The 144,179-nt window shown below is 40.0% G+C and overlaps 5 protein-coding genes across 15 annotated transcripts in view; 3 read left to right on the top strand and 2 right to left on the bottom strand.

The window, feature by feature from the left end:
- LOC139755100 (uncharacterized) overlaps positions 1-1,880 on the top strand; it is a 485,699-nt gene extending 483,819 nt beyond the window's left edge. For both annotated transcript variants that reach the window (XM_071673222.1, XM_071673220.1), the window contains one exon: positions 1-1,880. This exon is cut by the window's left edge and continues 3,015 nt beyond it. The gene's annotated coding sequence lies outside the window, so the exon portion shown is untranslated.
- Positions 1,881-2,031: 151 nt separating this feature from the next.
- On the bottom strand, positions 2,032-25,363 carry LOC139755103 (uncharacterized). 3 transcript variants are annotated; one of them, XM_071673230.1, is made up of 6 exons: positions 24,624-25,363; positions 9,458-9,649; positions 8,090-8,155; positions 5,706-6,415; positions 3,959-4,093; positions 2,032-2,943 (listed from the first exon to the last, which is right to left on the bottom strand). In XM_071673230.1, the coding sequence occupies exons 2-6, from the start codon at positions 9,640-9,642 to the stop codon at positions 2,525-2,527; spliced, it is 1,515 nt and encodes a 504-aa protein (XP_071529331.1). In that variant the 5' UTR covers positions 9,643-9,649; positions 24,624-25,363; the 3' UTR covers positions 2,032-2,524. The 3 variants fall into 3 exon arrangements, with proteins under 3 accessions (XP_071529331.1, XP_071529330.1, XP_071529333.1); XM_071673229.1 differs by lacking the exon at positions 24,624-25,363 and adding an exon at positions 22,325-22,469; XM_071673232.1 differs by lacking the exon at positions 24,624-25,363 and adding an exon at positions 16,025-16,150.
- LOC139755101 (uncharacterized) lies at positions 21,849-43,838 on the top strand. Of its 4 annotated transcripts, none has more exons than XM_071673225.1 (6): positions 21,849-22,213; positions 36,525-36,716; positions 37,560-37,625; positions 38,796-39,505; positions 41,433-41,567; positions 41,790-43,838. In XM_071673225.1, exons 2-6 carry the CDS (start codon positions 36,532-36,534, stop codon positions 42,203-42,205), a joined length of 1,512 nt encoding a protein of 503 aa, XP_071529326.1. In that variant the 5' UTR covers positions 21,849-22,213; positions 36,525-36,531; the 3' UTR covers positions 42,206-43,838. The 4 variants fall into 4 exon arrangements, with proteins under 4 accessions (XP_071529326.1, XP_071529324.1, XP_071529327.1 ...); XM_071673223.1 differs by lacking the exon at positions 21,849-22,213 and adding an exon at positions 25,600-26,229; XM_071673226.1 differs by lacking the exon at positions 21,849-22,213 and adding an exon at positions 26,124-26,385.
- A 10,276-nt stretch (positions 43,839-54,114) lies between these two features.
- LOC139755102 (uncharacterized) lies at positions 54,115-109,486 on the top strand. 2 transcript variants are annotated; one of them, XM_071673228.1, is made up of 7 exons: positions 54,115-54,272; positions 81,211-81,404; positions 87,670-87,735; positions 89,465-90,183; positions 102,559-102,693; positions 108,249-108,417; positions 109,341-109,486. In XM_071673228.1, exons 2-7 carry the CDS (start codon positions 81,211-81,213, stop codon positions 109,432-109,434), a joined length of 1,377 nt encoding a protein of 458 aa, XP_071529329.1. In that variant the 5' UTR covers positions 54,115-54,272; the 3' UTR covers positions 109,435-109,486. The 2 variants fall into 2 exon arrangements, with proteins under 2 accessions (XP_071529329.1, XP_071529328.1); XM_071673227.1 differs by having other exon boundaries at positions 108,249-109,486.
- A 20,951-nt stretch (positions 109,487-130,437) lies between these two features.
- Positions 130,438-144,179, bottom strand: part of LOC139755104 (uncharacterized) — a 607,993-nt gene continuing 594,251 nt past the window's right edge. For all 4 annotated transcript variants that reach the window (XM_071673233.1, XM_071673236.1, XM_071673234.1 and 1 more), the window contains 2 exons: positions 136,860-136,980; positions 130,438-134,142 (listed from right to left, as the gene is read on the bottom strand). In XM_071673233.1, the coding sequence (XP_071529334.1) occupies positions 132,525-134,142; positions 136,860-136,980 (1,739 nt within the window). In that variant the 3' untranslated portion in view covers positions 130,438-132,524. The remainder of the gene's footprint in view (positions 134,143-136,859; positions 136,981-144,179) is intronic.

Below are 144,179 nucleotides of genomic sequence, written 5' to 3' on the forward strand. Positions count from 1 at the left end.
GGCTTGGCTGGCGATGTGGGTGAAGCGTGAGGTCGCATGAATGACGGAAGTTTGGGAGCTTGAATACCGTGTGCTTGTCCTGAAGGCTGGCCAGTTTGCTTTCCTGTAACCTGTGCAAGTCTGTTTGTCGTTTGTATATGTTGGCCCGGGGTAGGTGGAGTGTTCCCAGGTTGGGCAAATGGTCAGTGGACAGTTCGAGTAGCGATGCTCTGGCTGGTCCTCGTGTTTGTTTGCAAGAGGTAATGCCATGCGAGGTTGGCTGCTGGAGGCGGTGAGTAGGGAAGTCTGGTGGTCGCGTAAGTTGAGGATACTAAAAGGATGGAGACGGTGTATGAGTAGATCACCTCCTGGGACCTTAGGCATCAGTGCTGAGCCAAGTGGGAGGAGGTGGGCCAATGAAATCTCCACAGAGATCGTTGTTAGGTATGTAGGTCAGGCTGTGCAGCTGTGGGGGAGTATATCTGGAAAGACATGTTCGGGGCAGGCATGTAGGTATCCTTTAAGTTGTAGTTAGCCTTTGTGAAGTTTTAGTCTTGAGGGTTGTAGGTCTAGGGTGCTGTCAATGTCTGTGAGCTGCTCTGTTGAGCAAGTGGCATCGGGAAATGGTATGAGTGGGGAGGAAGCAGTGTTTACGAGTCCTCTCCCTTCTCGTCCTTGTTGTCTGTCTCGTCTTTTGGTTGTGGAGTCGTACAAAGGTGGAAGGATGGAATCTCCGTGTGAGTCTAGTTTCTCGGATGAGAGCCATGTGTTGGTTGTCTTATGGGAACTGGTCGAGTAATATCCGTGTGTGTGTGTGTGTGCCAATAGTGTTGACATGTAAGGTGTTTAGAGTGTGGTTGAGGTTTTTTGGAGTACTAGAGGTTGCTGGTTAAGAGTGGCATTGTATGCACTGTGCTTGTGTCTGAGCTGGGAGTCTGTCAGGACTCTTTGGGACTTTCTGTCTGTTTGAAAGACTTCGTACGTCCAGTGCTCTAACAGTCTCTTATGGATGGGAGAGTGATATACAATGGGGGCAGTTGGGGCATCTGATGGGGTGGTGGTGCTTCTTATAGGTGATGGGTATTCGGCACTGTGGGCGGAGGTAGCATTGGTTGTACAGTGTTAGGGTTAATGTCAAGGGCTTCCACTGGTAGATTGAGTGATGATGACCACCACGCCATCATCTCCCAGTAGTGAGGATAATGTGTGTGTGTGTGTGAGTTATTTGGTTACGACCCGTGGTCTGCCATCCTGTCCTAGCTACTGAGGTTACACTGCGAGTGAAGAGTCACCTTTGGCGAGGCTTGGGCATCGTCAGCTGACGAAGGAGAGTACAGTCTCGTCGATGTACTTATCACTTGAAAAGGGGGGGTCATCCTAATCCTGCTACTGTATGCAGCGTAGCCTCCGAGCTGCAGAAGCCCCTGAGTTTGTGGGTGTCTGTGTATGTGGGGAGGTGAGTGATCCGTGGGGTTGTAGCCCCTGGACCTCTTTTGACAGAGATTGGTGCTGGGGTTGTTATAATGATATGTGGTATAAGTGTGTTGCGGTGTTAACCCCATCACTCAAAAGAGTCCTGGATGATTGGTGTCACCCAGGTAACTCCCCTTTGTTTTGTAAATATATTCCTTAAATTGTGTTGTACTGTATTACACCCGCCCGCAAAGAGGTGAAAGGCTTATTCCTGTAACCCCTAATCTTAAATGTCCCTTGGGTGAATGCAAGTGACCAGAGTACAGCGTTGGTGTACTCGCAACGGATGACCATCCACAACAGAGCAATGTGGGTACACGTCAGCTCCCGAGGGATGTTTGAGATTAGAGGATCAAGACGGGGGAAGGGGTCACCTGTTACTAGTCAATATGTAAGTTTGATTTCTACAATAAAGGTCTGGGTATGGAGGAGAGCTTTTGTTATCCTTATGTGTTCTGGTATTAATGATATCTTGTCAAGTATATCAAAGAAAGCTCTCATGGCCTTCTGAACAGGATTCTCAGTTTCTTTGTGGCAATTGTAGTGATGTGTGTACTTTGGACATTCCAAGACAGATAATGTAGGTGCTCCAAGTATGTTTATTGAGTGGTGGATCTACAGTGATAACGAAAGAGATGGGGAAAACTGTGAGGTGATTTAAAAGGGGATATTTGAAGGCTATTGAATATCACGGTCAGTGAACTCGACTACGATGTGACTGACCCCAGTAGTAAATGCTGTCCACATCTAAACTTATTAAGTGGGTTGTGATGACTTAGATAGACTAATAACTTCTTAATGCCATAACATTTACAATATCTTATACATACACGAAACTCCCTTCGTTAGAATGAAAATATCACAATTATATTTACATCTAATGACTACAAAGTTGATTCAGCAACATTCCTTTTTACTTTATACTAAAAATAAATTGCTTTAATATACGTTATGTGTATATGCACAAGTCAAAGATTAAAACGTGGACGTCATAAAAAATTAAAGATGAGGATAAAACACAAAGAGGAAAGACTTTTGCCAAAGCCTAAAAGGAAGGACTATCCAGCCTAGACTACTGCCTGGCAACTTCCATCTGCTTTATCATGTCAAGCACACGAGTAGGGTCGAGCAGCGGCTGTCTCAGGCGAGGCCGAGCAAACCAAATCCACAATAGGCCAATGCCCTGGCCAATTATGGCTATCACCAAGACAAACAACATAGCTGGTTTGTCTGACGTGTGGTAGTATGAGATGGCCCAGGCACAGTACACAACGCTTTCCCCCACCTGCACCGCAAAATCATACATGGCGTAGAAGGTGTATTTGTCGATCGCGCCTCCGAAGAGTTCAACATTCCTTCTGGCTTTCACGAACGCGATGTAGACGACAAAGGACAGCGCCCCCGCGCCCTTGGCCGAGAGATAACCGATGAGGATGAGGAGCAAGCTATCGGCGAGGATGCCAACAGAACACAACACGATGGTCCTCACCACTGCGGGAGAAGATAAGCTGATAAGCTGTGGTTATTATGAGGGCGGAGGAAACAGAGAGAGAGAGAGAGAGAGAGGGGGGGGGAGAGAGAAGGGATGAGGAAGAGGGAGAGAAAGGAGGGTATAGGGAGGAAGAAGAACAAAAACGTCCGGAAGAGAATACAACCTGCAAATTATGGCTTAAATCTTCCTACCGTTGGGTGGAAAACCCCATACCAAACCATACGTAATCAAGTAATTTGTTTTCACTGATCGCAGCCTACGCCGCCCCTTAAACAAATCAACTGAACATGACCAAGCCCATGCAAAACCTCTGCTCTCCTACCACTGTCCGAGAGGCAGCTGCACTTAAACTGCTAGACTGTGAATAGGCAATACAGAACAACAATCTCATCTAACATCAAAGGCCATTAAAAAGAACGAGGCACAGGATTTTCTGTTCGTGAGGAAAAAAAAAAAACATATCAAGCTCATCTTCCATGACAGACTCTGGTCTTCAGCTCATCTTTCACGTCAGTGAGCAGCTGGAACCACTCATGTCTGTTACAAAAAGGCGGTCTATGACCCTCAAGATGTCCACTACATTCAAAAAGACGCTCCCCTAGTGGGAGGGAGTTGGGTCTCGAGCAACACTCGTATGTTTACCCTGTCGTATGGCTTTTACATATCCCATGTCTGTCATTACAGGAAATCAGCAGTTGTCTCTTTACTTTTCCCTGGTACAAATCTGTGCTGGCCTCTGCCAATGAATCTGTGGCTAATACGATGTCCCTAAAGTTTCTTTATCACTCTTTTGTATTCTTTGATTACATGTGATGTTTAGACTGACTTGTCCATATTGCGTGAACGTTAGTTTGGATCCCCCTCTATCTACTGGTGTTTTTTGTTTACCATTTTGTTTCTCTCTCCTCAGGAACATCACGCGAGGTTTCGCAATTGTTACTTATAAACATGAGTGAGTTGGGGTAAGAGACTAAGGGATAACATCAACATAAGCAATACCCACTTCAGACTTACCGTAAAATGAGAGTCTATGGCCAGCAATGAGGAGTCTGTCGGTGACGGAGTGGTAGAGCGCTCGCTGTGTCACAAGCCAGGTCAGCAAACCCACTGCCAGGCTGCACCACACTAACGCCTTAGTGGTATACATATCTGAACAAGAAATAAACACAAACCCGTCAACCTCACCCAACCAAGATGACAGGGATAAGGTCTGGTTACCATCATGTATCGCACGCCAGCCCTACCCAGTGTTACCTCACTTTATACGTGATTGTATTATACGCAAGTCCTCAATATACGAATTTTCGGCATACGCCATTTACCTTTGATGCGGAGACTCATTTTCTTTTACGTTAACCGAGTCGACAATAATAGTGAATTAACCCTCAATCAAGGCCACTCTTATTAAGCTAGGTGTACATGTAAAGAAATTAAGGTATGTATAAAGAGACCAATGGGTCATTTCTTGTAATGGAAAGCATCAGAAACTATGTACTAACGATATATAAATTTGCACTTCTCGATACTAAATTACATTGACCACCTATGAACACCCAGTCCATCAGCTTTTCAATGTCAGTTCGAAGCTGCAGAAATTCCAAGTTACTTTGTAGATTCATTTCCCACCTTAATATCATCTTTGAATATTGACATCTTCCAATGTAGCCCATTACCAATATCTTTTGATATATATATGAGGAAGAGAAGCAGTCCCAAGACTAATCTTTGTTGCATTCGACTATTACGTCAACCAAAGACTGATCCTAGTTGCACACCACTTGTTACGTCAGACCATTCTGAGACTTGACCATTCAACACTACCTACAGCCAAGCAAACCAATTTCCTGTCCACCGAAATACAACCCCATCGCTTCCTACAACCCCATCACTCCCTTGTGACCTAATTTTTCTCGTAATCTTTGCTACAGAACCTTATGGGATGTTCATTTAAAGCATAGATTTGACTTAATTTTTTGTAATCTTTGGTAAGAAACCTTATGGAATTTTCATTTAAAACATAAATTTGACCTAATTTTTTCGTAATCTTTGGTACTGAACCTTATGGAATGTTCATTTAAAATATAAATAGATAACATGACCTGCTTTTTCTTAAAACAAAATCAAGCAGATTTGTCAGACATGAACGACTTCGTCGAAAAACCATGCTGAAAATCGGTACTAAGTGGTGCTCCTCTAAAAGGTTGACAGTTCTGTCTCGAATGATAGGTTTCCATAAGTTTTCCAACCACAGACAATCAGCGAAATGACACTTGTCGAGGTCGGGAAACAGTAACACACGAAATCCTTTATCAAAAAACCACTGGCAAAGGAATTTCATCACATCAAACATCTAGGCACAGATGATGAATAAGTGAAGTAAAATAGCAACTTATTGATAGAAGGAACAGCTATATGTAGCAACTCATTGATGGAAGGAAAACTATATGTAATAATTAATTGATGGAATGAACAACTTTATGTAGCAAGTAATTGATGGATGGGAGTAATATCATAATCATAATGTTACCTTCTCACTGTTCATGTTACATCTCGTATTGAGAACTAATCTTTTAAAAACAAATTATTTGCGTAAACAAGCGACATTGTACTTAAAATGCATATGGCATGTGGAGAGAGAGAGAGAGAGAGAGAGAGAGAGAGAGAGAGAGAGAGAGAGAGAGAGAGAAATTACGAATCCAGCGACATAAAAGAGTCATTACCTAAAATGTATTTAAATACTTAGAGTAACTTAAAACTTTACCAATCAAAAACTTCCACAACACATTGTATATCTTAGGCACCGCCAGGGGCCAGATGGGTAGCCAGATCATCTTGGACAGGTCCCTCTGGACGAAGGTGGTGACTTCGTCGGAAGATCTTCTCGTGACGTCGTACTCCTCGTAGCCATTAATTCTTGAGAGGTTCAGGATATAATGAACATCATTGCAGATGACGCGAGGGTTCTCACTAACGACGCGGTCAGGTAAGCTGCCAATGCGTTTGTCTATACAGGAGGCATGAAGGATTCTGGTGCCGGTGGGATCCAGCACCAAATGGTACGACAACCTCTTCTTGTCTGCGAAGAGAGCCTGCAGACATCGTATGGTATACTTGTACACGCTCGGTTCTCCAGCATATATTTCAACAGGATCGTCTGCAGTCATCTGGATCTTGTTGGTTCCCTTCACAAATTTAGTCCTTGTCATCTTGACGGGAGTTTCAGCTGCGCCTTCAATGTCAGGGGCTCCTCCGCCAGTGAGAGGAGTCGTTGGTGAGTATTCTCGAACCTCCCTATTATGGGATGAGATACAGCTTGCCTCACGATGCTCGAGTTCTTCTACAGGTAGTTTATCAGAGGAGTTCTTCACCTCACAACAGACGGTAAATTTGGCTTTGAGAGCCCTGCGTTTCTTGTGCCGCTCGCCCTGCACACAGCACGCCCGCAAGCCATGCCAAGCTCCACGGAACAACCTGCAATGAATAACGAGGTTGCTATACTCGTATAATAGCATCACACACACACACACACACACACACACACACACACACACACACACAAAGCAGTAACTTGAGTAGGATTACTGAAGTGATGGAAGTTGGTGGAGTATACACAAATAAACATCTATAGAAAACTACTTCCAACAGAAAAATACAAGCTATAATAATAGACTAACGTTGACCCAGTCTACTTAGAGCGCATCAGTAGCATCATATTCAAATGTCGGTGGTTCTCTATATACGACATTTGAGTTTGCTGGTTTTCAACAAAAATTCTCATCAATACGCCAACGTCTTCACAATACACATTGCATTTGCATAATAATCCCATCAAATTTGATAAGCCCAAAACCTCGATCTTGTGTACTTATCATGTACAGCAGGTGGACTTAATGGCCATTGACTGCTAACTGGTGATTAATACAAAAACAGTTAACATGCTGTTAACATGCTTATTGTAAATGCAAAAAAAAAAAAAAAAAAACATTTTCACTTTGGTCTTGGCCATTAAACAGTAATAACTGTCCGTCCTTAATCTACAGAAGCTACATAATACATAAATAACAGTGAGTAGTCTAATACATACATAAATAACACTGAGTACTAATATAAGAAAATATTGATACAAAGTACACAACACAAACAAGAAAACTTTGTTTTTCATAATTGTCTAGAGTTTTCTTGCATTAACGAGTTAGGGACAGGGCCAGACGAAGAACAGCCTCACCTACACATATCCAGTCTATAGCCTTCCTGTATCATGCATCGAAACCAGAGTCCATTTCAAGCGCACACATAGAATTCTGATGAAACATATGACCCAAGGATTCCTCCTTCAACGAGCACTCCCGCAGCTTCTACTCTGTGCTCCAGTCAGAAGCTGGGGAAAATGGTGGCTCCCTTTGGTGCGGAATATCCTTAACATGACTATACTCCTTTTCCTCCATGTCAAAAATGATACAGTCTCGCTAGTGACTTTTCACTCGTGACGTAGCCTCATACAGAGAGAGTCTGGTAACACCAAATATAAAGAGAAATAAAGAAAGAGATTCCAGGATTATCGAGGACTACGTAAAGTCAGCATTACCTTGGATTTGGCAAGAGAGAAGAGTTAGGGGCGACATGATGAAAATCTTAAATCTTCAAATCAGTTTTGTTGACACCAACAATGAACATTACTTCGCAAGACGCAAAGACAGAGCGCTAGCCAGAGTCCTTAGCGTAGAATTAAGCAAGAAACTTGTCAGAAATAATGTAGAGAAGTTGCCTTATAGTGCGAGAGTTGTGGACGAATGGAATAAACTAGGCGAAAAAAAAAATGCAGCTGAGGAAAGCATAGAGAAGTTTAAGCAGTTGCACGATAGCCGAGATAATTGAAGAGATGGGGACCCCACCAGTGTACATCACCCTGACATACCTTACAGTGAGATAATTATAAATAGTTAATTACATATAATGCCCTACATTACACACACAACACTGAGACAATGTTAACATTACACAAGACACACATAATGCCCACATTACACACACACACACACACACACACACACACACACAACACTAAGACAATGTTAACATTACACAAGACGAGAATTTCACCCAGCAGTTGACGCTTATATCACACACAAGACACAAAATACTTACAAGAAGAGCGGTATCTGTAGTATCAGGAACAGCAGAATTCCCAGTTTCAGAGATTCCCTGGCCACTCTGTAGAGTAATAGAGGTACAATAAATGAAATATATCAAAACGCACTTGCTTTTACACACACACACACACACACACACACACACACACACACATATATATAACTATGTCGTCCTTACTTTCTCTAAATGTCAAGTATAATGCACCGAGAACCGGAGATCTATCATCTTCAACCAAAGTCTCACAGACCGTTCCATGATTTCCGCTGACAGCCTCAATATAATATCCTAGTATATCTCGTCGGCACCTTTCACTCGTTATTAAAGACGGGATATCATCATTTTCTCATATCACTTGGCAAAACTCATTTTCCTCCCTCGATCCACTCCTTCCCAGTATCCCAATTCTCTCCGTGGCAAACTTTCAAACTCTTAGTAGTAAATTCCTCTGTACATCAGAGCTGTGCTGAACGCGAAGTTCTTAACGTACAAGTCAGACTCCTTCCAAGAAAAAAGTTTTCATGGCTCGTACCTTTCATCAGACGTCTTTGTGTGCGTATATATATATATATATATATATATATATATATATATATATATATATATATATATAATCATTCATTCATCAAAAGTCTTTTGACTTTTCATTCCACCCTCAAACGCCTCATTACATTTCACTTTGGCCTCTTTAAATATTCTCTTATTGTGATTTTCATAGTTCTGTTGTTGGTTTAGTCATTTTCAGATTCGTCTAAAATCATAAGCCAGCTGATCTCTGTGGGATACAGTCCTACCAAACATGCAGCATTACACGTAACATTAAAAGAGATACCATATGATATTTGCATTAATGTTTGTTTACAGGTAATTCACAGTTTAAGAGCTTGAGTCTCACGAATTTGAGTCAGGAAACTTAAAGTGCCTGGATCATCTCATGAAGAGACTTAATTCACTCGAGTTCATACATCCATGATTCTGCCATGCACTTCCAAACTATGTTAGCAAATATATAACATTCATTATGCACTGAATCATTCATGGACATTTATAGAGATAAACTGCACAAGTTGTGATTTGAAAATATTTCTTGAACACTTTGATCATTTCAGTAACGAACCTTCAATGAAATACTATAATTCTTGGTAATATTCAATGACACTTTCGCTGATCTCTCGATGTTTTCTGCTCAGTATTACTTAATCTTATGAGATACCAGACCACTTTAAATGTCCTTGAATATTACCTAAAGAAAGCAAGAGGTATACATTTTGCTGACATACAAAGACCCGAAAATATATTAATACTATCCTCAGTTATTCCTTATGGTCACCAAAAGCCCAGAAGGCTTACTGTAACAGGCCTTACATTCTGACGAGCCAGCAATTGATGATAATGTGAATAAACGTCAAAATCACCAGCAAGCCGATGCCGTCACCCAATTTTTTATGCGCATATTTTATGCTGAAAGAGCAGCCGATGTCCAACGCGATGCAGGCGACCCACAGCAGAGCCACCAGCACGCTCTCCACCACCAACATCCAAACCTTCATCCTCACTCTGTAACAGAAGTAGAGCAACGTAATGTTAAACGAAACTCGACCAGACATTGATTTTTTTAATATATATACATTAAGAATATATAGTGTGGGAGGCAAGTTGTTAGAAGCAGTGAAGTTTTTATCGAGGATGTAAGTTATGTGTACGTGTAGGAAGAGGAAAGTGATTGGTTCTCAGTGAATGTAGGTTTGCGGCAGGGGTGTGTGATGTCTCCATGGTTGTTTAATTTGTTTATGGATGGGGTTGTTAGGGAGGTGAATGCAAGAGTTTTGGAAAGAGGGGCAAGTATGAAGTCTGTTGGGGATGAGAGAGCTTGGGAAGTGAGTCAGTTGTTGTTCGCTGATGATACAGCGCTGGTGGCTGATTCATGTGAGAAACTGCAGAAGCTGGTGACTGAGTTTGGTAAAGTGTGTGAAAGAAGAAAGTTAAGAGTAAATGTGAATAAGAGCAAGGTTATTAGGTACAGTAGGGTTGAGGGTCAAGTCAGTTGGGAGGTAAGTTTGAATGGAGAAAAACTGGAGGAAGTAAAGTATTTCAGACATCTGGGAGTGGATTTGGCAGCGGATGGAACCATGGAAGCGGAAGTGAATCATAGGGTGTGGGAGGGGGCGAAAATCCTGGGAGCCTTGAAGAACGTGTGGAAGTCGAGAACAATATCTCCGAAAGCAAAAATGGCTATGTTTGAAGGAATAGTGGTTCCAACAATGTTGCATGGTTGCGAGGCGTGGGCAATGGATAAGAGTTGTGCGCAGGAGGGTGGATGTGCTGGAAATGAGATGTTTGAGGACAATGTGTGGTGTGAGGTGGTTTGATCGAGTAAGTAATGTAAGGGTAAGAGAGATGTATGGAAATAAAAAGAGCGTGGTTGAGAGAGTAGAAGAGGGTGTTTTGAAATGGTTTGGGCACATGGAGAGAATGAGTGAGGAAAGATTGACCAAGAGGATATATGTGTCGGAGGTGGAGGGAACGAGAAGTGGGAGACCAAATCGGAGGTGGAAAGGTGGAGTGAAAAAGATTTTGAGTGATCAGGGCCTGAACATGCATGAGGGTGAAAGGCGGGCAAGGAATAGAGTGAAGTGGATCGATGTGGTATACCGGGGTCGACGTGCTGTCAATGGATTGAATCAGGGCATGTGAAGCGTCTGGGGTAAACCATGGAAAGTTCTGTTGGGCCTGGATGTGGAAAGGGAGCTGTGGTTTCGGGCATTATTGCATGACAGCTAGAGACTGTGTGTGAACGAATGGGGCCTTTGTTGTCTTTTTATAGCGCTACCTCGCACACATGGGGGGGGAGGGGGATGTTATTCCATGTGTGGCGAGGTGGCGATGAGAATGAATATAGGCAGACAGTGTGAATTGTGTACATGTGTATATATGTATGTGTCTGTGTGTGTATATATATGTGTTACATTGAGATGTATGGGTATGTATATTTGCGTGTGTGGACGTGTATGTATATACATGTGTAGGGGGGTGGGTTGGGCCATTTCTTTCGTCTGTTTCCTTGCGCTACCTCGCAAACGCGGGAGACAGCGACAAAGCAAAATAAAAAATATAAAAAATATATATATATGTGTGTGTGTGTGTGTGTGTGTAACGTTACCGGACTCCGCCGGCTTGTGAATTCGCCGCGAGTGTACAGATGTCTTTGGCAAGATTGTCTCACCGGAGTACCTTCTCCAACAACTGATCCCAAAAAATTCCATAGTTTCCATGCTAGTTATTTGTAGCGTAGCTCTGGAGCTGCAAGAACCCCTGGTGAATGGATCCTAAAGTAATGTCATAATAATACACGTATACGTAGGTACATACATACCATAAATACAAAAAATTAATAATGTTATTATACAAACCTACAAAAAGGTAAAAATTCTGCTAACAATAATGCACGGGTACTTCCACGGCGATGGCAACGGGCAACTTTACACCACTCAGTTGTTCTTGCGTCTTTGCCTGAAGTGAATACACTCTAAAACACCAACATGGCATTGTCCGATTTGGTCAAACTATAACAGACAAGTCCCCAGACGACTGGTTAATGTATGCATGACAGGAAATGACCAGCGAGATTCTGTTGCTTCTCTATACAAAACGAATGGTATAGGCGGAACAGGCAACTGATTGTTCTAATTATGGACATATTATTACCGATATATATATATATATATATATATATATATATATATATATATATATATATATATATATATATATATATATCCTAGCCTAAGCCAGGCATCCATTATGTCGACCAAACCCTAGAGGACGACCAACAACAGACTGCTACAACCAGAATTCAAACCTAAACGCCTCGACCCATGCAGCTCGAAGACGCCACAATGAGCGACGCTAACCGTTACACCTCGGAAGTCGGCAATTACTCGAAGCCAAATAATCCTTTCTTTATCATGTTATTTTCCCTTTCCAGTAGTAATGGCATATATATTATATATATATATATATATATATATATATATATATATATATATATATATATATATATATAATTTTTATATATATTTATATATATATTTATATATTTTATATATATATATATATATATATATATATATATATATATATATTTCCCGCGTTAGCGAGGTAGCGTTAAGAACAGAGGACTGGGCCTTTTTTGGAATATCCTCACCTGGCCCCCTCTGTTCCTTCTTTTGGAAAAAAAAAAAAAAAATGAGAGGGGAGGATTTCCAGCCCCCCGCTCCCTCCCCCTTTAGTCGCCTTCTACGACACGCAGGGAATACGTGGGAAGTATTCTTAATCCCCTATCCCCAGGGATAATATATATATATATATATATATATATATATATATATATATATATATATATATATATATTCTGCTGAAAGTTGAAAATAAATGCCTAATTTTACCTACTTTTCTAAAACCATGCTTGAATGCACGCGCTCCAAGTCAGCAGGCTGAATTTGAATCATTCTTGTCATTGCAAAGTTGGCAAGTGTGTATTTCTCTTCCCCTCCCAACAGTTATAAACCATCATTCTTATACTCGCAAGCCACCATCCTTCATACGATTTGAGCTCCAGTGAACAAACAAGAACAGAATTTTTAAACTGTGTTTTTACAACGATCTCCTTCACAGAAAGAAGGGCTGATCAGGTTTGCATGTTACCAAAGAACGTCAAAATCACAACAATAAATACTACCGATTAATAAATACACAGATTTATCACATATGAATCATTACACCGACACTGGCAGTGAAGTCACAGAAAGAAAAATAGCATATTCACTCTTCAGCAATGTACATATATCAGTTTTTGAATGCAACAACACTAAAAGAAATTGTTAGAAGCTGTAATGAGCATATCAGGCATCAAATAAAACCCTTCACCACCGAAATCAAAATGCAAGACGGCAGTTTACAGTATTAGATACGTTCAAAAATCTAACTTCTAAACTTGCATAGTTTGCAATAACTACTTTTAAATTTCTAAACATTTCCCACTATAGTAAGCAAAGTAAACAGAATCAAGGGGCTTTCATTTCCCAAAACTCCCTCGCCTCGTCCTTGAGCACTGCACAGATGCGCGCCCAGGAAACTTACAGAGCACTTCTTAACAACTCTGCCCAGGTTTTTCTAACACTGATGCTTGTGAACATATTTTCCTAATCGCACTATAAAAATACATTAAGTTTTCTATTCAACTTGTTCATAACAATCTTGCCCATTATTACTTGTTACATAACACATTCCTAATGAAACTGAGCAACAAATTTGCATGGTTGGTATATATTTCAAGTGTCTGGCCATTGTTTTTAATGAACCATCATCATTCACATAGTCTCTGTTCTATCCAACACTATAACAGGCCTGAACCAGGTTTTGAAGAGCAGTCGTAGAGGTCAGCGGCGTCTGTCCCGTAAACTGACGAGTTGCCACAAAAGCGTTTCGCGCTACATCTGGCAGCGGAGACGTACGAAAAGGTTCCTCTCTTTAAGACCTCATTAACCGTCACACCAACCACACATTTCAATAGCTTTTTTTTCTTATAAATGTGGTGATTCAAATTTGTCATAAATTCCTGCTATCGACAAAGGAAGGAAAGTACAAGAGCCCTCGGCTTTGTTATATCTGTATATATACCGCCCCAAGTGCTAAGACAGGGTGTTGGCTATACATGGCAGACACTCGACAAATTCAAGTCTGTGTGTAATAATACAAATGCAGTTGAATATGAAGCAAGTTAGATAGGTGAGCTGAGGGCTCTATGTACAGTACTCTGTGCAAAATATAGACATACTTCAGGAGGGGTCAGTAACCATATGTATGGAGATCATAGTAATGGGTTAGGTGTGATAATAGAACCAGGAATGTTTTGGAAATGGAAGAGAATATATCCAGCAGGCAAATTATGAGAAGAAACGTATGACAATACTCGCCTTTGGCCTAAACTAATGGACGGTTGTGTCTCTCAGACTTTTATACACTGGCCTTCCCCATACCCAAGCCTTCCCGGACACTGCTTTGTGCAGTTTCTTACTAACGCAGAGAAGCGATCTGATAAACCGTTCACTTATGACTAGCTTGACCCTACTTGAGTCATCCTCCACCGGAACTCCGCCAACCTGACGGAAACTTGCCAGACGTCGCCAGCCACACTCTGCTGCCGAAACCTCGAGACTTCTACTGGGGAAATGGAGAATTCCGCTGTGTGAAGCTCGTTCCAGTGAGTGTTCGAAGCAGCGATCGAAGCGAGGTGTCCGCAAAACACAAGAAAAAGGCATTAGTAACGAAAGAGTAAACAAATACCAACAAAAACACAATGAAATTTAACAAATAATGAAATGTATTACACATACGGTAATACGTCAGAGATCGGGGTATTACTAGTTCCCGGCATGGGCTGGGCTTTGTGTGTGTGTGTGATTTAAAACTCGGTATATATAAATATATATATATATATATATATATATATATATATATATATATATATATATATATATATATATATATAATAGAAGGAATAGTGGTTCCAACAATGTTGTATGGTTGCGAGACGTGGGCTATGGATAGAGTTGTGCGCAGGAGGATGGATGTGCTGGAAATGAGATGTTTGAGGACAATATGTGGTGTGAGGTGGTTTGATCGAGTAAGTAACGTAAGAGTAAGAGAGATGTGTGGAAATAAAAAGAGCGTGGTTGAGAGAGCAGAAGAGGGTGTTTTGAAATGGTTCGGGCACATGGAGAGAATGAGTGAGGAAAGATTGACCAGAGAATTAATTCGGAGGTGGGAACGAGGAAAGAGGAAAAAAGGGGGTGGGAATATATTATATATATATATATATATATATATATATATATATATACATATATATATAAAATATATATATATATATATATATATATATATATATATATATATATATCCTAGCCTAAGCCAGGCATCCATTATGTCGACCAAACCCTAGAGGACGACCAACAACAGACTGCTACAACCAGAATTCAAACCTAAACGCCTCGACCCATGCAGCTCGAAGACGCCACAATGAGCGACGCTAACCGTTACACCTCGGAAGTCGGCAATTACTCGAAGCCAAATAATCCTTTCTTTATCATGTTATTTTCCCTTTCCAGTAGTAATGGTATATATATATATATATATATATTATATATATATATATATATATATATATATATATATATATATATTCTGCTGAAAGTTGAAAATAAATGCCTAATTTTACCTACTTTTCTAAAACCATTCTTGAATGCACGCGCTCCAAGTCAGCAGGCTGAATTTGACTCATTCTTGTCACTGTAAAGTTGGCAAGTGTGTATTTCTCTTCCCCTCCCAACAGTTATAAACCATCATTCTTATACTCGCAAGCCACCATCCTTCATACGATTTGAGCTCCAGTGAACAAACAAGAACAGAATTTTTAAACTTTGTGTTTTTACAACGATCTCCTTCACAGAAAGAAGGGCTGATCAGGTTTGCATGTTACTAAAGAATGTCAATATCACAACAATAAATACTACCGATTAATAAATACACAGATTTATCACATATGAATCATTACATCGACACTGGCAGTGAAGTCACAAAAAGAAAAATAGCATATTCACTCTTCAGCAATGTACATATATCAGTTTTTGAATGCAACAACACTAAAAGAAATTGTTAGAAGCTGTAATGAGCATATCAGGCATCAAATCAAACCCTTCACCACCGAAATCAAAATGCAAGACGGCAGTTTACAGTATTAGATACGTTCAAAAATCTAACTTCTAAACTTACATAGTTTGCAATAACTACTTTTAAATTTCTAAACATTTCCCACTATAGTAAGCAAAGTAAACAGAATCAAGGGGCTTTCATTTCCCAAAACTCCCTCACCTCGTCCTTGAGCACTGCACAGATGCGCGCCCAGGAAGCTTACAGAGCACTTCTTAACAACTCTGCCCAGGTTTTTGTAACACTGATGCTTGTGAATATATTTCCCTAATCGCACTATAAAAATACATTAAGTTTTCTATTCAACTTGTTCATAACAATCTTGCCCATCATTACTTGTTACATAACACATTCCTAATGAAACTGAGCAACAAATTTGCATGGTTGGTATATATTTCAAGTGTCTGGCCATTGTTTTTAGTGAACCATCATCATTCACATAGTCTCTGTTCTATCCAACACTATAACAGGCCTGAACCAGGTTTTGAAGAGCAGTCGTAGAGGAGGTCAGCGGCGTCTGTCCCGTAAACTGACGAGTTGCCACAAAAGCGTTTCGCGCTACATCTGGCAGCGGAGACGTACGAAAAGGTTCCTCTCTTTAAGACCTCATTAACCCGTCTTATAAATGTGGTGATTCAAATTTGTCATAAATTCCTTCTATCGACAAAGGAAGGAAAGTACAAGAGCCCTCGGCTTTGTTATATCAGTATATATACCGCCCCAAGTGCTAAGACAGGGTGTTGGCTATACATGGCAGACACTCGACAAACTCAAGTCTGTGTGTAATAATACAAATGCAGTTGAATATGAAGCAAGTTAGATAGGTGAGCTGAGGGCTCTATGTACAGTACTCTGTGCAAAATATAGACATACTTCAGGAGGGGTCAGTAACCATATGTATGGAGATCATAGTAATGGGTTAAGTGTGATAATAGAACCAGGAATGTTTTGGAAATAGAAGAGAATATATCCAGCAGGCAAATTATGAGAAGAAACGTATGACAATACTCGCCTTTGGCCTAATGGACGGTTGTGTCTCTCAGACTTTTATACACTGGCCTTCCCCATACCCAAGCCTTCCCGGACACTGCTTTGTGCAGTTTCTTACTAACGCAGAGAAGCGATCTGATAAACCGTTCACTTATGACTAGCTTGACCCTACTTGAGTCATCCTCCACCGGAACTCCGCCAACCTGACGGAAACTTGCCAGACGTCGCCAGCCACACTCTGCTGCCGAAACCTCGAGACTTCTACAGGGGAAATGGAGAATTCCGCTGTGTGAAGCTCGTTCCAGTGAGTGTTCGAAGCAGCGATCGAAGCGAGGTGTCCGCAAAACACAAGAAAAAGGCATTAGTAAGGAAAGAGTAAACAAATACCAACAAAAACACAATGAAATTTAACAAATAATGAAATGTATTACACATACGGTAATACGTCAGAGATCGGGGTATTACTAGTTCCCGGCATGGGCTGGGCTTTGTGTGTGTGTGTGATTTAAAACTCGGTATATATAAATATATATATATATATATATATATATATATATATATATATATATATATATATATATATATATATATATATATTCATACTTTGTCGCTGTCTCACGTTAGCGAGGTAGCACAAGGAAACAGACGAAAGATTTGGCCCAACCCACCCATATACACATGTATATACACAAAGGTCCACACACGCACATATGCATATCTATACATTTCAAAGTATACATATACATACACAGACATATACATATATACACATGCACATATTCATATATGCTGCCTTGATCCATTCCGCCGCCACCCCGCCACACATGAAATGACACCCCCCTCCCCCCCGCGTGCGCGCGAGGTAGCGCTAAGAAAGGACAACAAAGGCCACATTCGTCCACACTCAGACTCTAGCTGTTATGTGTAATGAACCGAAACCACAGCTCCCTTACCACATCCAGGACTCTCAAAACTTTCCATGGTTTACGCCAGATGCTTCACATGCCCTGGTTCAATCCATTAACAGCACGTCGACCCCGGTATAACAGATCGTTCCAATTCACTCTATTCCTTGCACGCCTTTCACCTTCCTGTATGTTCAGGCCCCGATCGCTCAAAATCTTTTTCACTCTATCCTTCCACCTCCAATTATCACCATGGGATAACAACACCGTACGTGTGTGTGTGTGTGTGTGGTGTGTGGTGTGTGTACAAATGAGCAAACAATGAAATATCTGCCCTACAATGGGTGTCTCTCTTAATTGACAAAACACCAAAGGTGTAGAAAAAATGTCTGACAGCATTCCAAGCCAACTTAAGACTCATACGGATGATAAAGAAGTCAACAAAAGGACCAAATTAGAATACGGAAGACACCCCTATGTTGGAAAATCAAGTGTCAGACATGAGAATTCTATTCCTCAACTGAATTCTTCGGACCTTCAAGACGAGATAAAGCCTATAATAACGTCCTTTTAGCGCATTATCATCTCCAACGAAGGCAGGCAAAGTTTCAGACGGTACGCAAGATCTTAAATTCACAGCCAACATTAACAATGGAAAACCTCGAGGACTGTGAACTGCTAAGGCAACCAAGGATGTGCTGTCTAGAGCATAGGCGACAGGGATTTTTTCTCTGATTCATACTTGGAATCCCTGAAGAATATGACACCCAGCTTCATTCAAAAACAATGTCTTTCTGGCATGAAAAGCCTTGAAAACATCTGAAAAAAATATTACATCAAAAATTAAGAGCTACAGATAACACAATAAAAAGAAACTGTTTATATATCGAAGGTCCATAATGGTTATACACACTGACTGCCCCATTATGAAGACTAATAACTTCTCAGTGAATTTATCAAAACGTACACGAGAGAAGAACCATGGAAATGCACAAGACCAGCCAGGACCTGTTGGTTTCGAAGGCCCCCTGACACCCCGGGGAGAAAGTAATGTTATAAGTATGGTACCACGCCGAAGTGTGGGACGAGACCTCCTTACTCGATGTAACATAAGACTCTGGTAAGAGATGCCAGTTACGGCACATAATTAAAAAAAAAAAATGCTAGAAACACATGACTACGATCCGATAACAGCACGATATACAGGCATAATGACAATAGAAATGACAGTTACATTAGATAGATGCCAACAACTAAAACAATAGCCCATGGTAATAGAGCGTCTGTAACTTATCAAAAAAAATAGCAATTACATCACAACAAAACGGTGTCATAACATCCCATATACAGGTGCCACTGACACAATAACAGGTGCCAAATTACAACAGAAAAGTGCATAACTTCATCATATACAAGCGTCACCGCACATAATAAAAAGATGCCAACACTACAACATAAAGGCGCACATCACCATTATACAGGTGCCAACACTAACACGCTAATTTCATAAAGTAACTCTACAAAGTAAACTTGGTATAGTTGCCAACATGCACAATGTAGTGAACTTTCCTCCAGATACCTAAACATCTTAAATGGAGAGAGAGAGAGAGAGAGAGAGAGAGAGAGAGAGAGAGAGAGAGAGAGAGAGAGAGAGAGAGAGAGAGAGAGAGAGAGAGAGACTGTTTTTATTTGTTTGTGATATTTGGCCGTTTATACTGAGAAAAAAATAATTGTACTTGATAAGAATAGTGTGATCGATTAAATCAACTTACAATCGCTGTAATGTAACAACGTTACATTCTTGTCACAACTGTCCCCCAAGCATTGTTTACGGGACGCAATTACCACTTTAGTTAGCATTTGTTTCACAGTCAAGCCACCTTTACGGTCATGGGCCACATGCATAGCCAAAAAGTTTATCCTCAACCTATGAAGAAGCTGTGAAGAATGTCGTTCGGGCGAACGTCGAAATGACACCTTAACAAACCCCAGGGCAGTTAAACAGGCCGAAAATCCAACATTCTTCTATATATTAGTAATCTACATAAGTTATTCTGATCCAATACGGGTGGTATTAACACGAAAATTCAGAATTACCGTTTCTGATGGCAATTACGGATCGCCTCCCAACAAGCGAAGCTGCATACAAAAAAATAAAAAAGGCATACTAGGACTCATTATCTTCAGACATTCCACGCACACAAGATGTAGTCACAACCAAACAAAAACAAAAAATAAAAAAAATATGTTGAATCCAGCTCTCTCAACAATGTACACTTCAAGAACATCAACAAAATCCAACTTTCAATAATAAGGAAGTGAATATGGTAACAGTGACGAGTAACGGACAATTAAGAGCTGTCTAGGTTGGCAACGTGTATACTGCATACCGGAACTACAGATATAGGGTTGGCGGCAAAATAATGATAAATTATCACTAATAACCAGGTACTATGGAAAAGATGCAAATATAACTTTTTTTAAAAAGCGTAAAAGATTAATGTACTTAGATTTGATGAAATTGCTAAGCGTTGATAAAAGAATAAAAAATATAAATAGGAGAGAAAGATCTAGAGAAAAAGGAACCCAATTTTTCATTTTATGTTAGCCAGACGGCACGGGTAACTGAATGCCCTAATCCAGGCCATTTTATTATATATATATATATATATATATATATATATATATATATATATATATATATATATTATTTTATACTAATCGCCATTTCCCGCGTATTAGCGAGGTAGCGACTAAGACAGAGGAAGGACGGGTTGATGGAAATCCTCCCCTGCTCGTTTTTGTTTTTTTTTCCAAAAAAAAAAAAAAGGGGCGTGAGGATTTCCCTCTAGGCCCAGCTCCTTTCACGCTATATCGCTAACCGGAGGGATATATGGGAAGAAAAGAAGAATATATATATATATATATATATATATATATATATATATATTATATATATATATATATATATATATTTCCCCTTTTAGAAAATCAAAATACGTGCCGTTAATGGATTGAACCAGGGCATGTGAAGCGTCTGGGGTAAACCATGGAAAGTTTTGTGTGGCCTAGACGTGGAAAGGGAGCTGTGGTTTCGGTGTATTACACATGACAGCTAGAGACTGTGAACGAATGAGGCCTTTGGAGTCTTTTCCTAGCGCTACCTCGCACGCGCGCAGGGGGGAGGGTTGTGCCATTTCATGTGTGGCGGGGTGGCGACAGAAATGGATGAAGGCAGCATGCATGAATATGTACATGTGTATATATGTCTGTGTATGTACATGTATGTATACGTTGAAATGTATAGATATGCATATGTGCGTGTGTGGGCGTTTATGTATATGCATGTGTATGTGGGTGGGTTGGGCCATTCTTTCGTCTGTCTCCTTGCGCCCACTCGCTAACGCGGGAGACAGCGACAAAGTATAATAATGATAACAATAATAATAACAATAATAAATAACACACACACACACACACACACACATATATATATATATATATATATATATATATATATATATATATATATATATACATATATATATATATATATATATATATATATATATATATATATATATATATATATATATATATATATATAATCAGCCTAAAGCAGGTACCCATTCTGTTCTAAGTGAAGAGTTTTTCTAAACAGCAGTGATACTGCAATGATCATTACCAATAGGCTACTCTGAATATTATTAAAATCTTATAGCAAACATGAACGTGTGGCGACAGTAAACGGGACCTAAGTTAACTTCTTAGGATAAAATTGCAAAAAATACTGACATGTGAAAGAACTACTTATAAAAACACTTTATTTCCCGAAGACCAATGATTAAAAGTTAAACACTGTGATCAACTGTTATAATCAGTGTGTGTCTCTCAGGGGGTGTGAGCTTCATAAATCTTACTGTATACATCAGTGCACTTGTATAATGTCGCAGAAAGATAATATCTCAGCTCCGTACAAAAAACTGTTTTCTGTACGTGTTGGGTAATATATCACGCGGGGAATATAGTAAGGGTCCAGCTTATGGTACAGTGGCGTCATGGGCCAATGTGAATCAGGGAGCCGAGTTGGAGTCCACAGAGGGCCAGGGGCTGGGCCGGTGGATAAACGTCAGTTGGGTTATGGCTGGCCTGGAGAGAGGTTCATGGTGCTCTCTGTCTGTCGGTTCACACCAGTATTCCTGTGGCCGAGGTTACAGCCGCTACATACCACCAGCAGCCGTGAACTATACAGGTGGTCAACAACACAGTGGGTCTCCTCCTGCGTCCGAAAGCTGAGTGTGGATGAGGAAGGAGCCAGCCAGTTGTCGACCGTTGGTACCAGTCATCTGACGTGTTTGTCTGGCCTTCACCTTGCCTGCGCCCAGCCCACCAAGACCAACGCGTTCATGTGAACGTATGACAGTCCATCACGCCTGTATCATTCACCCACTGCCAGGTATTAATCAAAGTTTTCACTAAATTCTATCTCAGAATGTCCCATGAATATCACTATTAGTTATACTGATGATGTTCTTTATCTGCCCCTGTGGAGGATGGTACCACTTACATCATTAGACTCCTAAGATGTATACCTGAACGCACCAGTGTGCATCCAGCCTGCTCCCCAGCTCCCCAGCAGCCGAGTGAGCCATTCAACACACACTGACACCAACGCACCGAACCTCTCTGGTCGAGCGTGTGCGTTCGAGTGTGCAGGTAGGAATCTTTCCCAAGCTACCATGTGCATGTACGGGTGCCCCAGCTCTGAAATCATCACACTCCCTGTTCGAAAAGTTCCTCCCCTTCCACTCCCACCATCAACCATGGCTCACGGAGCCCCTCCACGGTACGTGATCACAGACGTGTGCTCGAAGCGCATATGCAGGGTTGTGTACGTGTTCCTACCAAGAAAAGTTACCGAAACACATTTGGCGTTTTCGTAAATGACAGAGTACCTTGGGAGAGTGGTTACAAGTGATCCCTGGATATTTCGTTGTCAAGTGCAGTGTTTCACTGTTGCATGAATGTGGAACTACCAAGCACTTTGGTTTTCTTTAGGGAAATACTAAGGCTAAGGCTGTAACAAGCTGTGTATGTGGTTAGGAATGGTTATGTTATTTTTTGGTGTATTCAAGAGTATTATTAACACATCTAATAGCGATAATCCTGGGACTTTCTGATATAGCTTTTAGTTAAGGCTTCTGTTTTTTCTTTTTATATTATGTTAGTTGAGACGGCAAGGGCAACTGAAGGTCATATCAACAATTTATATATCCTTCCAATATATATATATATATATATATATATATATATATATATATATATATATATATATATATATATAATAAACCCTAGCCTTAGAGGTATCCATTTTATCAACCGACCACATAGGGGTGGATGAACAGCTGGGTTATCTTTGGACCGACTGTCACAAACAGGATTCGAACCTATACGCTCGACCCCGGGCACTCTGTGAAAGCGTCATGCGTAATCCCTCCTCAATATGGTCGGTATTCAGTTCTTTGCAATAGTCCCTTTTCATTCATATCATTTCATAGCTAAACATCATCCACTAAAGATAAGAAATTCATAGTCCTGCTTCATACTTCAGCAAATCCCCTCTGCACACAAACACAATACTGACAAAAACATATAGACACCTAAGATGATTCGACAAGCATTAAACAACCGCCCTCCCAACTTGATCTTAAAAAACACCACCCTAACGGAAACAGATCTACATGAAACTACTCCCCATACATACACGAGTTATAGTTTCTCGTCTACTAACTACGAGTGTTAATCATCCCTACAACACTACAAACACCAGTTCAACAGATCTCGAGACCCCCCTCATCCCCATGATGCAACTACGACAATGAAAACTTTACAGAGTAGCAGCTATAACAGTGCTTTTAGGTATATATAATGATGAAAACTGTGCTCATCATAATCCTAGTGTTACCCAGGACCACTATCTGAATGTTCCTGCCGCTAAAGGCAGCGTTATTTCCAACTGCAGGGAAATATGGTCCCCCTCTGAATAAGTTTTCTGACGAGACTGTACTCCCAGTGATGAGCCTTGCCAAAGGTGACTTGTCACTCGTGGTGTAACCTAAAGCAAGCGGCGGAATCCAGTAACACCAGTTCTTCCACAATCACACGTATTCATCATTAGGTAGAATAATGCCGTACCATCAAAGTGTGGAAACGCCGACGGAGTTAAGGCAGCGGGGTAACGGGCGATGTATGACCTTGTTGTCATCCCCGTCTCCATGACCTGACGTTACGAAAACTTTTTCTGTTTCGTTATAATTCCTCAACTATCGTCCAAAACTGTAAACTGATTCGTATCTAAACAACTCACAATATCAACGACCCTTACCTACTGTGACGATGTCGATATAATTTGCAGGATTTCTAAAAATTTAATTTTGCCAAATGAAATTGTAGAACGTAGACAAACTACGCATTTACCTTACATGCTGACAAATCTCTTACATTTTCTTTGAGGTTAAAACAGACCTTTCCATTTTATAATGCAATGAGATGACGGTACACTGCATTGTTACATGTTTGACCTTGAAAACCTTTCATCCCTCATACGGTTTATCTTCACACCCACACGTAAAGTGAACCATACTTTAATAACTTTTATATTCTTCTGATTCTCTGCAACCAAATATGAAATCCCTTTGTTATTAATATTTACTGTTTCTAAAAACATTCAAACAACTTACTATTTACTGTTTCTAAAAACATTCAAACAACTGTCATGTTCGTTCCACACGTGAATACAAGTCTTCAAAATGAAATTTGAAAAAGCTTATGCTTGTAGGTTTCTTGTAATTCCTGTACTCACATACCTTGTATGTTAAGACGTTCTATCGTATAATTTCTGACCACATCACTAAGAGACATTAACTTTTCGCGAAAAGAATTAAGGCAACACACAATACATGTGACTCAGAGGCCGGGTCCTGCCGCCATACTGACTGACGGTCGTATACACAACAGAACACACGCTCTACTCGCTGCCAGACGTTTGTTTTAGTCTTCCCAAAACGTCAAGTTCTTGATTTAACGAACTGCATTAAACATAAATAACATAGTGGATGACTCAATCTAACCTTACTTGATTATATACTCAATCTTAAGAATCAATCTTCTGTTAACATAATGCTGTTCTGCGTTCCTTCCTCTAAGTTGACTGAAAAAAAAAAAGTCCTTTTAAACATCTTAGTTAAACAACGCCAATATGATGGAGTTTTATTACTTGTGATAAATTCATTGGTGTAACTTTTCTTATGTTCGCTTGCACAACTTCAACATGTACACTCGATCAAAAAGCATTGTTAAACAAAATTAAAAGTAAATGCACTTTATGGGGTACGATTAGTAGTTTGTAATAGTAGTATTAAAGTGATGCCCAGAACCATCTAACACCTTCCATGTCAGTAGATTGTAGACAACAGCCACCCAGGGAAGTACTACCCTCCTGACTTAGGAGTGTTGAAGTTATGACCGGAACCATCTTGCTTGCATCCTCCGTGTCAGTAGGTTGTAGACACCAGCCCCCCGGGGAAGTACTACCCTCCTGACTTAGGAGTGTTGATAGCCGGAACCATCAGTGACTTGTCTTGGTAGGAACACGGACACGACCCTGCTTGCCTCAAACACACCTCTGTCATTACGTGTTGAGGAGGGACTCCATGAACCATGGTTGATGATGGTGGGGGGTGGTGGGTAGGGGGGGAGGTATTCTTGTAGCAGGTAGTGTGATAATTTCGCAGCTTCTGCAACTGTCAACTGGGGAGCCGGTTCCTGTACTGGGTGTTTAGGGTAAGCAAGCCCGAATCCGCTCAACGAAAGAGATTTGATGTGTTGATGTAGCTGTGTGTTGGCTGGCTTATTACTCGCCTGCTGGGGAGCAAGGGAGGAGGCCGAATGCACACACACACACACACACATATCCACTACTGAACACCTTGCTTTTGTCTACAGAAACAATAAATCTAAGACTGAGTACATGTGGTTAAGAATGGTTTGCTTTTCATGCTATGTTTTGGTGTTTTCAAGAATATAATCAGTATATCTAACAGGGATACTCATGGGACATTCTGGGATAGACTTTATTTAAGACTTTGATCAAAACCTGGCACAGTGGGTGAATAAGACAGGTGTGATGAACAGTCATACGTCCACATGAACACATTGGGTTTGGTGGACTTGCCGCATGCAAGGTGAAGGCCAGACAAACACGTCAGATGACTGGTACCTACGGTCGACGACTGGCTGGCTCCTCCCTCATCCACACTCAGCTGTCGGACGCAGGAGGAGACCCACTGTGTTGTTGACCAACCGTACAGAGCTCTCAGTTCACTGCTGCTGGTGGAATGAAGCGGTTGTAACCTCAGCCAGGGGAATAAAGGCCTGGACCTACAGACAGAGCATCACGGAACCTCCCTCCAGGTCAGCAGTCACCCAACTGACGTTGGTCTGGCCCCTGGCCCTCTTTAGGCTCCAGTCTCGGCACCTTGAAGCTCCCTGATTCACTTAGGCCCATGACGCCACTATACCACAAGCTGGATCCTCACTATATTCTCCGTGTGATATATCGCCAACCACGTAAATAAACGATTCATTGTACGGAGAAGAGATATTGTACTCCAAGACATTATAAAAACTGGACTGATCTATATATACAGTAAGGTCTGTGAAGCTCACAGACTCACACTGATTATAACAGTTGATCACAGTGTTTAACCTTTAATCATTGGTCTTCGGAGAAGAAAGTGTTTTATAAGCAGGAGTTCTTTCACTTGTCAGTATTTTTTGCAAGAATATTCTAAGAAGTTGTAGTCCGTTTACCGTCACCACACTATCGTGTTTGCTGTAGAATTAGTAATCGCCCTTGTAAGGGCTTGGAGTAGCCTATTGGTAATGCTTATTGCAGTATCACTGCTAAATAGAAAAGCTCTCTTGCAAGCAGACAATATCGCTGGGTGGGAAAGAACGTCAAATTTAGATCATAAATGAGAAAAGATGACATCATCATAAGGTATAGACAGAGATCATTCATAGATCATAGATGAAGAAAATATATGAATGAATCCAAATGCAGTTCATCGGGTGAGTGATCTTGATTTTCGAAAGCTAAGCATGTGTTTTGTTGTCATTATTAGTAAACGTGCAAAGCTAAAGTAGGTTCTTAAAGGTCGTTGAAAACAGTAGTTACCATTGAATATCCGTTTTCTTTGTCATCTTTATTTTTCGATTTTTTTAAGGGATCAGTTTCGTATAATCTTCTTTGTTACACTTCTCTGTATTCGGCGTCCCTGAACTTTTACCTTTCAGAAGTTTCTTTTTCATCGTCCCTCTTCCCAGTATTCTTACTGCTGAAGGGAAGACCCATTTCATTCTCGAAATTCCCTCCGGCATCTCTCAAGGTTTGGTTGTCATCGTTTGTCTGTCTGTCTGTCTCTGCATTTTTTTCCCCCTAGCAGTGTTAAGGCCCCACCACCTTGCTTGGACCTTGGATCTGTGTGTCTATGTAACTCTCTCTCTCTCTCTCTCTCTCTCTCTCTCTCTCTCTCTCTCTCTCTCTCTCTCTCTCTCTCTCTCCAAGTCAACCATACATTTCCATCTCTTTTAAGGACACAGTTCCTTACTGCATACGTTTCCCCACCGTACATCTGTAATACTCTTTTGTTTCTTTAACGGAAACTTAAATTTTCGTTATGTTTTAAAGTATCCTCCTGTCAAAGACAGTCTTTAAAACCTCCTTCAGTTTTTTTTTTTTCTTTTTTAACAAACTTGCTTTCATCATCTCCCTCGCTTTACAAGACAACACGCGTTCAAGGTCAACGATACATTGTTTTTATATTTTTTTGTTTTTTTTTTTTCGAGTCAAGCGAAGACTCCAGTCATGAACAGAGTCCCTCATCAAGGCCAGGCCTTCAGTATGAGGCAGAAATGAAGATTATAAAGAGATAAAGAAATATGAATATAAAGATTTTGAGACATTGGGAAGACTACCATTTAAAAAGGAGTAAGTCACATCTGTCTCGGGAAAATATGATCCAATTACTTATTTGTGGTACCCCAGTTTTGCTCCATGTCTCCCTGTCTGTGTCTCACCATCACAACTGTCTTTCTTGCATGATACATGAACTGTGTTTGGAAATCATACCCAGTACATCATGGTCTTCGAATACGAATATCTCAAAGGAGTGAGTTCAATATCAGACCCACAAAACATCGGTTCTTCTTCATGAAGAATACTGTGGAGAGGAGCTGGTAAAGATGCAAGCCAAGACGTCCTCACCTGCTTTATATAACCAGCCGGTGTAGTATTCATGCACGGAAGAATAGAAACACACAGTGAGGGAGATAAACAACAACGTGAACAGAAGAGTAACATGGGAGTTGAAGTGTTTTCGAATTCCTAGACTGACTTTTTACAATCTTAACATTGTGTTCTTTGATATTAGCAGGAGCCGGCCAACTCGAGGACATTACAAAATACTTAGGCAAAATAAGACACGGGAATATATAATGAATCTGTGTTCGATTGGAATAAGGGCTGAGGTAAAATAGCGTGAAAGACTCCATGGATGTATGTGATGGAGATTATGAGGAGCCATATCGGTGGTTTATCCTCACATTAGGCTCAAGTAGTGAATATGAGGGAGTACCGCCTCGTCGATAACTTACCTGCTGAAAAGAACCCACCTGATCCTCTTGAGCGGAGCGCAGCCTCGAAACTGCGGGAGTCTCGTGATTGCATTACTCTCTCTCTCAGTCTCCCTCTCTCTCTCTCTCTCTCTCTCTCTCTCTCTCTCTCTCTCTCTCTCTCTCTCTCTCTCTCTATATATATATATATATATATATATATATATATATATATATATATATATATATGCTTCAGTACTGCACTACAATCAGGAGCAGTTCCTTTGGAGTGAGAAGTTCCTCGACGAGATTATGCTCCCTACTGTACACTGACGGAGGCGACTCTTCTCTCACGGCTTAACAATACGCAGGCGGAGTCTGGCAACGCCCATACATACTTCAGCATATTAGTCGCGGGGTTATACGTTTATTTCCTGTCCCAGGAGTCCCTTCTATCTTTATAGCTCACCCATATCGCTCAGAAATCCGGCCTCGTCCACCGGATGTAAAGTGAAGGGATGTGTGTCCCTTCTATGTGGTAAGAACGCTGGGTTACCGAGTAGTAAGTGTTCATCGTCTTTGTTGTGGTAGTTGCATCGTGGGCATGAAATGTCTTGGGATATGTTGAATCGGTGTTTGTAGCGTTTTACTTGGGATGGGTGATGTCTAGAGCATACATGATGGGACTGAGACTCGTGTTTGTCTGGGGAGTGTGGTCTCAGATGGTGGGGCTGTGAGATTCGTGTATGTCTGGGGAATGTGGTTTCGGATGTGTGTGTGTGTGTGTGTGTGTTTGATAGGGGTAGCTTTCAAGACTGATGTGGGAGGAGGGTGTTGTCTAGTACTTGTCGGGTTCATTTCAGTGTTTATGTGTTTTGTTAGTACTGTGTTTTGTTTAGGTGAGGGCTGGATTTTCTTTTTTTTTTTCACTGTTATTTCTACTTCTGGATTGGTCGTAAGTTATGGAGTGCTTAGGATCGGAAGGGTTTAGGGCTGGCTTCAAAAATTGATTGGGCTTTTATTACAAAGATCTTTGTGTTATTTTGTAGGTCTTGAACGTTTGTGGTTGCTGGGCAGCCGGTGATTGTTGAGTGGTCTGTTATGTATGGTTTGCTGCAGCGTTGTTATATTTGCTTTTAAGAGTGTGGACGACTATGCAATGGAGACATAGCTTAAGGTGGTGGCAGAATTTTTTGCAGTGGTTGCTGAGGGATTCTCTTTCTTACTTAAATCTAGTACCAGTTTTTGTTCTGAGGACATTTGATTCGTGTGTTGCTTTATGTTGGTGTTCTATGTGTGGGAAAAAAAAATGTCATGTGTGTGACGGGTGCGATGCCAAAACGAACCCAAGTTTTATTCACTGAGAGTGATTGTCCATACATGATGACTGGAGGTTGTAGGGTGGATTCGTGCCTCTGTCTTGGCTTACAAAACTTAACTGAAGACTTCTTGGGAGATGCGGACATTCATCTACAGTATCTTTTGCAAAGTACCTGAATTCACTGGTGATTATTCATCATTATTTTGCTAAGGTTATTGTTTCAGTGAACAGTATTCACGGTGCCAGCTTTGAAAGCTTTTAATTGTCCGTTCCTCGTCAATGTTACCATATTAACTTCCTTACTATTGAACGTTGCATTTTGTTCATGTTCTCGAGGTGTACATTGTTGAGAGCTGGAATTAAGATATCTTCGACAGAATGTTATTTGTTTGGGTGTGGCTCCACCTTATGTGCGTGGAGTAACTGAAATCCAATCCTGGACCTTTCTTAAGCAGCTTGGCGTAACCTAGAGGACAGCCAACCCATCACCGTGATCACATAAACAGTAATTCTATCGTTTTATCGCCTTCCCTATTCAAATTCATATCCATCTGCATAACACTATAGACTTGCGTCTGTCGCGTGTCTGCTACTACCGCGTCACATACCCTTTACGGCCAAGGCTCATGCATCGCTTGGTGCTGGAGGAAGTCTATAAGATACAGCTAGCACGCATGGATAGGCAGGCGGGAGTCGCGGTTCGCCGCTGGCTCCGCCTGGCCCATGATGTTCCCAGCGAATACTTCCACTCGGCAGCAGGATACGCTGGGCTTGGTATATCAGATTTTGTGTCAACCGTTCGGCTGAATAAAGTTACTGCTCACTTCGTCTGACCCGTGATTCAGGCGGTGGTCTGGGAGCCTGCAGTTACAGGTAAGCTGCAGCGCTGGTCCGGCACCGCGGGCATTGCTGGTCGACAGGCGGGTAACACAAGCTCGAACACCATCGCGCATGAAGGGCATAACTGATCAGCACTGTTGACGGAGCGGGTCTCACTCCATCTGCTATAATGATACTTAGAGGTTGAGTGCTCTCTCGTACATCCCTCCTTTATCGATACGTCAGGAATTTATGACAAATTTGAATCACCACGTTTATAAGAGAGGTATTGAAGAGATGTGTGGTTGGAGAGGAACCGTTTCGTTCGTCTCCGCTGCCAGATGTAGCGCGAAGTGCTTTTGAGTGCTCGTCAGTTTACGTGACAGACGCCGCTGACCTCCTCAAAGACCGTTCTTCAAAACTTCGTAGTGTTGGATGTAACCGAGACTATGTGAATGATGATGGTTAAAGCAAAGTTCAGACATTTGAAACTTACTAATCATGAAAAATGTTAGCTCAATTTCATCACAAAATGTGTTATGTAACTGAAATAACAAAAACGGGAAAAAATTATACCAGTAAAATCAATTACTAAACTTAATGTGATGGTAAATTTTTATAAGGAAGTTGTATTCACAAGCATCAGTGTTACAAGAGCTTGGTCGAAATTAGAGATGAATCATGTGTTGTAAAACCTCGTGGGCGCGTTCCCGTGCACTGTTCATGGTCGAGGCGACGATAATTCCGCACATACAAGAGCAGTGGAATTTGACTTTGCACGCTGGACTGTGAAATATTTATGAAGTTTACTGTAGTTATTACGTACTGTGCAGTTTTAGAACTCAATTTCTGAACCGTTTTGCGTTAATACTTTGGTAGTGGAGGATTTGATTTACTACTTGATATGCTCATTATACAGTGTCTATAGCCCACGCCTCGCAACCATACAACATTGTTGGAACCACTATTCCTTCAAACATACCCATTTTTGCTTTCCGAGATAATGTTCTCGACTTACACACATTCTTCAACGCTCCCAGAACTTTCGCCCCCTCCCCCACCCTAGGATTCACTTCCGCTTCCATGGTTCCATCCGCTGCCAAATCCAATCCCAGATATCTAAAACACTTCACTTCCTCCAGTTTTTCTCCATTCAAACTTACCTCCCAATTGACTTGTCCCTCAACCCTACTGTACCTAATAACCTTGCTCTTATTCACATTTACTCTCAGCTTTCTTCTTTCACACACTTTACCAAACTTAGTCACCAGCTTCTACAGTTTCTCACTCGAATCAGCCCCCACGCTGTATCATCAGCGAACAACAAATTACTCACTTCCCAAGCTCTCTCATCCCCAACAGACTGCATACTTGCCCCTCTCTCCAAAACTCTTGCATTCACCTCCCTAACAACCCCATCCATAAACAAATTAAACAACCATGGAGACATCACACACCCCTACCGCAAACCAACATTCACTGAGAACCAATCACTTTCCTCTCTTCCTACACGTATACATGCCTTACATCCTCGATAAAAACTTTTCACTGCTTCTAACAACTTTCCTCCCACACCATATATTCTTAATACCTTTCACAGAGCATCTCTATCAACTCTATCATATGACTTCCCCAGATCCATAAATGCTACATACAAATCCATGTGCTTTTCTAAGTATTTCTCACATACATTCTTCAAAGCAAACACCTGATCCACACATCCTCTACCACTTCTGAAACCACACTGCTCTTCCCCAGTCTGATGCTCTGTACATGCCTTCACCCTCTCAATCAATACCTTCCTATATAATTTCCCAGGAGTACTCAACAAACATATACCTCTGTAATTTGAGCACTCACTTTTATCCCCTTTGCCTTTGTACAATGGCACTATGCAAGCATTCCTCCAATCCTCAGCCACCTCACCATGAGTCATACATACATTACATAGCCTTACCAACCAGTCAACAATACACTCACCCTCTTTAATAAATTCCACTGCAATACCATCCAAACCCGCTGCCTTGCCGGCTTTCATCTTCCGCAAAGCTTTTACTACCTCTTCTCTGTTTACCAAATCATTCTCCCTAACCCTCTCACTTTGCACACCACCTCGACCAAAACACCCTATATCTGCCACTCTATCATCAAACACATTCAACAAGCCTTCAAAATACTCACTCCATCTCCTTCTCACATCACCACTTCTTGTTACCACCTTCCCATTAGCCCCCTTCACTGAAGTTTCCATTTGCTCTCTTGTCTTACGCACTTTATATGCCTCCTTCCAAAACATCTTTTTATTCTCCCTAAAATTTACTGATACTCTCTTACCCCAACTCTCATTTGCCCTCTTTTTCACCTCTTGCACCTTTCTCTTGACCTCCTGCCTCTTTCTTTTATACATCTCCCAGTCATTTGCATTAATTCCCTGCAAAATCGTCCAAATGCCTCTCTCTTCTCTTTCACTAATAATCTTACTTCTTCATCCCACCACTCACTACCCTTTCTAATCAACCCACCTCCCACGCTTCTCATGCTACAAGCATCTTTTGCGCAAGCCATCACTGCTTCCCTAAATACAATCCATTCCTCCTCCACTCCCCTTATGTCCTTTGTTCTCACCTTTTTCCATTCTGTACTCAGTCCCTCCTGGTACTTCCTCACACAAATCTCCTTCCCAAGCTCACTTACTTTTACCACTCTCTTTACCCCAACACTCTTCTTTTCTGAAAACCTCTACAAATCTTCACCTTCGCCTTCACAAGATAATGATCAGACATCCCTCCAGTTGCACCTCTCAGCACATTAACATCCAAAGTCTCTCTTTCGCGCGCCTATCAATTAACACGTAATCCAATAACGCTCTCTGGCCATCCCTCCTACTTACATACGTATACTTACGTATATCTCGCTTTTTAAACCAGGTATTCCCAATCACCAGTCCTTTTTCAGCACATAAATCTACAAGCTCATCACCATTTCCATTTACAACACTGAACACCCCATGTACACCAATTATTCCCTCAACTGCCACATTACTCACCTTTGCATTCAAATCACCCATAACTATAACCCGATCTCGTGCATCAAAACTTCTAACACACTCACTCAGCTGCTCCCAAAACACTTGCCTCTCATGATCTTTCTTCTCATGCCCAGGTGCATATGCACCTATAATCACCTATCTCTCTCCATCCACTTTCAGTTTTACCCATATCAATCTAGAGTTTACTTTCTTGCACTCCATTACATACTCCCGCCACTCCTGTTTCAGGAGTAGTGCTACTCCTTCCCTTGCTCTTGTCCTCTCACTAACCCCTGACTTTACCCCCAAGACATTCCTGAACCACTCTTCCCCTTGACCCTTGAGCTTCGTTTCACTGAGAGCCAAAACATCCAGGTTCCTTTCCTCAAACATACTACCTATCTCTCCTTTTTTCTCATCTTGGTTACATCCACACACATTTAGACATACAACGAGCGTTCATTGAACGCTCGTTGTATGTTTTGGACATCGAAGAGCTTCGTCTCTTCGATGTATATCAACTGAGTTATATTTCTCTCGTGTGTCTCCCCTGATGATGTGATTATTACACGAAAGTGCACTTGGGAGCTTATCGTGTTTCATTTTTCCTGTGGACTCATAGGAATATCTTGATCACGCGCAAAATTATGATCCTTTCCAATATATATATATATATATATATATATATATATATATATATATATATATATATATATATATATATATATTATCCCTGGGGATAGGGGAGAAAGAATACTTCCCACGTATTCCCTGCGTGTCGTAGAAGGCGACTAAAAGGGGAGGGAGCGGGGGGCTGGAAATCCTCCCCTCTCAATTTTTTTTAATTTTCCAAAAGAAGGAACAGAGAAGGGGGCCAGGTGAGGATATTCCCTCAGTGGCCCAGTTCTCTGTTCTTAACGCTACCTCGCTAACGCGGGAAATGGCGAATAGTTTGAAAAAAAAAAATAAAAAATATATATATATATATATATATATATATATATATATATATATATATATATATATATATATATATATATATATATTTATATATCATTTTTTTTTTCTTTGTCGCTGTCTCCCGCGTTTGCGAGGTAACGCAAGGAAACAGACGAAAGAAATGGCCCAACCCACCCCCATACACATGTATATACATACGTCCACACACGCAAATGTACATACCTACACAGCTTTCCATGGTTTACCCCAGACTCTTCACATGCCCTGATTCAATATATATATATATATATATATAAATATATATATATATATATATATATATATATATATATATATATATATATATATATATATATATATATATATATATATATATGTATGTATATATATATATATATATATATATATATATATATATATATATATATATATATATATATATATATATATATATATATATATATGGTTGCGAGGCGTGGACTATGGATAGAGTTGTGCGCAGGAGGATGGATGTGCTGGAAATGAAATGTTTGAGGACAATGTGTGGTGTGAGGTGGTTTGATCGAGTAAGTAACGTAAGGGTAAGAGAGATGTGTGGAAATAAAAAGAGCGTGGTTGAGAGAGCAGAAGAGGGTGTTTTGAAATGGTTTGGTCACATGGAGAGAATGAGTGAGGAAAGATTGACCAAGAGGATATATGCGTCGCAGGTGGAGGGAACGAGGAGAAGAGGGAGACCAAATTGGAGGAGGAAAGATGGAGTGAAAAAGATTTTGTGTGATCGGGGCCTGAACATGCAGGAGGGTGAAAGGAGGGCAAAGAATAGAGTGAATTGGAGCGATGTGGTATACCGGGGTTGACGTGCTGTCAGTGGATTGAATCAAGGCAAATGTATGGGGGTGGGTTGGGCCATTTCTTTCGTCTGTTTCCTTGCGCTACCTCGCAAACGCGGGAGACAGCGACAAAGCAAAAAAAAAAAAAAAAAATATATATGCATGTATGTGTGTATGTATATGAGATGGTTTGATCAAGTAAGTAATGAAAGGGTAAGAGAGATGTGTGGTAATGAAAAAGAGTGTGGTTAAGAGAGCAGAAGAGGGTGTATTGAAATGGTTTTTGGTCACATGGTGAGAATGAATTAGGAAAGATTGGCAAAGAGGATAAATGTGTCAAAGGTGGAGGGAACGTGGAGAAGTGCTGTGACGGGAATGGATGAAGGCAGCAAGTATGAATTTGTACATATGTATATATGTACATATGTATAAATGTGTGTGTGTGTGTGGGCGTTTATGTACATACATGTGCATGTGGGCGGGTTGGGCCATTCTTTCGTCTGTTTCCTTGAGCTATCTCGCTAACGCGGAAGACAGCGACAAAGTATAATAATGAAAAATAATATAGATAGTAATAATAATGATATGTATACATATATATATATATATATATATATATATATATATATATATATATATATATATATATATATATATATATATATATATATATATATATATATATATATATATATATATATATATATATATATATATATATATATATATATATATATATATATATGTATATATATATATTATCCCTGGGGATAGGGGATTAAGAATACTTCCCACGTATTCCCTGCGTGTTGTAGAAGGCGATTAAAAGGGGAGAGAGCGGGGGGCTGGAAATCCTCCCCTCTCGGTTTTTTTTTTTTAATTTTCCAAAAGAAGGAACAGAGAATTGGGCCAGGTGAGGGTATTCCCTCAAAGGCCCAGTCCTCTGTTCTTCACGCTACCTCGCTAATGCGGGAAATGGCGAATAGTTTGAAAAAAAAAAAAAAAAAAAAAAATATATATATATATATATATATATATATATATATATATATATATATATATATATATATATATATATATATATATATATGGTCGAATTTTCTCCTAACATTACGTTGCTCTACTTCTGTTGCAGAGTGAGGATGAAGGTGTGGATGTTGGTGGTGGAGAGCGTGCTGGTGGCTCTGCTGTGGGTCGCCTGCATCGCGTTGGACATCGGCTGCTCTGTCAACATCATATTCGAGCATAGAAGATATATTGACGGCATCACCTTGCTGGTGATTTTGACGCTTATTCACATTATCATCAATTGCTGGCTCGTCAGAATGTAAGGCTTGTTACAGTAAGCCTTGTGGTGGCTTTTGGTGACCATAAGAAATGAATGGGGATGTGTTAAACGAAAGTACTCATCGTCTGTTGTTTGTCTTTCTAGTAGTTTGTGCATATATCTCGTATTCCTTGCGTGTCGTAGAAGGCGACTAAAAGGGGAGGGAGCGAGTGGCTGGAAATCCTTCCCTCTCGTTTTTGATTTTCCAAAAGAAGGAAGAGAGAAGGGGGCCAAGTTAGGATATTCCTTCAAAGGCTCAGTCCTCTGTTCTTAACGCTACCTCGCTAACGCGGGAAATGGCGAATAGTATGAGAAAACAATATATATATATATATATATATATATATATATATATATATATATATATATATATATATATATATATATATATATATTGGAAAGGATCACAATTTTGCGCATGATCAAGATATTCCTTTGAGTCCACGGGGAATATGAAACACGATAAGTTCTCAAGTGCACTTTCGTGTAATAATCACATCATCAGGGGAGACACAAGAGAGAAATACAATAGTCAGTTGATGTACATCGAAGAGACGAAGCTAGGACGCCATTTTTTTTTTTAATTTTCCAAAAGAAGGAACAGAGAATTGGGCCAGGTGAGGGTATTCCCTCAAGGCCCAATCCTCTGTTCTTAACGCTACCTCGCTAATGCGGGAAATGGCGAATAGTTTGAAAGAAAGATATATATATATATATATATATATATATATATATATATATATATATATATATATATATATATATATATATATGTGTGTGTGTGTGTGTGTAAAAGCAAGTGCGTTTTGATATATTTCATTTATTGTACCTCTATATTTACAGAGTGGCCAGGGAATCTCTGAAACTGGGAATTCTGCTGTTCCTGATACTACAGATACCGCTCTTCTTGTAAGTATTTTGTGTCTTGTGTGTGATATAAGCGTCAACTGCTGGGTGAAATTCTCGTCTTGTGTAATGTTAACATTGTCTTAGTGTTGTGTGTGTGTGTGTGTGTGTGTGTGTGTGTGTAATGTGGGCATTATGTGTGTCTTGTGTAATGTTAACATTGTCTCAGTGTTGTGTGTGTAATGTGGGCATTATATGTAATTAACTATTTATAATTATCTCACTGTAAGGTGTGTCAGGGTGATGTACACTGGTGGGGTCCCCATCTCTTCAATTATCTCGGCTATCGTGCAACTGCTTAAACTTCTCTATGCTTTCCTCAGCTGCATTTTTTCCCGCTTAGTTTATTCCATTCGTCCACAACTCTTGCACTATAAGGCAACTTCTCTACATCATTTCTGACAAGTTTCTTGCTTAATTCTACGCTAAGGACTCTGGCTAGCGCTCTGTCATTGCGTCTTGCGAAGTAATGTTCAGTGTTGGTGTCAACAAAACTGATTTGAAGATTTAAGATTTTCATCATGTCGCCCCTAACTCTTCTCTCTTGCCAAATCCAAGGTAATGCTAACTTTACGTAGCCCTCCTTAATCCTGGAATCTCTTACCTTTTTTCTCTTTATATTTGGTGTTACCAGACTCTCTCTGTATGAGGCTACGTCACGAGTGAAAAGTCACTAGCGAGATTGTATCATTTTTCAGTGGAGCAAAAGGAGTAGAGTCATGTCAAGGATATTCCCGCACCAAACACTAAAAGGGGCCACCATTTCCCATACGTACACGCAAGATCGAGGTTTTGGGTGTCATGGAGATTTATGGACTTATCATGCAAATGTAATGTGCATTATATAGACTCTGGCCTGTTTATGAAAATTATTTTTGATAACCAGCAAACTCAAAATGTCTTACATATAGAACCACCGACATTGAACATAGCTACTGATGCGCTCTTTAAGTACACAGGGTCAACACCAGTCTATTATTATAGCTTTTATTTTTCTGTTGGAAGTAGAGTTTTCTATAGATGTTTATTTGTGTATACCCCACCAACTTCCATCACTTCAGTAATCCTACTCAAGTTACTGCTTTGTGTGTGTGTGTGTGTGTGTGTGTGTGTGTGTGTGTGTGTGTGTGTGATGCTATTATACGAGTATAGCAACCTCGTTATTCATTGCAGGTTGTTTCGTGGAGCTTGGCATGGCTTGCGGGCGTGCTGTGTGCAGGGCGAGCGGCACAAGAAACGCAGGGCTCTCAAAGCCAAATTTACCGTCTGTTGTGAGGTGAAGAACTCCTCTGATAAACTACCTGTAGAAGAACTCGAGCATCGTGAGGCAAGCTGTATCTCATCCCATAATAGGGAGGTTCGAGAATACTCACCAACGGCTCCTCTCACTGGCGGAGGAGCCCCTGACATTGAAGGCGCAGCTGAAACTCCCGTCAAGATGACAAGGACTAAATTTGTGAAGGGAACCAACAAGATCCAGATGACTGCAGACGAGCCTGTTGAAATATATGCTGGAGAACCGAGCGTGTACAAGTATACCATACGATGTCTGCAGGCTCTCTTCGCAGACAAGAAGAGGTTGTCGTACCATTTGGTGCTGGATCCCACCGGCACCAGAATCCTTCATGCCTCCTGTATAGACAAACGCATTGGCAGTTTACCTGACCGCGTCGTTAGTGAGAACCCTCGCGTCATCTGCAATGATGTTCATTATATCCTGAACCTCTCAAGAATTAATGGCTACGAGGAGTACGATGTCACGAGAAGATCTTCCGACGAAGTCACCACCTTCGTCCAGAGGGACCTGTCCAAGATGATCTGGCTACCCATCTGGCCCCTGGCGGTAGCCAAGATATACCATGTGTCGTGGACCATTTTCGTTGGTAAAGTGATATAAGTTACTCTAAGTATTTAGATACATTTAAGGTATTGACTCTTTGTTTTACGTCGCTGGATTCATAATCTCTCTCTCTCTCTCTCTCTCTCTCTCTCTCTCTCTCTCTCTCTCTCTCTCTCTCTCTCTCTCTCTCTCTCTCTCTCTCTCTCTCTCTCTCTCTCTCTCTTTTTTCTGTTAAACGTACGATACGTTTTTCGTAGCTTTCTCAAGTGCTTGAAATGCACTGGATATCTGTTGGTAAAGGCTCCCTCCCCCAAGCACAAGCGAGAGGATAATCATTTATTTTTCGTCACAATTTATAGCACTTTCAAGAACTGCCATGTGATACAGAACAAGCCAAACACTTTAAAAAAAAAAAAAAACACGCAAAACAGTCCTGCTTGGAAAGATGCAGTAATAGATCACTTGATATATACAATCATTTGATAGTGATAGGGGTGACTAAAGTAGGCGACGTTGTTTTCTCTTTGTTAAAGCTCGCTTCAATCTTATGTGAAGAAACGTTTTAACCATTGAGAATGTCAGCTTCATTTAAAGATAAATATCGTAAGACATTGATAGTAAGACTAACTTATAGATTCCCAAACACAGACACTAGAGGTAGATGAAAGATTTTAGAGCTGATAAAAAAGAAAAAGATTTGGGATGAACAAGATTCTGTCACAGAGCTTAAAAACTTATCAGTATGAAAGTTAGGGAGAATCCATTTTCGAATAGCTCCAAACGCAGGACTCTGCTGACATTTGCTTGGTCCGCTTCGTTGAAAAGTCGCCTTGCTTCGAGAATCCGCTTAGTTGAGTACCCACGTCGAGAATATATATTACATTTAGCTCCACCTAGATGAGGACCTCGTCAATGATATTAGAATTGCGGGAAAGGAATGGCACAAGTGATCACCGACAAATTAATTCTGAGGTCACTTTCAACTCTGCATATTACGTATGTTGGTCAACATCAAAGGTGCGAAGAACACCGGATTTTTAGCTTAGAAATGATAAGAAATCTTCATATTGCTCTTGACAGGCGAAGCTGGGATGATATGGTCAATGAAAACGACGTAAACGTACCTCGGAAAAGCTTCATTAGAAAAATTTTCCAAAGCCATGGAAGAAAATATAAGTGCCCATGCGTAGAAAACGGTCAACTTGTCAAACGAAGCCAAGGTCATGGTGGTATAATAAATTGATGAATGCCTGTTGTCTAAGAAAGCAGCTCATAAAAATGTGAGAAAGAACAGTAATCAACATGATAGGGCAAGTTATGTAAATTTGTGCGCAGAAACCTTAAAAAGATTTATACTATAAAGTAAATGACCCATTATGAAACATGTATTGCCGAAAATAGGAAAAGAATCCTTGAGGAATACTCACCCTCTTACTAAGGGAGCATCATTCAGGATGCAGTGGACATCTTGAGGGTTATAGACAGCTTTTTTTTGTAACAGACATGAGTGGTTCCAGCTGCCCACTGACATGAAAGATGAGCTGCAGACCAGAGTCTAGCAGTCATCTTAGATGAGCTTGACATTTGTTTTTGTTTTTTCTAGCAAGAAGAAAATCCTATGCTTCGTCTATTTGATGTTGAATGAGATTGTTGTTGTTCTGTATTGCACATTTACAGTCTAGCAGACACTATCTAGGCAGTGGGTTCATTAATTACACAAAAATAGATGACTTGGTTCAAGACATCTGAAGCCATAGAAAAAAAAAATCTTGGCTAATTCAGTTAACGTAAGAGAAAATGGGTCTTTGCATACAATGAAAATGGTATATGTTGAACCTTCACATATCGAGGACTTGCCTATAATACAGTCATGTATAAAGTGAAGTAACACTGGGTAGGCTGGCGTGCGACCTTAACCCTGTCATCTTGGTTGGGTGTGGTTGACGGGTTTGTGTTTATTTCTTGTTCAGCTGTGCCTGCCACTACGGCGTTAGTGTGGTGCAGCCTTGCAGTGGGTTTGCTGACCTGGCTTGTGACACAGCGAGCGCTCTACCACTCCGTCACCGACAGACTCCTCATTGCTGGCCATAGACTCTCATTTTACGGTAAGTCTGAAGTGGGTATTGCTTATGTTGATGTTATCCCTCAGTCTCTTATTCCAACGCACTCATGTGCCAGCACATCTCTATCTCTCTCTCTCTCTCTCTCTCTCTCTCTCTCTCTCTCTCTCTCTCTCTCTCTCTCTCTCTCTCTCTCTCTCTCTCTCTCTCTCTCTCTCTGTTTCCTCCTCCGCCCTCACAATAACCACAGCTTACCTTCCCCTGCAGTGGTGAGGACCATTGTGTTGTGTTCTTCTGGTACCTTGGGCAGCTTGCTCCTCATCCCCATCGGTTATCTCTCGGCCAAGGGCGCGGGGGCGCTGTCCTTTGTCGTCTACATCGCGTTCGTGAAATCCAGAAGAAATGTGGAACTCTTCGGAGACGCGATCGACAAATACACCTTCTTCGCCATGTATGATTTTGCGGTGCAGGTGGGGGAAAGCGTTGTGTACTGTGCCTGGGCCATCTCATACTACCACATTTCACGCCATCCAAATATGTTGTTTGTCTTGGTGATAGCCATCATTGGCCAGGGCATTGGCCTATTGTGGATTTGGTTTGCTCGGCCTCGCCTGAGACAGCCGCTGCTCGACCCTACTCGTGTGCTTGACATGATAAAGCAGATGGAAATTGCCAGGCAGTAGTCTAGGCTGTATAGTCCTTCCTTTTAGGCTTTGGCAAAAGTCTTTTCTCTTTGTGTTTTATCCTCCTCTTTTATATTTTCGTGACGTCACCACGTTTTAATCTTTGACATACACAATGTATATTAAAGCATTTTTTTTTTAGAATAAAATAAAAGATATTAAGAAGTTATTAGTCGATCTAAGTCACACAACCCACTTAAGTTCAGATTTGGACAGAATTTACAACTGGGGTCAGTCACATCGTAGTCCAGTTCACTGACCGTGAAATTTAATATCTTTCGTATATTCTTGTTTATATCACCTCACAGAAGCGAACCTTAGACGGCATCGGTAAGTAAGTGCATATCAATGGCGTCTTAGGTTCGCCTCTTCCTTATATATCAACTGAGTGTTCTAAGTCTTCTATCTCATTCTTGTATCTACCCTGACGATGTGATCATTGCACGAAAGTGCCCTTGGGAACTTCTCGTGTCTCATATGGCTCGTGGTCATCAGCAAATACCAGATCATGCCCATTTCTGTGAACGATTGCAGTATATATATATATATATATATATATATATATATATATATATATATATATATATATATATGAGTGTGTGTGTGTGTGTGTCCGTTGTGCAAACATTAGCCCGACCCCAGTGAAGCCTTTGTCGCCAGGGTTATGCATCATGATAGCACCTTGTCATCCTACGCCTCACTCACGCATCGAGAGATTACCGATTAAGGATATTTTTGTAAAATTAGTTAGTAGTTGATATAAATTTAGATTATGTGACTTATGAGATAATTAATGTGACAAAGAAAATGTATCAGTGTGGAAAAGGGAAAAAGTGAATTAGTGGAGCAGTTAAACGAGGAAATCGAAATAATTGCCTTATTATAACAACATATGGCATCTTACATTGCGCAGAAGAGAGACGAGGGCGGTTAGTGAGCATTGAACCAATTTAAAGGGAGTTTGTCCAGGCTGGTGGTCGGAATAAAGCTAAAATCTACCATGAATCCCGGTAAGCTATACCTCGCTCTGTTACACAGGATGTCTTTATAAAGTGTGTGAGGCTTGTTCCCCTGTAATATGTCTAGACACAAGAGACTGATAACTAATAGGACCACGGTAGGACTGAGCAAACAGAAGGGGCCGAGCGCCATCATGGACCTACTGAGAATCTTAACAGTGTGTGGACCGAAACAGAGCTGTACAAATAAAACAGGCCGGTCCCGCCGCGCTGCCTGTGAATCGGGCACGTACAGGAAGACGACTTGACATAGGAACGTTGCCCGTCGCTGAACAAGGACTGCTGCACTCTCGGACCCCTGTGCGTGTACAGACCAACCTGACAGGAAGGATATGGCTCGTGCAACTGCTCGTCTATACGGCTATATTTTGAGGACGTGTAACCAGCTGATGCTCCCTTCAGTGAACATTCAACAGCAGAGCCGCTAGTCAGTATTATGCTGTTCGACAGGAATTACAAGGTATTGCTTGTTTTGAAGTGTTTAAGTGCATTGACTAAATTTCGCTTACACTTGTGAATTAGAGTGTTTCAGTAATTATTAACAGGTGTGTTAGAATGCATGCCACATTATTTCTACTGCTGTTATTAGGTATAGATATTAAAGGTAAGAATGTCAGCGGCCTTTCCTTTGCCTAGAGAGAAGTGAGTGGTCATATTATGTTTGGCAGTCCATTGGCGTAGTTGGGTAATTCATCTCTTTATTATGGGGTTGTACTCAAAGCATGACTTATGGGCCCCCACAGTAATCTTACTTGATCAAGTATATGCACATATAGATACCTATACATCTCAACGTATACATATATATACACACACAGACATATACATATATACACATGTACGTAATTCATACTGTCTGCCTTTATTCATTCCATCGCCACCCCGCCACACATGAAATAACAACCCCCTCCCCCAAGTGTGCGCGAGGTAGCGCTAGGAGTAGGAGAAGACAACAAAGGCCACATTCGTTCACACTCAGTCTCTAGCTGTCATGTAATAATGCAGCGAAACCACAGCTCCTTTTCCACATCCAGGCCCCACACAACTTTCCATGGTTTACCCCAGACGCTTGTCATGAGTTGTCAGCTTTACACCCTACTTCCTCAGAGATCAATATTTGACAAAACCTCAAACCACTGACTCGCTACATTATGAGGACCTCCATATTCTTGGCTGCATAGACGAATGTGCGCAGTGGGGGTGAGTGGGGGGTATACTATTTCATGTGTGACGGGGTGGCGACGAGAATGGATGAAGGCAGCAAGAATGAATATGTGCATGTGTATATATGTATATATGTCTGTGTATGTATATGTATGTATATGTTTAAATGTATAGGTATGTATATGTGCGTGTGTGGGCGTGTATGTATATACATGTGTATGTGGGTGGGTTGGGCCATTCTTTCGTCTGTTTCCTTGCGCTACTTCGCTAACGCGGGAGACGGCGGTTCAACATGCTTTTCTGCATCATGCCCTTTGCGTGATATGGTTGGGCTCCACATATAATTTTAGGAGCTTATTATATGAAAGAGATGAAGCAACGGTTGCGGTAGGAGGGGAGAGATCTGTGTGAGAGAGAGAGAAAAAAAGAGAAATTAGGCAGTCTTTTAGAACAAGCCTCATGGCCGAGGTGTGCGAGTTGCCGAAGACCTCAGTACGGACCAGAGGAAAACGTCCTTGGAGTGGATCCAGTGAAGCATAAACCCCGGAAGCTATAACATAAAACATGCAACTGTACCCGAAAAAATTGGGACAATCCCACATGACTCACAAGAGTTGCCAAATGTTGCTATATATATTTTGATCGAAAGGTGGTCTATGGTAACTGTTTGGTGTCCAGTTACGAGTTCTCAGTTCTAAACTTGTTATATATATATATATATATATATATATATATATATATATATATATATATATATATATATATATATATATATATATGCGGGTATGTGCGCGTGTTGAAAAAGATAATAAAACACTTCACATGATTACAAAGCCCAGGTTTGTTTCCCTCTCCCGAGTATATTCATTATATATATAATTTGAAATATAAAAAGGGACCTCCCAGACAAGGCTTCTCCAAAACATGATTCCAGTATATAATTTCGCAAGTTCGTAAGAGTTCCTGCTAACAAGCCATTCGCCCGCCATCTGTATGTTTCTCTCCTTCACTTTTTCAGCCAACTTTACCCCACGCTTTCCCAACTCTTCTGTTCATCACTGTCTTTATTTGATGATAATAATAATAATAATAATAATAATAATAATGATTAACGATTACTAATTTTTTCCATATATATTTCTTAACTCGTCATAATGGTGACAAGAACTTGGATTCCCTTTCTTTTATGAGCAGGAACACATATCACCTATTACAGATTAACATAACCTCTAATCCTATACGAGTATTAAGTCTGACATCACACAGTCTCCTTGTGAATGCTTCCTTCCTTTAGAAGAATTAGTTGCTTCTATTTGTTATGCAGACAATGTGTAACTTTACGGATGTCGCGGGTTATCGGTCACATATTTATGTTGTGTTAGTACGTATATCTGTGTGCGTGTACGTAATTTCCCGTTCATTTTACAAGGGCTGAATTGAACATTGCCGGTTATCCGCAGGTAGCTTACTCTATACCCTGTAGTGGGTAGATAGCTTCGACCGATTGTTACAAAGTTGGTCCATTACTTAAGATTACAAGTATCCTATTATCAACAACGAGGTGTTTTACCATTTCTTACAGGGTTTCTTTCGCCGGCCCTCAGAATGTTCTGTCTTTCTAACACTCGAAGACTTAGTACTCTCATGTGTGTCCGAATGTCAAGCCAAAAACTCAACATATCCTTGCAACAATACCTTCCAAAAATGTCCTAACTCAGTAGTAATGGAAAGCTGAGTTGCTACTTTCTCTCTAGGAAGTGCAGTGACAGTGGCATCCTTCCAAATATCAGGGAATATTCCGTCTCTCAAATTATATATCTGTGTTAAAGTAACACTTATATCATGAGCGAATTCTTTTAAAAGCCTTTTAAGTAAGAAACCAGTGATGAAGCTTTACCCGTGTTTAGTAACAAAAGAGCATTGTAAACATCAAGCCTATCGACACAAGGGTGAAACATTAGCTGGTAAAAATTAAGATATTACTGAAAAGTCTAAAGGTGGGAAAAAAATGTACATATATTGGTAAAATGTGACATAATTACTTCACTGATTTCCTTATTGTTCATATGATCAAGGAAAGGTATTTTCAAGTCTTCCTTGTGTATGTTTACAATACGCTTCTAGTCTCGAGAATTTAGTCGAGTTCATGTTTTGATGTTCAATCACCCGTGCTGTTTATTGCTTGGCTTTCTGAACTTCGCTCTGTTATATGCTAACTACGTTATTGTATGCTCAACGACGTTGGCCAATTAGTTTTAGTATTCCTGCGGTGATCCATGGTTGGTTTTCCCTTCTCATTCGTTGTCGACGTTCTGCTACACCAGTGTTTGTTTCAGCCGCCACGTCGCCTCCTATATAACATTCCTTGGCCGCCTCGTTCGCGTCGTTCGTCGGTAGAATACCACTCCAACCCGTCGCCGTCATCCACCACCCAGACTCCCTCAGAGACGAGTCCAGGAGTGGGCGGTACAACCGGGTGCTGTAAGGGCGGAGGAGGGGCGGGAGCGGCGTCCGATCGGCTCACCACACGCGGGTGGCGACTATCAGAGAGGCTACGCCTCCCTGCATCCGTTACAGTAAGATCTCTAGTGGAAATCCCGTACGTCGGCGCTGTCACAACACATCTAAACCTTGACTAATCTGTTCGATAGCGGATGTTTAAGTCGTTGCAGACACCAATTATTAGTAGGTGCACATCATCGCAAGTGGAGCGGAGCGTGTCTGTGGTGTTGATTGAATGGTTTATCCATTCACCATGTCCAGGTGCACGAGGTGTTGGCTGGACAGTAGAGGCAGCATTCAACCACTCTCTTGACGCCACGGGAAAAACACTCTTCAGGCATTCCCCAAACACATGCAGTATATATTGTTGGCTACAATGATGTTAACTGGCTTAAATGGTAATTTTCACCTTAAACGCACAACGCAACTCCTCCACAGCGTCCTGAACCACGATCCTTCTGTATAAGCTGAATTCCGGGTAGTTCATATAGATGTGCTGGTTTGTTTACAGCTTAACTATGTGTCTCTCTAACACCTTGTCACCGGGATTACATAATGCGTTTCTACACCCTAATATTAAGAATATGTTTGGGAAGAGACTGTCGAAGTATGGTAGGAATAGTCGATACTTGTTAACACCGACGCTGTCATAGCTTAGATTGAGTGCTCCAGCGAACACCTGACAGTAAAGATGATCCTGGTAGGTCAACATAGAAACCACGGTCAACTGGCCCTGAAGGGCCAAAGACATAGGACAAGAATTTGCGCCCAAGTTACACCAGACTAGTCACCATATGAGAACGGCTGATATCAACCGACGGCTCTGAATGTAGCACTTACGTGCAATCATGTCACTGTTACGTGGGATCAGCCATTACTTATGTAACTGTCATTCATTGCCGTAAGTAACCGGCGAAATAATCAGTTTGCACGATGAAGATATATAGATATTCCTAGATCTAAAAATGAAATAAGGAGTTAAGGGAGCGGTGCATATCACTGATATGTAAGTTTGTACACGAGGATTCACATGTATCTTTAAATCTTACCCGACAATCCTTCCGCTATGCCTACACATTAGTCAGACTCAAGACCTTTGTAACATGTGCATATGGAGCTCAGACCTGGTCTCCATATTTGAAAAAAGATATTGAAATTTTGAAGAAAAAAAAAAAAAGATGGGGAAGCAGAGAAAGCCCAGTCAGTTCCAGAACATACGAAGAGAGGCTGCAGGATTTAAACCCGACAACAGTAAAGGGAGGAGATTAAGAGAAGACACAGTGAGGTTTTTCAGCTAATGAACGACATTGAAAATGTTGATTTTGTATAGTATTTCATGACTTCCGGAGGAAGCTGATAGACGAACAAATACGTTTGAACGGAGGAGACTACAGATGTTAGAAGCATTCACATTAGAAAGAAAGCACCTGTCTTCAACTCCTAGACAAACATGATCACAACCATATACCTCTTTAAAGGCCAGCCAATAAGACGTAGACTTAATGCCGTTATGGGACGGATGGAACACATCATTGGCATGCCACAAGCTACAGAGTCCACCATTTCTGAGCGACAGGAACGCTGCACTGACTAATCCTGTCCGGGGATCCGAAGATAAGAGAGAATCAGACGAACCCAAACTGACCTCAACTTCATTCACATCCGGATAATAATGGTCTCGCTTGGCCCTACTTATTGTATTTAGCAATGAACTTTCTATATTCCTACCTCGATAATTATTGTTCTCATGTGTTTCCTCAACCATTCCTGATGATGCCTCTGTGAAGGCGAAAGCTTGGTTAAGATGTATGGCTAACTTTGGACAACTAGAGTTTGAGCACCCACCTAATGATAGATTAATGCTAAGAAAATTAGAAAACATAGGGAAGATTGATAACTCTAAATATGTTGTTTTCAATTCTATGTGCATTAGAGAAAACCTGTTCACGGCTTACACTAATGTATATATATATATATATACATATATATATATATATATATATATATATATATATATATATATATATATATATATATATATATATATATATATAAAGATGTTCTGGAAGGAGGTAAATAAAGTGCGTAAGACAAGGGAGCAAATGGGAACTTCAGTGAAGGGCGCAAATGGGGAGGTGATAACAAGTAGTAGTGATGTGAGGAGATGGAGTGAGTATTTTGAAGGTTTGTTGAATGTGTTTGATGATAGAGTGGCAGATAGAGGGTGTTTTGGTCGAGGTGGTGTGCAAAGTGAGAGGGTTAGGGAAAATGATTTGGTAAACAGAGAAGAGGTAGTAAAAGCTTTGCGGAAGATGAAAGCCGACAAGGCAGCAGGTTTGGATGGTATTGCAGTGGAATTTATTAAAAAAGGGGGTGACTGTATTATTGACTGGTTGGTAAGGTTATTTAATGTATGTATGACTCATGGTGAGGTGCCTGAGGATTGGCGGAATGCGTGCATAGTGCCATTGTACAAAGGCAAAGGGGATAAGAGTGAGTGCTCAAATTACAGAGGTATAAGTTTGTTGAGTATTCCAGGTAAATTATATGGGAGGGTATTGATTGAGAGGGTGAAGGCATGTACAGAGCATCAGATTGGGGAAGAGCAGTGTGGTTTCAGAAGTGGTAGAGGATGTGTGGATCAGGTGTTTGCTTTGAAGAATGTATGTGAGAAATACTTAGAAAAGCAAATGGATTTGTATGTAGCATTTATGGATCTGGAGAAGGCATATGATAGAGTTGATAGAGATGCTCTGTGGAAGGTATTAAGAATATATGGTGTGGGAGGCAAGTTGTTAGAAACAGTGAAAAGTTTTTATCGAGGATGTAAGGCATGTGTACGTGTAGGAAGAGAGGAAAGTGATTGGTTCTCAGTGAATGTAGGTTTGCGGCAGGGGTGTGTGATGTCTCCATGGTTGTTTAATTTGTTTATGGATGGGGTTGTTAGGGAGGTGAATGCAAGAGTTTTGGAAAGAGGGGCAAGTATGAAGTCTGTTGTGGATGAGAGAACTTGGGAAGTGAGTCAGTTGTTGTTCGCTGATGATACAGCGCTGGTGGCTGATTCGAGTGAGAAACTGCAGAAGCTGGTGACTGAGTTTGGTAAAGTGTGTGAAAGAAGAAAGTTAAGAGTAAATGTGAATAAGAGCAAGGTTATTAGGTACAGTAGGGTTGAGGGTCAAGTCAATTGGGAGGTAAGTTTGAATGGAGAAAAACTGGAGGAAGTAAAGTGTTTTAGATATCTGGGAGTGGATCTGGCAGCGGATGGAACCATGGAAGCGGAAGTGGATCATAGGGTGGGGGAGGGGGCGAAAATTCTGGGAGCCTTGAAGAATGGGTGGAAGTCGAGAACATTATCTCGGAAAGCAAAAATGGGTATGTTTGAAGGAATAGTGGTTCCAACAATGTTGTATGGTTGCGAGGCGTGGGCTATGGATAGAGTTGTGCGCAGGAGGATGGATGTGCTGGAAATGAGATGTTTGAGGACAATGTGTGGTGTGAGGTGGTTTGATCGAGTAAGTAACGTAAGGGTAAGAGAGATGTGTGGAAATAAAAAGAGCGTGGTTGAGAGAGCAGAAGAGGGTGTTTTGAAATGGTTTGGGCACATGGAGAGAATGAGTGAGGAAAGATTGACCAAGAGGATATATGTGTCGGAGGTGGAGGGAACGAGGAGAAGTGGGAGACCAAATTGGAGGTGGAAAGATGGAGTGAAAAAGATTTTGTGTGATCGGGGCCTGAACATGCAGGAGGGTGAAAGGAGGGCAAGGAATAGAGTGAATTGGATCGATGTTGTATACCGGGGTTGACGTGCTGTCAGTGGATTGAATCAGGGCATGTGAAGCGTCTGGGGTAAACCATGGAAAGCTGTGTAGGTATGTATATTTGCGTGTGTGGACGTATGTATATACATGTGTATGGGGGTGGGTTGGGCCATTTCTTTCGTATGTCTCCTTGCGCTACCTCGCAAACGCGGGAGACAGCGACGGAGCAAAGAAAAAAAAAAGAAAAATATATATATATATATATATATATATATATATATATATATATATATATATAAATATATATATGGGATGTATTTAGGGAAGCGGTATTGGCTTGCGCAAAAGATGCTTGTGGCATAAGAAGCGTAGGAGATGGGCAGATTAGAAAGGGTAGTGAGTGGTGGGATGAAGAAGTAAGATTATTAGTGAAAGAGAAGAGAGAGGCATTTGGACGATTTTTGCAGGGAAATAGTGCAAATGACTTGGAGATGTATAAAAGAAAGAGACAGGAGGTCAAGAGAAAGGTGCAAAAGGTGAAAAAGAGGGCTAATGAGAGTTCGGATGAGAGAGTATCATTAAATTTTAGGAGATAAATAAAGTGCGTAAGACAAGAGAACGAATAGGAACATCGGTGAAGAGGGCAACTGGGGAGGTCATAACCAGTAGTGGTGATATGAGGAGATGGAGTGAGTATTTTGAAGGTTTGTTGAATGTGTTAGATGATAGAGTGGCAGATATAGGTTTTTTTGGTCGAGGTGGTGTGCGAAGTGAGAGGGTCAGGGAAAGTGATTTGGTAAACAAAGAAGAGGTAGTGAAAGCTTTGCGGAAGATGAAAGCCGACAAGGCGGGGGGTTTGGATGGTATTGCATTGGAATTTATCAAAAAAGGAGGTGACTTTGCTGTTGATTGGTTGGTTAGGATATTCGCTGTATGTATGGCTCATGGTGAAGCGCCTGAGGATCGGTGGAATGCATGCATAGTGCCATTGTACAAAGGCAAAGGTGATAAAGGTGAGTGTTCAAATTACAGAGGTATATGTTTGTTGAGTATTCCTGGGAAATTATAAAGGAGGATATTGATTGAGACGGTAAATGCATGTACAGAACATCAGACTGGGGAAGAGCAGTGTGGTTTCAGAAGTGGTAGAGGATGTGTGGATCAATTGTTTGCTTTGAAGAGTGTGTGTGAGAAATATTTAGAAAAACAAATGGATCTGTATGTAGCATTTATGAATCTGGAGAAGGCATATGATAGTGTTGATAGAGATGCTCAGTGGAAGATATTAAGAGTATATGGTGTGGGAGGAAAGTTGCTAGAAGCAGTGAAAAGTTTTTATCGAGGATGTAAGGTATGTGTACGAGTAGGAAGAGAGGAAAGTGATTGGTCTTCAGTGAATGTCGGTTTGCGGCAGGGGTGCGTGATGTCTCCATAGTTGTTCAATTTGTTTATGGATGGGGTTGTTAGGGAGGTGAATGCAAGAGTTTTGGAGAGAGGGGCAAGTATGGAATCTGTTGTGGATTAGAGGGCGTGGGAAGTGAGTCAGCCGTTGTTCGCTGATGATACAGCGCTGATGGCTGATTCGTGTGAAAAACTTCAGAAGCTGGTGACTGAGTTAGGTAGAGTGTGTAAAAGAAGAAAGCTGAGAGTAAATGTGAATAAGAGCAAGGTTATTAGGTACAGTAGGGTTGAGGGACAAGGCAATTGGGAGGTAAGTTTGAATGGAGGAAAACTGGAGGAAGTGAAGTGTTTTAGATGTCTGGGAGTGGATATGGCAGCAGATAGAACCATGGAAGTGGAAGTGAGTCACAAGGTGGGGGAGGGGGCGAAAGTTGTGGGAGCATTGAAAAATGTGTGGAAGTCGAGAACATTATTTCAGAAAGCAAAAATGGGCATGTTTGAAGGAATAGTGGTTCCAACAATGTTATATGGTTGCGAGGCGTGGGCTATGGATAGGGTTGTGCGGAGAAGGGTAGATGTGTTGGAAATGAAATGTTTAAGGACAATATGTGGTGTGAGGTGGTTTGATCGAGTAAGTAATGAAAGGTTAAGAGAGATGTGTGGTAATAAAAAGAGTGTGGTTGAAAGAGCAGAAGAGGGTGTATTGAAATGGTTTGGTCACATGGAGAGAATGAGTGAGGAAAGATTGACAAAGAGGGTTTATGTGTCAGAGGAGGAGGGAACGAGGAGGAGGGAACGAGGAGAAGTGGGAGACCAAATTGGCGGTGGAAGGATGAGGCGAAAAAGATTTTGAGTGATCGGGGCTTGAACATGCAGGAGGATGAAAGGCGTGCAAGGATTAGAGTGAATTGCAACGATGTGGTATACCGGGGTCGACGCGCTGTCAATGGATTGAACCAGGGCATGTGAAGCGTCTGGGGTAAACCATGAAATATGTATATGTATACGTTGAAATGTATAGGTATGTATATGAGCATGTGTGGTCGTTTATGTATATACATGTGTATGTGGATGGGTTGGGCCATTCTTTCGTGTTTCCTTGCGCTACCTCGCTAACGCGGGAGACAGCGATAAAGTATAATGAGTATGAATACACACACACACACACACACACACACACATATATATATATATATATATATATATATATATATATATATATATATATATATATATATATATATAGTCATCAAATAACTCAGATGCGGAGTTATGGACAAGAAATCGATTGATTTGAGTAGGTCGGCATGCTTATGTAAGCGCCACCGTTAACTAGCACTTAATGTCAAGTAGCTGTTATCATTATTGTTATTATCAGCATCATCATAATCTGTCAAGTAATTCCTATTTTTCTTACTCCAAATGCGGAGATAGTGGAGATACTATGGCCATCGCAGAAATATTATAAATAGAACAAGCAATAGTACCCAGCAATTATTTTGTCACATCAGACACGCGATGTGGCACAAGTCTTGTTAATGTAAATGAAAACAATATTCTACATTCTATTGTGCTCTTGTGCTGCGAAATGTTGGTAGTTCTCACGGGTTTTGCTCTCCTATGGTATGTGACAACTATGTTCCAAGGTTCGTCCCCAAATCTTGGTGCCTACGGTGAGTTAACGATGCCCTAATAATAATCTTTTCTTTTACAATAATTCCCTTAAAGATATAACTATATATCATTCACAGCACTGGCATGTGAATGTATGATTCGTTTTGCTTAAAAACTCAAAGTATTACAGCTGCTAACGAAAACAGAAAATGAATGATTAAAGTCTGTGCTCTGTCAACTCAACATCAAACTCTTAAGACTGGTAACGCAGGACATGACAACGTCATGATAAGATGAAGCATAAGATTAAGCATTACGTAAGTTTGATTTGATTCTAGTATCCATAATGTGGTTTATTTTTTGTATAGTTTGTTTGATGAATAAGTACCCAATGTCTTGGTCGGTGGTGGTGATGGGGGAAGGAGGAGCAATAAAAGCGTCTGGCAGCGAGGTGAGATGGCGATGCGTCCGTGACCGTCAGTGTGGCAGCAGAACTCGTTTCATATAGGGAAACCAGTTGGTCCAGTGGATATTTTTTTAACGAAAAGTTGATGTGTGTTAGAGATGTGGTTAGAAATTCTGTGACAGAACGTCTTCTAATAATACAAGGTATGTGAGTGCAAGAAATCGCAAGAAGCTTTCGAGCATTATCTTTCTCAAACTACGTTTCGAAGACTTTCATTGAGGTGGAAGGAACATGAAATGTGTGTAGAATTTATTGTAATGAAGATATTTATGATAAGGTAATGTCTGTCTTCGTGCAAAGAATTAGAGCAGTGTCTATAGAGTTGAGAGAATTTGGTTCACCTCTACGTGTGGGTTGCCGAACAAACCGCTTTGAGGATGCCGTGTTTTCAAGGTCATACTGTAAAAAAAATACGGTATATTGCCTCCTCAATGCTTTAAAGAATGGAGCGGTGATTGTGCCATAGCTATTTGGGTCTCGGAAACAGAAACAGTGCGAGATGTGTCATCATGATGCGGTTGTAGACGAATGCGTAGTTCGTTTAATCAAAGTCTCCTGTGCATTCCGCCGATGATTTCAGCAGAGTCACCGTTGGTGAGGTTCGTTGATACTGTGGGCTGTGTAGGTTCGAGTCACTGTACATACCTGGACGATGGTCGAGTCAGTGTACATAGCTGGACGATGGTCGAGGGAAAATATCGAAACGCTAGAAAAGTTGGCAAGATTATGTTAAAGGAACGGAAATGACTTCGGTTAATACATGATGCACCGGTGCCTTAAAATGTATCGTTTCCACAGCTTAATGGTATTGTGTTAGTGTAACTAATGATGGATATATATGAGATTACGGTAGAATACATGTTTCGATTTGATTATGACCATGATCTACAGTTGGTACTCTTTCATGAGTGATTTAATGAATTATGATAACTTATGAACAAGCTCTCTCTCTCTCTCTCTCTCTCTCTCTCTCTCTCTCTCTCTCTCTCTCTCTCTCTCTGTATGTGTATATATATATATATATATATATATATATATATATATATATATATATATATATATATATACAACCGTAACTTATCTCCCTGCCTCAAGAGTCCAGTCTTTTGTGCTTAGGGATCCCGCAGCGTTCAGGACCACATGTGGTGATGTGTGGGTCTGTGTGGGGAGAGTGCACATTGAACAAGAAATGTTCGGTGTCTTGATAGTGGAAGTTGCATCGTGGATGTAACGGGTCTCGAGAAACATTGAATATATGTTTGTAGGATTTTGGGAATGGCGCTTTGTCCAAACTGTAGACGAGGAAATATAACATATGTTTGGGGAGTGTGGTTCAGACATTTAGGGAGTGTGGTTCAGACGTTTGGGGAGTGTGGTTCAGAATAGGTCCACTGTAGTGGGGTGGTATTGTAAAAAATATTTTTTTTTTTCGGGATGAAGTGGGGTGTTTGTTTAGTGCTGGTCGGCCATTTCAGTCTGTATAGGCTTGCCAGTTGTGTTTAACGAGGGTGGGGGATTTGTGGGTATAGGTTGCTCATACATGAAACAGGGGTAAGGTTTGTATTTCCAATTGGAGGCTGATGGTTAGTTATGGATTGGTTTGGATGAAAAGGATCTTGTGCTGCTGCTGTGGAATCGAGTGCCAAGCATATTAAGGTAAGATTATACTTGTGTAGGTGGTGAATGTTTGTGGTTGCTAGGTAGCCTGATATTATTTTATGCTTTTTTTTTTGTCTATTTTGCTGCTTTGTTGTATTTGCATTTTCCGGTGGATGACCAGGCAGATGAGGCGTAATTTAGGATGGAGCGGATGAATTGTGTCATAAGGATATGGAATTCTTTTTCCTCGCCCAATCTTGGCATCAGTTTGTGTTCTGAGGGCAAGATTTAGTCTTTTACCCTTGTGTTGATATTTCTGGTGAGATGAGTGAGTTATGTGTCAGTGTAGTATGGAATTCTCCTAAGTTGAATCGAGGTTCCTACAGACATGAGGGAGAATTAATTTTGCACCGATTTCCACACTAAGTGATGTCAGCATGGGTTTCATCGGTCATTCCCCTGAAGATGATAATGAAGCTAAGATTAGTTGGAGTGTTTTGTATTGGAAGAATATTTATTGTAATGTGTTATCACATTGTTTTTATCATTATTATTATTATTATTATTATTATTATTATTATTATTATTAATCATCATCATCTGTGAGGTCTTCATCACAAAAGTATGTTGCAAATGTGAAGCTGAAATCATGTGGAACTCGTGTAGGAACTTGACATTGTACGGCTTCTCTTTGCTCTCTGATGCACAGTATTTCTCTGGTCGTTCCATGGTGGTAGTTGCTGATAGAGCGACCATCTTAACCAGTCGCATACCAACAGCCGTGTTTCTCACAGTTGAGTCCTGTTGCCTACCATATTTCCTCTCTCCATAAATGATCTTCCGTAAAGTATTATAAATTGTTAGATAAAAGAAACAAAATATAATCTTACTTGGGAATCAATGAGCGGATTTTGGGGAACGAGGAACTCTCCTTAGCGTAATGTATATGAAAGAGCCTTTTCTGTGATTTTTTTTTTTTTACTAAGCATTGTTTTCGATAGAGCCTTTTCTATGATTTTTTTCTAAGCCTTGCTTTCTGTAATATATAATTTCTGTTTACTATTTCAGCATGCCAGCAGGTCAACAGTGTTCTATGTGAAGTGGGAAGTCTGGCGTTCATTTTCACAATAATCTTGCGATGCCTTTGATTTACGGGTTTTGCTTGAACAGACGGACGCTTGAAGAAAAGCTGTTTGCAGCTGCTGTTAACTGTTCTAACACACAGGGTAGATGTCCTCGATCTTCCCGAGAGAATCAGGAAGTGAGCCACCGACGTCGGACAGCATAATCTGTGGGTGTTGAGACACCGCAAAGTAATCCTTCTCTCTGCAGGGGTAGCCGACCCTCCCAGGCAGAGACGAGGCGCGAAACCCCATACAACGAACACGAAGTATAAGACTTGTCGGCGACTCTATGATTCGAAGACAGCCGTAAGAATTAGGCGCCAGGAACCCTTCACGCCGTAAAAGTTTTTGTTTTCCATGTGACAGGGGAGATGACGTTGCCGACGCTGTAGACGAAGTTTGTGGTGGCACTGACAGTATTACACTCGTTATTTGCCATAGAAGTACTAACGGTGTACTGAAGGGGAGATCGGAGGAGCTGTTGGAGAAATATCGTTGGCTTATTCGACGTTTTCGAGATTAAATTAATAATATTAGGATTTCAGGAGTTCTACCCAGGATCGGCACCGGGAACGCCTTTCATAGTAAGGCGTTCATTCTAGATATTAGATTAATGAACCTCTGTTTTCAGAAGAGAGTTGAGTTTATAAACTTGTGACAGCATTTCTACATGCAGTTTAGTTTCTTTTTATGAAGTACGGATCACACCTGAATGAAGTGAGTCTACACGCGCGTTTTTGTAAAAAAAAAAAAAAAAAGCGTGTGAAGCAGACTCTTCCCCTTCTACAAGTACCTCTCCAAATAGGTCTCAGTTTCGTCTAAGGATATTTTATGTTAACGTTCGGAGCATACGAAATAAATCCTCAGAGTGTAGTGACTACAGCGGTAGAAGGAAGTCATGATATACCGCCATTTCTGAATCTTGGGTAGATATTAGCAATGCAGACTTCACCGCCGAATACTTAATTAACTCCAGGGTACACAACGTTTAATAGGGATAGGGAAAAGAAAGAAGGCGGTGTCCTCTTTGTTAAAGCTCATTCGAATCCCGTAGTTACTAAAAGCTGTTGTTGCCGTTGAGAATAATTACCTCATTTTTTTTTTTAGATTAAAGATAATCTATGTTAAAAAAAAAAAAGATAGAACTAGTTAATGCCCCCCCACAGACACCAGAAGTTGACGAAAGATTTTATGATTAGCAGGAATTCGTAATGAACAAGATTCTGTCATAGATCGTTGGAGATTATAACATACCGGTATCTAAATGGGGTGAATCTCTTTCCATTATCTCTGAACGTAGACTCTACTTAAAAGTTGCTTGATAGTGCCCCTAATCCAATTAGTCGAGAGACCAACTTGCAACGGGAATATTTTAGACTTAGTTCTAACTACAAATGAGGATCTCATTAATAATGATAATGATGTTTGTATCTTTTAGAAATATATATATATATATATATATATATATATATATATATATATATATATATATATATATATATATATATATTCCTGGTAAATTATATGGGAGGGTATTGATTGAGAGGGTGAAGGCATGTACAGAGCATCAGATTGGGGAAGAGCAGTGTGGTTTCAGAAGGGGTAGAGGATGTGGGGATCAGGTGTTTGCTTTGAAGAATGTATGTGAGAAATACTTAGAAAAGCAAATGGATTTGTATGTAGCATTTATGGATCTGGAGAAGGCATATGATAGAGTTGATAGAGATGCTCTGTGGAAGGTATTAAGAATATATGGTGTGGGAGGAAAGTTGTTAGAAGCAGTGAAAAGTTTTTATCGAGGATGTAAGGCATGTGTACGTGTAGGAAGAGAGGAAAGTGATTGGTTCTCAGTGAATGTAGGTTTGCGGCAGGGGTGTGTGATGTCTCCATGGTTGTTTAATTTGTTTATGGATGGGGTTGTTAGGGAGGTAAATGCAAGAGTTTTGGAAAGAGGGGCAAGTATGAAGTCTGTTGGGGATGAGAGAGCTTGGGAAGTGAGTCAGTTGTTGTTCGCTGATGATACAGCGCTGGTGGCTGATTCATGTGAGAAACTGCAGAAGCTGGTGACTGAGTTTGGTAAAGTGTGTGGAAGAAGAAAGTTAAGAGTAAATGTGAATAAGAGCAAGGTTATTAGGTACAGTAGGGTTGAGGGTCAAGTCAATTGGGAGGTGAGTTTGAATGGAGAAAAACTGGAGGAAGTGATGTGTTTTAGATATCTGGGAGTGGATCTGGCAGCGGATGGAACCATGGAAGCGGAAGTGGATCATAGGGTGGGGGAGGGGGCGAAAATTCTGGGGGCCTTGAAGAATGTGTGGAAGTCGAGAACATTATCTCGGAAAGCAAAAATGGGTATGTTTGAAGGAATAGTGGTTCCAACAATGTTGTATGGTTGCGAGGCGTGGGCTATGGATAGAGTTGTGCGCAGGAGGATGGATGTGCTGGAAATGAGATGTTTGAGGACAATGTGTGGTGTGAGGTGGTTTGATCGAGTGAGTAACGTAAGGGTAAGAGAGATGTGTGGAAATAAAAAGAGCGTGGTTGAGAGAGCAGAAGAGGGTGTTTTGAAGTGGTTTGGGCACATGGAGAGGATGAGTGAGGAAAGATTGACCAAGAGGATATATGTGTCGGAGGTGGAGGGAGCAAGGAGAAGAGGGAGACCAAATTGGAGGTGGAAAGATGGAGTGAAAAAGATTTTGTGTGATCGGGACCTGAACATGCAGGAGGGTGAAAGGAGGGCAAGGAATAGAGTGAATTGGAGCGATGTGGTATACCGGGGTTGACGTGCTGTCAGTGGATTGAATCAAGGCATGTGAAGCGTCTGGGGTAAACCATGGAAAGCTGTGTAGGTATGTATATTTGCGTGTGTGGACGTATGTATATACATGTGTATGGGGGGGGTTGGGCCATTTCTTTCGTCTGTTTCCTTGCGCTACCTCGCAAACGCGGGAGACAGCGACAAAGTATAAAGAAAAAAAAAAAAAAAAAATATATATATATATATATATATATATATATATATATATATATATATATATATATATATATATTCTTTCTTTCAAACTATTCGCCATTTCCCGCATTAGCGAGGTAGCGTTAAGAACAGAGGACTGGGCCTTTGAGGGAATACCCTCACCTGGCCCAATTCTCTGTTCCTTCTTTTGGAAAAAAAAAAAAAAAAACGAGAGGGGAGGATTTCCAGCCCCCCGCTCCCTCCCCTTTTAGTCGCCTTCTACGACACGCAGGGAATACGTGGGAAGTATTCTTAATCCCCTATCCCCAGGGATATATATATATATATATATATATATATATATATATATATATATATATATATATATATATATATATATATATGCAGTCTGTTGTGGATGAGAGAGCTTGGGAAGTGAGTCAATTGTTGTTCGCTGATGATACATCGCTGGTGGCTGATTCCTGTGAGGAACTGCATAAGCTGGTGACTGAGTTTGGTAAAGTGTGTGAAAGAAGAAAGTTGAGAGTAAATGTGAGTAAGAGTACGGTTATTAGGTACAGTAGGGTTGAGGGTCAAGTAAATTGGGAGGTAAGTTTGAATGGAGGAAAACTGGAGGAAGTGAAGTGTTTTAGATATCTGGGAGTGGATTTGGCAGCGGATGGAACCATGGAAGCGGAAGTGAATCATAGGGTGGGGGAGGGGGCGAAAGTTCTGGGAGCCTTGAAGAATGTGTGGAAGTGGAAAACATTATCTCGGAAAGCAAAAATGGGTATGTTTGAAGGAATAGTGGTTCCAACAATGTTGTATGGTTGCGAGGCGTGGGCTATGGATAGAGTTGTGCGCAGGAGGGTGGATGTGCTGGAAATGAGATGTTTGAGGACAATATGTGGTGTGAGGTGGTTTGATCGAGTAAGTAATGTAAGGGTAAGAGAGATGTGTGGTAATGAAAAGAGTGTGGTTGAGAGAGCAGAAGAGGGTGTTTTGAAATGGTTTGGTCACATGGAGAGAATGAGTGAGGAAAGATTGATCAAGAGGATATATGTGTCAGAGGTGGAGGGAACGAGGAGAAGTGGGAGACCAAATTGGAGGTGGAAAGATGGAGTGAAAAAGATTTTGAGTGATCTGGGCCTGAACATGCAGGAGGGTGAAAGGCGTGCAAGGAATAGAGTGAATTGGAGCGATGTGGTATACCGGGGTCGACGTGCTGTCAATGGATTGAACCAGGGCATGTGAAGCGTCTGGGGTAAACCATGGAAAGTTCTGTGGGGCCTGGATGTGGAAATGGAGCTGTGGTTTCAGTGCATTATTACATGAGAGCTAGAGACTGAGTGTGAACGAATGGGGCCTTTGTTGTCTTTTCCTAGCGCTACCCCGCACACATGAGGGGGGAGGGTGTTGTTATTCCATGTGTGGCGGGGTGGCGATGGGAATGAATAAAGGCAGACAGTATGAATTATGTACATGGGTATATATGTATATGTCTGTGTGGGTATATATATATTATATATATATATATATATATATATATATATATATATATATATATATATATATATATATATATATACATTGAGATGTATAGGTATGTATATTTGCGGGTGTGGACGTGTATGTATATTCATGTGTATGTGGGTGGGTTGGGCCATTCTCTCGTTTGCTTCCTTGCGCTACCTCGCTAACGCGGGAGACAGCGACAAAGCAAAATAAATAAAATATATATATATATATATATATATATATATATATATATATATATATATATATATATATATATATATATTCTTAGGTTCTCTTCTTGAAGTATGTATGTGTTTGCATCTATTTGAAATTTACAAAGGATATTTTTAATCCTTTCTGAAGTATTAACGTTACTCTATCCCTTTAACTGGGCTCATGATTTCTGGATCAACCTGGAAGCATTACATATAGCTGCTTGTACTCACATTGCCAAGTATGTCATTAACAAATACCAAGAACAGTATCGGGTCCCGAAGTGATCCTTGAGGTAATTAACTGGTGACATCTTCAGTTTGAAAACTTTCCTCTAATCACTATTCTCGCAGCGTAGTATTAATATATGTATTAGAAGTCGTCACTCGTTCAGTTAAAGTAAATATTACTAAAAGGTGTAAGTATGTCTTACAGTCACATTCATGCGACATTAAAACACTTCCCTTGACTTCGTAGTACCCAGGTATCACTTCTCACCACTCGATGTATTCTGCTCGTCACTAAAGCGCCAAATGAGCTTCACTGACTCGACTTGCAAGGAACACTTACACGCTCCATGCCTCAACCACACCTCTCTGATCACGTACGATGGTGGGACTCCAGGAGCTGTGCTTGATGAAGCTGGGGGAGAGGAACTCTTCAAACAGGGAGTGTGATGATATCACAACTGCTTCAGTTGTCAGCTGGGGTGCCGATACCTACTCATGGTGGCTGGGGAAAGCTCACTACATGCACACTCGAACGCACACGCTCGGCGAGAGATGTTTGGTACGCTGGTGTAGGTGCACGTTGGCCGGCTTACTCCCCAGCTAGGGAAAAGGAAGCTGGCCGTATGCACAGACACACACACACACACACATACACCACACTTCCGTTACTGAACACCTTGGTCTTCTCTACAGAAATAATAAAGCAAAGGCTGTCACAAGCTGTGTGTATGTGGTTAAGAATGGTTTGCATTTCTCTGTACGTTTTCGTGTGTTCAAAAATATCATCATTGTATCTGATAGTGATATTTATGAGAATTTCTAGGATAAATTTTCGTGAAAACGTCGACTATTACTGGGTTTTACTACCCAGCCTGTAACTGTAGGTGACTTAGGCATTGTGGATGGTCATACCTAATCGTAGATCCACATGAACGCGTTAGTCTTAGTGGGGTGGGCGCAGGCAAGGTAAAGGCCAGACAAACATGCCAGATGACTGGTACCAACGGTCGACGACTGGTTGGCTCCTCCCTCATCCACACTCAGCTGTCGGACGCAGGAGGAGACCCACTGTGTTGTTGACCACCCGTACAGAGCCCTCAGTTCTCGGCTGCTGGTGGGATGAAGCGGCTCTAACCTAGGCTAGGGGAATAATGGCCTGTGCCAACAGACAGAGCATCACGGAATCTGACTCCATGCCAGTTATAGCCCAACTGACGTTGATCCAGTGGCCCAGCCCTTGGCCCTCTGTAGGCTCCAGTCTCGGCTCCCTGATTCACTTGGGCCCATGACGTCACATATACCAATTAACATTTGATCACAATGTTAATTTAGGAATACGTGTTCACTGGTATACATACACAGTTTTCAAACATTGGCCCTCGAAGAAGAATCAGTGTTACAGGAAACATTGGCCCTCGAAGAAGAATTAATGCTACAGGTCGGAATGTTTCCACTTGTTAGTCTTTGTTGCAAGAGAGTTCCGAGGAATTAGTATTCTATCCGTTAACAGGCAACATTTAAGGTTAATTTTCGAATCATTGTCTTACAGGGTACAGTGACACACTTATAACGGTTTTAGGTTATTTAATAGTATATAATGATGTTTGTAAAAACAATAAGATTACATTAAAACGTTTGTATGAACACACAATGTCACTATGCAGGAAAAGACATTAGGTATTGATCACAAAAGACAAAAGAAAACGTATATCATTGGGCATTGCTAGGGATAACTCGTTCCTCATAATTTGAAGGAAACTCGGATAGATTAATTTGTAGTGTATCACATATAGGTTTTATTGTGGTGTACGGTCAGAAATGTAGATGATCATAAGCGAAACGGGTTTCGTTGCCAGTATCAGTAAACTTGCAAAGAAAAAAAAATGTTTAAGCAGATCTTACAGGACTGAAAAGCCAAGGAGGACGGCGATCATATATATATATATATATATATATATATATATATATATATATATATATATATATATATATGTGTGTGTGTGTGTGTGTGTGTGTGTGTGTGTGTGTGTGTGTGTGTTACTATCTGGACTACTACTGCACGTGAATACGCGGCGAGTGAAAAATCATTAGCGAGGTCGTATCATCTGTTGGCGAAAGGAAGTTGTCTCTTTGGACTAATCATGTCCCTTCTTTCCTTTCAGGGTAGTTTCATAATTTCCCTTTTTTTCGTGAAATGAAAAAGAATTGAGTAAAATTAGAGGCAAATGGGCAATGAAGGTTCAGTTGAGCCTAGGTTTTCGTTGGTTCAGCTGTGTGCCTCATGATCGAAAGGTTATCACACACACTACACAGTTCGATTTTGTGCGTCTGTTCGTCTGTGCTTCATCCGTTGAGATTCTCGGCTGCTGTGCTTATCGTCATCACTTCCATCGTGTGTTGTTTATATAAATATATGGCATCTACTCTTTTTTTTGTATGGTACTTCTTTTGTATGTTCTTGACGCCTTCCATTTGCATTATTGCGGACGCTACACTTCGAACGGCCCCCGGAAATAGCCTCGCATAGTGGAGTTGTCATGCAGTCGCAAGGTCCTGACAATCGTGTGGCCGGCGACGTCTGGCTAGATTCAGGATGAGTTGCGATGTAGGACAGAATAATGACAGTATAATGAGAGTGTATGAAGTTTCAGATTTATCGTGAACACTTGCAGTTGGTAAAGATTGTTTGGTTGGTGGATGGTGCATAACTTTAACGGCGAATTAAAGCTGTCCACTGCTTGTCAGAATTGGGTGTATATATTTATGTTACTTCACGTAACTACCAATGAAGTGTATCTAAATCCAACATCACGTTGTGCCTACAACATATAAATGTACCCATTTAAAGCGTGTTTTTTACTATATGATACCAAATTCTTTAGCTTTAGGCATGCTTCTGTAGGCATTTTTTTTTCCTGCATGTCAAGCGTTTAATTCGAATTTGGCTCATCACGTTTATAAGTGGATGGTGTGCTGGGTCATGGAGTTCATAAGCACGTATAATATAACACTCTCTTCCATCACCGCTGCCTAACGTAGTGTGCAATGCATTTGAGCGGATAAGGCCACTGACTTTGCCATCCACATGTTATCATCACATTCCTTCTCACTGTCTCACCTTACTCATCTCATGTTGGTAAAGTAATACAGATTTATTCCACAGACAATGCAAGCAAGTTTACTGTGTTACTTTGTGAATTTATAAGTTTATTTCAAGGAAGTCCAGAGGACTACATGCGTTTCTGGTAGAAATATAGCGAACTTTTCGTAGAATTAACTACAGGGGGTGTTTAGAAGCAGTGCAGGCGTGTATCGCTTAACGCAGGAACATCTAGGAGTACGTAGAACGAATTGTATAGGATGGATATATAGTATGTTTGTGGAATGATAGCCGGCCCTCAACGTGTGGGTAAGGCAGAAAGGAAATACAGATACCAGAATCACAGGAGTGAAATTTGACAGCTACTGAAGTACAAGCCCACTGCGCAACCGTCACTAACTGTCTGGATACCGAGGCGGTTAGTACCAGAAATGTACATCTGCGGTTCGCAGTTAGTGTGTGTACTTCATAGCACTTACGAGATTTTTCGAAAAGGCAGCACTAGGGCGGAGAGAGAGAGAGAGAGAGAGAGAGAGAGAGAGAGAGAGAGAGAGAGAGAGAGAGAGAGAGAGAGAGAGACTAAAGTATGGGAAATCTTTCTGAAAGTATAAGATACTTGTACTGTTGATCTCATGATAGATCGTAACCAGTTGCACCATCTTGCAATAGAATGAGCTATACCAGTGACGTGAGACTGGCTTTTGTAACGAACTGTACAGGCTTAGAATATAGATTTTCTAATTATGTATTATCTGACCCGTGAAGGACTATCCAACTTATATATATATATATATATATATATATATATATATATATATATATATATATATATATATATATATTTTTTTTTTTTTTTTTTCACACTTCGCCATTTCCCGCGTTAGCGAGGTAGCGTTAAGAACAGAGGACTGGGCCTTTGAGGGAATATCCTCACCTGGCCCCCTTCTCTGTTCCTTCTTTTGGAAAATATATATATATATATATATATATATTATATATATATATATATATTATATATATATATATATATATATATATATATATATATATATATATATATATATATATTGGAAAGGATCACAATTTTGCGCGTGATCAAGATACTCCTATGGGTCCACAGGGAAAATGAAACACGATAAGTTCCCAAGTGCACTTTCGTTTAATAATCACATCATCAGGGGAGACACAAGAAAGAAATATAAGTCAGTTGATATACATCGAAGAGACGAAGTTAGGACGCCATTTGGTAAACATGTTTACCAAATGGCGTCCTAGCTTCGATTGCCTGCCACCCACTTCTCCCACTCCCGAATACCAGCAGTAGGTCCCACCTACTTTACCTACAAATCCCAAAACCACGTACACAGTCGCTATGCTGATGGCTTTTGCTGACCTTATAGCTAAGCAGAGACACAAGTACTTAGCATCCAAGCAGTGTGGTTTCGTTATCAGCTGCTAACATCCGTTCTGTGAAATCCAAACTAGCTGTAGCGAGTAGAGAGGACTGGTGTATTGACTCGCGTAAGGGATACTCTTACTCGAGATATCAAAACAAAGATGAGTACACTGTAGATTCCCTGTTCCTATTTGACTCAGGTGGGGGTATATTTTCTTTACGCCACGCACTCCATTACTGGGTAAGGATCATTATACGCTGCCACGGACCATTCGCATTCAAGGGCGTATGTTTCTGCTCAGAGCCACGTGTTGTCAGCCAGTCTGCACGTGCACGTATCATACAGCACAAGAAACAACAGTACTATATCATTAAGAAATACGATGATGAGGGTTAACGCTAGGCTTCATTAAGTACACAGTTTTTAATACGATGATGAGGGCTTGACTAACGCTAGGCTTCATTAAGTACACAGTTTTTTTTTCCACCATGTGCGCAAACATATTGTAAAACAGAGCTGCCACCTAGCGTCACACTGTGACCTTCATACACATGAACCTACTCTGCTCTCCTCTCTCGATAAATAAGATTTGTCATGTTTCAGCTTTGTCGCGCTAAGGTTTCAGTTACACAGCTGTTGTGGTTGTTGTTTGATCCTTTCGATGTAAGCCTGACACGGGGTGTCTTCGGACCTGACTTTTGATGGTAGAAAGTTTATAGAAAGAGGAGAAGAGGGAAGTGGGATCCAGTTTTGCTCATTGGGGGAACATTCTTAATAGTCAATCCTCATATGGCTGGTTCCCGCACGAAAACTATGGGAAGCAGCAGCTAAACGCTCGTTGAAGGGACAAGCTTTGTTTGGATGACAGCCTACGAGAGCAGTAGCCACAATGATATTCGTACAGGTGGGAGATTGTATCAACATCACGGCGTTCGGAGAGAGACTGTGGGGAAATGTTAACGTCAAGGAAAACAAAAGAGGTATCGTCTATCGTTATTAAGCAAGCTTTTTTTTTTTTAGGGGGTCAGAGTCAAGGAAAGGGTATCAAAATCTATTTAACGAATATCGGGTAATGTGCACGTAAGCAAGACGATTAGGAGAGGTGGATAATGTGGAGGCTTTTCTCTAAAGGTTAGGCCGAATGGGATCATCACAAAATCAGCTTTTACTGAAGTTCTGCGCATCAGTGCTTGTGGTAGACCTGAACCCTAGTATTAGTATGTACAGTAGCTAAAGCAACTATCTGTGCAGTTGGACGTCGATATGCTCCGAAATTGTACGTGCGACGTATAATAATATCTCGGGAGGGTTGGCATGCATGTCATCGCCCACGAATATTCAGTACTCATCGCAGGAGTGTGTTGCCATATGGGAATAATTTATTAATTGTTTATGTATTAACTGTCTTACAGTATAGGAAGACAGTTGCTACCGCTCCTGATATATGACTTAGGTAGTAATGTGACATACACGATCTATGGTTGCAGTGCGAGATTAGTTATGACGCTTTATTGACATTTAACAGTCGAGTCATGAGACCGAGTTTGTTGATTATGAACCTGGTTCACGAAACGCTTCATGGTCGGTTATGAACCACATCCAAGCCATGTGACAATTTCATATTTCTCCATTCCTCATGTAATGGGAGTTGAGGCCCATGTACCTCCTCTCCGACTAAGACGTGAGATCCTGTCGTGGCCAAAGCAGTGTTCTGATGGCAAGAAGGAACAATACAACTGCCTGTCGCCTCATTCTGGAATGTTCACAGCTTGTCAACAGAGGCGTCAGGCCCCTGGCCGTCAGAATACACTTCCTCAGTGAGAACTCCGGTATTAAGATGAATGAAGTGGACTCGCTGGTCAAGAATTCCTTAACCCCCCCCCCCCCCCCGGAGGGTTCAAAAATTAACATCAAGACGAGCTGGCTTCCAACCAAAAAAGCAAACACATCGGAGGGCGAGGTACACCAGCGTTTTCGTCAGGTCATCATTGATCACTTATCGTATGTTCACTTGTACACTGATGGCTCCAAGACGGATGAATGTGTGGGTGCTAGTGTGTGGTCGATGAAGTGTGCACTCAGATACCGCTTGCCGAACCATACATCTGTATTTTGCGCTGAATTGTTTGCCATTGATCGAGCCATAGACTATATAATTAATTCAAATCATAGTAAAGCCGTAATTTTTTCAGAATCTCTTTCCGCTCTTAAAGCAATAGGCTCTGAATATACAGAGTCCTGTGAATTACAGGGCAATATTATTAATAAACTAAATTCATGTAAAAAAGATATCATCTTGATTTGGGTGCCTGGCTGGTCATTGCAATATATACGGCAATGAGCAGGCAGACAGCTTGGCTAAGTCGACCTCAGAACTCGAGGAGATCGTACCGATCCCTCGGGAGCTGGAGTCCTGCCTTTCCTTGGGGAAGAGATCAATCCATCTTCTGTGGCAGTCAGTGGACCAACCTGACCATCAACAGGAAGTACAAGCAAGAAGTGGCGGACTGGCCGACCTCGTACCACAAGAATAGAAGAGAAGAGGTCGTGCTGGCCCGCCTCAGAATGAACTGCACGTACACCACCCACCTGCAGCCATACACAAGCAGAAGTTTTCCATCCGTATGCCAACAGTGCAACCAAACCTCCACAATAGAACACCTACTGTTAAAATGCAAGAAATACGAACAACATAGGAATTTTTTTACCTATCACGCCAACCAAAACATTTCCTTCAACATCACTAATGTACTCGGGGATAACCCGAGTACTATTGACAAATTGATGGTCTTCCTTAGAGAAACAGAATTAATCAAGATGATGCAAGGTGGTTCGTGGATTCTCCACTGTGGCGGGGTCGGCTTGGTGTGCGGCTCCTACTTGGGCTGGTCGCATGGTGGGTGGACATGTCCATTCATTAGGTGGTCATCCTCCGGGTCGGCTGCGACATGGTGTTGAACTGGCGGACCTCCGATTAACTATCGTGTGTGCATGTCATGGTGGAAGCCTGTCCCTAACCTGTCCTATCTTCTCGCATTCTTGGGTAAAATGCAACCGTGGATGTTGTGCCGACTGTGTGGTATTTGCCGCCACGTCGACCCAATCAATACCCACAAATCTTTTATTTCCACTACTTATATTTATTATTATTTATATTTATTATTATTACATCAGAATTACGTTTTTTATAGGTATTTAGGAAAGATGACATCAGTCATACACTAAATTGGGTTGCAGGCCTAATGACTTTCCTCATAGGTCGATGGCCGTAAGACCCAACAAACTCATGGAAGGAAACATTACCGGAAGCGGAGGGAGCGATTGTCACCTCTTACAATGAGGGTCACAGCATTTCTGAAATTGACCGGCAGCCCGCGGGTCGGTGTCCACCTGAATACCGTCTCTTTGTGGGTCAGGCAATAACGCCAAACTGGGGCTACAGATGTTCGGCAACACAACGGCCGACCACGCAGCACTGCCCCCGGAGGAGAACCTGGTTGGTCGGTTTGATTCGTAATCATGCTGTAATGTCGGGGTAAATACGTGGTGACCATTGGTATAAAATTAAGAGAAAAAAAACAAAACATGACTAATATCTATTAATCGGGACTACACTTATTCGTGGTATTTCACTTTACCATACCATACCTTAACAGCTGCTACTGATGATGACCCCATTCACAAGTGCTGCAAGCATATGCAATGACGTAGGCCAGCAGTGCAGTACTCAGTCCGAAACCAACATCACTCCGCTGGGTTTAGCGGTGGCATAGCGGCATGAAAGCACACGTTGAGTGAAAGCCACGTGGTGGCCAGCATTGAATACGCACTCGAGTATGCTGACAAGGAAGACAGCTTTTGGGACAGAGTAGTAGTTTTGTGAAGAGAAACCTATTGCACGGACGGTACTACATCTGAACGATGTTTGGTAGACAGTCAGTGGCAGATGTGTGTGTTTCTGGTCCTGAGACTGAATGTATATACTATATTATGTATCATATGTTACTTCGTAACATCCACACACATTTAGACACCCCAGTCTGAGCCTTCGAGGAGGATGAGCACTTCCCCGCGTGACTCCTTCTGTTTCCCCTTTCAGAAAGTTAAAATACAAGGAGGGAAGGGTTTCTAGTCCCCCGCTCCCGTCCCCTTTAGTCGCCTTCTACGACACGTGAAGAATGCGTGGGAAGTATTCTTTCTCCCCTATCCCCAGGGCCAATCTTTCGTCTGTTTCCTTGCGCTACCTCGCCAACGCGGGGGACAGCGACAAAGTATAATGATAAAATAATTATTTCGTCCTCAGTTAAACTATTGGTATATTCCAATATATCACGGTATTATTTTCTGATATACCTTTAAAATGCTATGAGATTCGAGGCCAGGCATGTGGTGGAAGGCAAGAGGAGTGGGAGGGTCAGTGTGTGTGGCTGGATGCCCGCAGGAGGTGTGGGTCAGGTGGTTGATGTTGGCGATAAAAGGTTCACCGGCCACAAGTATAGTGACGCATTAGATTAGGCTCTTCTACCATACGTTGAGGCGATCGGGAATACCTTTTTATCGCTTGCAGGATAACAGCCCCATCCAGACGTGTCCAGTAGTTAGGGAGTGGTTTACAAGATTAACCCTTGTGCCACACCCACCCACATCCCCGGATCTGAACCCCATCGAGCATGTTTGAGCAGCCATAATGAACAATACATGCCGGATACTGGACGTGACCTGACCCGGGACACTGGTGTCACTACAGCTTTACAGGTGTGGCAGCATCTGATAAGCGGTGAGGAATGCGATCTAACATCCGCGTTGGTTTGATGCCGTCATAACGGCAGGAGGTGCTGCCTCAAAATACTAACCAAAAAGGAAAGATAACCAATAAATGTGTTTATAATTCATGTATTTGTGTATTTATACAAAAACGACGCAGTAATAGCTTCTGATGCCATGTGCTTACCATTACTAGGAGAGAGGATTATTATGTACCGTTACATAACAGTATTGTTTAGAGCGGATGCTAACCACTTTTTGGAAAATATAGGCCATTACCTAAATGGAATGTCAAACATTCATACGTTCTGCTAAGTAGTAAACTTTCTTTACATATTTGTTGTTTAAATGTAATTTTTTTTGTAGGATATATCAATGTGAGTGGCCTCATAAAGACATTTACAATACTACAAACATGATTAACGAACATGACAGAAAATGTCGCAATAAATCAACATATGGCATCGACTTGATAACAGGGCTACCAACCTCCGCCCCGAGCAGTCCTCATATACCAATTTTATCGACCATGGGCTCAAATTGTTTCCCACAAATTATGCACAGACAGTTGTTTTAGCTATTGTACAGACAGACTTGAACTAAAGAGGCCAAATATCAAGTCATTGGCTGTACGGGTAAAGGTGTTCATATTTTTCTGATTGAATGCAATACCAATGACATTATCGGCTACAACGACCTTGAAAATCAATAGGCCGAATGTCCAAATGACCAGCCAACCAACTAGATATAGTGGTGGTAAATGAGAAAGTCTCATAGCTATAAAGCTAAGGGTACAGTAATCATCTACATATCTAACAAACAAAAACGTGAACGCTTTCTTGGGAGTCATCATGACTTTGAACGCAACGTATTTAACTCGTGTTCTGCCTTGTACCCTCTCGCCCCCCCCCCCCCCCCAACAATGTACAGACTACAATACAACGATGACTACACAACATATGTTTATTCGATGTCCCAAAAGCCACACATAAGAAATAAAAGAAAATCGGAAATTTTCATGTTGGATGATTTCAAGCTAGACTTGATAAAAGTAATTTCCATCCTCAGAAATGAAGTTCGTCAGGATAATATGATATATAGTATAGTATATAAGATGTAATTCATATACCATTTACAACATTGTATTTATTATCTTGCTGTTAGGACATCTGTTTGTCGGTTAAATTAATATTCTTGCCTCAACCATTTAACTATATATTGCTAAGATTTAGTTTATAATTACATTTCATATTAGGAAAAGTAGGTATTTTTAAACGAGCCTATAACAGCAAAAGGAATTGCAGTCCTGATGACCTTCCTCACAGAAACTAAGTAATTAATAAACCATGACATATTTGATGTTCATTTTCATGGGTACCGGTAAAACACGCCATCTATTTATGGTCACTCATAATACACCCCAGACTTACCAAGTGATATACTTGCACTATGCGTCACGTACCCACTAGGCTGCTGTGGTTTATAAGGCCTTGCATACCACTAACATGTATGTATTTATTTTTATGTTAGCTGAGACAGGACGACCATATGAATGCCTTAGTCAAGGCCATCTCATTAAGCTGTGTGTATATATATATATATATATATATATATATATATATATATATATATATATATATATATATATATATATATATATATACCTTAGCGTAAGCCATGGTTATTATTAACCCATGTTTCAGATTCATACACTTCGAGATACAGTACACATACACAAAACAAATAAATAGATGAATATGTAAATTTTTTCTCCAGTGACCGAGTTTTCTCATGTGTGATTCAGTGACGTCATTGCACTGTAACTAGAATGATGATTCAGTACATTATTTGTTCACTAATTGCTAGAATGAGAAATGTAAACATGTGGGTCATCATGCGGCGTTTACTGAAAATTTATTTGTTAAGTGAGTCATTTGAAGGGAAGATTAATCAGCTACGTGTTTATATATTTAAGAATGAACTGCAAATGAGATGGTGTTACGAAGGAAAGATTTACGCAGTGTAGACAGTTGATGGGTTTCGGGTTGAGGGGATGAATATCGTTTATGGACTTTTCACAACTATCAGAAATCTCCAGCTCAAGTTCAGTAAATAACATGAACCAATCGCATAACTTCATGTACCCTGTCAATGGAAGGTTTTGTCACTATGATTTTTGTGTCATTTAAGATCTTGAGAAAATATAAATTGTGTGCATATTTTTACGGTATCTTCTTGGATTTGCTGTTTTCTTGCATAGTCAGTGACATCTTTTCCTACACTAATGGCATTGTTGAAACGCTTGAAATCACCCTCACGCCACTTGGGTCATGATTCTATCCTCTCATTTAAATGATGAAGAGCAGATAGATGTCAAGTACCAACAATGCCAATCGTAACGTATGTTAGAAAAAATGTCTTATTTGGTTAGGTTACGCACCCGTCAGTTGCAGCAAAACATAAGATAGGGACAACAAAGGTCGCTTCAGACTTGCATACTCAGTTGGGAAATCAGAAATAAAGATATATGAAATGTCTGAGAACCATGTATTGTAGATGTGCGAGGGAATGGTAAGAAGAGGAAACTCGATAAGGAGGAATGAAAGATTGTGGTATCTGAGAGTGTCTGGCAGACCACATGCCGGTGCAGCAGTGGTAATGTAACAAGAGAAGAGTTACTGAAGTTGCGGTTGCCCGGTAAGACCGTTAACATAATCATACCAGGGCAAGACATCACACTGTTCTGATTTGTCTAACATTACGTCTGCACGAGTTTTCCTACTAGATGAAATACCCAGGAAATTTCTATAGTGCAAATTTCTTTAAAGTTCTTCGTAATAGTTTATAGTTGTTTTTTTTTTCCTCCAAATGTGTGGAGATCATCCACTGGAAGACTTCTTCACAAGATAGGTAATTGGTGTTGTATTTGCCACTGCGCTCAAACATGGAAAGAAGATACACCAAATCATATAAATCAGTTCGACACAGAAAAAAAGATATCAGAGGAAATCATGATATCATTCAGTTTGATTATTTGAGAACATTTTCAGTAGTGCATGATCTTTTTTTTAACATTCTAGACCAATTTCTCTGGCAATCCTGGTCGTGTTGTGGACCAGTCTTGTGTTTGATTTCTGAAAGTCATTTGACCTGAGGACAGCTGCCTGCGTTCTGTTACCGGCGGCCCACAGGACAATCGTCAAAGGACAGACGCGCACAACCTGATACACCAAGTCACCACAATAGACATGTTGTGAAGAGAGTAGTCTACCGAACCCCTCCCCCAACTTAACCTTCAGATACACTTGCAGACTGATCCACAACCTGCCATCAGCCTCACCCTTGAATATCACCCTCATCCTAAACAGTCGCGCCACAGTGCGAAAGTGGCACAGAGGATGAGAGGATAAGGTTGAGGATGATGTGTACGAGTTTGAAGGTTATGTCAAGGTGAGCAGTGGCCTAGACCGTAATCCTATGTGGCAACTTGGTGAGGTTAGGTGCGGATGATGTAAAAATGTTGTGGATGAGGTTAGGTGTAGTTGATGTAGAAATGTTGTGGATGAGGTTAGGTGTAGTTGATGTAGAAATGTTGTGGATGAGGTTAGGTGTAGTTGATGTAGAAATGTTGTGGATGAGGTTAGGTGTAGTTGATGTAGAAATGATGTGGATGAGGTTAGGTGTAGTTGATGTAGAAATGATGTGGATGAGGTTAGGTGTAGTTGATGTAGAAATGTTGTGAATGAGGTTAGGTGTAGTTGATGTAGAAATGTTGTGGACGAGGTGAGGTGTAGTTGATGTAGAAATGATGTGGATGAGGTTAAGTGTGAAGTTGTGCATATGTTTTAAAGGTCAGGTTAGAGTGAACATTGGCCTGACTGTTGTTTTTCTCTGCACTGTGAGGCAACGTTAGCATTTCGGAGATGACACTGGGCCACCGATAGCAGCTTGGGTTTTGTTGATCTTGTTATGGTAATAAGAAAGATATTAGTTACATTTCATAATCACGTCAGGACACTGGTAGAATGTGCAGTTAACTATATAAAAAAAAATTAAAATGAGGTGTTTATTTATGTTATTAACACCCAGTGTTCACACAAGATCGGAATAAAAAGAGTAGAAAGAATGTACAAAAAAGCAAGATTTTTATTTTAAGACCATGAACGTCAAACACGAGCCTGCATTTTAAGATTGTTTTAAGTCTGGACGCCGTGACGTGTTGCATCACCCCACTCAGTTTCTGAGAACGGGCCATCAAGTGATAAGGACGTGAGTTGCGCAGAGACTTGACGTTATTAAACAAAAGAACATCTACGCACTTGGTCCACACTCTTAAGTTAAATATTTTTATGTACTTGCCCCTCGCATTTGTTTATTGTATATATATATATATATATATATATATATATATATATATATATATATATATATATATATATATATTATCCCTGGGGATAGGGGAGAAAGAATACTTCCCACGTATTCCCTGCGTGTCGTAGAAGGCAACTAAAAGGGGAGAGAGCGGGGGGCTGGAAATCCTCCCCTCTCATTATTTTTTTTTTTTTTTAATTTTCCAAAAGAAGGAACAGAGAAGGAGGCCAGGTGAGGATATTCCCTCAAAGGCCCAGTTCTCTGTTCTTAACGCTACCTCGCTAACGCGGGAAATGGCGAATAGTTTGAAAGAAATATATATATATATATATATATATATATATATATATATATATATATATATATATATATATTCTATCCCTGGGGATAGGGGATTAAGAATACTTTCCATGTATTCCCTGCGTGTCGTAGAAGGCGACTAAAAGGGGAGGGAGCGGGGGGCTGGAAATCCTCCCCTCTCGTTTTTTTTTTTTTAATTTTCCAAAAGAAGGAACAGAGGGGGCCAGGTGATATTCCATAAAAGGCCCAGTCCTCTGTTCTTAACGCTACCTCGCTTACGCGCGAAATGGCGAATAGTTTGAAAAAAAAAAAAAGAATATATATATATATATATATATATATATATATATATATATATATACGAATAAAGTGTATATGAACGCGCACCTTCATAGAACATACAAAGCTCCAAAAGCCAGGATCGAACCTGGGACCCCTTGGGCAAGAGGAGCATGCTAACCGCTAGGCTATATATATATATATATATATATATATATATATATATATATATATATATATATATATATATTTATATATATATATATATAATATATGTATATATAATATATATAATATGTGAATAAGAGCAAGGTTATTAGGAGGTGAGTTTGAATGGAGAAAAACTGGAGGAAGTGAAGTGTTTTAGATATCTGGGAGTGGATCTGGCAGCGGATGGAACCATGGAAGCGGAAGTGGATCATAGGGTGGGGGAGGGGGCGAAAATTCTGGGAGCCTTGAAGAATGTGTGGTTTGGTCACATGGAGAGAATGAGTGAGGAAAGATTGACCAAGAGGATATATGTGTCGGAGGTGGAGGGAACGAGGAGAAGAGGGAGACCAAATTGGAGGTGGAAAGATGGAGTGAAAAAGATTTTGTGTGATCGGGGCCTGAACATGCAGGAGGGTGAAAGGAGGGCAAAGAATAGAGTGAATTGGAGCGATGTGGTATACCGGGGTTGACGTGCTGTCAGTGGATTGAATCAAGGCATGTGTATGGGGATGGGTTGGGCCATTTCTTTCGTCTGTTTCCTTGCGCTACCTCGCAAACGCGGGAGACAGCGACAAAGCAAAAAAAAAAAAAAAAAAAAAAAAAAATATATATATATATATATATATATATATATATATATATATATATATATATATATATAGGTAATTTATGCTCTTAAACAAAAATGATAATATTTTTGAAGCATTTCTATTTTTCCTCTTGTGTTCATACGATTTAGCATAAGCTGGTAAATGTTCAACGAAAACTGGTTTCGTGAGATTGTTTTCCGAACCGAGAAGTGTCCGCGGCGGAACTTGACCCGGCCTTAAGCGACTACCATTACAAAGCGACACTTTACTTATATAGTTTGCTCTTTTTTTTTTCTTCTTTTTTTTGTAAATAAGATATACTTTCTTTTATGTACCTTTTTTTGGTACGTGAGCCTAGAATCATAGGTTGAGCCTTATGAGTCCCAAGCCATTTCCTACTTAGTACTACTACTCCTGTGGGGGGGTGGGGGAATTAGTGATAGCGAGTGACCTAATTTGAATATACAACCATCTGATGCTAAGTTCAGAACTCTCCACGTGATCATTATGACTTCTATTCTTGCATCTCTCACTCCCTGCATTATCACGAAGGTTTTTTTGAAGGTTAGGCGAGATCTGGTAGACGTACGTGGTAAGGAAACTGCCAAGTGATATTTCCTTAGATTGTTGCGCCTTTGGATCCAGTGTCTATGAATTTCGTGAACAGGAGAAATTATCTGCCATATTACCGAACATGGAGACGACATCGTCCACGAACTTTCTCCCGGGGATGTCATTTTAGCTCGAGATATATATATTACCGAATACGTAAATGGCGAGTGAGGGTGGGGAAGCCCCCTCCTTGGTGCCTGTGCCAGTTGGAAAAGTCGAGTTGCCGGACGTGAGTCAGCTGAATGTATACATATGAAGCCATACACACAAAAGCCTTTGTGTTCCTTTCATTGTTAGGAGTTTGAATACCTTGGAAAGTCTTATATTCCTTCAGCTCGTTTTAAATACTCCAACGTAGATCACATTGCCAACAGTTGGAGAGCCTAGTAGCTCGTTTTAAATATTCCAACGTGGATCACATTGCTCATAGTTGGACAGCCTAGTAAGTTTTTTGTCAATTGCACTGGGTAATCACCCAAGCTTTTTATGACCGGGAATGGACCCCCCCCCCCTTTGCTCAAGTTTGAGAAAAAGCTCTACACTTCCGCACAGTTAAAACAATGACCAATATTTTGTACGTCGAGGCAGGGAGGACGATAAATGAAACTCGTGAGACTACAACACCTCAATGAATCTTTTGCTTCACGTGTGAAATCGAAGGACATTTATAGATTCAGTTGCCTATCAAACGCTGGGATTCGCTGAACCTCTTCCTATGACAACTAAAAACCTCCCCTACTGCTGTAGATAATGAGTCTGACGCTGATAACAAACTCCTGCATAAGGACAACTATTCAAAAGTTACATCCTACAATTGCCCCGCAAAAAAAAAAGTGAAAGAGGATAAGATAATCTAACGTATGAAGTTATGTCACATATTGTTGTCCCTGTGGCTCAGTTAACGAAGAGGATCTTCACCAACTCTTCCTTCAGGGGAGTCAGTGGAGTCTGTGGATGTAAATCGTCTCACCACTGCCAGAAGACGATCACAGTCCCCTGGAGACTCGCCCCATGTGAAAAGAGGAAAAGGAAAGACCTGCGAAATGAGTCTTTAACCAACGCATTCAAAAAACGTCAGGGGAATTTTATGGGTTTTGAGGTGTAAAAGCAAACAAAACCATCAGTGTTGCTTACATTATATAGGCCGTCCGTTATTTGTCCACAAGAAATAAAACGAAACAGCTCAGGTCGAAGACTTTTTTTTTTATATATATTTTTACGTTGGAGGCTCCATTCACGGACAACAGTCCACAGCAAGACCGTGATTTGAAGTTAGATAAGGATTAAGAACGGGTAAAAGAAGAAAGCATTTGAGAATTTTTGAAGTGGTGGAAAACCTGTATTTTTTTTTTTTATATATATATATTCATCACCGTTTAGAAGAGATGAAGATCATGGGGTAAATATTTTACGTACAACAAAGCTTTCCCCATACAGGAATGTCTTTATTCCAGTATTAAATGCTGACGCATATGCAGAAAAAGAATAAAAAGATTAATAAATGCGTGCCTGGTTGTTTGTTTCAGGTTACTGTCCCTAAGTGTATTTGTTGAGATAATTTCACCTGCGGGTCTCCTCGCAGAAACGAATTCTAGGGGATTTTTAGCGTTCACCGTCAATGAGGAAGCGATACTTACGTAAACTTTCGGGAAAGAAAGATGGAACTCAGTGGTGTATCGGTTAAGCATTCCTGACTGTTGTAACGCATGGGTTCGGATTTTGGTTGTGGCAGTCGGTCTACAGCCTACCCGGCTGTCCATCCACCCTTAAGGGTTGGTCAATGAAATGGGTATCTGGCTAAGGCTTGGATATATAGCCCGTTAATGAGATGCCCTAGATCGAGACCTCAGTTTTCCATAACGTCTCGGCTAACTTAAAAAAAAGAAAAAGAAAAAGAAAAGGTAAACTTTATGATCAGTTCAAACCCCGCTCGTCCGAACGATGGTAGGTGAAGCTTGTGCAGATGATGGGATGGGAAACGTCTCAGCCATTGACTTATCTCTGTCATCCCCCCCCCCCCCGATATACTGAATGACGTCACTTAACGGACTTCATGGGAGTGACCACTTCCCAGATGTGCATTTCTGACGCAAGCAAATCCTCATAATCAACCCACCTCCAGTTTACCGTTACGCACGATCGGATTGGGTGTGTTACAAGGCGGGCCTTCCTGGATATATCCCGATATAACATAGATTAGAAGGGACACGGTGTTGTACGTTCCATCCTCAGCTCTGTTAAAGGCCCTTTATACCTAAGATCCTTACAGTTTTCGAAAACAGTTGAGCGTCTTGGTGGACACCAGATTGCCGAAATACGAGGCAAAGAAAGAACTTTTGACAGAGAGTCGTCATATACCTACTTCAGTTGCTGGCAAACAAGTTAGGACTCTGGTAAGATCAATATAATAAAATAGAGAGATCCCTGGCTTGGCCCTCTTTAATGAAGTTATCATTAAGGATGCTCTCATCAATCAGGTGCGCTCCACGAACACGAAAGAAATAAGATAAAGACAATCCTAGCCATTCTCCTCACCGTGACTAAACACTGAAGAGCGCAGCATCGAGATCACCTCCAAGCTGATGCAGCCAGTGAAGTCGCCAGATTCTCGGACATTCCCCCGCTCGCCCAGCAACAATCGACCGCTTGTACTCTCATGACGCGTTAGATGCGATCCAGAATAAATGATTGCGAGGGTTTCTTGGAGCTCTGTCACGTACCAGAGTCCCGTTGGTAAACATGGCATTCTAGCTAAGTCTCTTCGTTGTATATCAACTGACTTACATTTCTCTCTTGTGTCTCTCCTGATGATGTGATTATTACACGAAAGTGCACTTGGGAACTTATCGTGTTTCATTTTCCCCCTGGACTCATAGGAATATATGAGGGTCAAGTCAATTGGGAGGTGAGTTTGAATGGAGAAAAACTGGAGGAAGTAAAGTGTTTTAGATATCTGGGAGTGGATCTGGCAGCGGATGGAACCATGGAAGCGGAAGTGGATCATAGGGTGGGGGAGGGGGCGAAAATCCTGGGAGCCTTGAAGAATGTGTGGAAGTCGAGAACATTATCTCGGAAAGCAAAAATGGGTATGTTTGAAGGAATAGTGGTTCCAACAATGTTGTATGGTTCCGAGGCGTGGGCTATAGATAGAGTTGTGCGCAGGAGGGTGGATGTGCTGGAAATGAGATGTTTAAGGACAATGTGTGGTGTGAGGTGGTTTGATCGAGTAAGTATCGTAAGGGTAAGAGAGATGTGTTGAAATAAAAAGAGCGTGGTTGAGAGAGCAGAAGAGGGTGTTTTGAAATGGTTTGGGCACATGGAGAGAATGAGTGAGGAAAGATTGAGCAAGAGGATATATGTGTCGGAGGTGGAGGGAACGAGGAGAAGTGGGAGACCAAACTGGAGGTGGAAAATGGAGTGAAAAAGATTTTGTGTGATCGGGGCCTGAACATGCAGGAGGGTGAAAGGAGGGCAAGGAATAGAGTGAATTGGATCGATGTGGTATACCGGGGTTGACGTGCTGTCAGTGGATTGAATCAGGGCATGTGAAGCGTCTGGGGTAAACCATGGAAAGCTGTGTAGGTATGTATATTTGCGTGTGTGGACGTATGTATATACATGTGTATGGGGGTGGGTTGGGCCATTTCTTTCGTCTGTTTCCTTGCGCTACCTCGCAAACGCGGGATACAGCAAAAAAAAAAAAAAAAAAAAAAAAAAATATATATATATATATATATATATATATATATATATATATATATATATATGAAGAATTCAAATGTCTAATCTAATTTTATTTATATGTTGCTCTACCTCTGTTGCAGATGAAGATGAAGGTGTGGATGTTAGTGGTGGAGAGCGTGCTCATGGCTCTGCTGTGGGTCGCCTGCATCGGTATGGACGTGGGCTCAGTCATCGCCATGCTTGACGGATCTATTGTATATTTGGTCGACGCTCTCGTCTTCATCCTGTTGATGGTGCTCATTCACATTGTCATCAATTGTTGGCTTGTCAGAGTGTAAGGCCTGTTTACAGTTTCCCGTGTGGCTTTTAGTTACATAGAAATAACTTTGAGGATGGGGGAAAAAATAAGAGTAGTTTTAACATGTAATGTCTAACTGTTTTTGTGTAGAAAAATATATACTTCTTGCACAATTCGGTATTATTCAAGGACGCTTGATTTAGTCTTATATCTCATGATTAGGTTCCGTAGTTCTGATCGGAAAGTGTCGAGAAATTGCAACGAAAGTGTCTCTGATTATTACAAAGAATACTGCTTTTTTTTTTTCGTGGAAGGTTCCCTGTTGAAAAGTAGATGATCAGACCATATTTAGGAAACAATATATATTTTCATCTTTCACATTTTATGAGATTTACAGAATAAGCATGATTCATTTAGTGTATATTGAGTGTTAATTGTTCCCTAACATTGTTTACAGGTGCTATGACAAAAGTCTTGGATGTGTGAATTGTTGATTAGATATACTTTCTTTATGTGGTGGGCTGGGCACTTTATGTTTTCTGACTCTAAGCAAAATATCATCTCGCTTGCACTGAATTGAAAATTTCTGAGTCGATCATTAATTGAACTGTATATAATTCATGTGTGATGTTCAGACATAAGGGATAAGGATTCGTAATGCATTCATATGTGAAATATTTTTTTTTAGAAAATTAATATTACCGTGAAAATTCTCAATTTACTGTAATATCATTTGAGGTATACATGCCATTATAGAGCAAGGTAAAGAGAATGGTCCAGAAGTCATAAATTACAACTTTGTAGTTGAGATTTTTCAGATCGCGTGATTTAGGGCTGCATGTTTGTGGTGCCAAGGTGTTGTGGTTGTAAGGTCGTCTGCCTATGAGAGAGCCTTCATGTTTTGGTTTGTTGGAGGTAATGGGAGGCCGCGTAGGAAAAGAGCGAGGAGTAGAATCCATTTTGGAACAGTAAGATATATATATATATATATATATATATATATATATATATATATATATATATATATATATATATATATATATATCCTTATGTCGCTCCTGCAGCGCTCAAGAAGCTGGCCACGTCCACCGGTTGGAACCACATGCCATACAGCTAGTAATGTGGTATGATCGTGTGTGTGTGTGTGTGTGTGTGTGCAGAGAGTGCAGGGCTATTGGGTAGTAAGCGCTCGTTGTCTTTATACTAGCTGCATCGTGGGCATGAAAGGTATTGGGATGTGGCCAAACGGTGTTTGTAGTGTTGTAGTGATGGGTAATGGAGTGTAAGCGGTTGTGTGGCTCACATATGTCTGGGGAATGTGGTATTCGATAGGTGTCCATCTTGGTTCTTGGAGTTTAAAACTGAGTTGAGAGGTCGGTTATTTAGTGCGTAAGTTATTTCAGTGTGTATATGTTTTGTCCGTGTTATTTTGTGTTATTTAGTGCGTTTGAGGGGTAGGGTCTTTGAGTAAAGGTTACTGAAGTGTGAGGGCGAGATAAACATTCTATTTCTACTTCGAGGTTGATGGTTGGTTGTAGAATGGTTTGGGTGGAAGGGGTCTACTGCAGTTGCATAGGATTGGTTGCTGAGCATGAAGTGGGTCTGTATCGGGAGGATCTTTGTTTCATTATGAAGCTTTTGAATGTTGTGATGGTTAGGCTGCCAGTGATTGTTCTGAGTGCATTTTTTTTTTTTTTTTTTGTTTGGTTTGCAGCTTTCTGATATTTGCTTTTAAGGAGGTTGAAGAGCAGGCAGGTGAGGCATAGTTTAAAGAGCAATGGATGATTTTTTTTCTGTATAAGATGTTGAGGGATTTTTCTTGTCCAAATCTGGTGCTAAGTACTCTTCTGGGAGCATTTAGTTTGTGTGCTGCTTTTGTGTTGATTTAATTGGTATTGGGAGTGAATCTCATAAGTGTGTTGTAAATGATGCCTAGAATGGTTGATATTTTGTCCAGTGGGATAGACTGTCTATTTAAGTTGATTGGAGGATGTGAGGTGGATTCGAGTTTGTCTGAGGATAAAAGAGTAATCGAAGACTTCTGTGGAGACGCAGACATTCTGTTTAGGATGAGCTACTGTTCCATTTCTGTAATTTAGAGTTGACTTGCATATTTGGTATTGGTATTTTGTGATGTGATGTCGTCTGCATACGAAAGGACCATCATGCTGAGGTTTGTCTAAGGTAATGTAGAGTTGGAGAAAGAAATGGTCCTTTGGGAACTTTGTTGTAGAATTTTACTGTTTTAAAAGACGAAGCCGTTGTGAGTGTCTCTGGCATGACAACCAGAAATGAAATTGGCCAACCATCTTTTAGTCATTGTTGTGGAGAGTGATGTTTTTTTTTTGTGAGGATGGGGATAGAGTAGTTCAAATGCTTTGTTGATGCCCATTGCCACAATTACTTTGCGAGAGGGGATTATGGTTGATTGAATCCATCTACTATATGTTATGTCAGCTCATTGTGTAATGTGGTGGTAGAGTTTTCGGGTCTGAAACTATGCTGTGTGGGATGATTTGTTAACTCGTGATTTTTTTTTTTTTCACACAGTTTGTACTGAGGATAGAAGTCATAGAAGGTGGTAGAAGGGGTGGAAGTTGGGAAATTTGGAATGATTCATGATTATGTAGGCAGGTTTCCAGTTGTTAGGGATTTTGTTGTGTACCTAGGAGTAGTTGAAGATATCTGTAAAAGCTTTTGATTGCAAGTAGGCCATAATGTTTTATGTAAAAGTTCGATATGTTTTCAGAGTTTTCAGAGTTCTTTTTACGTTTTAGTTATATTGCTTGTATCTTTGGGAGTGAAAGGTAGGTGGTTAGTTGTTTCGGGATATATATATATATCTAGGCGTGAGGTTGGTTTTTGGCAGATTTTTTTGATAGTGTATGATGAGTATATTTGTGTTCCTCGATAGAAGGGATTTCTTTGGAATAGGTCAGGTGGTCGTTGGTAGGCAGCCAGCGACCAGGGAGGTGTATTACCGGTACTACCCACCAAGGTATCTGGAGGTTTAATGACGGCATTTTTACTGAGCCAGCACATCATTGGTTCTCAAGCTGCACTCCTCAGACTCAGGTAGCTGCTCTTTGTTTCTGTCTCACCCTCTGGTGGACTACTGGCATTTTGTCCACAAACATGCAATGTCTCCTTGTCATACATAACAATTGACAATGCTTCACTCATACAGATCATTTTTCATAACTAGATTTTCGTGCGATGAGCACAATGCACTAGCCCTGCCTTTTGGCAAAATGGTACGAGTAATAGATTGGAGTAGTTAGTAGGAACATTTTGGCTAGACCATTAGGTAGAAACAGTTGGTAGAAGTTGTAAGATTTTCGTGCGATGAGCACAATGCACTAGCCCTGCCTTTTGGCAAAATGGTACGAGTAATAGATTGGAGTAGTTAGTAGGAACATTTTAGCTAGACCATTAGGTAGAAACAGTTGGTAGAAGTTGTAAGATTTTCGTGCGATGAGCACAATGCACTAGCCCTGCCTTTTGGCAAAATGGTACGAGTAATAGATTGGAGTAGTTAGTAGGAACATTTTGGCTAGACCATTAGGTAGAAACAGTTGGTAGAAGTTGTAAGCAGGAACATTAGGCAGGAGCATTAGGTAGAAGTAGTCGATAGGAACATTAGGTAGGAGCCTCTGCAAACACCGCTTTGAGTTGCCCTCTGCCAGTGGCCAGCTTAGGGTAAGGCACTTAAAGCTAAGAAGTAGCACTGGAGTTCACTAGTTATGGAGACTCAGTTGCGATGGCCATCCTTTTGAGGGAGTTCCAGTTGGGAACAGGGAACAGGCGTCAGAGGTGTAGATAGATATATAGAGGGTCTGGTGTGCTTCATGGGTGGGGGAAGGACTTTTGCAGGAATACCAATTTTCAGTTTGTTTTTGTGTGACAAGATTAGCGCTGGTTTTGGTTAGTATTTACGTGTGATTTCTGATTTCTCTTGATTGAAAGTGGTTGTGTCTTAAGTTGGTGGGAAGACATCTGGGTTTTATTTCTTTCTCTGACCTTGTAGTTTGTGCTCTTTGCTGGCTTGGCCAGAAATGTTGATGAAGCATAAGATTGCATGATTCAGTGTTGAGATATCATTTATATTGAAGTCCTGGAGTCTTGTTTCTGTATACTGAGTAAAGGCTGTCCAGATTTCTCTCTCTCTCTCTCTCTCTCTCTCTCTCTCTCTCTCTCTCTCTCTCTCTCTCTCTCTCTCTCTCTCTCTCTCTTTCAGAGGGGGAGGGGTTAGATGGAGTGTTATCAGGTGGTCTTTGTTTTGTAGTGCTGGTGGGGTCGGCTGCTTGGGAGATGGGTTGGGAGTCTGGTTGGATAAGGTGAGGATATGATTTATAATTAGTTCACCTCAGGGGTAATGGGTGAGTGTGGAACCAAGTGGTATTTCACCTTGGTGATCATGGGTGTGAGTGTGGAGCCAAGTGGTAGTTCACCTTGGGGATCATGGGTGTGAGTGTGGAGCCAAGTGGTAGTTCACCTTGGTGATCATGGGTGTGAATGTGGAGCCAAGTGGTAGTTCACCTTGGTGATCATGGGTGTGAGTGTGGAGCCAAGTGGTAGTTCACCTTGGGGATCATGGGTGTGAGTGTGGAGCTAAGTGGTAGTTCACCTTGGTGATCATGGGTGTGAATGTGGAGCCAAGTGGTAGTTCACCTTGGTGATCATGGGTGTGAGTGTGGAGCCAAGTGGTAGTTCACCTTGGAGATCATGGGTGTGAGTGTGGAGCTAAGTGGTAGTTCACCTTGGAGATCATGGGTGTGAGTGTGGAGCCAAGTGGAGTGCTGGGCATTTAAATCTTCAGAGATAGGTGTTGGGCTTGCTGGTGAGGTTCTACAGTTGGGGAGTATATCTGGAATGGGGGCATATGGATTGGGACAGGTATGTAGATGTTGATTATGTTGAAGATAGCACTGTGAAGTTGTATTTTTATGGATTGTATTTCTAGGGTGTTTGTCTCTGTGTTGTGGTGTTAGTGGTGTTGGAAAAACGTATGATTCGATAGGCGAATATTATGTATCCTCCTTGTCACTGATGTCTGTTATTTCTTACAGATGTAGAAAGATTGGAGGGTAGATCAGGATATGAGTCTGGTTTCTTAGATAAGGGCAATATTTTTTTTGTATTCTCTGAGTTGGTTGAGTATTTCTGTGTTTCTTTCTGATGACATTGGTGTTGCGTTGCAATACGTGTAGTTCGCTGCTGGGGTTGACTGTTTCCCAAGTTAATGAGGTGGCGCCAGGAACAAAGAGCAGGCCTCATTCACTCGCATCCATTTTCTAGCTGTCATGTGTAATATACCAAAACTACAGCCCCCTATCCATATCCAGGCCCCACAGACCTTTCCATTGTTTCCTTTTGGCTGCTTCAAATGCCCTGGTTCAGTCCATTGACAGCACATCTTTGCCTTTATATGATAACTCTTGAATTAACTCTGTGCCTGCATAACTTTCTCCCTCCCGCATGTTCAGGCCTTGAACTTTTAATAAGGTTTTCACTCATCCTTTCATTTCCAATTTGGTATCCCCCCTATTCCTTTTCTCCTCTATTTCTGACACGTATCTTTGTCAACCTCTCCTCACTCATTCTCTCCACATGTCCAAACCATTTCAGTACACCCTCTTCAGTTCGCTTATATATATATATATATATATATATATATATATATATATATATATATATATATATATATATATATATATTCATTTATTTATTATACTTTGTCGCTGTCTCCCGCGTTAGCGAGGTAGCGGAAGGAAACAGACGAAAGAATGGCCCAGCCCACCCACATACACATGTATAGACATAAACACCCACACACACACACATAAATTTATTTATTATACTTTGTCGCTGTCTCCCGCGTTAGCGAGGTAGCGGAAGGAAACAGACGAAAGAATGGCCCAGCCCACCCACATACACATGTATAGACATAAACACCCACATACACACATATACATACCTACACATTTCAGCGTATACGTACCTATACAAACACAGACATATACACATATACATATTCATACTTGCTGCCTTCATCCGTTCTCGTTGCCGCCCTGCCACTCATGATATGGCACCTCCCTCCCCCCCCCGCGCGCGCTAGGTAGCGCCAGGAAAAGACAAAGGCCACATTCGTTCACACTCTCTCTCTCTCTCTCTCTCTCTCTCTCTCTCTCTCTCTCTCTCTCTCTCTATATATATATATATATATATATATATATATATATATATAATATATTGCATTTTGAATTTGGTGACTCACTGTACTTCTTGATTTATTCCACAGAATGTTCAAGAAATTCTCTAAATTGGGAACTCTGCTGTTCTTGACACTACAGATACCATCCTTTTTGTAAGTATTTTGAGTTGCATTCTTTTTTGATATGATATGAGCATCAAGTGTTCAGTGAAATGTTTTGTATGAGCTGTATTTGTAATGTAATCATTGTTTCTTGTTTGAGTTTAGTATTATGTGTAGCATTAGCATAATGTGCCATATTTGAGTTTTTTATGTAATGTGACCATTATACCTTTTGTAAGCTGCATGTGTAATAGGAGTAATGTGTTTTGTTTCAGCTGTATACAATATCATTATTTTGTTATGCGATTTGTTTGTATAGAGTGTTTTTTTTTACAATTTGTGTGTAATGTGATCATTATGTGTCTTAAGTAATGTTTTGTCTGGGTTGTGTGTGTAATGTGAGCATTACCTATTTGTAATTACTTCTTTGAAGAGTTCAGTAGGGGCTCCATCTGCTTCTTCGATCATACAACTTTTGTGTGTTGTCCACATTTACAGTTTCGGCGCTCGTTTTATTCAGTTAATTACATATTTTCTGAGAAGTTTCTTGCTTAATTCCATGCTTAGAGGTGTTTTGTCTTTGCGTCTTCAGTAGATCCTAGTTACAATGAATTTCCTATCTTTTTAGACTGTGTCATTACTTAAGGCTATGAAATTAGATTCAGTTGATACAAATGAGATTATGCATTATCAATAAATGCATACATGCCATAAATCCATTATGTTGACCTGGGTGCCTGGTCATTGCAACATCTATAGCAATGAACAGAAATACAGACTAGCTAAGTCAACCGCAGAAACTGAGGAGATACATGAAGCTCTTTGGGAGCTGTGGTCCTATGTCTTTCTGTGGAAAAGAGCACATCATATGGTAAAGTCAGTGGACCAGCCTGGGGTTATTAAATTTCTTCAGATTGATAACAGGCAACTGGTTAACCACCTATCTTGCCAAGAGGAGCAGGTCATGCAGACTCACCTCCATATGAACACATATGTAACCCAGCGTCAGCCATACACTATCATGTCATTTCTCCCACAATTTAGATTGCGACATGATCCTAACTATACAACTCATATTTATTAGATGCCCCAAATATTACCAACACTGAGAAAATTATTTGAACATTCAAATGATAAGGGGATTTCTTTCTTCAAAGAGATAGAGCTGATCAAGATGATGTGTCTTATATATCAAATTTCATTTATGTATCTTGTGGTGAATACCATAAGGTATTATCATCTTGCTTTTAGGACAATTGTTTTTCCTCCTGAACCGAAATTCCTTCTTCAATTATTCTATTAGAATTTATTAACATATACCCTTTAGTGGATGATATGACAGTTGGGTAACTTAAAAGCAAAAATTACCTTCTTCATAGGTTGCTGGCAATTAAACCTAACTAACCAGTAACCATTATATGTGCAAGACTGTGGTTGTGGGTTTCTTATACAGTTTTGATGTGCAGTGTACAGATTTTGGCTTAAAGATGATTGTGTTGTTAAGAACCATCAAATCTAGTGTTTTATCTAGAGAACCAGCAATATATGAACAAGGCTGAGATACTGGTGTACTCTAACCATACTAGGCCTAATGCCAGTCTGTCAATAAGGCTTTTATTGTTAAAGGTAGTTATCAATACATGTTTTTTGTGTATATCTCATGAATATCTATCACTTCGATAACCCTACTTGAGTTACTTCTGTATGTTTTATGGTTTTCTGTGGTGATGGTTTTTATAAGGGTCATAAAGAAGTATAGCAACAGTGTTATTCATTGCAGGTTGTTTCGTGGAGCTTGGCATGGCTTGCGAGCATGCTGTGTGCAGGGTCAGCGGCACAAGATACGCAGGGCTCTCAAAGCCAAGTTTACAGCCTGTCTCGAGGTCAAGAGCTCCTCTGAAAAACTGCCAGTCGAAGAACTTGAGCATCGTGAGGCAAGCTGTATCTCATCCCATAATGGGGATGTTCCAGAATACATACCAACACTTCCTTTTACTGGTGAAGCCCCTGAAGTGAACTCTGACATTGAACGAGGAGCTGAAATGATGGTCAAAATGACAACAACTAAATTTGTGAAAGACACCAACAAGATTCAGATGACTCCAGACGATCCTGTTGAAATATATAGTGGAGAACCTAGTGTGTACAAGTATGCCATACGATGTTTGCAGGCTCTCTTTGCAGACCAGAAGAGGTTGTCATATCATTTTGTGTTAGATTCCACCGGCACAAGAATCCTTCATGTCTCCTGTACAGACAAACGCATTGGCAGCTTACCTGATCACATCATTAGTGAGAACCCTCGCGTCATCTGCAGTGATGTTCATTACATCCTGAACCTCTCGAGAGTTAATGGCTATGAGTTGTATGATATTACAAAAAGATCCTCTGGTGAGGTCACCACCTTCGTCCAGAGGGACCTGACCAAGATGATTTGGCTTTCTATCTGGCCTCTTGCAGTGGTCAAGATATACGACTTGATCAGGAAGTTTTTAAGAAGTAAAGTGATAAATTGCTTTAAGTACTTGGGTACTTTTATGTTGCTTGCTATTTTTTTTTTCTTTTCAGGTTGTTGGTTTCATAATCTCTTTTGTGGATGTGAATTTCTTCTCAGCTTTTTCAAGCTGAATTTTGCCTGCTTACATATACTTACAATTGAAAAAATCACCAAAATTACTTGTTTAGAAAATCAGCCCAGTATGTCACCCCCTATATAGGATGCCCAGTGTCTCATTCATTCTGTTCTGTGCATACTTTTCACCCTCCTCCATGTTTAGGCCCCAAGCAGTACAAACTTTATTTACTCCACCCTTTTTTTCTCTGGTTTGGTCTCTCACTTGTGCTTGTCCTTTCCACTTCTTTTCAACCTCTTTTCAACCTTTTCTCTCTTATTCTCTTGGTATATCCAACCATTTTAGTACACCTCCTTCAACTCTCAGCCACATTCCTTTTATAACCACTCCTTTCTCTTACCCTTTCATTTATTATTTGGTCAATCTTCCTGACACCACATATTGTCCTCAAATGTTTCATTTCCAACACATTCACTTCTTTCACACATTCTAATCTATAGCCCATGCCTTTCATTGATACAAGGCCATTAGGATTGCTACTATACCCTCTAACATACCCATCTTTGCCCTACCAAATATTGACCTTGCTTTCCACTCATTTCTCATTGCTTTCAGAACCTTCACCCCTTCACCGACCCTGTAACTCACTCCAGCTTCCATGGTTCCTTTTGCTGCCATGGCCCAGATATCTAAAACACTTCACATCCCCCCAGCTTTGCTTCACTCAAAATCACACCCAAACTAACCAGTCTCTTTGCACTGCTAAATCTCATATGTTTTATTTTATTCACATATACCTTCAACTTTCTCTTTTCACACATTCTCCCAAACTCATACATCAACTTTTGCAATTTCTCACATGAGTCTGCTACCAGTGCAGACTGCAATAAACCAACAAACAACACTGTCACTTCCTTAAGAAATTCAACTGCCTTGCCACATTTCATCGTACACAAAACTCTCACCACTTCTTACTTTGTGCACTAATCAGTCCTTCTATCTTTATGGATACACCAATCAGTCCTTCTATCTTTATGGAACTCCCACAGCTCTAGGAGGCCAGCCAAGTCCAGTGGGCAGGACCTTAGATCATAGAGTATAGTGATGCTGTGTGTGTATCTTTGTAGGGAGAGTGCTGGGCAGTTAAGCTGTAAGTTTTGTAGATGGAATGAAGAAAGGAATGAAAGGGTGTATGAGAGATGTGGTATGGCAAGAAATGCTAAAGGAATGACTTGTGGAATAGAAGAATGGGTGAAACATAATACTTTGAGGTGGTTTGGGCATGTGGAAAGCATGCAAGACTGGGAGTTTCCAAGGATAGTGTATGATAATACAATTAAAGGAGTTGGTCTGAGTGGAAGATCACCTGTCACATGGGCAAATAGAGTGGAGGAATACTGTAGGGAAAGAAAAAGAGGAAGGATGCATGGAATGATACATGCAAGGGAGGCATGTAAGGATAGGGATAAGTGGAGACTATTTTGCTGGGGCCACCCCTTGATGGGAGTTCTCGGAGGGAATGGGCGTCAGAGATATTGATAGATTTTCTTTGTCTTCAATGTGATAGTTGCAGCATGTGCTTGAAGGATCTTGGGATGTGTTAAATCATTGTCTGTGGTAATGTAACAATGGGTGATGTCTATAATGTGGGTGGGAAAGTATGTCACGTGTTTGTTTGGGAACTGTGGTTTCAGTTGGGCATATGTCTAGTGTGGTGGTGTTAAAGACCGAGTAGGTAGGGCTGCTGTTTAGTGATTATCAGGTCATTTCAGTTTATATGTATTTTGTAAGTGTTGTGTTTGCTGGTGACAGGGAAATTTTGGAGTAGAGGATACTGAGGTGTGAGGCAGGGGTAGGCTATTTATTTCTACTTTGGGGTTGGTGGTTAGTTATTTAGTGGTTTACTGTGTTTACTATGTGTGGGGAGAAGCATTTGGCAGAAACAGAGGCAACTATGTAATATGTCATCAAGTTTGTACAGTTAGTATCTTATGAAAAGTTAAGTCCTGAGTGGCTATAGAGTTCTGACAAATCATTATATTGATGGTGCATGCCAGGAAAGACAATAGCTGCATAAGATAATTTGCCACCTGGACTTAAAAGTTCAAAGAACAGAGTAACAATTCTAGGATTTTCAAATAATGCAAGTATGCATAGATGCAAGTTATTGGTCACAGGCAAGAGTCTGTGCTTTGAGGATTGAAAGATGTTAAAAGGTACTTGATTTTTTTGTACCAGTGAGACTTTAGATTGATAATTAAATCACTTTATCAGAGATACGTTTTGGGGGAGGAGCGCTAGACCCAAAGTGCAAAATTCTAGTACTGTTAGATAAATGTTCAGACTAACTTCTGAAGAAAAATGTTGTAGCAGCATCTTTGCCACTTGAATGTACATTACTCATCTACTATAAGAACAAGGCATTTTGTGCTCACTTAAGTGTAAGTGCAAATGCCAGTTTCAGTTTATGAAATATGTATTTGTTGAAACATTCATCAAAGAACATAGCATGAAATATGTTTTATGGCTTGTTGCTTGTACATGGGTACTGGTTGACTCACTGCTGAAAAATGGATGGCATAAACTGTTGCCAGCATTGATATGTGAGTCTAACCCTGATGAAACCCTAATTTAAAATTTTCTGTTTGAACTGTCTCTAAAGAGTTAGAAATTGTCCATGATTTCCTTGATTATGCCAAATATATAACTGACAGTTCTGCAGATACTGTGGCTAAGAAGTTAAGTGAAGAAAATATGGAAGAATAGGTGGGAATTGATTTAGAAGAACCATTTAGTCATCCTCTTAATGATAAAGAAATTGTAGACATGTTTGTAAATCTGAACAAAACTGATGAAAAGTAGGAAGACTATGACAAAAATGAAAGTGCCATGCAGAAAAAATTTTATCGGTAGATTGATTCAGTTAGCTAGTGAGATGACTGGATTAGAGTAAGGGAGCTATATAACAGATTAGGAAACTATAAATATACACCTTTTTTGAGACAGACTGAACAAGGAAAGACCAAAAGATATGAAACAACTTCAACTGCCAGATATGTTGAAAAACATAATCAAGAAAAAGAAGCAAAACCTACAGTCGAAAATCCAGTAGTCACAACATTTGCTTACCCAGATGTACCATTCTCAACTCTTGTCCTGGATGTTACTTGTATTAACATAGAGGAAACAGACATCAGTCCAGATAGTCTACTACTTCCAGATATTGAAATGTAAGTGGCTGTATATCATGGCTTCTCACATTGGAAACAGGAATAGTACAGCACAGTAGATGAATGAACTATGAATCTTAGATGGAGAGAAAGAGTATGGAAAGGTTGACAAAGAGGATATATGTGTCTGAGATGGAGGGAATAAGGAGAAGTGGAAGACCTAATTGGAGTTGGAAGGATGGAGGGAAAAAGATTTTGAGTGATCGGAGCCTGAAATCACGTAGGAGGATGGAAGGTGTGCACAGAAGAGTGAATTGGAATGATATGGTATACTGGGGTTGACAGGCCATCAGTGGACTGAACCAGGGTATTTGAAACATTTGGGGTAAACTATGGATAGGTTTGTGGGGCCTGTATATGAATGGGGAGCTGTGGTTTTGGTACATTACACATGACAGCTAGAGAATGAGTGTGAGCTGATGTGGTCTTTCTTTATGTGTTTCCTGGCACTACCTTGCTGACGCATGCAATGGCGATGTTGTTTCCTGTACGGCGGGGTAGTGCCGGAATGGATGAGAGTGAGCAAGTATCAATATGTACATGTGTATATATATATATTTATTTATTTATTTTATTTATTATACTTTGTCACTGTCTCCTGCGTTAGCGAGGTAGCGCAAGGAAACAGATGAAAGAATGGCCCAACCCACCCACATACACATGTATATACATACACATCCAAACACACATATATACATACCTATACATCTCAATGTCTACATATATATACCCACACATACATATGAATTGTGTGCATGTGTATATATATGTGTGCATTGAGATGTATGGGTATGTATATTTGCGTGTGTGGACGTGTATGTATATACATGTGTATGGGGGTGGGTTGTGCCATTTCTTTCGTCTGTTTCCTTGTGCTACCTTGCAAACGCGGGAGACCGACAAAGCAAAATGAAAAAAAAAAAAAAAAAATACATAATTCATACTGTCTGCCCTTATTCATTCCTGTCGCCACCCCACCACACATGATATAACAACCCCCTCCCCCCTCATGTGTGCGAGGTAGCGCCAGGAAAAGACAACAAAGGCCACATTCGTTCACACTCAGTCTCTGGCTGTCATGTATAATGCACCGAAACCACAGCTCCCTTTCCACATCCAGGCCCCACAGGACTTTCTGTGGTTTACCCCAGACGCTTCACATGCCCTGGTTCAATCCATTGACAGCACGTCAACCCTGGTATACCACATCGTTCCAATTCACTCTATTCCTTGCACACCTTTCACCCTCCTGCATGTTCAGGCCCCGATCACTCAGAATCTTTTTCACTCCATCTTTCCCAATATATACATATATTGGAATATATATATATATATATATATATATATATATATATATATATATATATATATATATATATATATATATATATTGGAAAAGATCACAATTGAATGCTTGATCAAGTACATTCCTATATATCCACAGGGAAATGAAACACTGTAATTTCCCAAGTGCACTTTCGTGCAATAATCACATCATTAGGGGAGATACAAGAAAGAAATACAAGTCAGTTGGTACACAGTGAAGAGACATAGCTAGGACGCCATTTGGTAAACATGTGACTACCCAAATGGAGGTCGGGTGCATTCAAGCTTGGCAACAGGCATATTGTGAATTTATTATGTGGACAAGAAATAGAACTGTTTAAAAATTTTATCAATAATAAAGCTTTCCTATTTGCATAGACCTTCACTAATATTAATGTTACAGTTCTTTGTGTATTTAATAATGGAAGATTTAGTGATATTTCTCGTGGTACAGGAGTTAGAGTTAATAACTGAGAATGCATTATTCCAGTCATTACAGTGATCATAATTTTCAACATGATTAAACAAGGCATTTGATTCTTATTCTGTTCTTATACTATATCTATGTTGCTTAAGTCTAGCAGAAAGATCCTTTCCAGTCTGCCCAACATCGTCTTCCCAACATAGAAATTTATCACAATTTATACATGGTACTCTATGATGCATCCTGTAGAACTTTCTGGTGATTTCCTGATTAAGATATTCTTTATAGTATTGTTGTTGCTGAAGGCAACACTTACTTTTAAGGATTTAAGCAACATGAGAAGTAAAGCAAAATCATTACTAAAAGGGAGAACTAAAATGTTCTTGGTGTTGAGGTGAAGTATGGATTTAACTCATTAAAATGATTTCTTTGCCAGATTAAGGGATTTAGTATTGAGAGATCTAGGATACTTTAACTTGGATCCAATAGAATATATCTTCTCAAACTCATTATTAATAAATGCTGGACTGCAAATATGTAATGCTGTAAGGAACACTGACAGGAATGATGATTATTTAATTCTGTCATGTTGAGCTGAGTAATAATGGGTGTATGAGCATACTTTGGTAGGTTTTCTGTGTATGCTTAAATTTGTTTCCATCCCTGTGGATCATGCAACCTAAAAATGGTAACACCATTATTTTCAATTTCTACAGCAAATTTGATGGAAGGTACTAAATTGTTAAGTAAAGGAAGAAATGTTTGTAAATTTTTGTTTGTTGGCCAAACGCAAAGAACATCATCTACATACCTAAACCAAATTGCATGAGAGGGTAAGATATCCTTTAGTAACTTTGTTTCAAAGAGTTCCATGGAAAGCTTACTTAATACAGGTGAAGATTACTTAATACAGGTAAAAGAGGGTTACCCATTACCATACCAAATTTTTTTAGCATAATGTTCTAAGAGACTGAGTATGAACGAATGGGGCCTTTGTTGTCTTTTCTTAGCGCTACCTTGCACACATGAGGGGGGAGGGGGTTGTTATTCCATGTGTGGCGAGGTGGCGATGGGAATAAATTAAGGCAGACTATGAATTATGTACATGTGTATATATGTATATATCTGTGTGTGTATGTATATGTGTACATTGAGATCTATAGGTATGTATATTTGCGTGTGTGGATGTGTATGTATATACATGTGTATGTGGGTGGATTGGGCCATTCTTTCGTCTGTTTCCTTGTGCTACCTCGCTAACGCGGGAGACAGTGACAAAGCAAAATGAATAAAAAAATAGATAAATAAATGTTCTCCTTTAAATTGAAATACACAATATTTTATACACAATTTTATCAATTCAATAAAAACAGACTTTGAAACAGGTAAATCACTATCATCCAATACATCAACTATATATTCTAAGAGGTCACCAACTGGAACTTCTTTGAACAGAGGTGAAATATCAGAGCTGACCAGTTTGAAATCATTAAACTTATCTAAATTTACAGTGTTCATGATATTAGAATTTGATATCTTACCCACTAATGGGCTTAATAAAGAAACTAACCACTTTAACAATTTATATGTGACAGAGCCCACTGAACTCGCTATGGGCCTTGCTGGAAAGTTTGATCTATGTGTTTTGATAAGTCCATACATATATGGTAGTGAAGGGAACAAAGATGACAAACTTTTGATTAGAGAACCATACCCTTTCAACAACACCTTCAGTTCTTTATTAGAATGAGCATCAACTGCTTCTTAGGGATTCTTACTGAATTTAAAGTATGTTGTGTCATCACTTAAAAGATATTCATTTTAGATATATGATTACTTTTGTTCATAATCAAAACTTTGTTAGCCTTATCTTCTTTAGCATTATGTATATCATTATCTTTTTCTAAATTGTTAATAGCTCATATAAACCTTTTAGAGCAAGTAGGATCCACTAGTTTTGACAAACTGGCATACAGTAAACCTATACATATGTTAATTTGATTATTACATAATTTACTATATTTTTCTAAAGTACAGAAAGACTTTGTGATATCAACACATGGCTTCCTTGTTAAAACTTACTAAACTTAATCTGTGGCCTAGGTTACACCAAGAATCCTTGTCCAGTTGTTTATTGGACAGGTTTATCACAAAAGAAGGGTTTGTGTTCTTAGTCCAATCAATGTTTTCAGTGAGATGGTCTAACTTACAATTCAGTGGATATATATATATATATATATATATATATATATATATATATATATATATATATATATATATATTTTCATACTATTCGCCATTTCCTGCATTAGCGAGGTAGCGTTGAGAACAGAGGACTGGGCCCTTGAGGGAATATCCTCACCTGGGCCCCTTCTCTGTTCCCTCTTTTGGAAAATTAAAAAAAAAAGTGAGAGGGGAGGATTTCCAGCCCCCCGCTCCCTCCCCTTTTAGTCGCCTTCTGCGACACGCAGGGAATACGTGGGAAGTATTCTTTCTCCCCTATCCCCAGGGATAATATATATATATATATATATATATATATATATATATATATATATATATATATTATCCCTGGGGATAGGGGAGAAAGAATACTTCCCACGTATTCCCTGCGTGTCGCAGAAGGCGACTAAAAGGGGAGGGAGGGGGGGGCTGGAAATCCTCCCCTTTCATTTTTTTTTAATTTTCCAAAAGAAGGAACAGAGAAGGGGGCCAGGTGAGGATATTCCCTCAAAGGCCCAGTCCTCTGTTCTTAACGCTACCTCGCTAATGCAGGAAATGGCGAATAGTATGAAAATATATATATATATATATATATATATATATATATATATATATATATATATATATATATATATCCACTGAATTGTAAGTTAGACCATCTCACTGAAAACATTGATTGGACTAAGAACACAAAACCTTCTTTTGTGATAAACCTGTCCAATAAACAACTGGACAAGGATTCTTGGTGTAACCTAGGCCACAGATTAAGTTTAGTAAGTTTTAACAAGGAAGCCATGTGTTGATATCCTCCCCTCTCACTTTTTTTTTTAATTTTCCAAAAGAGGGAACAGAGAAGGGGCCCAGGTGAGGATATTCCCTCAAGGGCCCAGTCCTCTGTTCTCAACGCTACCTCGCTAATGCGGGAAATGGCGAATAGTATGAAAGAAAGAAAAGATATATATATATTTTTTTTTTCTTTTTTTTTTTTTTTGCTTTGTCGCTGTCTCCTGTGTTTGCGAGGTAGCGCAAGGAAACAGACGAAAGAAATGGCCCAACCCACCCCCATACACATGTATATACATACGTCCACACACGCAAATATACATACCTACACAGCTTTCCATGGTTTACCCCAGACGCTTCACATGCCTTGATTCAATCCACTGACAGCACGTCAACCCCGGTATACCACATCGCCCCAATTCACTCTATTCCTTGCCCTCCTTTCACCCTCCTGCATGTTCAGGCCCCGATCACACAAAATCTTTTTCACTCCATCTTTCCACCTCCAATGTGGTCTCCCTCTTCTCCTCGTTCCCTCCACCTCCGACACATATATCCTCTTGGTCAATCTTTCCTCACTCATTCTCTCCATGTGCCCAAACCATATATATATGTATATATATAAACCATATATATATATATATATGTATATATATATATATATATATATATATATATATATATATATATATATATATATATATATATATATATATGTGGAGTTGTGTGCAGAAAATGGTATGGTGATTAGGAATACCTTTTTTTTTTTTTTTTTTTTTTTTTAAAGGGACATGCATAAATATACATCAGTGAGGAGGGAACCTGGTCAGAGAGAAGTGTTGGACTCTGTACAAATTTATAGGTGTGCAAAAGATAGACTCCTAGATGTTAATGTGTTGGGAGGGGAAACTAATATGAATGAGTAGAGGGTGAGAAAGAAATGAGCTTGGAAAAAAGAGGTGTGTGTGTGTGAAATACCAGAAGAGATTGGGTATAGAATAGCTAAAGTTGTAAGCAAATGAAGCAAGGGGAATGGGAGATATTTAGTGAAGCAGTGATAGCATGTGCAAGAGATATGGAATATGGGCAGTTGAGAAATTGGTAGTAATTGGCGGGGTGATTGTTCCCTCCACTTCTGATGCATATATCCTCTTTGTCCTCTATCCTCATGTTCTTAACACTACCTCACTAATATGGGAAATGACAAATATATCTTTCTTTCTTTTAAACTATTTGCCATTTCCCGCGTTAGCGAGGTAGCGTTAAGAACAGAGGACTGGGACTTTTTTGGAATATCCTCACCTGGCCCCCTCTGTTCCTTCTTTTGGAAAATTAAAAAAAAAAGAGAGGGGAGGATTTCCAGCCCCCCGCTCCCTCCCCTTTTAGTCGCCTTCTACGACACGCAGGGAATACGTGGGAAGTATTCTTAATCTTAATATATGTGGTTTGATAGACTAAGTAATGAAAGGGTAAAAGATATGTGTGGTAATAAAAAGAGTGGTTGAGAGAGCAGAAGTGGCTTTGTTGAAATAATTTGGACTCGTGAGGATGAGTAAGGAGGATTAACAAAGAGGATATACGTGTCAAAGATGGAGGGAACGAGGAGAAGTGGGAGACCAAATTGGAGGTGGAAAGATGGAGTGAAAAAGATTTTGAGTTATCGGGGCCTGAACATGCAGGAGGGTGAAAGGCGTGCAAGGAATAGAGTGAATTGGAATGATGTGGTATACTGGGGTCGACGTGGTGTCAATGGATTGAACCAGGGCATGTGAAGCGTTTAGGGTAAACCATGGAAAGTTCTGTGGGGCCTGGATGTGGAAAGGGAGCTGTGGTTTCGGTGCATGATTACATGACAGCTAGAGACTGGGGGTAAACCATGGAAAGCTGTGTAGGTATGTATATTTGCGTGTGTGGACGTATGTATATACATGTGTATGGGGGTGGGTTGGGCCATTTCTTTCGTCTGTTTCCTTGCGCTACCTCGCAAACGCGGGAGACAGCGACAAAGCAAAAAAAATATATATATATATATATATATATATATATATATATATATATATATATATATATATATATCCATAAACAAATTAAACAACCATGGAGACATCACACACCCCTGCCGCAAACCTACATTCACTGAGAACCAATCACTTTCCTCTCTTCCTACACGTACACATGCCTTACATCCTCGATAAAAACTTTTCACTGCTTCTAACAACTTTCCTCCCACACCATATATTCTTAATACCTTCCACAGAGCATCTCTATCAACTCTATCATATGCCTTCTCCAGATCCATAAATGCTACATACAAATCCATTTGCTTTTCTAAGTATTTCTCATCCATTTGTTTATGGATGGGGTTGTTAGGGAGGTAAATGCAAGAGTTTTGGAAAGAGGGGCAAGTATGAAGTCTGTTGGGGATGAGAGAGCTTGGGAAGTGAGTCAGTTGTTGTTCGCTGATGATACAGCGCTGGTGGCTGATTCATGTGAGAAACTGCAGAAGCTGGTGACTGAGTTTGGTAAAGTGTGTGGAAGAAGAAAGTTAAGAGTAAATGTGAATAAGAGCAAGGTTATTAGGTACAGTAGGGTTGAGGGTCAAGTCAATTGGGAGGTGAGTTTGAATGGAGAAAAACTGGAGGAAGTGAAGTGTTTTAGATATCTGGGAGTGGATCTGGCAGCGGATGCAACCATGGAAGCGGAAGTGGATCATAGGGTGGGGGGATGGGGCGAAAATTCTGGGGGCCTTGAAGAATGTGTGGAAGTCGAGAACATTATCTCGGAAAGCAAAAATGGGTATGTTTGAAGGAATAGTGGTTCCAACAATGTTGTATGGTTGCGAGGCGTGGGCTATGGATAGAGTTGTGCGCAGGAGGATGGATGTGCTGGAAATGAGATGTTTGAGGACAATGTGTGGTGTGAGGTGGTTTGATCGAGTGAGTAACGTAAGGGTAAGAGAGATGTGTGGAAATAAAAAGAGCGTGGTTGAGAGAGCAGAAGAGGGTGTTTTGAAGTGGTTTGGGCACATGGAGAGAATGAGTGAGGAAAGATTGACCAAGAGGATATATGTGTCGGAGGTGGAGGGAACGAGGAGAAGAGGGAGACCAAATTGGAGGTGGAAAGATGGAGTGAAAAAGATTTTGTGTGATCGGGGCCTGAACATGCAGGAGGGTGAAAGGAGGGCAAGGAATAGAGTGAATTGGAGCGATGTGGTATACCGGGGTTGACGTGCTGTCAGTGGATTGAATCAAGGCATGTGAAGCGTCTGGGGTAAACCATGGAAAGCTGTGTAGGTATGTATATTTGCGTGTGTGGACGTATGTATATACATGTGTATGGGGGGGGTTGGGCCATTTCTTTCGTCTGTTTCCTTGCGCTACCTCGCAAACGCGGGAGACAGCGACAAAGTATAATAAAAAATAATAAAAAATATATGGCGATGGGAATAAATAAAGGCAGACAGTATGAATTATGTACATGTATAGATATATGTATATGTCTGTGTGTGTATATATATGTGTACATTGAGATGTATAGGTATGTATATTTGCGTGTGTGGACGTGTATGTATGTACATGTGCATGTGGGTGGGTTGGGCCATTCTTTCGTCTGTTTCCTTGCGCTACCTCGCTAACGCGGGAGACAGCGACAAAGCAAAATAAAATAAATAAATAAATAAAATAATATATATATATATATGTATATACATATATAATGTATATGAGAGAGAGAGTATAGTTTACTTTTCAAAACTGTGTACGCAGCTAGGTGTAGAGGGCTTTTTCCCAGTTTCTCCACACTTAAAAATTTCTAGCTTCAAGGGTGGGCCTGGGAAAGGACTGTTAGATTAACAAGCAGGATACTTGGAAACCAAATCAATGACACAGATACAAGTAGCAGGTACACAGCACAACATGTCAGCATGTAGCACAGATCCACATAACACACAACTGAGAATGAGATTCCCAATCATGTGATACGGGGAAATAGTTTTACACTCATGTTGCTCTTGTCTCTTACCCTTGTGCATATAGGGAAAATGAGTATAAAGACAAAAGGCACCACACAATCCAGTTTAATGGCTGGTACCACATAACTGCATATACTGACTACATAAGAGCAAATTTTTCTTAAGATAATGAGTTCTTGATAGGGATAGGGTCCTTGCATATAGGTAAAATCACATATCCTGAACCTTAATACACGGAGGACAACCAATGTAGCCATTTATAACTTTCACAAAGTATGGTAACATTAGTAGCATGCCTGACAGCATATGATGGTACTAGACATGAATGGATTCTTATTTCTTCAGATATACCTACTCATTCGGAGGTAGTGTGTTGTAGCCTGGTGCTGGGCTTGCTGACCTGGTTAGTGACACAGCGAGCACTCTACCAATCCATCACCGACAGACTTCTCATAGCTGGCCTCAGGTTATCCTTTTATGGTAAGTCAGACATGGGTGTTGCTCATGTTTATGTTATCCCTTGGTCTCTGCTAGCACTCATGCATGGACGCATACAATTCTCTCTGATGAAAGAGGTATTCTGTCATAGGTACCACAAGGAGTAGTGTTAGCTTCAATTCTCTATCAAAATGGTATAAAACATTTACTAAGAAGTACTGCAATAGAAATTATTATGTGGACAGGTGCTTTGGTGATGATAATAGTTAGAATGAGCAAAATATTATGGACAGTCTTAAACAGGAGATGGAAACAGACTTAGATACAATCTACACATGGGAAGAACTGAGACTGGTGAATTTTATTGAAAACAGAATTAAGGAAACAAGTCATGAAACATTTAATATGTAACATTGTTACTGTATGAAGGCCCAACAGGAAAAGTGATTTGAAAGTGAAACATGTTAAAGAACTGAATCATCAGAAATAAGAATCTATAGTTCAAGGAACATATTGTGGTGACAGCACAATTAAGCAAGATAAGAAGTATAACTGAACACTGCTGTGTCATATGGTCACCAGCCAAACAAAAGGAAATAAAGAAGTTAGGAGAGAATGCAGAAGCCCTTCATGAGGAAAATCATGGGAATGGAACAAGTGAACTGTAATGAAAGGGTCAGGTCAAAGAACTAAAGCTTTACAGCCTAGAAAAGAGAGGAAAATACTGTCCATGGTAATCTATAAAAGGCAGTATATTGAAAGCACAAAGGATAATATTATGAACTTTAGCAAGAAAGGAACAGAAGTATTTACTCTGTATGAGTACACAACATGTCAAAAATATTTCAAGCAAGAATATATGTAAGCCCAGCAAGAAAGCTAGTGTGTTCAGTGTACTACACAGGAAATATTATATGTGCATGTAACAATTTAAGAATCAGTGAAAATAAACCTTATTACAGAGTGGAAGTCAGCCTCAGATGAGTCCAGGATCATTGAGTATGTAATGAGCATGGAAGCAGAGGGAAACAGTACTGCTGCATTTATCAAGTAAAAATGAGGTGATGAGTGTTACGAGCTAGCCCTGCTGTTTATCAAGATCTCATCATGAGACAGGGCCCCACCATTTTTTTTTCTTTACTTATTTGTAATGTACAGGGAGGGTGTTTCACACTCATGGGTCCCCATCTCTTAACATCTTTAATTCATGTATGCTGTCTGCATTAACCATGTCCTCAGTCAGTCTGTTCCATTCATTCACCACTCCAGTAGTATAAAAGTATTTTTTGACATCTTTATTTGCAAATTTCTTACTTAACTTAATGTTATGTCCTCTTCTTGCTCCATCCCCACATAACTCAAAGAACTGTCCACTTCATTGATCTCTTTTAAAAACTTAATAGTTGTGACTGAGTTACTCTTTTCTCATCTGAGGTGGGTAAATTTAAAGACTCCAGCCTTTCCCTGTAGCTTAGTTCTCTTAATTCTATTCATTTCTCATATCTTTGTTGCCCTCCTCTATGAGCTCTTTGAGCTTCTCTGGATGCAATGACCAAACCTGAGAATCATATTCTGGTTTTGGCCTCATGTAGGATATGAATAGCTTGCTAGATATGTTGTTATCCACATACTTAAAGCCATTCTGATGTTTGCCAGTAGGTAGTTTTTCTCCTTGACTGTTCTTTTAATGTGGAACTTTGGCAACAGGTTAGGGATGATGTGTACTCCCAAGTCCTTCTCAAACACAAAAATCTGAAGCTTATTTCCTGCTTAGGGAGGTTAGAGCTGTGCATTGATAAGTTTCTTTGGAGGGTTGGGATGTGGAGGGAGTGGGGTTTTGGGAGAGGAGGACCCTGCAGGGTCTGGGGAGGTAGGGCCATTCAGTGGTGGGGTCTAAGGAAGGGAAAGCTGAGCACGGGATGGGAAAAGAAGGTAGGGAATGGATGGGTGATCAGAGGAGATGAGGTTTGCTCAGAGGATGGGGAATCAAGGGGAAGGGAGATCTGTGCAGGGATTGTGGATCATCGGAAGGGAGGGTTGCTCTGGGCTTTGCAGTCTCGTGCAGAGAGGGCCATGAAATGGGTGGGAGTGGGTTAGGAAAGGGGAGGGCCATAGGGGGTCTGGGGAGGGGGTGTCTTTGCATAGGGTTGGTTAACTCAGTGGAGGGAAGGACAGTTCAAGGGGTAGGGATTGGAAGAAGGGTAGGCCATGCTGGCCTGTACAGTGCTCAGAAAAGGGGAGTGGCCTTTCTGGGGGTGGGGGGTCATATAATGGAGGAAGTGTTTGTGTGGGCTCTGTCTAGCCACTACAGCATCAAAAATCATCAAAGCTTTGAAGACTTGAATGATTGAAGTCAGGTTAGAGGGCATCTGAAGAGGTTAGTACTTCATGAATAAAGTTACCAGTTTTCACTTGCTTGTGGTTACTCCGTGGGTGAAAAGCCACCTTTGGCAAGATTATATTGACAGAGTGCAATCTTGCCAAAGAACTTCTTACTCCAGATCATGCTATCCCTCCCCTAATACTGACTGAAGTGAGCCTTAGAGCTGGAGGAGCCCCTAAAAAAAAGGGATCCTAGAATTATATTATAATAATAATAATTTGTTTTTCATACTATTTGCCATTTCCCGCATTTGCGAGGTAGCATTAAGAACAGAGGACTAAGCCTTTGTGTGAATATCTTTTAGAAAATCTTAAAACGAGAGGGGAGGATTTCCAGCCTTCCGCTCCCTCCCCTTTTAGTCGCCTTCTACAACACGCAGAGAATACGTGGGAAGTATACTTTCTCCCCTATCCCCAGGGATAATAATAATAATAATGATGATAATAATAATAATGATAATAATAATGATAATAATAATAATGATAATAATACTAATTGTATGATAATGATATTGATAATAATGACTGATAATAATGATACTAATAACTAATTATAATAATAATGATAGTAGTAATAATGATGATGCTGATGATAAACTATCTGTCTATATCTTTGTTGCCTATTCCAAACTGCAACTCCCTTATGGGGATGGTCGCAGATATAGGGTCTCCATAACTAGTGCCAGGAAAACAGACAAAAATAACACATTCGTTCACACTCAGTCTCTGGCTGTCATGTGTAATACACCAAAACCACAGCTCCCTATCCACATCCAGGCCCCGTAGAGCTTTCCATGGTTTACCTCAGATGCTTCACATGCCCTGGTTCAGTCCATTGATAGCACATCAACCCTGGTATACCACATCTTTCCAATTCACTCTATCCCTTGCATGTCTCTCACCCTCCTTTATGTTCAGGCACCTGTCCCTCAAAATCTTTTTCACTCCATCCTTCCACCTCCAATTTGGTCTCCTGCCTCTCCTTGTTCCCTTCACCTCTGACACACATATTCTCTTTGTCAATCTTTCGTCACTCATTCTCTTCATATGTCCAAACCATGTCAACAAACCCTCTTATACTCTCTCAACCACACACTTTATTTCCACTCATCTCCCTTACCCTTTCATTACTTACTCACACTTAAGCATTTCATTTCCAACACATCCACCCTCATCCATAAAACCTTATCTTTAGCCCATGCCTCAAAACCATATAACATTGCTGGAGCAACTGTTCCTCCAAACATACCCGTTTTTGCTCTCCAAGATAACATTCTCTCCTTTTACACATTCTTCATCGCTCCCAGAGCCTTCACCCCTTCCCCCACCCTTTGACTTACTTCTGCTTCCATGGTTCCATCTCTTGCATTTACTTCCTTAATCACCCAATCCATAAACAAATATTCACTGGTAACCAATCCCTCTCCTCTCTTCCTAATCATACACATGCCTTACATCCTTGGTAAAAACTTTTCACTGCTTCTAACAACTTGCCTCCCACACCATATACTCTTAAAATCTTCCACAAAGCATCTCTTATCAACCCTATCATGTGCCTTCTCCAGATCCATAAATGCTACATACAAATCCACCTGTTTTTCTGAGTATTTCTCACATACATTCTTCAAAGCAAACACCTGATCTACACATCCTCTACTTCTAAAACCACAGTGCTCTTCTGCCATCTGATGCTCTGTACATGCCTTCACCCTCTCAATCAATACCCTTCCATTTAATTTCCCAGGAATACTTAACAGACTTATGCCTCTCTAGTTTGAATACTCACCTTTATCCCCTTTGTCTTTGTATAATGGCACTAAGCATGCATTCCACCAATCCTCAGGCACTTCACCATGGTCTGTACATACATTGAATATCCCTACCAACCAATCAACAACACAGTCACCCCCTTTTTTAATAAATTCCACTGCAATACCATCCAACTCTGCCACTTTGCTGGATTTCACTTTCCACAAAGCTTTCACTACATCTTCTAACCAAACCATTCTCCCTGACCCTCTCACTTCACGCACTGCCTTAACCAAAACACCCAATATCTGCCACTCTATCATCATACACATTCAACAAACCTTCAAAATACTCACTCCATTTCCTTCTCACTCCATCACTACCTGTTATTACTTCCTCACTTGCACCCTTCACCGATGTTCCCATTTGTTCTCTTGTCTTAACCAGTATAAGAACTATTTAAAATCTGTGACAAGTATGCCCTTACAGAATACATATGCCAGAAAGGGGTATGATTGAAGTAATTCACCAATTTAAAGAAAATTCAGCGGTTGGACCAGATGGAATACCAGCAATATACTTAAAAAAAATGAAAGTAGCAAAACCTCTCATGTTGTAATTGAGGTGAAGCAGACCAACCCAGTGTAGCAGACATACAAAATGCCTGAAGTGAAAGGGAGACTTACATGAATGCCAGAGCAACATAGACCAATAAGCCTAAGATCACATATGATTAAGATTTGTAAGTGATAAACAGATAATGAAACATCAAACTGGCAACTCATCTGTACCTGGTAAAAGTAGACAATCTGTACTAGGTACAATTAAGAATAACAACTACCAGTTCACTATGATGATATACATGACCCTCTAATTCTAATGCAAGGGAAGAAAATGGACACTGGAAAGACCTTTTTTTTTACACACTGGAGGAGCATCATTTTGGATGCACAGAACATCTTAAGGGTTGAATTAAAGACAACCTATTTGTGACAAGCCAGAGCTTAAGTGCATCCAGCTGCCTACTGAAATGAATATTGGTACTGAAGACCAGAGACACAGTCATAGAAACTGAGCTACTTTTCCTAAAGTGAAAGAGAAAATCCTGAACCCTTCAATGCTGGGACCCGTGATGTTTATTAGGTTTGTTCTGTATTCTGCATCCAAATCTAGTATTTAGTTTCAACTGCATCTTGAAAGTGATAGCAAAGCCAAGGTTTTGGTCGAGCTTGGTCTGATACTATCATGAGTTGATTACTATGAATTAAGGAGCTTGGATGTAATCAGTAAAAGTAATTGCTCATTTACATGTTTTCATATGGAATTTTTCAGCCAATTATATCAAGATTTAAGCCATAATTTGAAGATAGTATCCTCTTCCAGATGTTCTATCCCTTTTCCTTTTTTCCCCTCTCCTCACTGTCTCCTCCACCATCACAATAACCTCTGCTTGTTTACCCCTACAGTGGTAAGGACCATCCTGGTGTGTTCTGTTGGTATCATCTCCAACAATGGTCTCTTCATGCTCATCAGTTACCTCTCTGCCAAGGGTGCAGGGGCACTGTTCTTTGTCGTCTACATTGCATTTGTGAAAGCCAGAAGAAATGTGGAGCTCTTTAGTGGGGCATTCAACAGGTACACCTTCTATTCCATGTATGACCCTGCAGTACAGTTGGGGGAAAGCCTTGCATACTGTGCTTGGGCTATATCATTATACTGCACCAATCCAGATGAACGAGCAGTTTTATTTTTCTTGCTAGTAACGATCATTGGTCAGAGCATTGGCCTGGTGTGGATTTGGTTTGTCCGACCTCGGTTGAGACAACCACTGCTTGACCCTAATCGGGTGCTTGACATGATAAAGCAAATGGAGTATGCCAGGTTGTAGTCCTCATTCTAGGATTTAGCAGAGTCTTTCCTGTTTGTGTTTTATGCTCCTCTATACAATTCAAAATATAGCCATGTGTTTTAATCTAAAGATTGTAAATTATGTTGTTTTAGGCATTATCATCAGAGTGGAACCACACTTCCTACACCTGTTCTTGTTATATCATGAAGTATAACAAACACTATATTTGATTTTTATGTTTTTAAAAGCTGTAGAATGGAGAAGCAGTAAACTGGTTAAATTTAGCAGTGCAAAATGTAGTTGCTACCTGTATCTATTTCTAAGTCTCACTTACTTCCAGTTATTAAATATCAAACCAGTATACTTTAGTTCTGCAACAACTTAAACATGTAAGGCATAACAATATCCTCTACTCTGCCTTGTAAACCCTCAATAGATAGTGCAAGATTTCCTTCCCAAAAGATGGGATTGTATAGGTGCTGCTTTTTCATCCTTAAAAGAGCAGCTATTCCCATAAGCCCTGCTATGTGGAGTACTTTTTAATCTTTCTTTTATCCAGAGGGACTCGAAGGCCTTCTGCCATATCAAGTATCCTTCTGTTACCTCTCTTCAACTATCCCTTTCTATCTGCTCTTATATTGCTTCCCTTTCTCAGTTCTGTGGTATTATCTTGGCTATTACTTGTAAAAGCTGTTTGCATTTGTTTCAGTCCCAAAGACCTGGACCTGCAGTATGACCTGCAGTACATATCTGGCTGTTGCTTCCCAGAATTTTCCTTTGGAAACCAGCCATGTAAGGGTTGACCATTATGATACAATAACTCCTTTCTTCATACAATAAAGCTGTAGAATTCTCTGTATCCTATTTTTTCCTCTTCCTTTGATATTTTCATTGTCAATAATTGGCTCGACAAACAACTGAAGAGCTCAGATTGATCCTTGCTTGATTTTCTTTGCTGGAATGTATTGCACTTTTTATCCAAAATGGCCATGATTAGGACATACTTTTGTCCATGTTTTATCAGGTACAACTTAATACCTATCCTAAAGCCCTCTAGATAACCCAACTCCCCCTTCTGTTACTGCCCTATTTCAACTCTTTCCTCAGTATCCAAAGTCACTGAGAAAATTATCTACAACAGAATCAATCAAAATAACCCACTTCCAACCATTCAGCATGGCTTTAGGCTCAGTTTGCCACCACACTACATACTAAGCTCTCACCTACCCTGGATGGATTCAACCAGGGACAATCCCTCTTTTGCACAGTATTAGTGACGGCAAGAGACATCAAAAACGCATTTGACACTATTCCCCGACATGTCACAACGGACGAAAAATCATTGGCCAACATCATAGCTGGCTACCATGCCAGAACCACTCACCATGGCTTCATCTCTAAAACAAATACCTCTACAATGGAGTTCCCCAAGGAGCATATCTTTCTTCAACTCTCTTGAGTTTCTTCCTATAAAATTTCCCATTACCTCAGGCAGATCTCAACATAAAGGACCTTTCATATGCTGACAACCTCACAAGCCACATCACAGTAGCAACCTCAAACATGCTGCAATATACTACACATCTGGAACAATGGCTATCCTGAACAGAATGTCTACATTTTTGCATGTCTCCAATCATTCTTTGATTCCCAGATAGTCATGAATCCAGCTCACAGCTTCCAGTCACCTTGAATGCACGATCTCCCCACTTTGCAAAACTCAAAACATTCTAGGCATCACACACGACATTCACTCCTCACACCAATAACGTCAACACAAGGCAACACACATACTAAGTGGCCTAAGAACAATAACTGTTGTCAGATTTGGACAAGAAAAAGAATTCTCAACACCCAAAATATAAGCTCATAAAAGTTCCACTTTGAATTATGCCTCACCTGCTTGGTCTTCCACTGTCTCAAAAGCATATAAAACAATGCATCAAACCACAAAACCATAGAAATCACTGGCTGCCTAGCAACCACAAACTCTGATCACCTTCACAGTGAAATAAAGATCCTTTTAGTACAGTTCCACCTTGACTTGTTCAGAATTCAAGCCTGTACAACAATCTAGACCCGTCCCTCCCAGCACAGTATAATGTAGATTTATGCATACACATTAGTGTCCATCGACATAGTTGTCACACCATTGGCGCTGCTAATGAATAAAGTACATATTACACACACCGATGAGAGGTTGGGATACAGGTAGAAACCTTCGATTCCAGGTTTCTGCATGATTAACCTCCAGGTAACCTGGTGCCCTGCTCAGGGTTCGAATCCAGTTTGGGATGTGTAGACCTCTACATGTCTGTTGACATACTCGTTATATCACCAGAGATGCAATAGATTTAAGAACATGCTACATCCACCGAGATATATAAATAATATAAATAAAGGCAGACTATGAATTATGTACATGTGTATATATGTATATGTCTGTGTGTGTGTATATATATGTGTACATTGAGATGTATAGGTATGTATATTTGTGTGTGTGGACGTGTATGTATATACATGTGTATGTGGGTAGGTTGGGCCATATATATATATATATGCAAATTGTTAGAAGCAGTGAAAAGTTTTTACCGAGGATGTAAGGCATGTGTACGTGTAGGAAGAGAGGAAAGTGATTGGTTCTCAGTGAATGTAGGTTTGCGGCAGGGGTGTGTGATGTCTCCATGGTTGTTTAATTTGTTTATGGATGGGGTTGTTAGGGAGGTGAATGCAAGAGTTTTGGAAAGGGGGCAAGTATGCAGTCTGTTGTGGATGAGAGAGCTTGGGAAGTGAGTCAGATGTTGTACGCCGATGATACAGCGCTGGTGGCTGATTCATGTGAGAAACTGCAGAAGCTGGTGACTGAGTTTGGTAAAGTGTGTGAAAGAAGAAAGCTGAGAGTAAATGTGAATAAGAGCAAAGTTATTAGCTACAGTAGGGTTGAGGGACAAGTCAATTGGGAGGTAAGTTTGAATGGAGAAAAACTGGAGGAAGTGAAGTGTTTTAGATATCTGGGAGTGGATCTGGTAGCGGATGGAACCATGGAAGCGGAAGTGAATCATAGGGTGGGGGAGGGGGCGAAAATCCTAGGAGCCTTGAAGAATGTTTAGAAGTTGTGAACATTATCTCGGAAAGCAAAAATGGGTATGTTTGAAGGAATAGTGGTTCCAACAATGTTGTATGGTTGTGAGGCGTGAGCTATGGATAGAGTTGTGCGCAGGAAGGTGGATGTGCTGGAAATGAGATATGGGGTGAAAGGCGGGCAAGGAATAGAGTGAATTGGAACGATGTGGTATACCGGGGTCGACGTGCTGTCAATGGATTGAATCAGGGCATGTGAAGCGTCTGGGGTAAACCATGGAAAGCTGTGTGGGGCCTGGATGTGGAAAGGGAGCTGTGGTTTCGGGCATTATTGCATGACAGCTAGAGACTGAGTGTGAACGAATGAGGCCTTTGTTGTCTTTTCCTAGCGCTACCCCGCACAGATGAGGGGGGAGGGGGATGGTATTCCATGTGTGGCGAGGTGGCGATGGGAATGAATAAAGGCAGACAGTGTGAATTGTGTGCATGGGTATATATGTATGTGTCTATGTGTGTATATATATGTGTACATTGAGATGTATAGGTATGTATATTTGCGTGTGTGGACGTGTGTGTATTTATATGTGTATGGGGGTGGGTTGGGCCATTTCTTTCGTCTGTTTCCTTGCGCTGCCTCGCAAACGCGGGAGACAGCGCCAAAGCAAAAGAAAAAAAAAAAAAAAAAATATATATATATATATATATATATATATATATATATATATATATATATATATATATATATACACTTGACATACGGAAATCCTACTTGACACAATATTCTCGCATTACTCAAATACGAGATGTTTTCGAAACGTTAAAATTTTCATTAGTAACAAAATGCTAAATATCGCACGTGGAAGATGACGGCAGAGGGATGCGTACGGCGTCGTAGTATCTCTGTTGCAGCAATTGCTTGTGCTTTTCCATCAGGTGATGTTAATTAAGAGTGGAGAGCCTCCTGGTAAATGTAAAGTGATTGATATACAGATGGAAATTAGAATTTTATAGTACATCGAGATGCTCTGTGGAAGGTACTAAGAATATATGGTGTGGGAGGAAAGTTGTTAGAAGCAGTGAAAAGTTTTTATCGAGGATGTAAGGCATGTGTACGTGTAGGAAGAGAGGAAAGTGATTGGTTCTCAGTGAATGTAGGTTTGCGGCAGGGGTGTGTGATGTCTCCATGGTTGTTTAATTTGTTTATGGATGGGGTTGTTAGGGAGGTAAATGCAAGAGTTTTGGAAAGAGGGGCAAGTATGAAGTCTGTTGGGGATGAGAGAGCTTGGGAAGTGAGTCAGTTGTTGTTCGCTGATGATACAGCGCTGGTGGCTGATTCATGTGAGAAACTGCAGAAGCTGGTGACTGAGTTTGGTAAAGTGTGTGGAAGAAGAAAGTTAAGAGTAAATGTGAATAAGAGCAAGGTTATTAGGTACAGTAGGGTTGAGGGTCAAGTCAATTGGGAGGTGAGTTTGAATGGAGAAAAACTGGAGGAAGTGAAGTGTTTTAGATATCTGGGAGTGGATCTGGCAGCGGATGGAACCATGGAAGCGGAAGTGGATCATAGGGTGGGGGAGGGAGCGAAAATTCTGGGAGCCTTGAAGAATGTGTGGAAGTCGAGAACATTATCTCGGAAAGCAAAAATGGGTATGTTTGAAGGAATAGTGGTTCCAACAATGTTGTATGGTTGCGAGGCGTGGGCTATGGATAGAGTTGTGCGCAGGAGGATGGATGTGCTGGAAACGAGATGTTTGAGGACAATGTGTGGTGTGAGGTGGTTTGATCGAGTGAGTAACGTAAGGGTAAGAGAGATGTGTGGAAATAAAAAGAGCGTGGTTGAGAGAGCAGAAGAGGGTGTTTTGAAGTGGTTTGGGCACATGGAGAGAATGAGTGAGGAAAGATTGACCAAGAGGATATATGTGTCGGAGGTGGAGGGAACGAGGAGAAGAGGGAGACCAAATTGGAGGTGGAAAGATGGAGTGAAAAAGATTTTGTGTGATCGGGGCCTGAACATGCAGGAGGGTGAAAGGAGGGCAAGGAATAGAGTGAATTGGAGCGATGTGGTATACCGGGGTTGACGTGCTGTCAGTGGATTGAATCAAGGCATGTGAAGCGTCTGGGGTAAACCATGGAAAGCTGTGTAGGTGTGTATATTTGCGTGTGTGGACGTATGTATATACATGTGTATGGGGGGGGGGGTTGGGCCATTTCTTTCGTCTGTTTCCTTGCGCTACCTCGCAAACGCGGGAGACAGCGACAAAGTATAATAAAAATAAAAATCTGATACACACACACACACACACACACACACACACACACACATATATATATATATATATATATATATATATATATATATATATATATATATATATATATTTTTTTTTTTTGCTTTGTCGCTGTCTCCCGCGTTTGCGAGGTAGCGCAAGGAAACAGACGAAAGAAATGGCCCAATCCACCCCCATACACATGTATATACATACGTCCACACACGCAAATATACATACCTACACAGCTTTCCATGGTTTACCCCAGACGCTTCACATGCCCTGATTCAATCCACTGACAGCACGTCAACCCCGGTATACCACATCGATCCAATTCACTCTATTCCTTACCCTCCTTTCACCCTCCTGCATGTTCAGGCCCCGATCACACAAAATCTTTTTCACTCCATCTTTCCACCTCCAATTTGGTCTCCCACTTCTCGTTCCCTCCACCTCCGACACATATATCCTCTTGGTCAATCTTTCCTCACTCATTCTCTCCATGTGCCCAAACCATTTCAAAACACCCTCTTCTGCTCTCTCAACCACGCTCTTTTTATTTCCACATATCTCTCTTACCCTTACGTTACTTACTCGATCAAACCACCTCACACCACACATTGTCCTCAAACATCTCATTTCCAGCACATCCATCCTCCTGCGCACAACTCTATCCATAGCCCACGCCTCGCAACCATACAACATTGTTGGAACCACTATTCCTTCAAACATACCCATTTTTGCTTTCCGAGATAATGTTCTCGACTTCCACACATTCTTCAAGGCTCCCAGGATTTTCGCCCCCTCCCCCACCCTATGATCCACTTCCGCTTCCATGGTTGCATCCGCTGCCAGATCCACTCCCAGATATCTAAAACACTTTACTTCCTCCAGTTTTGCTCCATTCAAACTTACCTCCCAATTGACTTGACCCTCAACCCTACTGTACCTAATAACCTTGCTCTTATTCACATTTACTCTCAACTTTCTTCTTTCACACACTTTACCAAACTCAGTCACCAGCTTCTGCAGTTTCTCACATGAATCAGCCACCAGCGCTGTATCATCAGCGAACAACAACTGACTCACTTCACAAGCTCTCTCATCCCCAACAGACTTCATACTTGCCCCTCTTTCCAAAACTCTTGCATTCACCTCCCTAACAACCCCATCCATAAACAAATTAAACAACCATATATATATATATATATATATATATATATATATATATATATATATATATATATATATATATATATATATATATATATGATACAAGAACGGCCTCCATCAGCGAGGATTATAATCATGGGGACGCTTTGAAAATGGCCTTAGGTAGCTCTGCTGAGTGATCAGCGTCTCTACGTATATGTTACGAGGTTTGAATCCTTGCTGAAGAAGGCTATTATTTGATAAATGTGTTTATAATTGAAAGTAGACCCGCTAGAATTACAAAATAACACACGCTTTCCTTATTACACTGTCTTTTAAAGAGAACTAGAATATAACAGCCGCAACTAGGCGGGGACAGGCAAATGAAACAGGTATAGAGGTATAGAGTAAGGCACAGGTGCCACATGCATAGTGAGGGTGTATGGGGATCTTAGAATTATCTTTAACACATGAAGAAGGTGGTAAAGATATTTCAGTTGGTGAATGTAACTTACGTTGACGACCGTAATAACCCTGGCAGATGATAGGCCTCAAACCCAACCAACCAACCGACTTAATTACCCTCACCGACTTCATTTAAGTTACAAAATCAGATTAATCTATATTCTGAGAAACATATTTACATTTTTGTCATTTACAAAGTTATTTGTAAATGCCAACATCTTTATTCATGTTGATATCTCTGCTATGAGCCACGATTCAACAATACTGTACCTGAATCACTTATTAAACAACCTTGTAAGTAAAAAAGAATATGTTTCCCAGATTTTGTATATAGAAAGAGGTGAGGTTATCGAGGGTGATCTGTGCCTTAAACACTTTACCTGTCTCGACTAATTTGCGCGTAGAAGCTAAATGTGGCGGAATATTACATAGATAATGGCATCAGACATGAAATTTAGAGGGCGCCCTGTATTATATATATATATATATATATATATATATATATATATATATATATATATATATATATATATATATATATATATATAAAGCAATAGTCGTAGGGAATGGGATCGAATGCATGAAGGTGGCAATAACAACGACTGCAAGGCGTGTCATATTTGACTAGAAGACAATGTAGGATTACACTGCAGCATCATGGCTTTGGCATTCATAAAACCATCAGAGCACCTTGAAGTATGCCAAGGAAATCCTGCAAAATCCCTAGGAGTGGAAGCTACGGAAACCTCGAAGAAATCAAGTGATTCTATGGAGAGGGCGCAACAGTCGACTCTCATCATAGACCAGAGGATAAACGTGTTCACCAACTTCACCTTATTCCCAGCGCAAGCCAATTCTGGCAGAAAAGCTGATCTGCTGGCCTAAGATAAGTAAAATTACGATTTAGTAATCAAGATATGTGAAGCTTACTTTATTGTGGGCGCCTCCAGCTGATGTTTAGAGGGAAGGTCTGCTAGACAATGCTTGGAAACATGGTAAACGAACGTGTCAGTAAGTACAAATTTCCACATCATTTTCTCAGACAAACTGTCAGGGATAAACTTATCTATTCCTGTGTTAATGAGCAATCCAAAGTAAAATTACAAGATTTAGGAGGCACACGTAGTAAAGTCAGTACTAGTATTGTCTTTAGAGGAAGCCACTACGGTGGAACGTGGTCTAAACCTGCAGCAGTTGAGGAAACTGGTGCAAAGGAACGGTAGAGATCCAATGCAAGAAAGGAGAAAAATTTGAATTTTGACTCAGGAATCGCCCCCTTTGGTAGGGACAATTTCATTGCTGGTAATGTAAAAGATGTTCTAAGGTTGGTCACTTTGCAGTAGTCTGTAAGAGGAGGAAAATGTGCTTAATGCATCAGTAGCAAATATATTGGTTGAGTGTTGGACAAATGTGGTTGTATAGATGTTTGCCAGTGTACAATGGTTTATTAAACGTAGGGTAGGTACAAGAAATTTAGCATGGTGCATTGACACAGGTGTTTATAATGCCAGAGGTTATGTATGATTACACACTAGGAAAGATTTGAAAACTTGATGAAGTGTTAGTTGGAGCAGGGAGCTTATATTTGAATAGTGTTGGGTGTATAGATAGACATGAAACCAGGCCACACCAATGTATTTTATTTGAAAAGGGTATGTTAAATGAGGAGCATTTAAATTACTATTTCATATTCCAGGACTTAGGAACCTTGGGCTCATTCATGACATACACGAGATGTATAGTGTGACAGCAGTAGACTGAAAAGACTATTTGCAGTATTCACTTCTTTGTACAAAGATTATTGTTATCAATGCTTTTATAGAATTGTTCTGTGTGTTAGGTAGGTGTAAGGGGGAATATGCTTTTCAGCTTAGAGATATCATAATTCTGCTCAGAATGCCTCAGAGTCCCTATTTGTATGCTGAAGAAAGTAGATGAGGAAATGTGAAGATTGATCCAATTAGAGGATATTGATCCTCTTGAAGAACCAACAGATCAGGGTGTCAGATTGTGGTTGTTCCAAAGGCTTCAGGTGATGTCCATTTCTTTATAGAGTTAACCAAGGCTGTGAAACAAGATCTACACTGTGCCGTCAGTGGAAAGCACATTGAGGACTCTGTCTGGTAGTTTTGGATCCTGAGTCATAAGCTGACTACTTTCATTACATCAGTTTGGAGATACAAATTCAAACTTTCCCATGTGGGATCACCTCAACACCAGAGTACTATCAAAATAGGATGAATGAGGTGTTGGGATGGGGGTTCCATGAGTGATGTGCTATATGAATGATACACTGATCACGGGGAACAACTAAGGAAAACATGACATCATCATTGGGCAGGTCATGAGTTTCTTTAGTGTGAAGGCCTGACATTGAATGTGATTGAATGTGTATTTTTAGTATTAGGGTTAGAGTATCTTGGATAATTAATTGTGAGTGAGAGGGTTCGTGCTCATCCTGTAGAAGTCAAAAGTTCAAAAGACTGTACAACCTCAATGTGTATTGCAGCTCTACAGGTTTCCTTGTATAGCCAACCAAATGATGGATTTTGTGCCAATATGGCTGATTATTCAAAACCTTTAAGAAGACTTGTTTTAAAAAAGATTTTGGCAATGTTTGATGCCCTTAGAGAAACAACTGTTTCTGCAGATGCAATTATTTATGGGCTTTGCACTGTTCTTGAAAGACAGGCGTCATTGGAAGGATTTTCCAGTAGCTTATTCCAACTGGTACCTAACCAACACTGAGTAAAGATACGTTCATATAGAGAAAGAGGCACTAGTTATCATTTGAGCCATAGAACATTGGAGAGATCACATGGTGGGGATGGAACATATTAAAATCACTACAGACCACAAACCACTAATTCCGTTGCACTCCATAAAGGTGATTGATGAGTGACCTATATGTGTGCTGAGGTTTAGAATGAGACTTATGAGATATGATTACACAATTGAACATATGCTTAGGGAGCTATTACATACTGATGATACTGTGTCAAGAAATCCTTTAAATGTCCAAGATGACTGTGGTGATTTCCAAGTTTGAAAGTGAATTGTATGTTAACACAATTCTTGCTAGTTTGCTTGCGTCAGCCTCTCGTGTGGATGAGATATGTCAGGAGCTATAGAAAGATGAAACATTAAAGTTGGTCAAGTATTATGTAATGCATCGATAGCCAGAAGATAAGCATAAATTTTTTAGTCCTATCTGTAAGTACTGTTTTAAAGGGCAGCTTGGCTATGCATAAGACTGTGCTTCTAAAAGGAAGTAGACGATATTACTAAAGCAACGAGGTCCAACATCCTTCTTTACCTCCATGGTGTCCACCAAGAGATCTCAAAAAACAGAAACAATGGTGCAGGATCTGTCAGGTGGCTGGTTTGCCACAGGACATACAGAAAATAGTGATGGATTGTGGACAATGTTCTAAGTACTGTAAGGCTAGAGTTGAACCATTGAAGAGTATTGATTTCCCAGCAAGGCCATAAGTAGATTTTTTCAACATAGAAGTTTTCAAATTCTTAGTTGGTGGTAGACTATTATTCTCGTGATATTGAAATTTGTATGATTTCTAGGAGAGCAAACATGGCAGAAACAGTAATCAAGCAGAAATAATTTATCAGCAAATATGGAATTTGTGATGTTTTGATGTATGACAGTGGCCCTCAATGTGACTCCTTAGAGTTTCAGTAATTTACAAAATCTTTGAGTTTTCATCATGTCACATCATCTCCAAAGTACTCCCAGTCTACTGAAGAAGTTGAAAGAGTTGTATAGATGATCAGTTTAGATGTAAATAGATATGATGGATATGATGATGTGCATCTTGCACCTACATTGTGTATGTATAATTATTTCATATTTCCTGCAATGTGTATATAGTAGCTTTTCAATGATATGAAATTCAGTTCTGTAATATTGATAATGAAACTCCCTTATTTCCATTACTTAGGTTATATGATTTACATGACCATTTTCAAGAACAGTATTTCTTATATCAAGAGGTCCCTGTATATTTATAGTAGTTCTTTCTCCAACTGACTTCATTATCATCCTACATGACCTCCCATTACCTCAATTATAGCACGATATAAAAGTTTTTTTTTCATATGCAGACTACATCACTATCACATTACAACACCCTGATGCCACATTGGCAACAACAAACATGCAGCACTTCATTACACAGTTGGAACAACGGCTCACCATGAAAAGAATATGTGTGTCAAGTAATGTTAGCAAATGTTTTATAGATTACTTGTAGTGTTTCATTAAAATGAATAAGTATTATTTTCTTGAATAGAATTGGTGAAGGAATGGAAGAGTAGAGGTTAGAACATTAGATTGGGAAGCAGAAAAGTGAGAAGTAGATATGTATTGTTGGACTTTATCAACTATTAGCTGATGCCACAGATGGTCTTCCAATCTGTACAACATCTAAGCATTATAAAAATCAGTCATCTGTATTAAATATATGATAGATTAGACTACAGGATGAGGAGGTAAGTTTATTTTTTGTTAATATTTACAATAATTGCATGTGATGCTATGCTGTGCTATGGGTACAGGATAAGGTACAAGTAAATTTAGGGAGGACTCTGTTTTTTTGCAGTGATCATATTATTTTAGTATCCAGTAGTAAAGAAGATTATTGACATCATGTGTTTTAACTGCTGATCCAGATTTTTAGGAAGACCAGAGGGTTGTGTAGATCACATTTTGTTTTATTGCCGATTAATGGGCTGAAGATGTAATTCTTCTCTATTTTGGGAATGTTTAGATGAAGCAAACAGGAGGATGTTGAAAGAAGATATGTGAAATTGTGTAAGGACTGTACGGTATCCCGCAGAAGACTGAAGACTGTTGAAATCTTTATTTGTCTGCATATGGTCATTATTGCATTTTCATAGTATAATGTAGATTCATGCTCACTAAGGAATATGTTATTTGAGGGGTAGCCTCAGTAGAGGTAATCTTGGCAGGGATAGGGTTGTATTTCCCTTTTTTTTTTACCAGATCTTTCTCCTCCCAGTCATGGTGTGATTGCTCCTGCTCTGATGCATACCATATTAGGTACAGAATGTATTGGGCCAAGAAACTTTTCCTTTCCCTAAATCCCACTCGTGGAATCATTACAAAGCTGTGCTTTGTAATGTCATGCATACTTCCAAAAAGAGAATATGCTGATTTAACTTCTTTTATTGATGAATCTTTCCAGTCCTTAACCAAAAGCATCTCCTAACACTTCTATGATTCAGCCTTTATTTATCCGTTCTGCCTTGACTAATAGATAACTTTCTTCAGCTGATGATGTCACTATTTTTGATATCATAGGATTCTCAAATTTTACTTTGGATGATTCTGCATTTAGTCCTCCTTACCCATCTCCCTTCTCTGAACCTATACCCTCTCCTATATTTTTGTCATGCAGGGTCTTTCAGGTACTTTCCCGGTTTCAAGTGGATAATTTATTTCGCTTTGAATTGTAATGGATTGTACCTCATGATTTAACTATGATCTGTGCTCACCTGTCGTAAACCTCAAACTTTTCTTCCTTCATGGAGGCATGTCTTATGTGTTCCATCCCTTAGAGAGGAAATCATTCTAACCCTTCAACTATTGCCCCATTACTCTCACATCTGCTGTCTTTAGAGTGTTTGAAACTCTTGTTAACCCACAATTTCTTAAAGTTGGATAGGTACTAGTGATTTTTTCACCTATGTAACTTGTATCTTGTTCTTCACTCTCAGTGATTTTGGTAAATCTTCTGTTGTGAGCCATGGCATATTCAAAGCATGTGATAGTGGGGGATAAATTTTTGTTTTCCATACTTTCTTCCTTTGGCTTTTTCTTTCTCATTGTTCTTAAAGGCCGAGCTTCCTCTCTAGTTGGTCCATTGGAGTTGTCACTGATGAAGTGACTTCCCCTTATTATTCTACCAACAGAGGTGTCCCATGGGGTTCTATCATATCACTACTCCTTTCCTTCTCTCCAAGACTTATTTCTTTCGACATGTAGCTTTGTTCTCTCTTACATTGATGATCCCATGATATGAGCAGTACTTCAACTCTTTTTCCCTCCTTCTCAGTGTAACACCCATTTGCTTTCTCATACTGAATACTTCTTTGTTAATTTGGATCTTTACAGTATTTCAGATTAAGTAGATAGTAGCCTGGTTAAATTCATGATTTATTTTCCATTGGGAAACAATGTTAGTGTGAAACTATTTAACATATAGCGATTTAGTTTCCCTTATAAACTGATGACATATGTGAAATGACATGGTGGAGTAACTTATAGTGGAGACAGACTATACTGTGTTGATCATAACAAAAAAGGATAATCAAGGAATATGTCTCCCTAGGGGTAGCCCACCAAGGACTACATAATCTTGTAGATAGCCTTATAGCTCTTGAACCTGGGTGCATGATGCAGCCTTATGATTCGCTTTTAAGAATTTACTTGAAAACTTGGAAGAATGCACTTGTTTTGTATTCTTGTTCAAGTGTACTTAACGTTAAATAAGCCCAATCAAAATAACAGAGTGAACATACCCAACCACTGAACACATATCAGCCCATTATTGTAGTCTTTCTGCTTTGAACTGATAGTGTTTGACTCCTATTGCTGTTTCTGGTATTTAGTTTTAGGTACCATATTCTGCAGAAAAAATTTGCCAGCTACTTTAATGTGAAACTTCTTACTTATGTACCAAGAATGTCTTTATGAAAAATATTTTTTCTTCCCTTCTTTAACATGTTCCTAGTTTATGTTCATGCATTTTTGCAATACAATTATCAGCATGTTTAGACTGTAAATGTGAGATATTTTTGATATGAAATAACACTATGTAAGCTGTATGCACCATAATGGAGAGATTATTACACTTAAGTATTTGTTGCTATGATGATATTAGAACCATAAGTCTTGCTGTTGCTTATGCAGGGAACAAGTCCTTTGCAAGTATTAGAAAAAACGAATTATTGATGAGGTAGAGTATTTTTAGTATGAAGTAAAGAGCTGTGACTTGACTCCCTACAATAATAATGAAAACATTGTTGTGAATGTAAGGCATCTACTGCTAACTTAATCATCAGCAGCAATAATGCATTTTAGCATTAATTGAGCACATGTTTTATCTGCCAAAGCAACACGATATGTAGAAAATCTGTTCATAATCTGATTCTAAGCACTTTGTGTCATTTTTTAAGAAAATAAAGCTTCTTTTTATGTGTATTTTATCATTACCTTTGTAATCATTTGTAAAAAGGGAAAATTGACCATACTGATTTGATACAAGTAACCCATGTACGGGGTAGTTAGTAGGAGCATTAAGTAGAAGCCTCTAAAAACACTGCTTTACAGTTGCCCTCTACCAGTGGCTAGTTAAGAGTGAGGCATAATGGCTAAGAAGTGGCTTTTGATTTCAACAGTTATGGAACCTTTTGTCATGGTCACCCCCTTGAGGGAGATTCCAAAGGGAACAGGCATCAAAGATATAGATATATAGATAGACATGGAGGTAGACAGAATATTATCCCTTTATGAATGTTATTTTTCCTTCCTAAATATACTCTGCTTGATATTGCTTTGTAATCTTAGGACCCTGTCATGGGATCCCTGCAGCTTTGAAACTGCACTCTGCAGGGGAGAAGGATAATGCAGGTTCCTAAGAGAGAAGGTTCTTTATGAGGTTGTATGTTTTACTGTCTGTTGACTACCATATCATAGGTAACGTATTGCTTACAATGTTATGGCTAGGAGTCACCTTTTACCTGATTTTTTCTAGTAAGAAATGCAGTGAGTCATTGTTTTAACCTCATTATGTTATTCTGAGAATTTTAGCATTGGGCTTTGCCAAATTTTGGATTCTATTGCCATTTGTTGTCCCCACCATATAATTGTATGCAAATACTTTGCAATGACAAGCATCAACATCAGGCTCACATATATGCAGTGCGAAGAGATCCTTCTTATGAATAAACAGTACTCAGATTAACTGCTTTGAAAGTTGTTTGTTGGGGAATCAATAAATGACAAGTAGAAAAGTACCTCATTATATGTACACCCCAATGTCAAATCCCAGATGGAGTGGGGATGCTAAGAGCATAATCTCAGAAAACTTCAAGGACTGCATTTCTTGATTTGATTTCTTGTAAATAGCATATCTCTCACTCTACCATACTTTATATGTACAATGGTTCCATGGCAGAATGGGATACATAAACAGGAAATGATTGCAGTTACCAAAGGAAATAGGAATTCAGTTGCATCTAAGAGTCAGTTTTATTTTATATAAATAATTTTTGCTTTTTATGATTTATTTTTTAATTAGATAATTCAAGTTTCCAGTTGTGCACTAGAGGAAGGGCATTATGCATAAAGAGAATGTAAGTGGTCTTAGAATTATCCATAACACCTTAAGAGTATGTTAAAAGATCCTTTGGTTGGTGACGCCCAAAGCCCAGCCAAGCAACCTGCACCAAAACTCTTTTTTTATCACCAGATTCTGAAAGAGACAGATTAATTAAGTTTTGTCATTTGTTTGATTTTTGAGAACTTTTGATGTTTATATACATCTTTGTGATTCATCTTTTGCTGATAAAGGTTTTTAAGCTTTTAAGCATTGATTTTAGCGAGTTTACTTATGAAATTTTTTTCTTGTTTCTGTATCACTGATTTTTATAATTCTAAGGTGATACATTATTTTTAAAGACTTTTTATGCTTAGGATTCAAAAGTCTTTGCACAGGATTCAATGAATTTTAGGCATATTCACAGTATATGACTGGATTGGAACCATCTCATGAATAAGTGTAAAGATAGTACACTGGAAACTCGTCAGCCATTTCTAGTTTGTGGAAATTTCTGGATTATGGAATGATGTCATAATATCTAATCACAAGTGTGAGACCACTTGCCTTTGCCTCAGGTTTTGTTTACATTAAAACCCTCAAAGTTTACCTGCAGCCTTAGTATTAAACATAGTTACAGGGTCCTATTTATACTGAACATTTGGCTAGGTTCTCTTAGTGAAGTTACAGGTCACTATTTATATTTAATGTTTTGCAAGGTTTTGTTAGTGATTCTGTCCTATGTATTCACCAAGCATCAATAACATTAATGATGCTGAGGGCATTCTCAGTCTATTTACAGGATGTGAAAAACTGTTCCTTTGGTGTCTTTTTAATGGTCCAATAATTCTTGCTCCAGTGGCAAAATCAAAGACATGCAACTGGGAGGTAAATATGAAAGACTTCATTTCTTCTAGCTCATTCCAGTTTCATAATTTTCTCGAGATATCAGAAATAACAGAAATCTTCAAAAATGTTTCCAACAGGTTCGTGGGCTTTTGAGCTTAAAGAGCAAACATAGTTACTGGTGCACATTAACAGTGTATCTGTTCTTGTTCTTAAGTTTGGGTTTCAGTTGTGGATAATCTTTTCAGGGAGGATGACTTCCACTGTATTCAGCACATATTGGCAGTTAGTTGCATTGTTGTCCATGCTTACACACACCAAAATCTCAAAAAAAATCCTTTATTTTCACTACACAACTGAAAAGATGTTTGAAATTCAAGGAAACATGACTGACCTACTTCAGAAATGCACTTTTCTGCAGATATAATCACTGATGTATTTATGGCATAGTCTTTGGAGGTCTCGTAGCCTCACTGTTTAGGCTGAGTCAAGGCTGCTGTGTCAGCTTGTTGGATGACTGAGCTTTGGAAAACCATGGCCCACAGACTTATGTAACCAATACAGCCTGGCAGGTCTGGAACACTTTGTAAATATATTATCCAGGGCCTTGAATATTTTTAATGGGAGTTAACAAACTAGCTTCAAATTGGTGATGTTGGTGTAAGCTTTACTCTGTGGTGTGTATAATATCATAAAGCTATAACTTATGAACAAAAGCATGTTTGAAATTTTAAAACTGAAAACAGCATCACAAATTGAGTACCTTGAATATTTACATGTTAGCAGTAGTACATGTTTCAACAAATTCACTATAATGGTGATGTTGGTAAAAGATTTACTGTTTGTGAACGAATGTGGCCTTTGTTGACTTTTCCTAGCGCTACCTCGCACACATGAGGGGGTAGGGGGTTGTTATTCCATGTGTGGCGGGGTGGCGATGGGAATCAATAAAGGCAGACTATGAATTATATGTACATGTGTGTATATGTATATGTCTGTGTGTGTATATATATGTGTCCATTGAGATGTATAGGTATGTATATTTGCGTGTGTGGATGTGTATGTATATACATGTGTATGTGGGCGGGTTGGGCCATTCTTCTGTCTGTTTCCTTGCGCTACCTTGCTAACGCGGGAGACAGCGACAAAGCAAAATAAAAAAAAAAAGATAACCAAAAACTGTCAAAACTTAAGTATTATATACATGCATAGAGTATGTAAAAATATTTCAGAATTGGAGATAGCTGCACTGGAAAAAATTATATAATTGGTACTTCGGGAGCTTGGTTATATGGTAGTAATAGAAACTTTCTTGCTGAATATGCAGTTCCTGGTACACTTTGTTTAACAATAAGAGGGGAAATAAAGTAGGTGGTGTTGTCTTGCTCTTTGTTAATGCTCATCTTAATTGTGCCAAAAATGAGTTCACTCCATCATATTTGTAGAAATCAAAGGTAAGTTGCATAAGAGAATAACCTTAGGATTAGTTCATAGTTCCCCAATGCAGAAACGAGACAGACAAAAGACTTCATGATTAGTTACCAGAAATTTATTACTAACAGGATTTGATCGTTGAGAGATTTCAACATACCATGATCTAAGTGGTATGGGCTCTACTTAGATTTGCTTGATAGTGCCCTAATACAGTTGGTTGAGAAACCAACTTGAGAACATAATACATTTAGTTCTAGTTACAAATAATGATTTTGTAAATAATGTTGCAGTTGGAGAAAAGTTTAGTACAGGCGGTCACTGGAATATTAGTTTACCATGAGAGTCAGTCCCACAAATGATGCTTTGCATTTCTTAATAAAAGACAGTTCCAGGAATATGGTCTTAGGGCATGTTGTATGGGCATGTTCTCGAATCCCTCTGAGTCCTTTAGTGAGGGTATAAGAACTATTAAGTGTAATGTTTTCGAAATAGTTGCATCATTTGTCTTTACAGTGGTTTTTGGCTTCCTGTACACCCATTCATTTTGCTTATTTTGCATTTCACTCTCCTCCTGGCAGTCATCCGTGTATATACCCTCTGTGATCTTAATAGGCCAATGAAGTTAAAGGTCCTCTATTCGGATTTTGCTTATGCATCAGAGTATTTTGTCTTTCTAATTACTGATGCCTCTTTCTTCTTTTCCTCGGGTATCATATGAATATTAAGTTTATGGTCTGTGTGAATAAGTTTTTTTTTTTTTTTGGGCTAGGTGAGATTTGCAATTTGTTGTTGCCTTTTATATATATAGAGTATCTTGTTCTCCTTTAGTTTTTACCCTTTCTTCTCTGGTATATGTCCTTTGCATGTTTAGAGTGCTTTTGTGGTCATGAATTCAACTCATTCCTTTGGTGTTTTGATACTCAGCAGAGTTTACCATAATGTCACAGACATTTATTGCTTCTTCCTATTTCATCGAAATACTAATAAGATTTAGATTGCTGAGTTTGCTTCCATGGCGGTAATTTGCTGTGGCTGTTTAGCATCCATGATAGTTTTTCCTGCATTTGAAATGGCAATATTGCAGATTAGGCCATCATTATATGTAGGCTAGGTCTAATATGTTTTATCATCTGCTTGATTCCATTATTTGGTGACTGAAAGAGAACTTGTTACACAATCTAAATAGTTCTCATCTCTGCATGTTTATCCATGGTGCTTCCTACTTGGTTCCATTCTAAATGTTGTAGCTCCAAGGCTCACAAGAGGATTATGATTGGCACTGGGTCAAGGAGGCCAAAGTAGGTTTCTGTCTTTTTTTGTATTTTTCTGTACATTCTCCAGGTCTTGCATCTGGTGGCCAATATATTAGCATTATGACAGGGTTTTAGTTTTCAGACGTGACAAAAAGTACTTTTTGTGCATCATTTAAGGAATTTAGAGGCTCACTTTAAAAGAATCTTTTATGTACAGTCCAATTCCACATTTTCTTCCTGTTTTGTTATATCTGTGTTATATCTGTGTTTGGGATCCAACCCTTACTATTCATACAATTTTTAAATATGTGTATGTGAAGGGAATTTTGTTTTTTTTGTGATATATCCCTGCATGTTGGAAATTTTGAAGGAAATTTCACATTTCAAAGTTGTTTTATGTATATAGTATTAGTATGCCTTGCTCTTTTGAGCCTGGAATAGTGTTTTTTTTTCATCCTTTTTTAGAGGTTAGCCAGTGCAACCTTTCTTCCTCGGACAATTCTGCCATCTCAGTTTGACTGTGTTCTGAATGTATTTTCTTATTTTTCAATGGCAGGTGTGTCTTGTAATCATCTCAAGTTATAAGCATCATTGTTCCTACCACACAGTGACCTTGGCAGTACTAGTGGAGGCAAATCTTTTTTCCATCAATGATTTGTATATTGCATGGTAAAATTTGCATCTCTGCTCTGAGCAGTATTTGCATTCTTAACCCTAACAGGGTGAAGAAAATCTAGGGGATGTTCCCAGGATGTAGATGTATCCAAAAATTATAAAAGTATTCAAATTGTATTCATTGAAAGAAGATTTAATAAAATTGTAGTGTAACCATATTTGTTGCTGTGTAGACATAAATTTGATGCACTGCATACACTCAGGATATTGTTTGTTGACATGGGTTTTTCCAGTGCAAGCTGTGCAACATCCGCTGAATCATTATCATTAGTGCCCCAGGGACTCGCTAATTTGGTTGGGGTGTACCTTCCTCATTCTATATGGGTAACTAACACTGAAATTCTTTCTTGATGTTATTTGTAGTTACTTTATACATAAGGCTTCTTTAATACTAAAAAGTGCACAAACCAGTTTGAATATTAGTGGGTTAAGGCAGCCAATACAGATACTGTTGACCACACAACACTGTCACATTATAAGGGTGACTAGCACTAGAATTTTTCCAGTGCTAATTGCAGATGACTGTGACATAAGCCATCTCTGGATATTGATAAGGCACACTTAATTTCCAATTAGAAGAGTGTTGGAAGAGACACCCTGTACAAGTGTGGCTTGAGTCCTGACACCATAAACTGCAGAAAAGTTAGTCCCCCAAGAGTTAAGGAAGCTTAAGACATTTTATGGGATGAAATTTACAGTTTTCCTCAAAATGATATGCCAATCTAGCCAATCATGCAAGTACCCTTTTGCATGATGTCCTCCGTTACTTTCGGCTCCAAGTGATTTCTTTATTCTTTCGGTTTAACTCTTTCCATTTCTTTCCCTACCTGTTTATAAGCTTGTGATGGCTTCCTGACCTCCACTTCCCATGTCACTTTCCTCAATACTCTCCTCCTCACTTTCCTACCAGAATAAATTCCTGTTGTGACTTCCTGCACATCTCCCATAGTGTCATTTCCCATCAGTCTTGCCTTCTAGGTCATTGTCCATTGTCATATTTCTCTTAAACTTTGTGGTGGAAGTGATGTGTTTTTCCATTCTTTGCAGAGAGAGTAATGATTCACACTGATAATTTATGTCAAAAATGTTGGTGTAAAGTATCCAAGCTAATATTTATTTTAAGTGGCTGCAAGGTCTTGCTCAGGTATGCCATTCCCACTTCCTCAGAAAATGTCATTGATTCCTTTTGGATAAAAATGCTGCTTAACCTTATTAGCTCAAAAAGTTCAAGCTTTTCACTGATATTAGTTGATGATTAGCAGTTCTAATTTTAGGATGAGGAAAGTATTTATGCATAATCCTAGTTTATAATTTATAGTCTCTGTCATCTCCCTACCACCACCCCCTAAAAAAAAGTTTAGGTGAACCTGCATTGCTTCTTTAATCATTAGTGGCTCTGTTGGACATCAGATCATATCTTTAAAGTTTTAGTTCAGTTTACTCTGGTTTCCAACATGAAGACTAGAAATTCCAGCAGTTATATGCCATTTGTCCTCTCATGGGCATGCTGGATGTTGGATTAGCATGAAATTATAAACAGCAGTAAAGGACCACCCATAGATCATTTCTGAAAAGTTTTGATTCCAGTGATTTAAATGTGAACAGTTTAGACAGTGAGTATAAAGGGATGACAAGGGTTCTTCAGTTTTGAGATTACAACCACATACATAAAAAGCTTCAGTTAATCGTGACACCCTACTCACCACCTTGCTAAGGAAACAGAAGCTTCTCAACATGGGATCAGTTACTGCTACATTGTCTTTCTAGATGAAGGCCATCTGGTATAAGTGTACAGGTCACACAAAATTAAAGTAATCAGTAAAACATGCAAGTTATCTTTTTGGCTAATGCTTAAAAGGAAATATGAAGATCTAAGTAATGCTTCACTTCTGGATTTCCTCCACAACTTAATTCACAGGTTGGCCCTTTTTGTAGTAGCCAAGTTTCTGAATGAGGTTGCACTTGCTAAAGTAGGTAGTCGTCAGTGGTCGTGAAAGTGGTATTATAGCTTTTTCCTTTTGCAGGCTTGGGTTTCCTTGAACCAGAAGACTAGTTCTTAACAGAATGGGGGTTTTCCTAATTCTGTGATGTATGACATAGCAATGGGAGCCTATTCCATAGTCCATTTGTCATGGATAGCAGAAGGAACTTCTCAGTGTTACTGTATTTATGTCATTATCCACTTTGGGCTTTGCTTAATTTTTGTGGCTTTGTACCTCCAGCTTTATGATTTAGTTTCAGACTTTTGCTTTCTGGATAGGGAATATCAAACTCACCAATACCTTTATAGTTTTATTCAGTTTTCAATACAAAAGTCAACTTTGGCTCTAATGTTGAAAATAGGCAATGATAATGGCACTCATAATGAACATGACACAAGTATCTACACATTAAGTACTGAAGAAGTCTCTCCCATACCGTTTTTTGACAATTTGGTAAGGTACTACTAGCCATACTCTACAGTCAAAAAAATAAGCTGATGCTTGACATCAAAAAAGAAATATTTCCCCTTTTTCTTGAGTAAGATGTATCTTACAATACTGATTTACTTTTTGAGCAACCCTAATTATGTAAGATATCACATAGAGTAAATGGTTTGTTAAGGCTCCATGTATTCAAAGCCATCATTATTAAATATGCTTTATGAAAGAGAAAAGTCTTTCTTATTCAGTGAATCGTATCTGAATTCTGCACACCACTTGATTAAAGACCTGAAAGTTAATATTACCTTTTTTTAATGCACCATTTACGACTTGCCAGAGAGCTCTCTTACAATTAGGATGGACAACTGAGTACATACTATAAATAAGAAAAAAAATTATAAATAGCTATCAAAATTAAAGTAAAAGAGGGCTCATGAACGCTATGCAAAGTATATACATAAAAAGACGAACATTACATTATAAATATCTCTAACTGCTTATGTTTATTCCTTTTCTGAAATTTTTTTTACCATGCTTAAACAGATAAAGAACCAATGACTGATCTGTACATGAGCAGTATTCACAAGCATGCACCATCACATACACACACACACACACATGCCATATCATGAATCCATACGTAAGTGCATAAGAAACTTGCGCTTGACAACTCAGATGTTTAGATCTTAAAGAACTAATGGCATGTGCCTTAGTTTACATAAGTAACCAGTATACTGTGTATACTTTTACCTCATACTGATGTGCTTTATAAATGAGAGATGTTACAAAATATATATCATCCTCTTACACTATCCCCTATGGATTTGCTGATTTTTTAAATCTTTACAAAACTCTGGGTTCTGAAACCAAAAAATATGTCTAATATTTTCACATCTGATTCTGTGTTTCATACATAAGACAGTATCATTCATTATATTAGAAGGAAATGTCTTAGATTAATTTGGAGTTTGGCCGGACACCTTACATTACCTATAATACTAGAGGTATATAGCAAATTGCAATGTAGAAAAATTTTCATTTGACTGCCACTTGCTTACCATTCTCCCTAAAATAACAAAACCTGCAAAAGAGTAACTGAAACTTTTTACACTATGAACAAACATTATCTAAAACTGAATACATGTGAGGTGCAAATGATATTCTTCAATACCAGAGAATAAGTACTATAATACTGTTAAATGGCATAATGTATTAATCACACCTACTAACAGCATCCTCTTTAATATTCTGTCTACCAGAAAAAAAAGCAATAGTAAATGAAAATCTTAGAGGAAAAAAATGGTGTGGTATTTACACTGCATGATATGATACCTTTTACAAATCACAGTTGGACCTTCGTTCCACTAATTAGAGGTGATCCTTTCCAATATGGATGTATAAATAATGCTATTTTAATATGTCACATTTTGATCAAGTCTGTGTTATACTTTAGTTTAATTTTCACTATCAATTCATATGTGCGGGACACAAGAAGTGCCTTGTCACTTATAATTTTTTTACAGTAAGTGTTTAAACTTATACTGATTACTGGAATGATTTTTTTTTTAATAAAAGTAGTTTCATCACTGGGAAGTTTAAATTCTGAAGAGCATGACTGGTTACGTGAAAAAAAGTATCAAAAGCTCCTATTTTTAAAAACACGTGGATCTTGATCACAGGTGAGAAACATGTTCCACAGAGGAGGGATAACCTCTAAAGTAGGTTGGGACGTTGACACCCCTATTGAGCAACGCCCACCACCAGCCACTGACAACTCTCACATTATCCTCTGCAGCACCAAGGATCATCCAGTTAACATAGCTACTTTATAAGGCAGACCTATCTGCAAGAAGAGGGCACATATGGAGTGGCTAGTGGACGGGACTAGACCACTGGTGAAATACACCAGGTAAGGCACATGGATGAAACTAATAATCTCCAAATCACTTTCTCCTGACAGCAGATGCTGGGACGTCAGTAGATCTTGATGATGTTGGTGGGCTAAAAAAGCCAAGGCGCAAAAGTGTTTCTGTAACACGTGTCACCAGAGGTTCTCGGAACCTCCATATAGTGGTATCTAAAAGTGTGTGGTTCTTGTACTCTTGAGAACATGACTTTTTAAGAGTAGTTACACAGTCTGCACGATAGTGCTGCAAATGAGCATCTTCTGTATCTATTGCATAAGATGAACAGCCTCCACCAAGACAAGCTAGAGGAAAATGGTTATGTAGAGTCAAAACCCGCTCAGGGTCATGGAAACACTTCACATACTGTCCAGGCTTGGTATAATTCCGGGAACGATAAACATGCTGCAGCATATGCATATAATGAGGTATCTCTCTGAACCATCCATGGGAGTGTCGCATAGTGTCAAAGAAGTAAACATTACGGACATTATAGGATGCCCGTGGATCCTTCTTTGTTTTGAGAGCTTTAGGTATGACGGTTTCCATAAGGGTTTTCCAAGACATAGTGCTTTTAGGCATGATAACTTCATCCGTATCCAGCAAAGCAATGTATTTATAGCGGTACATATTTTTGTAAAGACAGTCATTATAGGGGATCAATTCATTCTGCCGCTTATTGGTTACTTTAGACTTAAGATACATATGAAGAAGACCAGGGATATTTGGTTGCTCACCTGGCAATGTCAACTTGGTCACCTCTACGCGTCCCTGTTCTTCATAATATGCCAATACCTTTGATATATTGGGATGAACTTCAAGATCGTAGAGGAAAACTTTATTTGCACCCAAAACGAAAAGCAGCTCTAACCACTCAACCAGTCTCACACTCAAATCATCATGCAAGAAGTCAAGTCCCTTTACACAGACTGCAAAATTTTCTTTTACTCCTCCTTCAGGTCGATTGTTTATAACTCTGAGGTTTGTAGTTGCCATGTCACATGGTCGCTCCACTAAGGAGACTGACTCGGGCACCAAATGACGGTGCCCTGGAGGAATCTGGCATGCTATCAAGTAAGGCTGAAACAACCCATTCTTATAGTTTCCCCATTTTTTATACCAGATGTATTTATACTCCCAAACTTTAGCAAACACTGGCTCCTTATATCCATCAAACCAGAGTTGGCAGTGGGTCTTCACCTGGGGCTCAAGGCGATCAATCATGCCTAAAATACGAATAACTGGTTTCATGACTACCAAAGTTCTGTTATCATAATATGCACCATAGAGATGAAAAGTGCCATTGCTGGTCCTCATTGTTTGCCAATACATGTTGTTGAAACTTATTTCATAGAGGGATGGGAACTTAGCGCAAGTCTTGTTCTTTGACATGACTTTGCCCTTGTGCTTCTGCCAATAGCGAATTGGCAAGTTGGGTATTTTGGCCTGAATCTTCTCAGCCAGGTCTTGGTCTGACAGTGATGGAGACTTATCGATGGATGGCTCCAGCTCAAAGGGGTTGAATTCTGTGGTCACATTGGGTGCTGTTTCTGTTGTGGCAAGAGGCGGTGCTCGCGTTTCCACAATCTTTTGTAGCAAGAGACGGCCTGTCATTGTCCCACCATGGCTTAATGCTGACTCTTCTTGGCCAGAGAACCTGCAACACAAGAGTCACTGTAGTGGAAGAAAATGTACATGTACAGACAAAACAGTACACTGAATATCTAAGTGTACTGTCATGCAATATATCATGCAGCTGTCATGAACAAAAGTAAAGATAAAATATGGTGATCATTCAACCATCAAATGTAAATTTGCCTAAAAACCAATCAAGAAAAAATATTAGATTACTACAGGCAATCCCTCAGAAAAAAAACCCATAAACTAGCTAAAAAATTCAATCATACAAAAGTAAAAATCAACCAACACTATACCAATAATGAACATAAAATACAAACTTAGAACATTCCCAGAGTGATCACTTACAGGCTCATCAGGTCACGTTCCTCATGGTAACAGGTCTTATGTGAAGTTACAAGGAAGGAATGATTCTGTTATGGTCATCAGAATACAAAGCATTTATGATAAGGGTTCATGGTATTCAGCGTAAAAGGTCTGAGGCCCTAGTCTGTTTCTTGAGTGCAGCCAGTGGTAGGTCGCACAAATAGATTATGGTCTACTAGGTATGAGGTACAGTTAACTAAGAGGTAATGTACTAGGTATAAGGTACTGTTAACTAAGAGATAATGTACTAGGTTTAAGGTATGTTAGCTAAGAGGTAATGTAACACTTCACGGTCACCAGGTTGAGATTATGGTAAATGTCTGGGGTTAATGGTATATAGGGTCATGGTCATTAGGACAGATCAGGGTTTCATAATAAAAGGACACAGTTCCAAAGGTAATAGCCTAGTTACCAGGTAGAGGGCTAAGGTTAGCATGACAAAAGCAGCCTAGTCACCAAATGAGGATCAGAGTTAGCATGACAAAAGCCTAGTTATCAAGTATAGATTCAAGGTTAGCATGACAAAAGATTATAGTTCCAGATGGACTGAAGGGTAACAACAGTTCTTTCTACATGTTAACTCATGCTCCCCATGGTCATGGTAAGAAGCCGACCAATTGGTCCCCAAAATAACAATGCATATACTCTAAACAAGTCATGATCCTCTCCATACCAGGACTTTTTTGACAATTAAAAGGTCATGGCTGAAAGCATAACAGATCATGGTCCCAGTGCTAAGAAGAATGGCAACCAGAATAGTATGTAATGCTTCCAAAAGATATATAATAATTCTTGAATTTTCACTGAAATACTGTTAAGTGCATAAGTTGTTTGGTACAGTTAAGTCTTCGAATATGAAAAAAATAAATAAATACCAAAACAAAGAATTTATATTAGGACGCCAGGCATGAAAAAGAGTCAGGAGGGGCGTAAGGATGCATTTCTTCAATAACGGAGAACTGGACATTGTAAAAGACGAAATAGATTTGGCCAGCAGTAAAATGTTTTAACTGCTTGATCGATATAAAAGAAATGGAACCCCACAAATGTCGCCATCCCTTTCTTTATGCACATATTCAATAAAGAAAACAGCACACACACAAGCAGTTGTCAAAGGAGCAACAGCCAATCAGGTTAAGGGATTCGGAGGAAAGAACTGATGAGGATGAGGCAAGAATATATGAGGAACTGGATGATATGTTCTAAAGTGTTTATACAGTGGAAGACATTATAGTCCCAACACCAGTAAGATATAATGGGAAGGAGGTTATTGGGATTAGAGCCACTGAGCGAGTGCATAGCGTTTGAGGATGTATTTTAAAAGAAAGTTACGGGAGTGGAATGCAACAAGTTCTGCAGTTTACTAATCTACCCTGGACGAATCAGGCTGTTTCCTATCCCCAACTTTCCCCATCCCTCTCTTCTATCTTGCTATTCAGCTAACACCATGGTGGCTCATACTATATCTTACTGTACCAATTGTATTCCAGTGTTCATGCCAGTGGCGAGGACTGAATTATCTACAGAAGACGTGAACAAAATACTAAAAGGTCTTACTGGGCCAAATGAGGTTCAGGATCCTGATGGAATTTCTGCTTAAGTTACAAATATCTTTTTGTTACTCATGAACAAAAAAACGGGATGTACTGTCCAAATAATGTATGTATGTAAAATTACTCGTTTGTTTTTGTTTCTGCCCACATGTTTTTGATACTTCCGTGTATTTTAAATGTCTTCCCAAGGTCACATTCCAGTGTGCTAAGTCTTCTCGCACGCACACTCTATATAATATTTTTTGGTATTTGTATACTAGAAGAATGAGTGAAGAAGGATTGACAAGGAATATATATGTGTCAGAAATGGAAGGAACAAGGAGAATGGAGAGACCTACCAAACTGGAGGTAGAAGGATGGAGTGAAAAATATTTTGAGTGATCGGAGCCTGAACATACAGGAGGGTGAAAGGCGTGCACGGAATAGAGTGAACTGGAACGATGTGGTATTAAGTGGTCGAGATGCTGTCAATGGACTGAACCTGGGCATGTGAAGCGCCCAGGAAAAGGTTATCAAACATGAAAGAAAATAAGTTATTAAGCTGTCTGCTCGTACCACTTTCTCCACACACACACACACGCGCGCGCGCGCTCGCTCAAATGGGTTATAACAGAACCCAGGATGAAGTCAACCACACAATGAGTGTGTGTGTGTGTGTGTGTGTAGGAGAGTGGCACCATCAAGCATGCAAGATATGCAGTAAAACATTACGAGCCAACTTTACGTCATGGTAAAACCTCTTTATGAGGTACTCGTAGTTGGGTTAGGGAAGGTAAAGAGATACTGATGTACACACAAGCACACAAACACTCCTCACCTGAAGACGAGGTAACAGAGGGAACACCAGAGCAGGAAGAGTGAGAGGCCACGACGAAGAGCTCGTGTTGGACACCAGCGCACTGCTCTCTTGGCTAGACTCATCATGCCTATCCCGCCGTCTGAAAAGGTAAGTAGTGGTTAACATCAAGCAGCATGAATCAATCTCTCTCTCTCTCTCTCTCTCTCTCTCTCTCTCTCTCTCTCTCTCTCTCTCTCCCTCACGTGTTTTGTACATGACACTAAGTGTAGAACAGTCGGCACAGAACATGAAGGAGAAAACCTAGACACGATGAGACCTACATGTCTACTACTACAAATGGGCAAAAGAAAACCTAATGGAATTAAAGTGAAATATGAGGAAATAGAAAAACAATAAAAAACGATGGGTAAGAAGAGTTCCACATTGTTTCACTCCCCGCCCGCAGTGTACGTACGACCAGCCAACTGCACCATCTACCTAATCACTGTTCACTTCGAAAATAAATAAAAAAAAAAAAAAATGGGTAAGGAGAGTTTTCAGATTGTCACAACTAACGCTTCTCCTGACCACTTACGATGTATGACCCCTCATCTGACCTCATAATTAATCCATGGGAAACAGCAATGTGTCACTGGGGTACAAAGGCAAGTGGTTACGCAGCGAACAAGAAATCACCTTTACTAACGCTGAATGATCACCAGTGGACAGAAAACGAGTGTAGTCATGTTAAGAATTCCTCGTCCCAAAGGCGTCCCATTTTCCCTGCTAGGGCGTGGATTTCAACGTTGCTCACACACATACACACGTGTCTGTGTATATATATATATATATATATATATATAATTCATTTTTTATTTTCATTTTGCTTTGTCGCTGTCTCACGCGACAGCGAGGTAGCGCAAGGAAACAGATGAAAGAATGGCCCAACCCACACACATACACATGTAAATACATACACGTCCACACACGCAAATACATATACCTATACATCTCAATGTACACATATATATACACACACAGACATATACATATATACACATATACATAATTCATACTGTCTGCCTTTATTTATTCCCATCGCCACCTCGCCATACATGGAATAACAACCACCTCCCCCCTCATGTGTCCGAGTTAGCGCTAGGAAAAGACAACAAAGGCCACATTCGTTCACACTCAGTCTCCAGCTGTCATGTAATAATACACCGAAACCACAACTCCCTTTCCACATCCAGGCCCCCACAGAACTTCCCATGGTTTACCCCAGACGCTTCACATGCCCTGGTTCAATCCATTGACAGCACGTCGACCCCGGTATACCACATCGTTCCAATTTACTCTATTCCTTGCACACCTTTCACCCTCCTGCATGTTCAGGCCCCGATCACTCAAAATCTTTTTCACTCCATCTTTCCACCATCAATTTGGTCTCCCACTTCTCCTCGTTCCCTCCACCTCCGACACATATATCCTCTTGGTCAATCTTTCCTTACTCATTCTCTCCATGAGTCCAAACCATTTCAAAGACCCTCTTCTGCTCTCTCAACCACACACTTTTTATTTCCTCACATCTCTCTTACCCTATTATTACTTACTCGATCAAACCACCTCACACCACATATTGTCCTCAAACATCTCATTTCCAGCACATCCACCTTCCTGCGCACAACTCTATCCATAGCCCACGCCTCGCAACCATACAACATTGTTGGAACCACTATTCCTTCAAACATACCCATTTTTGCTTTCCGAGATAATGTTATCAACTTTCAAACATTCTTCAAGGTTCCCAGAGTTTTCGCCCCCTCCCCCACCCTATGATTCACTTCCGCTTCCATGGTTCCATCCGCTGCCAGATCCACTCCCAGATATCTAAAACACTTTACTTCCTCCAGTTTTTCTCCATTCAAACTTACCTCCCAATTGATATCTATTATCCCTGGGGATAGGAGAGAAAGATTACTTCCAACGTATTCCCTGCGTGTCATAGAAGGCGACTAAAAGGGGAGGGAGCGGGTGGCTGGAAATCCTCCTCCCCCCCTCTCTCTCTCTCTCTTTTTTTTGATTCAACAAAGAACAGAGAAGGGGGCCAGGTGAGGATATTCCCTGAAAGGCCCAGTCCTCTGTTCTTAACGTTACCGCGCTAACGCGGGAAATGGCGAATAGTATGAAATATATATATATATATATATATATATATATATATATATATATATAATGTGTGTGTGTGATCAATAAGGGAACGAAAGACCTTACCTATCTCGCCCTCTATCGATGACCGAGACAAGACGCCATGGTCACTAGGTTCTCTACTTACAATCGTCACGGCAGAGGGAGAACCTAAAAGTTACCTCCTAGTGATCGCCCTGATTCACATCAAGTGGCCAGGCGTGAGCCACATCGCTTCCATGCCGATCATTAAGTACGCATGTGTACGCAGAACATTTGGCTATCAAGCCTTCCATTACCATTTACGAGCCAGATGCATGTAAGCATGTTTTTCTTTACGATACCATCACTAAAAGGAACTTTTTTCGAGTATAATCATTCCAACAGCTTTCTGATTGGATTTCGTGCTTGCCGAGTCAATATAGTCCGATTTCAATTGGGGACAAGTGTGCATACATGTTAATGAGAATTGATGATGTAGTGGTAACACGTTCTGTTCAGAATTGACGAGTTTACTTCAGGCTGTGCGAAAAGCGGGTGTCTTACTACAGATATGGTCATCCATGCTGGAATGGGGGAAATGTTGCAAGGTCTTGTTTACATTTCATAAATAAAAGGTTAAACAGTCCTGAAATCAGAGCTTGGCGACTAGCGGGGAAGGCAAAAATGACATCTGGTCGAGGCTCTACAATTCCAATAATGACCTTTATTATCATTGTTTCCACACTCATCTTGCCTCCAAATCAAGCGTGGTGAAGCTAAAGAGTGACCAATTCGCCACATTAAAAAAGAAAAAAAATATTGCGAAAGCAATGACACGATAAAACAAGTAGATATGTAGAAGAAAAAAAAAAAAGGCTTAGATATCGAAGACCTTCCATGATGCATCGCTTAGCGTTGCTGACCTTGACCCTCTGAGGTCGAGCCCGCATAAGTTCGAATCCTGGTCGCGAAAAGCGATCCATAATTCTAGTGGTTCATCCTTCCCTTGGGCGCTGGTTGATAATCAGAGTCCATGCCTCAGACAAACTTTATCTATCTATGTATGTATCTATCTATATAAAGTGCGTTTCTATGCACTTTATTCGTGTGTGTGTGTGTGCGTATATATATATATATATATATATATATATATATATATATATATATATATATATATATATATATATATATATATATATATATATATTATACTTAATCGCAGTCTCCCGTGTTACCGAGGAAGCGCAAGGAAACAGACGAAAGAATGACCCAACCCACCCACACACACATTTTTACCAAACTCAATCAGCAACTGCAGTTTCTCACCAGAATCAGCCACTAGCACTGTATCATCAGCGAACAACAACTGACTTACTTCCCAAGCTCTCTCATCCACAACAGACTGCATACTTGCCCCTCTCTCCAAAACTCTTGCATTCACCTCCCTAACAACCCCGTCCATAAACAAATTAAACAACCATGGAGACATCACACACCCCTGCCGCAAACCGACTGGGAACCAATCACTTTCACTGGGAACCAATCACTTTCCTCTCTTCCTATTCGTACACATGCCTCACATCCTTGGTAAAAACTTTTCATTGCTTCTATCAGCTTACCTCCCATACCATATTCTCTTAATACTTTCCACAAAGCATCTCTATCAACCCTATCATATGCCTTCTCCAGATCCTTAGATGCTACACACAAATCCATCTGTTTTTCTAAGTATTTCTAACACATTCTTCAAAGCAAACACCTGATCCACACATCCTCTACCACTTCTGAAACCACACTGCTCTTCCCCAATCGGATGCCTTGACCCTCTCAATCAATACCCTATCATATCATTTCCCAGGAATATTTAACAAACTTATACCTCTGTAATTTGAACATTCACTTTTATCCCCTTTGCCTTTGTACAATGGCACTATGCACGTATTCTGCCTATCCTCAGGCACTTCACCAAGAAACATACATACGCTGAATATCCTTATCAACCAATCAACAACACAATCACCCCCTTTTTTTTTTTTTTTAAATGAATTCCACTGCAATATTATCCAAACCCGCCGCCCTGCCGGCTTTCATCTTCCGCAAAGCTTTCACTACCTCTTCTTGTTTACCAAACCATTCTCCCTGACCCTCTCACTTCGCACATCACCTCGACCAAAACACCCTATATCTGCCACTCTATCATCAAACATTCAACAAACCTTCAAAACCCTCACTTCATATCCTCACTTCACCAGTACTTGTTATTACCTCCCCATTCTCTTGTCTTACGCACTTTATTTACCTCCTTCCAAAACATCTTTTTATTCTCCCTAAAATTTAATGATACTCTCTCACCTCAACTCTCATTAGCCCCCTTTTTCACTTGCACCTTTCTCTCGACCTCCTGCCGCTTTCTTTTATACATCTCCCAGTCATTTGCACTGCTTCCCTCGAAATATATATATATATATATATATATATATATATCATACAAACTTCCAACAGTCAGGATCAAACCCAGGACCCCTCTTGCCTCTTGCTGTTGGAGGTTTGTATGTTCTATGAAGGTGCGCGTTCCTATGCACTTTGTTCGTATATGTGTGTGTGTGTGTATGTGGGTGGGTTGGGCCATTCTTTCGTCTGTTTCCTTGCGCTACCTCGCAAACGCGGGAGACAGCGACAAAGTATAATAGAAATAAAATAATATATATATTCTTTCTTTCATACTATTCGCCATTTCCCGCGTTAGCGAGGTAGCGTTAAGAACAGAGGACTGGGCCTTTGAGGGAATATCCTCATCTGGCCCCCTTCTGTGTTCCTTCTTTGGAAAAAAAAAAAAAAAAAAAAAAAAATATATATATATATATATATATATATATATATATATATATATATATATATATATATATATATATATATACATATATATATCCCTCCCTTCTATGACACGCGGGAGATACGTGGGCAATATTCTTTCTACTCCTATCCCATTCCTCAACTAACAGACTGGCCAGGTTGCAAGTAAGGGCTTCAGGCAGCCCAACACTCCCCCCTCCGTCACCACCACCAGGCTGCTCAAGTTGCTGGGAGCGCCATTAATTGGTCGTCAACATCAAGCTACGTCCATCTATCGAAAAATAAACTTCTCCATTCAGAGGTCTACGATAACTGTAAGATCACATACTCAGTTTGTATCTGGGCTTTGACTATCAAGGTTTGTAAGAATATAAATATTCTTACATGCGACAATGTAGGGGTTACAAACTTTGTCTGATGTGCCTATCCGTTGAATCAGTTTATTCAATGATAAATCCTAAGGAATTGGGGACCATATGGAGGTTATAACAGGACCTGTATAAATATCACTTCAGGGATGGTGAACGTTTAAGCGTAAGGCAAAGTTCTAGGCGTAACCCCTATAACAGGACACGTTTTCTGTGAGTCCTACATCCAAAACGTTCTCTCTGTAACTTTTAGGTTTGCGAACCTTTAGTTTTGGTTTGTAATGTGTCGGAGGGTCAGCGTAAAGCTACCATTCTAAGACATGAGCTGTGAACTCATAAGACAAGAAAAGCCATCAGCATGTCAGTAAAATTTCTAAGACAACGAGTGTGTAGTGTAGACGTCCTTGCTAATGCTCAACCCTTCCCAAATGACTGAAATGGACCAATTTTGAGTGTGAAAAGTTAGCTTAATTGTTTTTTTTTTTTTGTTTTCATCGGAGAAAACTGCAGGACAGATCCAGCTTATACGTCTTTTACGAAAATCGTGTTAAATATGAAATAATGTTTTACGCCGTACTGGAAGATAAGGCAGGATACAGTGGTACATAGTACAATCAAAACATACATAATGTTGGGTCCTGAAGTCCCATGTGGACAAGGACACACCTGACTCCAAATCTAATTGTACATAAACAAATCATTAAATATTTGTACATAAACAAACCCTTAAATAATTGTACACAAACAAATCATTAAAGTTTTTTTTTTTCATATCCAAGTCTTCCTCATTTGCTCTCACAGTAAACACTGAAATTGTCAATAATTATGAAATGCGCTAAAACAAAATTTGAGTAATTTTCAATAATTTGACGTTAAGTATTTATAATCATGGTACGGAAGAGATCTATGTTCCTGCCCAAAAGTTTCCTCTGTTGTTAGGTCGAACCAACAGCCAACATCAAACACGTTCCAGGCTCACGATAAAAAAAAAATATAGTTCTCCCTAAACTGAAAACACGATATAGTGTGTTGTGACCCCCACAAAAACAGTAGAGACCCGGCTGCAGCATCAGGTAGGGAGAGAGAGAGAGAGAGAGAGAGAGAGAGAGAGAGAGAGAGAGAGAGAGAGAGAGAGAGAGAGAGAGAGAGAGGAGGAGGAAATGTTGGGTCTGTGGGAATCCCTTGAAGATGCAAGGAGTGAAAAAACCAGGCCAGCAAGGACTGGGTGGTTCTGTCGACGTGGTCAACGCTCAGGCGTATTAAAATACCTTCAGGGAAGACAAGTGTGTCAGTCTTCTAAAAAAAATTACAATATCATGATGACATGTTCTCACTATATGATTATAATCTGCATTGGGTTCAATATTTTCACGACAGATAATCAATAAAATTTGAGTTAAATACTTTCTCAATGGGTGAATAATACAAATTCCTTTGGATTTAATAGTCTCTCACTAAACAATGAATGGAATGACTGCAGGTATAGAGTAATGGCATGTATGGATGGCAGCCAAAGAAAAGAAGGTAGGGTTAATATTCTATAGGAATAATATTGATATACAGTTCTCTTAAATCATCGTTTACATACGTACATACTTATAAAGGTAGTAATTTTTTTTTTTTAACTTGGCTTACAAGAAAACTGATAATTATTTTATATCTAATTTGGGATTATCACCTGGCACGGTCAACCTTATGATCAGGTAATTCATAACTGTCTTCAGTTATCTAAAAGACGTAAACGTTCACTGCTGATAATAAACCCATGTTGTGCTTTATGTAACTGCCTGCCAGAAAAGCTTGAAATTCACTTCCATGTAATTAGGTCTCAATGTTACTTTCATTACGAATTTAATCTAAAAATTCCCATGAGTTTAGAAACATGCAAATGTTGTGGGGGCAATAAAACTTAAAATCAAAACTTCTATAAACCCAAAGGCGAACAATTAATGCGCCTCAGAATTTAATC

This window comes from Panulirus ornatus, chromosome 18 (assembly GCF_036320965.1).
Source record: "Panulirus ornatus isolate Po-2019 chromosome 18, ASM3632096v1, whole genome shotgun sequence".
NCBI classification, from domain to species: Eukaryota; Metazoa; Arthropoda; class Malacostraca; order Decapoda; family Palinuridae; genus Panulirus; species Panulirus ornatus.

What these genes read in the sequence shown, in the direction of transcription:
- LOC139755103 (XM_071673229.1), bottom strand. An exon ending in CTACAGATACCGCTCTTCTT is followed by an intron (nt 6,416 to 8,089) that starts GTAAGTATTTTG and finishes TATTCATTGCAG; the next exon opens with GTTGTTCCGTGGAGCTTGGC. An exon ending in CCATAGACTCTCATTTTACG is followed by an intron (nt 2,944 to 3,958) that starts GTAAGTCTGAAG and finishes CTTCTCCCGCAG; the next exon opens with TGGTGAGGACCATCGTGTTG.
- LOC139755101 (XM_071673223.1), top strand. Translation starts at nt 25,994, where the DNA reads ATGCAAGGTGAAGGCCAGACAAACACGTCAGATGACTGGTACCTACGG. An exon ending in AATTGCTGGCTCGTCAGAAT is followed by an intron (nt 36,717 to 37,559) that starts GTAAGGCTTGTT and finishes CTATATTTACAG; the next exon opens with AGTGGCCAGGGAATCTCTGA. An exon ending in CCATAGACTCTCATTTTACG is followed by an intron (nt 41,568 to 41,789) that starts GTAAGTCTGAAG and finishes CTTCCCCTGCAG; the next exon opens with TGGTGAGGACCATTGTGTTG.
- LOC139755102 (XM_071673227.1), top strand. Translation starts at nt 81,211, where the DNA reads ATGAAGATGAAGGTGTGGATGTTAGTGGTGGAGAGCGTGCTCATGGCT. An exon ending in AATTGTTGGCTTGTCAGAGT is followed by an intron (nt 81,405 to 87,669) that starts GTAAGGCCTGTT and finishes TTTATTCCACAG; the next exon opens with AATGTTCAAGAAATTCTCTA. An exon ending in CTACAGATACCATCCTTTTT is followed by an intron (nt 87,736 to 89,464) that starts GTAAGTATTTTG and finishes TATTCATTGCAG; the next exon opens with GTTGTTTCGTGGAGCTTGGC.